The 143,367-nt window shown below is 44.6% G+C and overlaps 3 protein-coding genes, 1 long non-coding RNA gene and 1 other non-coding gene across 13 annotated transcripts; 4 read left to right on the top strand and 1 right to left on the bottom strand.

Annotated features, from left to right (window-relative positions):
• Positions 1-32,800: 32,800 nt before the first annotated feature.
• On the bottom strand, positions 32,801-94,243 carry CDS2 (CDP-diacylglycerol synthase 2). 3 transcript variants are annotated; one of them, XM_055266751.2, is made up of 13 exons: positions 93,823-94,243; positions 51,889-52,025; positions 50,259-50,355; positions 48,665-48,762; positions 46,480-46,619; positions 42,976-43,034; positions 42,278-42,360; positions 40,484-40,571; positions 39,605-39,673; positions 38,593-38,745; positions 36,280-36,399; positions 35,625-35,728; positions 32,801-35,358 (listed from the first exon to the last, which is right to left on the bottom strand). In XM_055266751.2, the coding sequence occupies exons 1-13, from the start codon at positions 93,877-93,879 to the stop codon at positions 35,226-35,228; spliced, it is 1,338 nt and encodes a 445-aa protein (XP_055122726.1). In that variant the 5' UTR covers positions 93,880-94,243; the 3' UTR covers positions 32,801-35,225. The 3 variants fall into 3 exon arrangements, with proteins under 3 accessions (XP_055122726.1, XP_063489583.1, XP_063489584.1); XM_063633513.1 differs by having other exon boundaries at positions 93,695-93,832; XM_063633514.1 differs by lacking the exon at positions 38,593-38,745 and having other exon boundaries at positions 93,823-93,954.
• LOC129474893 (uncharacterized) lies at positions 42,326-44,450 on the top strand. The gene is made up of 2 exons (XR_008654664.2): positions 42,326-42,456; positions 44,145-44,450. It is a non-coding gene; the product is annotated as an uncharacterized lncRNA (long non-coding RNA).
• Positions 94,210-106,504, top strand: PCNA (proliferating cell nuclear antigen). Of its 3 annotated transcripts, none has more exons than XM_055266756.2 (7): positions 94,210-94,467; positions 101,840-102,175; positions 102,886-102,983; positions 103,073-103,140; positions 104,088-104,282; positions 105,894-106,017; positions 106,100-106,504. In XM_055266756.2, the coding sequence occupies exons 2-7, from the start codon at positions 101,955-101,957 to the stop codon at positions 106,177-106,179; spliced, it is 786 nt and encodes a 261-aa protein (XP_055122731.1). In that variant the 5' UTR covers positions 94,210-94,467; positions 101,840-101,954; the 3' UTR covers positions 106,180-106,504. The 3 variants fall into 3 exon arrangements, with proteins under 3 accessions (XP_055122731.1, XP_063489592.1, XP_063489593.1); XM_063633522.1 differs by having other exon boundaries at positions 94,330-94,467; positions 101,496-102,175; XM_063633523.1 differs by having other exon boundaries at positions 94,378-94,467; positions 101,441-102,175.
• LOC129474947 (small nucleolar RNA SNORA26) lies at positions 99,786-99,908 on the top strand. The gene has a single exon (XR_008654691.1). It is a non-coding gene; the product is annotated as a small nucleolar RNA SNORA26 (small nucleolar RNA).
• Positions 106,505-108,378: 1,874 nt separating the features above from the next.
• Positions 108,379-128,659, top strand: TMEM230 (transmembrane protein 230). Of its 5 annotated transcripts, XM_055266757.2 has the most exons (5): positions 108,379-108,498; positions 109,851-109,956; positions 111,985-112,098; positions 121,245-121,367; positions 126,907-128,659. In XM_055266757.2, the coding sequence occupies exons 1-5, from the start codon at positions 108,431-108,433 to the stop codon at positions 127,045-127,047; spliced, it is 552 nt and encodes a 183-aa protein (XP_055122732.1). In that variant the 5' UTR covers positions 108,379-108,430; the 3' UTR covers positions 127,048-128,659. The 5 variants fall into 5 exon arrangements, with proteins under 5 accessions (XP_055122732.1, XP_055122733.1, XP_055122734.1 ...); XM_055266758.2 differs by lacking the exon at positions 109,851-109,956 and having other exon boundaries at positions 108,389-108,498; XM_055266759.2 differs by lacking the exon at positions 109,851-109,956 and having other exon boundaries at positions 108,416-108,728.
• The last annotated feature ends 14,708 nt before the right edge of the window (positions 128,660-143,367 follow it).

The raw sequence follows: 143,367 nt of genomic DNA, 5'->3' as shown, positions 1-143,367 counted from the left end.
CGGATCACAAAGTCAGGAGATCGAGACCATCCTGGCTAACACGGTGAAACCCCGTCTCTACTAAAAATACAAAAGATTAGCCAGGCGTGGTGGCAGGCGCCTGTAGTCCCACCTACGCGGGAGGCTGAGGCGGGAGAATGGCGTGAACCCGGAAGGCGGAGCTTGCAGTGAGCCGAGATCGGGCCACTGCACTCCAGCCTGGGCGACAGAGCAAGATTCTGTCTCAAAAAAAAAAAGAAAAATATATCAATGAAACACTAAGAAAACACACAGATAGTATTTTTCCAAACATTTCACATCACCCCTCCTCTCAATGTACCTGTTTTGAATATGGTCTACTCCCCTGGTATTTATGTATATATGATTTTTATATGTAAGTAGTTAACACATATGTGTAATATAAGCATGTGTATTTATAATTTACATCTCCCTATATAATTTACCAAAATAAAGACCTCCTGTACACTCTGCTTTGCAGTCTGCAATCTATAGCAGTCAATATTATTTTATTTACTCAATATTATTTAGAACCTGACTATAGGACTGTCAAGTAATCCATCATATTGTCACACTTTGATCACCTAGCTGCATCCCAGGTGCCTTAGTCCATTTTCTGTTGTTTGGAACAGAATATCTGAAACTGGGTACGTTATAAAGAAAAAGAATTTATTTCCAACAGTTATGGAAGCCAAGAAGTCCAAGGTCAAGGGGGTGCATATGGTGAGGGCCTTCTTGCTTTGCTAGTGGGGACTCTGCAGAGTCCTGAGGTGGCTCAGGGCATCACATGGTGAGGAGCTGAGTGTGCTAGCCCAGGTCTCTCTTCCTCTTCTTATAAAGCCACCAGTCCCACTCCCATGATAACTCATTGATCCGTTAACCCTTTATTCATGAATGCATTAATCCATTCATGAGTGCTGAGCCCTCATGACCCAACCACCTCTTAAAGACCCCACCTCCCAATACTGCCACATTGGGGGTTAAATGTCAACATGAGTTTTGGAGAAGACAAACATTCAAACCATAGCACCAGGGTTAGATGTTTAGGTGGATAGATTTACAATTAGCTGTTTTGGTTTGTTTCCTTATCTTTGAGGCAAAGAGTTGGACTGCAATGGCCAAAGCAAAGGACTGAGAAGGAAGGCAAAAACCTTTCTGGTTTATCCTCCTCCCCCATATCCCCCGTCCCCCACCGTTTCTTCTACTTTCTCAGCTCCACACAGGGCCCACAGTTCTTGAGTTAATTAGAAATGCTTGAGGAGCGTGGAGTAATGGTAGTAGATTACATCTCTCAAGGCTCCATAGAACATGATGTCACATGGGATTATGAAATGCATTATTTATTTAAAACACAACTTGCCTCCAGGCAGGCAATTCAGCCTTTCCACAGTCTGTCCATGCTACTACTCTAGTCAAGGACATGGAAGCTAATATTTATATGCTGGATATTCAAGAAAAATTATACATTCAAGTGTGTGCTTGACGTTGATCGGCAATTTGAGGCTGTATGGCATTTTTTTTAAATAATAAGACCTAGAGTTCTCATCCTATCCATTTTAGAAAATTTCAAGGAAGAAGGAACATTATTCTTTCGTACAATTTGTCTGTTTCTTTGCTCGTTGTCATTCATGTGGCCAACAGAGAATGCGTCATACCCTGGATACTTTGTGAATAAAACGCAATTTCCAGCTGTGGTATGAAGCCTTCGGGGTAGACTTTGAGGTCACAGAGTCCAACGTGACAAGGAAAACACATTTTTTAACTGCTTACAGTTTGTGCAGTAGCTCAAATCCAGAGAAGGAGGCACATGTGCAGGGGAGACCTATTGTTTTGCTTATCTTAGAGTCTTGAAGGGTGGGGCTGGTCAAGAAGGTGAAGATCCCCATGTGAATAGCTTAGGTGAGAGAGGTAAGGTTAAAGAAGAGTTAAACTGCACTGCATAGTAATGTTGGCATTGCTTCCTGAGGCTTGGGGGAAAAGTGGAGACTGTGGAAGGGGAAGTGGGAGGAAATGGGTCCTAGCCATATAGGGGAAAGAGGAGCCCATAGGAGGACATGTGAAGCAATGGGAAGGGAGGGTGGGGGCCAGTACTCTGCCCATCCAGAGAAAGAGAACCCAACAAGCACATGCATGAGGTGCTTTCAGCTGCCCGGAGGCAGCAGGCTCTGTGCCTGGTGAGAAGAAGAAGTCAGCAGGAGAAGTCAGAGTCCCCCAGAAGTTGAGCCCAAGGCAGGGATTTGAGTACAAGTAGATGATTAGGGAGGTGATCCCATGAAACACTGGGAAGGCGTAGTGGGGTGAGCAATAGAGGGATGATAGGAAGTGTTAATGGGCAGGACAGGACCCTGGGCAACTGGGGCTCAATCGTGTGGGATAACTCTGGGAGACAGGGCAGAACACCCCTGGGAGTTACACCCCAGAGGGGAAAAGGAGCTGGGTTATTTATCCAATTCTCATACATCATTGGCTGAAGGCCACTCCCAGGGACACACACTCCTCACACCTTCCAGCCCGCCCATCCCTGGTGGATAGAGAACTCTCCAGCACAAAGGCCCAGGAGCTCACAGTGGAGTACAGTTGGCATGGCCTGGAACAGTCAGTTTCAAGATCTTAGGCTGGTCACTGATGGCTTCTGCTACAAGCAGTGGAGATAGGGACTCAACAATGGGAATCACTGACTACTCTGCTAATATGTCCTGTTTATAATATAGCCTGTTTGAAGCTTGGCCATGTGAAGGTAGAAATTTAGACAACAAAAAAGTCAAAGACTTGGGAGACTAAAATTCGGATCTGGGAGACTCAAATCATCCAGTTCAAACCCATTATTTTACAGGAAACCATAGCCTAGAGGATTCAATGGTACCCTTTTGTCCATACAGCCAGATGGAGGCAGGAGATGAGAGAGGACCAGAACACCTAGGCTGAGGATTCTTGAGTGAAATGATTGCAGTGGCCAGTTGGCATGGTTGCTGAAAAATTCATAGACTGAGCACCTCCAGGTCCTCACTGTTCACATGTGTTCACTTAATGTGTCTTTGCAGGGCACTCACCATGGCCCAGCCACTGCTCTGGGCAACAGGGATACCTGAGGGTGAAAAGAAACTCACCCTCAAGAATCTCACGTTCTAGAGGGACAGACAGATAAGGAACCAAGAAATATGTAAAATATGTAATATGTTAGGTACCAACAAGCGCTAAGAGAAAAAATAGAGCAGGAAAGGGTGAGGGGGTGACCAGGGGTGTAAGTGTGTGCACTGTCAGATGGGCTGCTTGAGAGAGCCCATTGAAAAGGAGGCGTCTGAGCAAGGACTTGAAGGAGGTGAGGGAGGAAGCCACATAGACTGCCCGGAAGGGCAATGCAAGCAAAGGAACAGTGAGTGCAAAGACTCCGAGGTGGGACGCACCTCGGACAGCATGCTCTTCCAGGGCCAGTGCAGCTGGTACAGAGGGAATAAAGGGGACACGAGGAGGAAGGTAAGCCAGATGAGAGGCACTGTAAAGACTCTGGCTTTTCCTAAGCAAGACAAGAGCCCCTATGGGGTTCTAGGTAGAGAAGGGACAGGATCTGAGTGAGCTGTTTCACTCTGCCAGCTGAAGATAGGAACAGGGACATAAGAAGTGAGACCAGTCAGGAACAGGTACCATAATCCAGGGGTGAGGTTACAGTGGCACATTCCAAGGTGGTAGCAAGGGAGGGAATGGGATCAGATGAGAAGTGCATCGCTTGTAAGAGAAAGTGTAAGTAAAACATGCATTTGTTCCCAAAGCGATGTTACAGAGATCCACGTCATAAAAACCTAAATGGCAAGAAGAGAGCCAGGCATGGACACCGCCAGTATGAGATGTGAACTCAGAGAGGCAAGGAGAGGGGTGCCCAACTTGGCCAATGCCTCACTCCTTCCTCCCATTCCTTTGCTTATGGCAAAGACCCTCTCTGCACTGTCACTGTTTTCCCCATGAAGTGCTGATATGGTTTGGATGTGTGTCCTCTCCAAATCTCATATTGAAGTGTGACTCCCATGTTGAAGGTGGGGCCTGGTGGGAGGTGATTGGATCATGGAAGCGGATCCCTCATGAATGGCTTGGTGCCATTCCCAGGGGTGATGAGTGAGTTCTTTCCAGTTGTTTACAGGAGATCTGGTTGTTTAAAAGATTCTGGGAGCTCTCCCTTCTCTGTCTTGCTCCCTCTCACCATGTGACACCGCCAGCTCTCCCTTACCTTCTACCATGATCGGAAGCTTCCTGAAGCCCTCACCAGAAGTAGATGCTGGTGCTATGCTTCTTGTACAGTCTTCAGAACTATGAGCCAAATAAACCTCTTTTCATCATAAATTACCCAGTCTTAGGTATTCCTTTATAGCAATGCAAACTGCCAAACACAAGTGTCCACACCTGTAAGATGCCCACAGCTAGAGCTTGGATTCCAACTTTCCTGTTAAATTTCTTAAGGCCAATTAAACCTATGTTCACTGGATATTGCCTTACAGGGGGTCCCAAAGTCAGCATTGCCTCATTTATTTCCACACGTCTCCCAAAGCTGGTTAGCGTGATGGTCTTTGAGACCCAGCTGGTGGGCTCCTGAGTTTCCTTCTGCCCCTTTCTGTAGGGTAAGGGTGAGCTGTTATTTGATGCTTGCTTTACTTTTTTTTTTTTTTTTAAGTAAAAGCTGTTCTTAAAGTGACTGACGTGACTTTCCACTTAGTCCTTTGCAGCTTAATAGTGAACGCCCTCAGAAGGACCAGTCTGTATTTGAACTGATTTGGGAATAAATCTGGCAGCTCCTAGAACTAACTATGACTCATCTTCATATCCATGCCAATGCAAATGCAGTGCCTTTACTGTGCCCAATGGTTGATGAAATGACAAACTATAGAGATAAAGCATTCTTTTCTAAACCTTTCCTATTTGGCACTCCATTAATGCATATGGCAACTCTGTCCAAATAATAAAAGGATAGACCCTTCAGATGACTCCTTGAAGGACACAAGACAAGGTGAGCTGGGCTACATTTTGGCCTCCATGGCCCCAGCCCCCAGCTCCCAGCCCCCTTGTGTGACATGGAATCTGCACCACAGCATCCAGCAGGCTGAGCCCACATAAGCCAAGTATCACTAAATTAAAGTTAGCCATATTATGCATTCCTGAAAAAGATCTGCCACTGCCATATATATAATTTCATATATATATATGAAACTCATATATTTTGGCTGGGTGTGGCGGCTCATGCTTATCATCCCAGCACTTTGGGAGGCTGAGGCGGGTGGATCACCTGAGGCCAGGAGTTTGAGACCAGCTTGGCCAACGTGACAAAACCTTGTCTCTATCAAAAAATACAAAAAAAAAAAAAAAATAGCCAGACATGGTGGCCCATGCCTGTAGCCCCAGTTATGAGGTCAAGGCAGGAGGATTGCTTGAAGCCAGAAGTTTGAGCCTGGGCAACATAGGGAGACCCCATCTCTACAAACAAAAAATTAGCTGGGAATGGTGATGTGTGCCTATAGTCTCAGCTACTCAGGAGGCTAAGGCAGGAGGATTGCATGAGCCCAGGAGTTCAAGGCTGCTGATCTATGATCACGCCACTGCACTCCAGCTTAGGCGACAGACCGAGATCCTGTAATGAGCAGGTTGCTGCTAAGGGCAACTGGAGCTTAATTCCCCTGCAGAAACTTGGGAGATTATAAAGAGCACTTCTCAAAGTTGTCACCACTAAGAGATGAGGCAGGGGCATTAGATCCTGCAGCGGCGTATCCTCCCTGCTGCACCTGCAGCCAAGAACATTCCTGCAGCGAGAGATAGCTCTTAGGCAATGAGTTGGAAGCGCTTGCTGTAGGAAGCCATTGCCTGTGTGGGAATGGTGAGGGCCAAGGGCATGGAGGCAGGGCACTGACACTGCTGCTACAACTGCATAATACAAAGGATGCTGTCACTGCCAGTGACAGTTCACTTGGAGGCTGAGTCACGAGAATCACTTGAACCCAGGAGGTAGAGGTTGCAGTGAGCCAAGATTAGGCCTCTGCACTCCAGCCTGGGCAACAGAGTGAGACTCTGTCTCAAAAAAAAAAAAAAAAAGAAAGAAAGAAATTCGTATAATATTTTGGAGATGGAACCATTATGGAAGTTCTTTTTCTGTTGTTTCTAAGTTGTGAGGATCTCAAACTGTGAACTGTCACTGGCAGTGACAGCATCCTTTGTATTATGCAGTTGTAGCAGCAGTGTCAGTGCCCTGCCTCCATGCCCTTGGCCCTCACCATTCCCACACAGGCAATGGCTTCCTACAGCAAGTGCTTCCAACTCATTGCCTAAGAGCTATCTCTCGCTGCAGGAATGTTCTTGGCTGCAGGTGCAGCAGGGAGGATACGCCGCTGCAGGATCTAATGCCCCTGCCTCATCTCTTAGTGGTGACAACTTTGAGAAGTGCTCTTTATAATCTCCCAAGTTTCTGCAGGGGAATTAAGCTCCAGTTGCCCTTAGCAGCAACCTGCTCATTACAGGATCTCGGTCTGTCGCCTAAGCTGGAGTGCAGTGGCGTGATCATAGATCAGCAGCCTTGAACTCCTGGGCTCATGCAATCCTCCTGCCTTAGCCTCCTGAGTAGCTGAGACTATAGGCACACATCACCATTCCCAGCTAATTTTTTGTTTGTAGAGATGGGGTCTCCCTATGTTGCCCAGGCTCAAACTTCTGGCTTCAAGCAATCCTCCTGCCTTGACCTCACAAAGCTCTGGCATTACAGGTGTGAGCCACTGTGCCTGGCCAGCAACCTGCTCATCAATAAAATTTATCTGTGTCGCCTCTCCACTCCACTGCAAGTTCTTCCTGAGCTCCTATAAATACACTACTTGCACTCAGATTCTTGTCTTGATGTCTGAAGCCTAACCCAAACCAGCTGCTTACTGGGTTAGTTAAATTGATTCCTCCTTTACATCTTCCTTTAGGTCTTGTTCTTCAGACTCCAGGATAGACAGGAAGTCATTTTCACAGAGGAACTTAAAATATGCAAATGACATTCAAGTCCCAGCGTAAGAACTACTGTAATTTCTGCCAACCTAATTATGCTCACACCCACAAAACGCCAGAAAAAGAGAAGCTGTCAAAACAAAGATAATAGAAACAAATGCAGCAAAGCAGTCAGCCCTGGCCAGAGTCACCAACTCCCAGATGAATAAGACTCTGCTGTCAGGAGCTCTGATCTCCAAAGTAGGGATACAGAAATGGAGAAGTAAGGGTCCTCTTCCCTCCGAAACATCCTCGCGACCTTCACGCAGTGATGTTCCTACTCCTTCCCCATCTCTATAACAGCCTCTGCCCTACACTAAGCAGTAAGAGTCTTATAGGGAAATAATAGTATCCTGTCCAACTGTTGGGCAAGGCTAAAGACTTGTTTGTTTTGTTTTGTTTTGTTTTGAGACAGAGTTTCACTCTGTTGCTCAGGCTGGAGTACAGCGGTGTGATCTCAGCTCACTGCAACTTCTGTCTCCTGGGTTCCAGTGATTCTCCTGCCTCACCCTCCCAAGTAGCTGAGACTACAGGCTTGCACCACCATACCTGGCTAATTTTTGTATTTTTAGTAGAAACGGGGTTTCACTAAGTTGGCCAGGCTGGTCTCGAACTCCTGACCTCAACTCAAGTGATCCACCCACCTCGGTCTCCCAGAGTGCTAGGATTACAGGCATGAGCCACCACACCCGGCTAAGACTCGTTCTTGATTCCTCTTTTTCTCACCACTCTCATCGAATTCATCAGCAGGCTCCAATGGTGCCTCTAAAATACATCCCAAGGGATTCTGTGCCTCCCTTTCCAGCCTGACCACCTTGGTTGAAACCATACCCTGCACCAGAGTTACTGCACCAGCTTCTTAACTGGTCATGTCTGTTTCGACCCTTGTTTCCCTACAGGAGAGCTAAAGATCAATTTCCCCTGCCTGTGATGCGTGTAGCCCAACTGCACTGTAAGTCCCACTTCCACAATATCTGCTGCTTCTACTGGCCAACACACTTGGCAGGATTTAGTTTTCTGCAGGGGTGCAGAAAAGTCCGTGTACCTTAACCCCCACTTCATGAGGGTCAAGTTGGCCTATTTGTGGCAGCAACACCCTGGTCTCCTCAGCAGGGGGTGTTTGTCCCCAGAGCCAGTCATATGCGCATATCCTCCCTGACAGTGGAGGAGGTGGCAGCTCTCTTGATGGCCAATTCTGCAGTGCCACTCAGTAAATTATTCCCAGAGCTCAGCCAGACTTTGATGCTGGTGAATCCTCATCAGAGTCTGATTCTCTAGTTTGTCCAGTGATTTTGCAAGCACGTAATTCTCTATATAAATCCCTTTCTGCTTGCCCCAACTGGAAGAATTTGTTACCGATAGCCAACTCTGATGGTCACCACTGCCGTATCTAAAGGGGAATTACAAAGATTGCATGGGTGTATGTTTGAGAACATGTTTAATAAGCCCTTCAAAAGAGGAGATTAAAGTTATGTGTAATCACTCTCCCCATAACCACTGGAAAATATATCCAAGAACTTAAGTGCTCTCCAGGGGGTCTCCTTACATATCCCTGGTTCTTGCCCTTAGTTTCCAGCCTGAATGCAGCCGCCGCCTCCTCCTCTTTGCTGGTGAATCCCCATGCACCTTCTGGAAATCCTGCCCCTACCCAGAGTGCCTGGTCTCACCCGGGGGCCATTCTTTTCCCCCAGGATTATGCCCAGTGGCTCCCATGTAGCATTCCACAAAAGAATCTGCCAATCCAAGATTGTCCAAATAGTAGGGAGAAAGGAGCTGGAAGCAGCAAAGTCCCACCAAGTGGTCCTGTGTGTGCTCATGTCCCTCCCAAGCTCTGCCCCCAGGAGGATTTGCAGAGATGCCTGTTCATGTTTAATTTTCCAGTCAACTACTGTATCTCCCATAGACATCCATAAATTCTCAAAGACAATATCTACAAAGAAGAGGTGAAATAGTTCTCCAGCTGCCTGATTTATTTTCAAGCCTGCTTATCCATAAGTTAGAAATTCACAATTCTATGAAAGATTATGACAGTTCCTTTCCTTAATTCCTCATTTCCAAATTGAGCCCCCCCACCCCTTGAACCCATAGGCTAAAGAAAGGGTTTATTGCTAAGCCACACACTTGCTTATAGCTATTCCACGGCTGCACAAACCAGAAACACGTTCCACAGTGACCTCTTGTAAGGAGTGGACTAAACTCCTGGCTACCTTACCTTGGAACCTCTGTCTTGTGGGTAAAAGGGGGATTTTAGCCTTTTAGTGATTACTATATTGAATATACAAGTCCAGGAATCTTATTTTTTAAATAACAATAATGTCTTTAGCAAAAATGTTGTAGCATAAATGGCATTAAGTGCTCACTGGTTCTATTTGTTTCTAAGAGGACTCAAATCCCTATCCCTAAAGCATCAGTGAAAACTTGCTGTGGCTTCCTAGGGACAGACAGGGAGGATGAGAGGATGAGCTGCTCATACCTTCAGGAAGGCAACGGGGAAGTTGGACTCTGTCTCTCCTCCTCACCCCCCTGCCTCATGCAGGCACACACACACACACACACTTTTTAAAAAAATTTATCTTATTTTATTTTAAGTTCCAGGATACAGGTGCAGGACATACAGGTTTGTTATGTAGGTAAACGTGTGCCATGGTGGTTTGTTGCACCTATCAACCCATCACCTAGGTATTAAGCCCCACATGCATTAGCTATTTAAGCTGATGCTCTCCCTCCCCTCCAACCCCTTGGAAAGTCCCCAGTGTGTGTTGTTCCCCTCCCTGTGTCCACGTGTTCTCATTGTTTAGCTCCCACTTATAAGTGAAAACATGTGCACACCACATCATTTTTTGGAAGCAAAGCTATCAAAGGCAAGAATTTGGCCACAAAGGTTTGTTTTGCTGGTGAAAGCAGCCTGAAAGGAGACTGGAAACTCATGCTGCCTGTTAATGATGAAATGTGTCCGTAGCATTTATCAAGACCCCATCATGCTTTCACACCAGTCTCCCCAAAGTGGTGTATGACTCTGAAAGAGAACAATAGTTGCCTCTCAATAACCATTCTTCCCTTTTTCCTTAGTAACAGAGCTCTTTCATTTCAGCACATTGCTGGCCAGAATGAAGGCTGCTTTCCTAGCCCCTCCCCACAACCCTTGTTCTAGAGTTTGCATTTGGCTCAATTCTGGCCAATGGATTATAAGCAGACATGTTGCTGGGACTTCTGGGAAATCTAAAAGGGGATTTAGTAGATATTTCCTCTTCCCTTTCTTTCCCTGCTGCCTGGAATGTAGATGTGATGACAAGCGCTCCTGCAGCAACCTTGGACCACAAAATCAAAGGCCACACCCCAGAAACAAAAGCTGGAAGGAGCTTGGGCTTCAATAATTTTGTAGCACCAAAATCACAGCACTCAACCTTGGGACTTCTTTTACATAAGACAGAAACAGACAGAGTCATCATGGCGGTGGCCAGGGCCCCAGATGGCATGGAGGAACCTGGCATGGACACGGAGGCCGGGATGTGTCCTGGATGTGTTAGAAGATCCCCATAGATGTGTAGAAGATAAACAGAAATTCCAGGACCCTGAAGACTGCACAGGAGGCAATGACAAAAGGGTGTGGAAGTGAGAAGGCACCAGAAATAAACTTGGCCAACCTGGCTTTTTGCCAATGGCTAATCCTACCTGTGGCCAACATGGCCAGGATCATATAAGCTTGCATTGCCAGCTTCACAGGCACCTTTTCTGACATGTACAGAGTAGGCTGCCCCATTGGAGAGAGACACCAATATGTTCAGAGGGTGCGTGCCTCAGCAACCCCATGCACTGCTGCCCACCTCACTAAAATAGCTGGAAGAAGACTCACCAGCTGCCCATCAGGAAGAGCATCTAAGGATGTCATTTCCCATGCCTAAGGTTGCAACAGCTGCTGCATGAGGTTCAAAGTTCTTACAGCCTAGAGGCCACTGGGGGAGGTTTCTTCAGTGAAAACCAGTGGCAGAAGCAATGGGCATGTCCAAAGTGCTGCCATGCTGTCATGCATGTCCAGCAGTTCAGTGCGTGGGCTCTGGACTCAGCTTGAATCTTGATTCCACTTCTTATCAGCTGTCAGATGCTGGGGCTATAACCTAAGTCCTAACTTCCTACTATTAGGTAAGTGTGGAGCACACAATAACCATAGGAAATATAATGCAAGCTACCAATGCAGCTAAATTACAGAGGTAATTTTAAATTTTCTAGTAACCACATTTACAAAGTAAAACAAGGCCAGTTGCAGGGGCTCAAGCTTGTAATCCCATAGCTATGGGAGGCTGAGGTGAGAGGGGGTGGGGAGGGAGGATCACTTGAGGCCACGAGTTCAAAACCAGCCTAAGCAATATGGTGAAAACTTGTCTCTACAAGCCTTAAAAATTAGCCAGGCATGGTGGCACACGCCTGTAGTCCCAGCTATTCAAGAGGCTGAGTGGGAGGATCACCTGAGCCCAGGAGGTCAAGGCTGCAGTGAGCCATGATCGTGCCACTGCACTCCAGCCTAGGCAGAAAGTGAGACCCCATCTCAAAAGAAGAAATGATTATATAAAATAAAAAGTAAAAAGAAACAGGTGAATTTAGCTTAAATAATAATTTTAACACATTATATCTGAAATATCACTGCAACCAATATTACCACTGCAATCAATATTAAAAATTATTAGTGAGATATTTTACATTCTTTATTCTGTCTACTGTCTTCAAAATTATTGATGTATTTTATGCTTATAGCGTATCTCAGCTCCAACTGGCCAAATTTCAAGTACTCAGCAACAACATGCAACTGGTGGCTACCATACTGGACAACAGGGGCAGATGCTGTCAATTCCCTTTACATGTACTGGCCACTAGCAGCTTCTTACTGTAATCACCTGTGGCTCTGCCTTGGCGCTTCCTCTCAGCTGAACACACAGCAGACTGGAAGTGCTGAGGAAGAAATGCCCCAAGGAGCAGCCCTCAATCAATGAAGATTTGCAGTTGGCAGATTAATATCCTACTCCCTGACTCCTTAGATGGAGGACTTCAATTAAATTTTAATTGAAATTAATTTGATGTGATTCAACTTGTCTTTTACTTTTTTTTTTTTTTTTGAGATGGAGTCTCACTTTGTCACCCAGGCTGGAGTGCAGTGGTGCGATCTCGGCTCACTGCAACCTCCATCTCCCAGGTTCAAGTGATTCTCCTGCCTCAGCCTCCCTAGTAGCTGGGACTATAGGTGCGCAACACCATGCCTGGCTAATTTTTGCGTTTTTAGTAGAAACAGGGTTTCACCATGTTGGCCAGGCTGGTCTCGAACTCCTGGCCTCAAGTGATCTGTCCTCCTCGGCCTCCCAAAGTGCTGGGATTACCTACGTGAGCCACCATGCCCGGCCATCTTTCACTTTTGTTGCTTGTGCTTCTGATTCCCCGTCCAAGAAATCATTGTGAAATCTAGTGTCATGAAGCTTTCCCCCTATGTATTCTCAGGGAAGTTGTACAGTTTCGGGTCTTACGCTTAAATCTTTAATCTATTTTGAGTTCATTTTTGTGTATAAGATCCAATTTCAGGCCGGGCGCGGTCGCTCATGCCTGTAATCCCAGCACTTTAGGAAGCCAAGGTAGTTGGATCACTTGAGGCCAGGAGTTTGAGACTCTCCTGGCCAAACTGGCAAAACCCCATCTCTACTAAAAATACGAAAATTAGCCAGACGGGGTGGTGCACGCCTGTAATTCCAGCTGCTCAGGAGGCTGAGGCACAAGAATCACTTGAACCCGGGAGGTTGGAGATTGCAGCAAGGTGAGATCATGCCATTGCACTCCAGCCTGGGCAACAGAACAAGACTCCATCTCAAAAAAAAAAAAAAAATCCAGTTTTATTATTTTGCATGTGGATAGCCAGTTTCCCCAACATCATTTGTTGAAGAGACTATCCTTTCCCCATTGTGTATTCTGGGTACTCTTTTTGAAGATCAGTTGACCATATGTGCATATGTGTGTGGGTTTATTTCTAGGCTATCTATTCTGTTCTATTTGTCTACATGTCTGTTTTTATTCCAGTACCACACTGCTTTAATTACTGTAGCTTCGTAATATATCCATATTTTGAAATCAGGAAGTATGATGCCTCCAGCTTTGTTCTTTCTCAAAATTGGCTTGGCTATTGGGGGTCTCCTGTGGTTCCATATGAATTTTAGGATTGTTTTTTCTATTTCTGTTTTTTAAAAAATGCTATTGTGTTAGCCAGGTGTGGTGTCATGTGCATGTAGTCCCAGCTACTGGGGAGGCTGAGGTGAGAGGATCACTTGAGCCCAGGAGTTCGAGGCTGCAGTGAGCTGGGATGGCACCACTGCACTCCAGCCTGGGCGACAGAGCAAGATCTTGTCTCAGTAAATTTAAGATAAATAAATAAAATCTGTATTTTAAAAAAAAAGTCTTTGTGATTTTGATAGGAATTGCATTGACTCTATAGACTGCTTTGGGTTGTATGGACATCTCAACAGTATTGTGTTCTAATCCATGAACACAAAATGTCTTTTCATTTATGAATGTATTCTTTAATTTGTTTCATTAATGTTTTCCCATTTTCAGTGGACAAGTCTTTTACCCCCTTAGTTTAGTTTATTCCTAAGTATTTTATTCTTCCTGATGCTACTGTAAATGAGATGGTTTTCTGGATTACCTTTCACATAGTTCATTGCTGATGCATAGAAATTCAATTGACTTTGTATATTGGTCTTGTGTCCTGCAACCTTGCTGAACTTGTTTATTAGTTCTAGTAGCTGTTTAGTGGATTTCTTAGGGCTTTCTATATACAAGTTCATGTCATCTGCAGATACAAATGGGTTTACTTCTTCCTTTTATCTGGATGACTTACGATTTTTTTTCTTCCCTGATTCCTCTAGTTAGAACCTTCAGTACAATGTTGAATAGAAGAAGTGAAAGTAGACATCCTTCTCTTGTTCCTAGTCTTAGAGCAAAAGCAGTCAGTCATCATTAAGTATGACATTTGTTGTGGCTTTTATATAAATATCCTTTATGAGGTTGAGGAAGTTCCCTTCTCTTTCCAGCGTGTTGAGTGTTCCTATCATTAAAGAGTACTGGATGTTGTTAAATGGTTTCCTGAATTTATTGAGAAATAAATGTCTTCTCAGGGGAAAACAGAATTTTAATCAGTGCATCCCAGTAGGTGCAATAATTGTGGCACGGACAGGTTTGTATCCTGCGCCTTGGGTTGCTCCAGAAACATAGCCATTGGGTTTTCTCTATTTGGGTCCAGCCAGCTATGGCCCTAAACCTTCTTGGAGTTGCTTGCCATCAAGCGGGTGCTGCTCTGGAGCACAAGAGTAGTAGTCACCATCAAACCTTCTGAAATATATAGCTTTAAAAAAAATCACACTCTGACTTTAAATTTGGCATCAGCACTCAGTCACATTATAATCACACCAGCCAAATTTTTAATTAAGGCCTCAGGCTCCAAATAATTTGGGTGACACATTGATAACAAAATAAGAAAGAGTTATTGCCAAATGACATTTGATTGATGGGCTTGGACCTCTAAAGAGGATTGTCTGGCACAAGACAGGGATGCCCTCTCTCACCGCTCCTATTCAACATAGTGCTGGAAGTTCTGGCCAGAGCAATCAGGCAGGAGAAGGAAATAAAGGGTATTCAATTAGGAAAAGAGGAAGTCAAATTGTCCCTGTTTGCAGATGACATGATTGTATATCTAGAAAACCCCATTGTCTCAGCCCAAAATCTCCTTAAGCTGATTAGCAACTTCAGCAAAGTCTCAGGATACAAAATTAATGTACAAAAATCACAAGCATTCTTGTACACCAATAACAGACAAACAGAGAGCCAAATCATGAGTGAACTCCCATTCACAATTGCTTCAAAGAGAATAAAATACCTAGGAATCCAACTTACCAGGGATGTGAAGGACCTCTTCAAGGAGAACTACAAACCACTGCTCAATGAAATAAAAGAGGATACAAACAAATGGAAGAACATTCCATGCTCATGGGTTGGAAGAATCAATATCGTGAAAATGGCCATACTGCCCAAGGTAATTTATAGATTCAATGCCATCCCCATCAAGCTACCAATGACGTTCTTCACAGAATTGGAAAAAACTACTTTAAAGTTCATATGGAACCAAAAAAGAGCCCGCATCGCCAAGTCAATCCTAAGCCAAAAGAACAAAGCTGGAGGCATCACGCTACCTGACTTTAAACTATACTACAAGGCTACAGTAACCAAAACAGCATGGTACTGGTACCACAACAGAGACATAGATCAATGGAACAGAACAGAGCCCTCAGAAATGATGCCGCATAGCTACAACTATCTGATCTTTGACAAACCTGACAAAAACAAGAAATGGGGAAAGGATTCCCTATTTAATAAATGGTGCTGGGAAAACTGGCTAGCCATATGTAGAAAGCTGCAACTGGATCCCTTCCTTACACCTTATACAAAAATTAATTCAAGATGGATTAAAGACTTATATGTTAGACCTAAAACCATTAAAATCCTACAAGAAAACCTAGGCAATACCATTCAGGACATAGGCGTGGGCAAGGACTTCATGTCTAAAACACCAAAAGCAATGGCAACAAAAGCCAAAATCGACAAATGGGATCTCATTAAACTAAAGAGCTTCTGCACAGCAAAAGAAACTATCATCAGAGTGAACAGGCAACCTACACAATGGGAGAAAATTTTTGCAACCTACTCATCTGACAAAGGGCTAATATCCAGAATCTACAATGAACTCAAACAAATTTACAAGAAAAAAACAAACAACCCCATCAAAAAGTGGGCAGAGGACATGAACAGACACTTCTCAAAAGAAGACATTTATGCAGCCAAAAAACACATGAAGAAATGCTCCTCATCACTGGCCATCAGAGAAATGCAAATCAAAACCACAGTGAGATACCATCTCACACCAGTTAGAATGGCCATCAGTAAAAAATCAGGAAACAACAGGTGCTGGAGAGGATGTGGAGAAATAGGAACACTTTTACACTGTTGGTGGGACTGTAAACTAGTTCAACCATTGTGGAAGTCAGTGTGGCGATTCCTCAGGGATCTCGAACTAGAAATACCATTTGACCCAGCCATCCCATTACTGGGTATATACCCAAAGGACTATAAATCATGCTGCTATAAAGACACATGCACACGTATGTTTACTGCGGCACTATTCACAATAGCAAAGAGTTGGAACCAACCCAAATGTCCAACAACGATAGACTGGATTAAGAAAATGTGGCACATATACACCATGGAATACTATGCAGCCATAAAAAATGATGAGTTCGTGTCCTTTGTAGGGACATGGATGAAACTGGAAAACATCATTCTCAGTAAACTATCGCAAGGACAAAAAACCAAACACCGCATGTTCTCACTCATAGGTGGGAATTGAACAATGAGAACTCATGGACACAGGAAGGGGAACATCACACTCCGGGGACTGTTGTGGGGTGGGGGGAGGGGGGAGGGACAGCATTAGGAGATACACCTAATGCTAAATGACGAATTAATGGGTGCAGGAAATCAACATGGCACATGGATACATATGTAACAAACCTGCACATTGTGCACATGTACCCTAAAACCCTAAAGTATAATAAAAAAAAAAATAAATAAATAAATAAATAAATAAAAAAAAAAAAGAGGATTGTCTTGAGACCCTTAACAATATAGGTGACCAAGTTGCTAAATCTTTAAAGCCTCAATATCATAACCTATTAAATAGGTAGAATAATATTTAGCTCATAAGGATGCTATGACGATGAAATGAAATGGTGCAAATAAAGAGACAGTCACAATACTTGGTCCAGGAAAAGCTTTGATAAGTGTCATTAATAATTAACTATGAATAAGCCTTCCCACATAGTATTCCAATGATCCATTTTAAATGTCTCTCTTAATAACAAGGGCAAGGCATTATTTGTTTTTGTACATTATTTTTATGAATAAATGAAAGAACAATCCCAGCTAGCAAAGAAAGGAAAAGGAAGGGAGAGGAGGGGTGAGGAGGAACACTTCTGAGCTCAGTGAATGACTAGGCTAAAGCTCCGTACAACGACTTCTCCATTTCCCTAAATCCCTTCTGGTTATGTTCTCAGAAGCCACCACCTCTCTCCTCTCCACAGGACCCCAACAGAATCTTAAATCATCACAGATTGGCAACTTCACAACCTTAGCACGCTGACAAACAAAAATCAGCTGTCAACGACGCAGAAGAGGCCTGTTTGTCCCCCTCCCACCCCGCTCTCATTCTTCAACCACCAAACCACCTCTCTAAATAGAGGCTGATCTAGGCCAGGCAAGGGAGAAAGATCGCTATTTGTTGGGGAGCCCTGCTCTTTGGGAACTCAGCGAATTAACAGCAGGGTGCCTGAGGGGTAGGTAGTCTACCACCTAGGGAGAGCAGAACAGGGAGGACAGCCAGCTTTTAAAACCCTGCTCTTAACAAAAAAAGAAAGAAAAAGAAAACAATTGGCTTTATTATGAACTTCATAAGGACAAGAACCAGGTTTTGCAATCACTCAAGGTATCTAATACAGTGGCCCTTTAGTCTAATTTATCAATTTTTTTCTTTTATAGTGAGCCTTTTTGTGTCGTGTTTAAGAAATCTTTGCCTACTCTGAGGTCATGAAGGTGGTCTCCTATGTTTTCTTCAAAAACTTTATTGATTTACCTTTCACATTTAGATGGATTTAAAAATCCATCTGAATTTTTGTTGTTGTTGTTGTTATGGTGTGAGGTAATTTTTCACATGAATATACAACTGATCCAGCACATTTATTGAAATGACTGGTCGGGCGCACTGGCTCGTGCCTGTAATCCCAGCACTTTGGAATGCCAAGGCAGGAGGATTGCTTGAGGCCAGGAATCTGAGACTAGCCTGGCCAACATAGCAAGACCCTATCTCTATATATTAAAATAACATTTTTTAGAAACCAGATATTTAACACCAATGCTAAAGTTTATTTAGAAAAGGCAGGAAACGTGCTTGATTCTTTCATTAACTAGTTTTATAAATAGAGTTGGTTTGCCCACATCCTCCAATACTGATAACACAAATTTAGGTATTATTATGAATTCATGTACTTAAATATAATCAATGTGTTTCCATCAACTGCAGTTATTACCCTTATTGATGTTCAAAATGTCCCATGTTTAGGAGCCTCTTCTTGCTGGCTCTGCCTCATTTTGACATGACCCTACTGTTTGCTTTTTATGGCTTTCTTGCTTTCTGGTATGTTTGCAGCAATAAATAATGGACAGATAGAAAGTCTTTGATCAGAAAACAATCCCTCAAGGTTGACTGATGGCTCTGTAGAGTTCAATGTGAGCAGCCACTTGTGCAACAGCTATGCTCAGGGGCAGGGAGACCCAGACCCAAGAGTAACTCCCCCACTCAGAATGGGTCCACCTCGGGGGTGATATGAAAAAGCCAAGCGACCGGGCACGGTGGCTCATGCCTGTAATCCTAATATGTTGGGAGGCCGAGATGGGCAGATCACTTGAGGTCGGGGGTTCAAGACTGGCCTAGCCAACATGGCAAAACCCTGTCTCTACTAAAAATACGAAAATTAGCTGGGTGTGGTGGCAGTGCCTATAATCCCAACTACTCGTGAGGTTGAGGCACCGCTTGAATCCAGGAGACCGAGGTTGCAGTGAGCCAAGGTAATGCCACTGCACTACAGCCTGGGCGACAGAGTGAAACTCCGTCTCAAAAATAAAAAGGAAAAGGATAAGGCCAAGCACTCAGATCAGGAAGAAAAGGGGGTGCCAGTGGAAGGCGACACTGAAATAATAACAGTAATAATAATATTTATGAAAACTCACTGTGTGCCAGAAGCTAGTCTAAGCTCTTTGAAAGTATTAACGTATTTAATCCTCACAATGATCATGGAGGCGAGTATAATCCCCATATAGCATAAATGGTATTATCTCCTGTTCTACAGACAAGGAGACTGAAGCGCAGAAAGGTTAAATAACTTGCCCAAGGCCATACAGACACTAAGGGATGGAGTCAGTAATCGAACTCAGGCACTTCCCCAGCCCGAATGGAAAAGAAGACAAGCCATTCCTCCTTCATGGATTTGGTAAGGATGGCTGTGGAGGAGGTTCTAGCACCTGATGGGAACCTGGACAATGCCATGAAATAGCCAGCATTCTAGTGTGAATTTCAGTTCGAGCTGGCCTGGGTGTGTTCAATGCAAGGTCAGCCACAGCTACCACTTCATTCCCCTCCCCTTCATTCCCAAGAACTCCCTTCCCTCTCTGTGACCCCAGCCTCAATGTCCCGCCCTGCCTCTGCCTTCGCTGGAACATTTATCTGCTTCTTCCCCAGCATCCCTGAGAAATTCACTTCTCAGCCAAGGTGGTAATATTACAAATAAAAGTTTAAAATAGTGCAAATAAAACTTTCTGTTGGACGATTACTAGATGCTAGGAGTAGACACGTGCTTTGCAAATTTCCTCAATTACCCTTATTTTATAGAGGGGGAAGCTGAGTTGTTAAGGGTTTTGTTCCAGATTACAAAGCTAGTGAATGCTGGGCTAGGATCCCCCGCGGATAAGGATGTCTCACTTCTAAGCCCTGCCTGTGCCTCACTCCTGAACCACTACTGCCCTCTGCTGGGCCCATGACAGCACTGCCTCACTATGCTGCCTCACTATGCTACAGCGGTGGCCCCAGGCGTCTCTATCACAGGAAGGAAGGGGTGGCTAGGAAGAGTATTTCTTGTTCTCAGAGCTCCTGCAGAGCTCCTCAGATTGCACCAGTCAAAAACATATTATTAATATTCTTTGCTATGATAGACACTATTGGGATAATTGATGACATCTGAATAAGGTTATATAACAGTAAAGGGGCATAATGTCTACGACTTACAAATAATTCAGAAAAAAAAGTGTGTGTGTGGAGTGAGATTATAAACAAATGTGGCAAAATGTTAACATTTGGAAAATTTGGGTGAAGAATATAGGAAATTCTTTATACTATTCTTACAACTTTTCTGTAAGTCTAAAACTATTCAAAATACAAAGTTAAATAATTACAACTTCAGGAAGCCACGAACCCCAGCTCCCCAGATTCAGGAGGTTCTCTAGTAACTGACAGATTACCAGAGGGCTCCCTCCTGGCCCCGCTTCCTGATGAACACCATGGTTGACAGGGAATTTAGGGGCTCGTGAGGCTATGGTGGGGAAGAAGCTCACTCTTGGGCAATGGCTACGGGGTCTTCAGTGCCCACAGGATCCCATGCATGCCCCCTCTAACACACGCACTGGTGCACAACTACAGGTAGTGACTGGGGACCCCCAAAAAGGATAAGCTTGTGGGTGTCCAGAACTGGTCAGCATAGTGAAGGGAGTGGGAGGCATTTCTCGTGAGGAAGAGTGAAAAGAACGAGATGGAAAACTTGGGAAGAGAAGGCTGGGCAGCAAGGGGAAGGCCAGGAGGCACTTAAGAATCATTGTAGACATGTGTTATGCAAAAGAGGAATCAGATTCAGTCTACGAGGTGTAAGAAGACAGAAGGAGGCCAGGCACGATGGGTCAGGCCCGTAATCCCAGCACTATGGGATGCCGTGGCAGGCAGATCACCTGAGGTCAGGAGTTCAAGACCAGCCTGGCCAACATGGTGAAACCTCATCTCTACTAAAAAATACAAAAATTAGCTGGGTGTGATGGCGGGCACCTGTAATCCCAGCTACTCAGGAGGCTGAGGCAGGAGAATTGCTTGAACCTGGGAGGCAGAGGTTGCAGTGAGCTGAGATTGAGCCACTGCACTCCAGCCTGGGTAACAGAGCAAGACTCTGTCTCAAAAAAAAAAAAAAAAAAAAAAAAAGCAGAAGACAGGAGTCCTGGGCAGAGGCACTGGGAGGCACACACTATTCTGCACCATAGCTTGTGATGTAGAATAACAGCATTGGATAGAACAGCAACATTACCCCAGAAGGGTCACCTCGGGACATCCTGAGGCTTACCCTGGGGATGCTCCAGCAGAGGGTGCTGACCAGTTGTGGCGGGTTTCTGAGAGGGGCTGGACTCACGGGAGGAAGTTTCAATCAGTTTCTCAACCTCAGCTACACTTTGGAATAACTCCGGGGAACTGTTTTTTTTAACACTCATGCCTGCGTCCCACCCCCAGAGACTCTTATCTAATTGGTTTGAGATACTGCCTGGGCATTGGTAGTTTTTTAGTTTCCTCAGGCGATTCTAATGTGCAGCCAAGTTTGAGAATCAATGGCTTAAAAGGGTCTACCTCTAAGGCTCTTGGAATCTACGAGAAATAGAGACCATGTGGGCAAGATCAGAGAGCCCATCTTAGCTGCAGGAATAACTTCAGTTGCCTTGGTCAAATCCAGATCAGAATTTACCCTGAACCTAGACTCAGTCTGATGGATGTGCCTTTTACCCTAAAAATGTGCTGAAGTTTGTTAAAATTGAGAAGTGATATTAATGGAAATGGCACAATGGTGTTTATTTCATTTGAGAACTCCCTAAGTTTAGGTTGATTTGTGAACTGGCAATGTCCTCTGGTAAATATTGGATGGCGTGTAAGTTAGTATGCCATGGCCAGGCCATGAGTCCATCTCTGGGACTTCCCACCCCGACTGCCTGGCCTCTGAATAATCAAATAGAGAAGTTACTCTTGCTTTGTTGTCCTTCCTCTCCTTTCCCAGGAGACCAAAAGGTAAAGCTGCCCTTTCTTCTCAAGGAAAGAGCACCCAGGCCTCTAGAATTCCAGCCCCAGGGGAAAATTAATAGCTGCTTCTGCTGTCAGGTGAGAGTGGGGCCACCTGAAGGCAACTCTACCCAGGCCTTTCCCCAGGCCTGAAGGCTGGATTGTCTTATTGAAGGGAAGGGAGTAGCCCTAGCTAAAAAGTAGATCCTCAAGTCCAAAACAACGGAGGGGCTCATCTCCAGACCTTAGCTCCACTCCGTCGATGACTTTATCCAGTCTTCTGGCTCCTGGTGTAGAATAACACGCACACCCTGATCACTCTCAAATTTCTATTTCCATCTCGGACTACTCCCCAGGACTGGACATCCCTGTGTGGGTATCTCACAGGCATCTGAAACCGAACGTGTCCAAACCCAAACTCCTGACTGTCCCTCTCTAATCCACCTCCCACCTGCACCTGTCCTCCCACAGCCGTCCACAGTTCAGAAATGGCAGCGCCATCCTTCCGGCGGCCGAAGCCAACTTCACAGCCCTCCTTGACTCCTCTTCTTCCCTCTCCTCCATACCTAATCCTTCTGCAGATTCTGACAATCTGACCATTTCTCACCACCGCCCCACTCCCATATCCCCTGCTGAGCCACGTGTGTGTGTGTGTGTGTGTGTGTGTGTCTGTCTTTCTCGATGGCTGCTGTTGCCTCCTCTCTAATCACCCTGCTTTCGCCCTTGGCCCGCTGTAGTCTGTTCTCAACATAGCAGCCCTTTGCAAACAAACACCACTTTGACACTCCTAGGCTCTGAACTCCCCAACAGCTTCTCATCTTGCTCAGAGTAAAGGCCAGTGGCCTTGGCCCTGTGTAATTCCCCTGGGTTTCCTGCCAGTGCTCCTCCCCACTTCCCTGCTCCATCCACCCTGCAGTTCCTCCACAGCACAGGTGTCTTTGCACTTTCCCAGATACTTGAACAGCTCCCTCCCCCACAGCCTCGAGGTGTGTCCATTTGCCCAAACACCACCTCTGCAGTGAGGCCTTCCCTGTTCACCCTATTTAAAATGGCAACCTCTCCCTACCAGCATTCGCTCTTCCCTTCTTCTGGCTACATTTTTCTCCATCTAACGTGCTTTCTCAGGTTTGTCGTTCTTCCCTAAAATGAGCTCCAAGAAACAAGGACTTTTTGTTGCAGTATCTGGACAGGGCCTACCCCAGAGCAGGCACTCCACAAGTGCTGGCTGAACACACAGCCGGCCGCGGCTCACGCCTGTAATCCCAGCACTTTGGGAGGCCAAGGCAGGTGGATCACCTGAGGTCAGGAGTTCGAGACCAGCCTGGCCAACATGGCAAAATCCTGTCTCTACTAAAAATACAAAAAAAAAATAGCGGGGTGTGGTGGCACATGCCTGTAATCCCAGCTACTTGGGAGGCTGAGGCAGGAGAATTGCTTGAACCTGGCAGGCGAAGGTTGCAGTGAGCTGAGATCCCACCACCGCACTCCAGTCTGGGCAACAGAGGGAGACTCTGTCTCAAAACAAAGAAAACTTGTATTGCCTAGGTTTTCTTCTAGGGTTTTTATGGTTTTAGGTCTAACATTTAAGTCTTTAATCCATCTTCAATTAATTTTTGTGTAAGGTATAATGAAGGGATCCAGTTTCAGCTTTCTACATATGGCTAGCCAGTTTTCCCAGCACCATTTATTAAATAGGGAATCCTTTCCCCATTTCTTGTTTTTGTCAGGTTTGTCAAAGATCAGATAGTTGTGGATGTGCAGCATTATTTCTAAGGGCTCTGTTCTGTTCCATTGGTCTATATCTCTGTTTTGGTACTAGTACCATGCTGTTTTGGTTACTGCAGCCTTGTAGTGTAGTTTGAAGTCAGGTAGCGTGATGCCTCCAGCTTTGTTCTTTTGGCTTAGGATTCACTTGGCAATGCGGGCTCCTTTTTGGTTCCATATGAACTTTAAAGTAGTTTTTTCCAATTCTGTGAAGAAAGTCATTGGTAGCTTGATGGGGATGGCCTTGAATCTATAAATTACCTTGGGCAGTATGGCCATTTTCACAATATTGATTCTTCCTACCCATGAGCATGGAATGTTCTTCCATTTGTTTGTATCCTCTTTTATTTCACTGAGCAGTGGTTTGTAGTTCTCTTTGAAGAGGTCCCTCACGTCCCTTGTAAGTTGGATTCCTAGGTATTTTAGGCTTTTTGAAGCAACTGTGAATGGGAGTTTACTCATGATTTGGCTGTTTGTCTGTTATTGGTGTATAAGAATGCTTGTGATTTTTGCACATTGATTTTGTATCCTGAGACTTTGCTGAAGTTGCCTATCAGCTTAAGGAGATTTTGGGCTGAGACGATGGGGTTTTCTAGATATACAATCATGTCATCTGCAAAGAGGGACAATTTGACTTCCTCTTTTCCTAATTGAATACCCTTTATTTCTTTCTCCTGCCTGATTGCCCTGGCCAGAACTTCCAACACTATGTTGAATAGGAGTGGTGAGAGAGGGCATCCCTGTCTTGTGCCAGTTTTCAAAGGGAATGCTTCCAGTTTTTGCCCATTCAGTATGATATTGGCTGTGGGTTTGTCATAGATAGCTCTTATTATTTTGAGGTACATCCCACCAATACCTAATGTATTGAGCGTTTTTAGCATGAAGCGTTGTTGAGTTTTGTCAAAGGCCTTTTCTGCATCTATTGAGATAATCATGTGGTTTTTGTCTTTGGTTCTGTTTATACGCTGGATTACATTTATTGATTTGCGTATGCTGAATGAGCCTTGCATCCCAGGGATGAAGCCAACTTGATCATGGTGGATAAGCTTTTTGATGTGCTGCTGGATTCGATTTGCCAGTATTTTATTGAGGATTTTTGCATCGACCTTCATCAGGGATATTGGTCTAAAATTATCTTTTTTTGTTGTGTCTAACCTAGGCAATACCATTCAAGACACAGGCATGGGCAAGGACTTCATGTCTAAAACACCAAAAGCAATGGCAACAAAAGCCAAAATTGACAAATGGGATCTAATTAAACTAAAGAGCTTCTGCACAGCAAAAGAAACTACCATCAGAGTGAACAGGCAACCTACAGAATAGGAGAAAATTTTTGCAATCTACTCATCTGACAAAGGGCTAATATCCAGAGTCTACAATGAACTCAAACAAATTTACAAGAAGAAAACAAACTACCCCATCAAAAAGTAGGCAAAGGATATGAACAGACACTTCTCAAAAGAAGACATTTATGCAGCTAAAAGACACATGAAAAAATGCTCATCATCACTGGCCATCAGAGAAATGCAAATCAAAACCACAGTGAGATACCATCTCACACCAGTTAGAATGGCGATCATTAAAAAGTCAGGAAACAACAGATGCTGGAGAGGATGTGGAGAAATAAGAACACTTTTACACTGTTGGTGGGACTGTAAACTAGTTCAACCATTGTGGAAGTCAGTGTGGCGATTCCTCAGGGATCTCGAACTAGAAATACCATTTGACCCAGCCATCCCATTACTGGGTATATACCCAAAGGACTATAAATCATGCTGCTATAAAGACACATGCACACGTATGTTTATTGCGGCACTATTCACAATAGCAAAGAGTTGGAACCAACCCAAATGTCCAACAATGATAGACTGGATTAAGAAAATGTGGCACATATACACCATGGAATACTATGCAGCCATAAAAAATGATGAGTTCGTGTCCTTTGTAGGGACATGGATGAAACTGGAAAACATCATTCTCAGTAAACTATCGCAAGGACAAAAAACCAAACACCGCATGTTCTCACTCATAGGTGGGAATTGAACAATGAGAACACATGGACACAGGAAGGGGAACATCACACACCAGGGCCTGTTGTGGGGTGGGGGGAGGGGGGAGGGACAGCATTAGGAGATATACCTAATGCTAAATGACGAGTTAATGGGTGCGGCACACCAACATGGCACGTGTATACACATGTAACAAACCTGCACGTTGTGCACATGTACCTTAAAGTATAATAATAAAAAAAAAAAGAAAGGAGAAAAAGAAATCATCAAGGCCAGTGTGCGGGGGACTCTGGATATGGAAGGACGCCAGATGCAGGAAACTGCACAGTTGCTCTGATGCCACTGGCCTAGGGCCTCCTATGGACTTCACAGGCCTGGACAACAGAGCCTTCAGCAGATGGAGTTGAGCCCAGGGACCCTCACCACTTCAGCAACATGTGAGCCCTCAGCTCCTGGTGCAACAAAAGGGAGCAAAGCAGCCAGGTTGGTTTTCCCATCAGTCTTGGAAACTGGTGGCTTGCAGTCAGATTTTGTGGGGTTTAGGAAAGTAAGTGAATGCAGTGGGTTTTTTTGCATCTTGAATGTTGGCAAGCAATTCATTGAGGAAATTCCAATGGTAGTAGGTTTCCTGTGGGTGAAAATGGCAGAGGCCCCTGTCCAAAAGGTAATCAATCTAGAGGTCCCACCGGCCTCAAACATTTGCCCTGGTAAGGCTGGCCCGCTGGCTCCCGGGAGTTCAGACCCTTCTGTCCTGGGGCAGGAGACACACAGTAAGGAGACAACAGAAGGCCTCCCCAAGGAAGTGCTGTTGACGGTGAGAACTGCTAGGAAAAGAGGAGTTAGGCAGGCTGACGAAGAGCTGGGAAAGGAAAAAAACCGGGCAGAGGAAACAGCACACGCCAGGGCCCGGGACAGGTGCACACCTGGAACAAGGAAAGACAAGCAGCAGCTGTGGCTGTGAAGGCAGGGCCCGAATGCGTGGGTCAGGCACTGGCCAGCTCACAGATGGCCCCAGAAGCCTCATTACCAAGTCTGAACTTTAACCTCAGGCCCCAAAGGGTTCCAAGCAGGGAGCTCATCCCAGCTATCATGCAAGGAATGGATTAGCAGAGGTGGCCAGGCTGTAGGGAGAGTGCTAGAGGCTGCCTTAGAAATCCTGGCAGGAGATGGCGCCTGGTCCGGAATGCTGGCAGTAAGGATGACTCCGAGGATGTTTGGAAGGCAGAACAGGCAGGCTTGGGTGACTGATGAGATCACTCCAGTTACTGGCTTGTGTGACAGAACACATGGGTAGTTAGAGAACACAGGACTCAGGACACGGGTCATAGGTTTGGGTTTTATCATGCAAAGTCCGTGTGAGAGGCCTCACAGGCAGCTGGAAATGCAGGCCCACTTGGACTACAGACATGGACTTGGGAAGTGTTGAAATGAGTGTGGTGATCAGGATCCTGGGAGGGGGTGAGAACACCCAGAGGGGAGAATTCAGTGGGCGAAAGAGAGCCTCAGGCAGAATGCCACCACCCAAGGGATGGCCCAGAAAAGAGACACCCAGAAAGAAGACCGAGGAGGAGCAACCAAGGGCAGGAGGAAAGCCGAGGGGGCAGGTTGCAAAGGCCAAGGACAGAGGGAGTCTCTAGAAGCAAGGGGTGGGCAGTAGCATCCTGGGAAGTAATGCTGGCTCTGCATAAGCAACCAAACATCCATACCCTTGGCCTTCCGCCACCCCCACCATCAAAAACCACACATGATGTAGAATTTAATATATGTTTATTTGTGTAGTAGGAACACTCAAGTATATAAATAAGGTAAATGCTTTCCAACGTACAGTATATCATGTTCTTACATTGCGTGGAAAAAGAACCTACATGTATTGTTCAACACGGATCACGAGTGCACAGAGAGAGATCAGCTGCATTTAGTGAAACGCCAAGTTGGGAAAACGGCACAGCAGTAGCGCACAGGCACACAGCTATCTGGGGAGGCTGTGGGGACTGTCACGTGGACTCTACACACCGAGAGCTGCTTCAAGGTCGCCTGTGTCTGAGTGCAGGAAAAGTGAATATCAACACCCAGGCTATCAGGGTGAGACAACTGAATTCCATCGTGTCCATCCACTTTACAAAGGGGCAGGAGGGCACCACGGAGAAACCGACCAGAAATGCTCTGCCCTGTCACAGAGGAGACAGGCCCAGAGCAGACACAGGGCTGACCTCTGGGAGGCACAGACACTGGCAGTGATGGGTCCCATGGGATGCCTGGCACGCCCAGCACAGACAGCTCCCCAAAGCAGGTGGGGAGGCCCTTTCTGTGTTTGGGAACTTTTTAGTTAAACAAATCCTCAGGGTGGAATTAAGAAGGATGTCCACAGCTCGATCAAAAAGAAAAAAAAAAAAAAAAAAAAACACCAAGGTTCCCAAGATCCTTCAACAGAGGGGCTTCCCATCTGATCTTACCCTCCTGTTTTAGAAGGTATTAAACATCAATAAAAATTAAAATATGTTATCAGTATCAACTCTAGAAGATAACCCATGGCTTCAAATCTCCCTGGACGGGTTCTCTGAGCCCAGATTTCTGGTCCCCAACTCATATGACATCCAGGGCCAGCGAGTGTTCAGCTCGCATCTGTTAGTCTGCCCTCCACTGTGAGACTCCTGGCCCCTCCCTGGCCCCGGTATTCCTCCTGCTGCTGCCCCTAGTAGTCCTCCAGCTGGATAACAATAAACCAAACTGCTGTCTCCTAATCCCTGACTTGTTCTCCTGACTCCTAGTTCTTTGGTTTCATCGGCCCCTGATGTCTGTTCCACTCTTCCCCTTTGTAATCAGCCCCTAGCACCCAGCCAGCATGACGTAAGACAGAAAAACGGTTTACTAAAGGCCAGAGCCCTGTGCATGGAGGATTTAAAAGAAACAGCACCCAAAGGACACTCATGAAAACATGTATGCACATTCTGCCTGCTAGAAAACATTCTCAACCTCTTTTCTACTCTGGTGTTAAGAAAAGCCAGCATAGGCCGGGCGCGGTGGCTCACGCTTGTAATCCCAGCACTTTGGGAGGCCGAGGCGGGCGGATCACAAGGTCAGGAGATCGAGACCACGGTGAAACCCCGTCTCTACTAAAAAATACAGAAAATTAGCCGGGCGTGGTGGCGGGCGCCTGTAGTCCCAGCTACTCGGAGAGGCTGAGACAGGAGAATGGCGTGAACCCGGGACGCGGAGCTTGCAGTGAGCCGAGATTGCGTCACTGCACTCCAGCCTGGGCGAAAGAGCAAGACTCCGTCTCAAAAAAAAAAAAAAAAAAAAAAAAAAAAAAGAAAAGCCAGCATAAGCAGTACAAGAACCCAGCGCAGGTGGAAAAAAAAGGCATCCAAACTGCAAGGACAGAGGTGGCTATGTGGATGATTATCAGCAAACACAGTTTCACTAGAGACAGAATCACCAGGTGGCTAACCCTTCTGAGTGCTTTATGCAAGCAAGGTCCTCTGGGGGCTGCAAAAGGCTAGGCCCTGCCCAATGCCCGGGAGACCACTGCAAGGGCATTCTCTGCTTGACTTCCAGAGGGCCCTTACCACATCCCCCACCCCCCTCACCCTCCCCCCACCCTGCCAAGTGGAGGCTTTCTATGGATACAAGGCTGCCTAGGTCTATTTAACAACACAATGAGGGAGGAAGCACCAGGCGAGGCAAACACAAACCCAGAAGGACAGGAGGGCTTGGGGGCAAGCCTAGGATTGGCCTGTCACAGCAGCTGCTTCCTAGAAACCCCCACGACCATCTTCTCCTGGTTCATGGCATTATCATTACTTCAGCAATTCAATGAAACAGAGGGACCATTATTTCCATACTATTAATAGCAATGTGCTGTTGGGTCCCACTAATACCCAGGAAATAATCCACAGTCAAACCAGTAGTTCAAAGTTATTATTCAACTGACCTAAGAATTCCATGGATCCTGTTAGCCAACACCATTCCTTCAAAGTGAGGCGGCCTCCCCTTACACACACGTGCCCCAACTCCCCACCCCCATTCAGAAAACTAAGTTCAAGAAACTCTTTTCATTAAGTCCTGTGCCTGTTCTCCCTTCATTCATGAGTCACCCATTTGAGTCTTTGCTAACCTAGAATCTGGCAAAAATACCTCACATCATGTGTCCTCAATGGGTTACCCACTTCTACCCAGTTACTACTTTTAGAAGGAAACATGAAGCTCCAGATTGGCTGCGTCATAAGGATGTGGGCAGACCTTCTAGGCTTTTAGTCTACATAGTCCCCTACAAAGCAGGTTTCTGTTGTCCCCATTCTTCTCTTCTTGGCCCCTGATGACATCCACCCATACAGGGAACTGCTGCAGGTTCCTGAGCTACGTGCACAGAAGACAGCCCTTGGGCCAGAGCGGGAAGTGGGGTCCACAGCAAGTCACAGACAAGCCCTCCCTGCCCAGAGTGGAGGTACCACCAGACAGGAGGAGATGGCCTTCCCACAAGCAGTCCAGACTGTGGGCAGAGGAGGTGAGCTGGATTCTCAGGCCAGCCATTCTCAGGCAGAAGCCAGAAAAGAACTTCTGCACACCCTCATGTCCTCTTGCCTCATTAGGCTGTCCTCCTAAATGGTGTGTGAAGCACCAAGATGCTGTACGGGATGTTAAGGTTGGCCTGCTTCTCTCGGAGGGACCCAGACTGTGTGCAAGGTGGTGGCAGTGTGGTGGCTGACAATCCCATCTCTGGCATTGCACCAACAGAGGTCAAACTACCAGCTGAGCTCAACAAAAGAAACTACCATTTATTGAGTGCTTACTATGTGCCAGGCATGGTACTAAATGCTTACATGCATTACCTCGTTATATCCTCACAACCACCCCGGGAAGAAGGTACTATTATCAGACCCAACTGCCTTCAAGGTGGAAGCTTAGAGCAGCCTAGAAACCTGCCCCTACCTAGGGTGATTTGATCCCAAAGTCTGTCTTAACCACTGCTCTCGGCCTCAGTCATACTGCCTCAGTTTCCTCATCTATAAAATGGAGATAACAATACCTAATCAAAGATTGTTTTCTGGATTAAAAGGGATAACGTATGTAAACCCTTAGCACTGTGCCTGGCACATATTGAGCACTATACTATTGCAATCCTTATTAATAAACACACTGATATCTCATTGGCTCAAGAATAAAAAGAGAAGGCGCCTCAGTAGGTAGGCATTTGATGGGAAAAGGAAGGGGAGGGTTGGGGAGGAGACAGGGTCTTTAAACAGCCAACAAATTTGAAACACACTGGACAAAAAACTCTAGACTTCACAAATTCTGCCCCTCTATTCTCATAAATCATCCGCATGTCCTCAAAATCCCAACACTTCAGCATCCAAAGGATACCTCCTAAACTGCACTCAAAGTGTGATGGGAAACATGGTCCCCATACAAACAGGTGACAGCCTTAATCAAGAGACAGCCCCAGGTGAGAACAGTCTCCATCCACCTGAGAGGCCAGGTAAGGCCACTGCTGGTCAACCTGAAAGGTAAGGGCACATTCAGATGGCAACAGCAGCCAGGACTCTTCTGAGAATAGGGCCCACTTTCTGCAGGGATGTGGATAAGGACAGTCCAGGCCCAAGAGAAGGTGGGCCAGGCAGAGCCCTGAGATAAGAATCCTTTGTGACCACTTCGTTTAAACCCTAGCACCCCATGCAGGTTGTGGCACAGGGCCCCCACCCAACAAGAGAAACTGAGTCAGGAAGTGAGAGCCGTTCATCTCTTTAAAAACTGGAAGCTGGGCAACTGCGTGGAGGGTGATCAAGGGAAAAGGAAGTTTGTTTTGACCAAGTCAGGGAAGAATATGAGGCTCTGCAGAAGTATTAGCCATCATCTTCAGGAGGCCAGAGTTTGTTCCACCTGCTCTTTGGAGCCCAGTGTTCCAAAGCACAAGTGAGAGTCCATCCGTGGCTTACTGTCTTGCAATGTGTCCATAAACGTCACCTGGACATCCTCCCCACCCTGACCTCAGAAGAACAGAAACCTGTTCAAGTGAAATTGTCCTCCCGACTCCACCCTTTTCTTAGCACATAATCACAGTGTGCAAGAAAGGTGGGCCCAGATATGTTACTCTGGAAGACAAAAGACAATAGTGCCTAAGATATTACTAAAACAGGGAAAGGCTTCAGCAGTGACATACCACATTTAGTAGAGTGATGAAAATCTACTCCCTTGGACATGCATCTAGGGCTGGCTTTGTAACGTTATAACAAGGTCTCCCTGCTTCACAGTTTTCTGAGCAAGGACGCTCTGTCCCAAGTCATTTATATTCTCCCACTACCCGACTCTGTCAACAGTGGAGATGAACCTGAGCTTTGGGAAATACGGTCCCCATACAAACAGGTGAAAAGGGCTGAGCCAAGGGCTCACTGACAGTGTGAAGATCTCAACTCAAAGATCCATTCAAATAAGGCTCCAGTCAACTCAGCAACTAGCTCAGACCCAAATCACAAGGTCTGTGTAGTCTCCCTTAAAACATATTTTTGGGATTTTCTTGCATAATATCAAGTTACAGTGGAAAAAAATTCTATAAAAATGGATTCAAAGTCCACCTGTGTAAAGTCAAAAGTTATATCCTCCCCAATGAAAGAGATTAGTTTCAAAGGATGTGAAACTAGTTCTCATATATTATAAGGCTGTACAATACTAAGAGTAATTACATTTTAAATGCAAAATACTGTAGCTACTAAAGTGCCCAGAATATGAAACAAGTTGACTAAGAGGGTTTCACTTTCAGGAGTGAAACATAAATGGAACATTTTTGAATACTAAAAGCAGTTAAGAGGGCAGCATGCACACACACAAAAGGCAAAGACTCGGTACCCTGTGAGCGGTCATGAGCAGAGCTCCCGGGGGCTGGGGGGTGCCCATCAGCCCTGGTTTCTATGACCCCCTTGTTCCACCAGGCAGGAGCCAACAGCAATTTAAGCTCCAACCTGGCTCAGGCCAGGCCTCTTGAGCTAGAGGGAAGGAAAGCTGCAACACCTCGGTGTACTCACACGACGTTCACAAAAGCAAGCAGGGCTGGGGGACCCTCCAGGTGTCCTGTGGGTAAAGTGCAGGATGGAGTGAGTCCTGACTCCACCACGCTATCCTGGGGAAGCTCCCTGCCTGGTAAGGTGCTCATGACTCTCACCCAAGGTAAGAAGGCAGTTGTGAGAATGTAGGGATACAAGTTGGAAAGCAAAGCAAAAGTCTCTGAATCAGGACTATGCAGTATTTATGAATACATAAACAAATGAGAAGCATAAAACCATGCATGGAAGTGATAAACAGGGAATTCACGACAAGGGAGGGCACACAGTTGCAGTCACATTTTATTTCTGACCAATAAAAAAAAAAATTGGTCTAAAGCAAGTGATGCCATTCATTAAGATCTAAATGTATACATGTAAAAATGGTTTCTTGAATCTTGTCTGTAAATAAGAGAAAGAGAAACATTGTGCTATATGGACACAAGGTGGCAGTGCTCTCCTAGCTACCTGACAAAAATTCCTCATCTCCAGAAAGCATGCAGGGGAAATCAGAAAATAAAACACAAGCTGACCCTCTGGCCTGCCTGCTAGCAGCTCTAGTGAGCACTCAGCTTCGGCTTCCTAGGACCCCTCCTTCCCCACCCCACCCCCCACCAAGTGACCACTTCCACAAAGGAACATGAGCCTTGCCCAGTATGCTCGGCTCCCTGATCCCAAAGGCAGCCCTATTCAAGAGCAGGTCTCTGCAGCCGGGCCCCAGCTGAGAATCCCTCCTCTCAAGGAGCCCACCATATGCCCACAATGGGACAAAACAGACAAATGAGGAGCCCTTTCGGTATCTAGTTTGGTGATCCAGGTTCATTCTTCAATCTGAAAACTACAGTTTCATTATTGATCACCTTTACTGTTCGGGTGTGCTGCCGAGATACTCACCTTAAGGATAAGCATGTAAGGGCCTGAAAACACTTCCTGTTTGGGGGGTACCCAGGACCTCACTCAGTGAGCCTCTACTGTCATGAACTTGCTCAGCCAGAATCACAGAAGAGTGGAACTGGGAGTAGCTCCGAAAAAGAGGCCCTTGAGAGTGATGCATCCCGCCAGTGACACAGCCAATACTGAAATGAAACCCCTTGCAATAATACGTTTTGCTTTTAAGGGGCCTTGGACCTAAATAAGAAAAGCCACGAGGCTGAAATGGAAATAAAAGTTCAGCGGAAAGAAGCCGCTTCAGCCCTGCACACATATGGGAAGTCACCCAAGGATGTGTGAGCTGAAACATCCCGAGGGCTCTATCCTCTGCTGGACGCTCTAGAGACCTGGGCTGACTGTGCACTTTCAGGGAGGCAGTGAGGCTAATTTATAAACAAAAACACCACAAACCAGCACTAGACCAAGGTGCTGAAGCAAATCATTACACCCTCGTTGGCAATGAAAACATCCATGGCACAGAATAATTTAATATATTTGGGCACCAAGTTCTCTCTCCCGCACTCCATTGCTTGTTGGCCTGACAAAGAACTAATCTGTCTTCCCAAAGTCAATCTCACCCCTGAAATTAGGGAGGGGAAAAAAATCACAGTTTAAGCAAACAACAACAACAAAAGGTCCCCCAGTACAATACGAACTATATTTAAACTGGTCACATTATATAAAAAGTGTGCATTTAATCTTCAAAATAGTCAAGCCTCTAATCAGGTTAGGTTTTCCATAGTTTTAAGTAGGACTTTGTGGTTTTAGTGAAGAAGTCATGGTGCAATTGAAATTACTGTAAGAAATGTGACTTTTAAAACAAACACAGACACATACACTCCTCTTAAGAGTAATATATACACAACACAGCAGCTACATGGGTGTTCAGGCAAAGGGTGCATGAACGAGAAGCCCTCTGCTCCCTGCCCGATGAGAAAGTCCCCAGAAAGGATTCAGCAGCAGCAAGTCTACAGCACAAACATGGATGGCATCGTCCCTGAAAACACACAGTTAGGTGGACCTACAGGAGACACTGGAGCCTAGACATGTGGGAAAGGGCTCAGTTACAGTACATTCTACTGCATACACTTGAAATATTACAGTGTGTTTTTTCTCCAGACTATTATAAATAATTCTTCGTGCTTTCTGAAAAAAATAAAAACTGAAACTTTCTTTCAGTCTGCGATGAAGGTCAACCCATCTTATAAAGCAGAGCTTACTTACATTCTGCAGGATTTTGGTGTGGATGCATAGAAGGCTTATCTGGTTAGTAAGCCTCCATTCCTCCGACCTACAGAAGGCAACCCTTCTGCAGCTCCAAGCAGGGATTTCTAGAAAAGACCAGGTGTACAAAACATCTAAGCTGTGCCTCCCACCACAGGTGGGGAAGTCCCCTGATTTGGTCAGACACAGATGAATGTCTGTGTCTGACTGAGCCCACAAACAGTTCAATTGATGGGGGCTGGAACCACCAAGAAAACACTCCTGACCTGGGCAACACTGTCTTCCAGATTATTAATACTTTTGTTTTAAAAAAATCCAAATGGTTTTACAACCCGTGACTTCTTTCCAACTCAAAGCTGTAGTTTACTTACAACACAAATTCTAAACACATAGACTGTATATACAGATTTTTTGAACCCACAAATAAAAAATACCCTCCAAAAAAAAAAAAAAAGACAGTGAGTTGAAGCCTCGTCATTGTCTAAGTCACATCAGCTGGGCTTGCCTTGGAGACCTGCCCCTGCTCAGTTCTGTTCCTGTTCTCCCGGCCCTGGGTGGCCCCTACTCATCCTCTGTGGCGGATGTCAGCATCCCCTTGTCGATCAGATGAGACCGCAGTGTGTTGAAGATGTGGAGCTGCTGATCTGGCCGTAAAGTCAGGAACTGCTGAATCAGTTTGCTTGGGTTAGGGCCTCTGGAACAGAATGTGAAGAAACAGCACTGAGCTAGGGCCCGGAAGCTTCCATGGCCTGATTATCTGAGTGGCTGCTCTGATCTCTGGATCAGAGAGTTATCTATTAACAGATGGCAGGAGAAGGCCTCAGAAAATCTGTAAGCAGCAACAACTGAAAACTGCATTATTTGGGATGCTTTTCACTGGAACTTAGATGCTGCTAAAATTCTAGAATTGCACCGTACTTAAAAATCCACCAACTTGGTTCAGATGGAAAGGTACTATACCTGATAAAACTGGCGATGTATACATTGACAAAGGTGGCCATCAGATACTGGCAGTCAAAGCGATCCATGATGCCTCCATGGCCAGGAATGGTATTGGCAAAGTCCTGTTAGAGGCAGGGGAAGGATGGGTGAACTTGGGCTCAGCCAGTGACCAATCCCAGCCTAATGGTCCCACCCCAATGTCAGGCTTCTGTCCTGAGTAGCTGAGGGCAATAGAAAGTGAGAAGTATTAAATCTAATGGTGAGGCTATATCAGGACGCAATTTTATTGCATTACAAAATGTTCTTATTTCATTTACTTAATAAAGACAGGAGTCTTGCTATGTTGCTCAGGCTAGTTTCTAACTCCTAGCCTCAAGTGATCCTCCCGCCTTGGCCTCTTCAAGTGCTGGGGTTACAGACATGAGCCACTGCCTGGCCCAAAATGTTCTTTTGAAGAAAGATATATTAACAAATAAACTGAAAAACAACGATTGCATTTTCCTGAAAATACTGTTATTAATTAACTCACCTAAATTCAGTGCATGGGTCAAGATCACACATTAAATGCCAGGGTGTACAGCCTAGTATTTTGGAGGGGGCAGGGAAGGGGGAGAAAGGCAGAAGATGGGCAAGGAGGGAGTGAGATGAGAGGAACATAAGACGGTTTTCCTACTTTGATTTTAAAGGCTCGTTTGAATCCACTTGCAAAGAATCCTCCAAAGGGGCCAATGAGCGAGGCAAAGGTGGAGAGGGCGATGCTGTGAATCTGGAAGGGGTACATCCGGACCGTTTTCTGAGAAGAGTAAATGAAGTAAAAGTTTAGGTGCATACATGCCCAGTGTTATGGTTTGAGCTGTCAACTCATGTTGAAATTTGATCCTCATTGTGGGCTCACTGGGAGGTGATGCCTAGTGGGAGGTGTTTGGGTCACAGGGGCAAATCCCTCATGAATGGCTTGGTGCCTTTCTCCTGGTAGTGAGTTCTGTCAAGAGACTAGATTAGCACTGGCATTCCAAGGGAATGGGTTGTTATGAAGTGATGAAGCCCCTGGTTTTGCCTCTTTGCATGTGTCTGCAATGTGACCTCTCTCCGCCATGTTACAATGCAGCATAAAAAGCCCTCACCAGAAGCCAGGCAGCAGCCAATGCCACACTTCTCACGCTTCCCAGCCTGCAAAAACACGCTAAGTAAACCTCTTTTCTTTGTAAATTACCCAGCCCCAAGTGTTCTATCAACACTAGACAGACCAAGACATCCAACCTCATAACTCTTTATGAAACTAATTATATATATATGTAGGTTTTTAAACCAATAAAAGGAGTGAATTTTTCCCATTATGTAAATTTCTAATATCTAAGTTAACGGAAAACATTAAAATATTCTGCATTCAATCTGTTGCAACATGCTGTTTTGGTGGAAGTATATAAAGAAAATCCAGCCTTACACAGATACGTAGTTGAAAAGAGTATTTTAGTCATAGCCTCAGATGGTTTTGGGTATTCTCTGACACTACACCAGAGCTTGACAAGTAGTCATTTCTTGAATATTAGGTGTGATATGGAATCTAGAATTCTATGAATGGACTTTGTTCTCTCTTACATTAAAATCCATTGGTCTATCTTATACTTGAATGGATCTTTTACCCATGCATGACTATGGTTCACTGAGTTATGTAAATCTTCCAAATGTAGACACATTTCATTATACAGTGTCAAATATGCTTTTTTTCTCATGTGATCAACACACACACACACACACACACACACACACACACAGGTTAAGAATCATCACAGACCTCATCAGAAAAGGCTTTTAAGTATTAGGAAGCTGTCAAGTTCACACTGGCAGGTTAAGCTTTCCAAAATTCTAATTTTCATTTGAAAGCCAAATTTTATCCTTAGTAACAATTACTGGCAGTCATTTTTCTTTTTTTCTTTTTTTGAGACAGTCTCACTCTGTCGCCGAGGCTGGAGTGCAGTGGTGCGATCTTGGCTCACTGCATCCTCCGCCTCCTGGGTTCAAGCAACTCAACCTCCCGAGTAGCTGGGATTACAGGCACAAGCCACCACCCCCAGCTAATTCTTTTGTATTTTTTGTAGAGACAGGGTTTCACCATGTTACCCAGGCTGGTTTGGAACTCCTGACCTCAAGAGATCTGCCTGCCTCGGCCTTCCAAAGTGCTGGGATCTCAGGTGTGAGCCACTGTGCCTAGCCTCAGTTGTTTTCTTTGAAGTGATAGGCTCACTTCATCCTTTTCAAGAAAAATGTCAAAAATGTCAAAAATGCCAAATACCCAAGTCTGAAAAATTATAATTTGTTGGTTCTTTCCAAGTAAGATTTACTTTCTTTTCTAGAAAAAAGCAGCTAATTCAGCTCACAACTCAAACAACTGCACACATGCTTTCCCTTTAGGCAAGCACTGTACTGCATTACTTAGCAGAAATGTTTTACACATACTTTCCATTTCAGTAGAGTATTAAAAAGGTGTGTGTACAAAGGTCAAGATTTAACAAAATTAGTAACTTTACTATTTCATAGACATTCATTAGAAGAACTGGCCTGTTTGTACTGTGAGTGTGTGGCCGGAGGAACCCACTGCCTTAACGCAGTTTTAACCACTGCTGCTTTTGTGCCGTATCACAGCAAATGTCAACACATTGAAAAAGGAAAATAATGTCATAGTCTAATTATGAAACAGTTGTGACCTCACAGACCCCCCACCCTACCCCCACAACTAAAAGGATCCCAGGGCCCTCCAGGGATCCACAGAACACACTTTGAAAACCACTGGTCTAAACAATCTGACGTTGTGGGAAAGGTCTCCTGCCCATACCCTGACCTGGCGTGAGCAATTCTCCTTCGTCCTGGGCCTTACAGCTTTGGGAAGGAGGAAGCTAGCTTTTTTCAGAGGGCAGGTGGTGGAGGGGGATCTCTCTTTGTAGCCACTGTCCATGGTGGCTGCGCACCCCCTGTGAGTGGCACATACCCAGCCAATGACTGACTGGATCACCCCAGGAATGTTGTACTCCTGCAGGCGAAACAGGTCCGAGGGCTCACAGTCCACAGTGAAGCTGTTGGTGTCGTTGTTGTACTCCACAGGGCAGACGAAGCATCTGTACCCGGACATCACATAGGACAGCTAAGGATGAATAACAGAGACCGGCAAGGAGGTAAGTTCCAACCATCCAGCCTAGACACAGGCACCTGGTTTGGCCGTGTTCCTCAGTGTGCCTAGTACCCTGTTAACTTTGAGCTATGTGCTCAGAGGTTCATGTTTTACCATACATATTTTACCTCAATTAAAAAAAAAAAAAGAGGCTCATGACCCACCAAGGTTACACACAGGAACCCAAACACCCAGGCCCCGAAAGAATCTGGGAAAACCTGAAGGGACTGGGGCAAAGAACTACAAGAAGACTCTCCCCCTTTGGGGAGCTGGACCACTTTCCTCAAGATCTCTGAACTCAGTGATAACTGGAGAGAGGCCATGGGGAAGCGGCACAGTGAGAGGCAGATCTCAGGAGGAACAAGGCTGGAAAGCAACAAAGCTGGGCGGTGAGCACTGAAGGGCAGCCAGACAGTGCTGAAGAAGGAGGACTGGCCCAAGGGTCAGAAGCAGAGAATGGTGCTCTGGAAAGGGCAGGAAAATCACCCACCTCTGGGCAAGGCACATGTAGGAGAAAAGCTGTGTATCTCATCTTCCCTTGGGTGCCCTCACCCTGACCTTGGAACATCAAATGCCTGACAAGAAGGCTACCTGCTGATGTCACCGTGCCTGGGCGCGAGAGGGCATAGAAGGTGCTCTCCAACTGCTAGCACCCTGCCTGAAAGCTAGTGGATGGCTGGCATGGCCAGCGGCCCTCTTCAGGGCAAGGTTACCATTCAGCAGGACAGAGTCCTGGCCTCCAAAGACACTCTCCAGCTCTGGACAGGCCTTGGAAGGTGGTGTGAGGTCTCTGTCCACCCAATCCCTCACACAGCTGAAAGCCACCACCTACCAGAAGGCCAAACACCACAGTAGCAAAGAAGCCCCCAATGAAGCCTTCCCAGGTCTTCTTCGGGGACAGCTGTGGACAGAGAGCAAGTTCTCAGCAAAGGGTGTTTTGATAACTACAGCTTTGGGAACAATGATTACTTGTTAAGAACCTTTCTTTCATAAAACCCCATTCTCTTAACCATGTCACCTTCTAAAGCTCCCCCAAATATGGTTTCCTTGTGCCCTATCTTATACCCTCCCTTTGGTTCCCTTTCTGTTTCAGTCATTCGAATAGTTTTATATTAGAAAACAATATACTAATTAAGTGACTACACTCAAATCCAGATCAAAGTCCCAAAAAATATGTCTCAAAAAAAGATTATATAAATCTGTAAAAATATTTTCCTTTCTTCTTTTTTCAAGACACGATCTTGCCCCATCACCCAGGCTGGAGTGTAGTGGCACTATCACAGCTCCCTGAAGCCTCAACCTCCGGGGCTCAAGAGATCCTCCCATCTCAGCTTCCCAAGGAGCTGGGACTACAGGTGCATGCCACCACCATGCCTGGCTAATTTTTAAATATTTTAGTAAAGGCAAAGCCTCACTATGTTCCCCAGGCTGGTTTTGAACACCTGGCCTCAAGCAATCCTCCTGCCTCAGCATCCCAACGTGCTAGGATTACAGGCATGAGCCACCATGTCCAGCCTATTTTCTTTATTATCTTTTTTTTTTTTTTAAATCAGTTGTCAGTGTTTTCCTTTGGCCTTTCTCCAGGAAGACATGAAGACATGGCCACAATACAACACGGCTAGATTTCTTCTGTCTGCCAGGCTGATCTACTCACATTGAGAGCACCACCCTCCCCTCACAGTGGTATTTCACATTAGGGTAATCCATTTACCTTGATGAGTGGGGTCCGACCAAAGAAAAAGCCAAACATATAGGCCATGATGTCATTACAGATCACACAAGATATGGGGACAATGAACCTAGAAATGAACCAAAGTAAGGATCAACTCAAGCAAGGTGACAGTGCCTCAAAAGTACACAAAACAGTGCCATTCTTAAATTCCAGCACCAAAATCACCCATAAAATTCTGGTAACCCATTAAGGAGTAAGTTAAAAACATAAAAATACCAAAAAAGTCATACCTAGTACCTGGCACAGAGTACACATTCAAGTGTTTACTGAATGACTACTGAATAAGTGGAGGTTGCAAACTAAAAGGTCATCTGTCCTTTTTTCATGATAAAGAAATATACGTAAACAATGATAGAAATTTAATTGTAAAAGGAACAAAAAGTTTTCCTTCTTTCCCCCATCCCTATCTCCATTCCCAAAAATAACCACTTCTAATCGTTTCTAATTTTTATTTTTCTAGTGGTTACCTCCCCAATTCTAAATAGTATGCTTTAATGTCTCTTTCATTATTTACTGACTTTTCTTGCTGTTTATTACTAGCTCTAGTTGGCCCTACCTTTCCCCAGGACTGTATTGAGTGTGAAACCCAAACACACATGGCTAGATTTCCTCTCTGCCCACTCTCCTGCTGATCCAGTCATCCTCACTATGAAAGAGGTGGTTTCCACACTTGTACTCTCTCTCTCCTCACTTTCCACTCTCTGACACTGACACTTTTTAAAAAGTTCTTTGATTACAGGTTTTTCTTTCTTTTTTTTTTTTTTGAGACAGAGTCTCTCTCTGTTGCCCAGGCTGGAGTGCAGTGACACAATCTCGGCTCACTGCAACCTCCACCCCCAGGTTAAGTGATTCTCCTGCCTCAGCCTCCAGAATAGCTGGGATTACAGGCACCTGCCACCACACCCAGCTATTTTTTTGTGTTTTTAGTAGAGACAGGGGTTTCACTATGTTGCCCAGGCTGGTCTTCAACTCCTGATCTCCTGATCTGCCTACCTTGGCCTCCCAAAGTGCTGGATTACAGGCGTGAGCCACCACGCCCACCCTTTAACCTTTTCACTAAGATCACCTAGCTGCTTCAGTTGGCCAGTGATTTCTATCAATGCTGATAGATGAAACCACTGCATTTTTGGAATAAAATCCACTCAGTATTTGCATATTATTCCCTTGACACACTGCCAGATTCTATTTGCTAATATTTTATTTAGAATGATTTATCTATAATTGTAGCAGAAATGGGTTTATCATTCCTGCTTCTCTCTCCCCATTGGCTTTGGTATAAAGGTTAGACAAAACTCAGCTGTTAACCCATTTGGTCCTGTTTCTTTTTTCAGATATGGAATCTTATATAATTTTCAAAGCTCATTTAGAGTTACTGATCTATTCACGTTTTCTTCTTCATGACTTTTAGTATACGTTTTGCCAGGAAATCATGAATATTTCCTCTAGGTTTTCAAATCTGTTGCCATACATGTTGCATTGTCTTTGAGTCTTTAAATATTCCCGTACCTGTTAGTCTAGAAGAGTGGTTCTCAGAGCATGGGTCCTGTCCAGCAATATCAGCACCACTCAGGAATGTACTAGAAATTCAAATTCTCAAGCCTACCCCAGATCTAATGAATCAAAAAGTCAGGGGTGGGGTCCAGCAATCTGTGTTATAACAAACCCTGCAGAGGATTCTGATGTGGCTCAAGGTGAGAGCCACTGGCATAGAGGGTATCTGTACATGAGAAACGCCCACAAAATAAAAGGGAAAATCCAACTCCCAATTCTCACCAGATCATTCCTTCAAATAGGTTGTGGATAACAAGATGTGACTGTGTTACAACAATCAGCAAAGTCACATGGGTCCAGCCAAACTGCAAAAAAAAGAAAAATAAACACTACTTACCAGTCTACCTTGAAAGTAACTTCAAAAAACCATCAGTACCAAATAGAAAATTGCTGAGAAACAGGTAGGAAAAATATCTGCTTTTGTATCTGACTTATTGAAAGTGAACAGGTAAGATCAGGCTTCTGAGAGTAATACTTTGTCCCCCACAGCCCACTAGTGAGTGAGCTCTCCCATGCTCTGAAAGCCTGGGTATTTTTCATTTTCTTAGTAGTTACTGAGCATGTGGGGCACTCAGAGAGGAGCTGTTCTCTAGTGAGTCAGGGAATAAGCGGTAGCAAGTGATGTACCAGACAGGACATCTGTGGGCAGTGTCTGAAGCTTCAGCTTGTGCCTTCTCTGGAGCCCACCTCAGGGTCCTAGTGGAGAGGCTGCTTAAGGTGTAAGTAACAGTGACTGGGTCTAAGTCAATGTAGAGCCGTTAAACCTAAATGGGCATTCTTCCTTCATGCTCTAGATGCATACAGATCAGACCATGTTCCTGAGTTTTGATTTGTCACAGAAAGCATGAAAGGCCTGTTGAGCTCCTGAAAAACTTCATTTAAATCAAGAATTCTGACACACACACATGCATTTCCTTTACCATGTAGAACTGCAGTCGATAATGCTTCTTGACCAGACTCAGTACAAACATGCAGAACCCTAGTTTGAGGTGGGAGGAGAAAAGAAAAATGAATTATGTTCTGCATTTATCTTTGCCCTCCTTTAGCTATGTTAAGTGGTTCTTTGGCTAATTTATTCCCAGCAGCTAACCAGTGCACAATGTCAAAGCCCAGGGGAGAAAAACATTATCCAGATAAACAGTCACAAGGAAAAAATAACTCCTCCCAAACAGTAAAAGGAAGGCAATATTTTATAATCATGCAGACCACACTAAACTTAGAACATGGTTCATCAGATAGGAATGTTTTATTCCTAGAACAGGGGCCAGCAAACAGTGGTCAGGCCAGCTGCTTGTTTTTATAAATAAAGTTTTATTCAAACACAGTTATGTCCATTTGTTTACATATTGTCTGTGGCTGCTTTCAAGCTACAACTCAGCAGAACTGAGTACAGTCATGCTCTGAACAACGAGGTTCTCGTCAACAACACATTACATATACAACAACAGTTCCCTAAGATTATAATACCCATTAGATTATAATACTATAAGATTTACTAATTACCATATAATACCTTTTCTATGTTTAGATATACAAATACTTATCACTGTGTTATAATTGCCTACAGTATTTATTTAGTAAGGTAACATGCTGTACAGGTTTGTACTCTAAGAGAAATAGACTACGCATTATAGCCAAGGTGTGTAGGAGGCTATACCACCTAGGTCTGTGTAAGTACACTCTACGACGTTCGCACAATGACAAAATCACAATGCATTTCCAAGAACGTAGCCCATTGTTAAACGATGCATGACTGTAATTGCAAGAGACCCTATGGTCCCCAAAGCCTAAAATATTTACTGTTTGGAACTTTAATAAAAAGTTTGCTGGCTGTTGTGCCTACAGAATAGCAATTCTTTTATTCCTTTACTTTCCTAATAGACTTGCTTTTTCACTTTACTCCATAGACTAGCCCCAAACTCTTTCTTGTATGAGATCCAATAACACTCTCTTGGGGTCTGGGTCTGGACCCCTTTCTGGTAACATCTTTCTGGTGAATCTCAAAGGGACAATACTGAGGAGGCCCCCAACCCAAAGGAAATAGACTGCAGCACTGATTGGCTGACTTTGGTTTTTTTCTGCAATTTAGACTGCTTGTTCCTGTGAGCCAACCAGCGATCTCTGGCTGCAGCTCAGAAGAAACAAGAGGGATTGGTGATGTAAAAATCTGAATCAGTACTCTAATTCTGGGAACATACTGCAATCAGCTACCGACCCCATATCAGCTTGGTTCCAACAATTACCCAGTTCATGGAAAGCCTTCTTTAGTTTACTTGGGATAGTTTTGCTTATTTTGCTTTACTGATATGGAATATATTGCTATTGTACTATTTGTGTAGGAATGCAGGATAAGCTTACTCAAATGTTCTCTTAAACACTTACAAAATCTTCCAGATATCACTTTGTGTCCGAGTTGTGAATGGCCCTAACCATACTGACACCTTCTGACTGAGCTCCTCTCTACCCTGAATACAAGAGACCTCGATAGGTAGGCAGGAATATCATTGCCCCTAATCAGCCTGAAGAAGTTACAGAGGATGGATCTTTGTCCCTCTGCAACCCTTAGGATTAAGGGTTCTCAAAAGTGATGGGGGAAATGTCAGAGGCATTTGAACTAGCGCAACTCCATCTTGAATAGGAGCTGGGTAAAATGAGGCTGAGATCTACAGGGTCTGCATTCCCAGACGGTTAGGCATTCTAAGTCACAGGATGAGATAGGAGGTCGCACAAGATACAGGTCATAAGGACCTTGCTGAGAAAACAGTATGCCGTAAAGAAGCCAGCCAAACCCCTCCAAAATCAAGATAGCAATAAGAATGGCCTCTGCTTGTCCTCATTGCTACACTCCAATCAGTGCCATGGCAGTTTACAAATGCCATGGCAACATCAGGAAGTTACCCTATATGATCTGAAAAAGGGAAACATGAATAATCCACCCTTTGTTTAGCATATAATCAAGAAATAACCATAAAAATGGGCAATCAGCAGTCCTCGGGGCTGCTCTGCCTATGGTAGCCATTCTTTTATTCCTTTACTTTCTTAATAAACTTGGTTCCCCTTGTAAAAAAAAAAAAAAAAGTTTGCCAACACCTGTCCTAGTATTCATAGGGCTGGGAGAAGAGGGATCCACATGGTATAGGGTCAAGACCACCTTTTTATCTCTCTCACAGTGACCTAGATGGTAGCAAAACATGTCCGCAGACCCCTTCTCCAAGAAGGAAAGGAACCTTTACCCATAAATATGCGGAGATCCTCAAAAGCAGTTCTACGCAGAAATAAGCATGTCGCTTTTCCAGACCCCTGACCTCCCACTGTGGAAGGCTGCTTTCCGGGTCTGCGGCATACTCTCTGAATATCCTCAATGGCAGCAGACCCCTTCGCAGACTTTATATTTTAATAGTCAGGTGTCATTCACAGAAGTATTGCTATCAAGCTGATCAAAAATAGGTCAGATTGACATTGAGGTCAGAACAAATTTTTTGTGCACCTCAAACTAGCTTTGAAGGTAGCTATGAAAAACTATCAGCATTATTAGAATTAGTACGTGGCCTTAGCTGAATATATATTAATATAACGCTTTAATGTTTGTGAAGTTTTAATGTATTTGATTTAATCCTCACAGTAACTCTGCAGTTTTAGCTCTAGATTACAAAAGAGCTGAGACTCAGAAATATCATGTTCCTAGCTCCCCCTGAGGTTGCAGAGTCTTTTTAAGCCCAAATCCAGTAAAATTTCCACCATGCTACAATGTCACCCAAGGGGTCTCCTAAAATGACTCCCCTAAAGAGTCCCAAAGTTCCCAGATGATTTTTGTTTCGGTCCCACTGCAGAATCTTTGCCAACAGCAGAGTCAGGACAGGACCATGCTGTGCTGTTCCTCAATGGTGGCTGAAACACGGGGGCAGGTGGCACAGGCTACAGTCCCACCCCTACACTCCACTTCTCTTAAAAGAGCTCCTACAAGGCCGGGCGTGGTGGCTCACACCTGTAATCCCAGCACTTTGGGAGGCCAAGGCGGGCAGATAAGTTAAGCTCAGGAGTTCAGAACCAGCCTGGCCAACATGGTGAAATTCAGTCTCTACTAAAAATACAAAAATTAGCTGGGCATGGTAGCATGCACCTGTAGTCCCAGCTACTTCAGGACCTGAGGTGGGAGGATCGCTTGAGCTTGGGAGGCGGAGGTTGCAGTGAGCCGAGATCGTGCCACTGCACTCCAGCCTGGGTGACACAGTGAGACCCTGCCTCAAAAAAAAAAAAAAGGAAAGAGCTGCTACAGCTTAACATAGAGCATCAGCTCTGCTCCCCTGCATGGTCAGAGTTAATGTCACAAAACTGTACACTAACCAAGAAATTCCCCAATTCCTACTTGACAGACATACAAAAACAATACAGACACAAGAAATGGTGAACTGCTTAATGCATACCTATTAGATAGAGAGTAAAGGAAATGAACCGGTGGTATTTACTGAGAATCCGCAAAGGCTCTTCTCTCTGGACCAGGGTGAAGAAGTAATCCGTCACTGTCTCACCATAGAAGAAATAGTTTACACACAGGAGAAAGTACCTGTAAATGAAGACAGGTCATTGCTGCAGGGAGTACCCTTGCCTTCACAGCAAGGCAGTCAGACATCCCAGAGCAAGGGACAGAGGGCAGCAGAATACCCCCCACTCTTGAGGCCCCCACAACAGCTCACAGAGGGACAGGCAGACCACGGTTTCCTGCTCTCTGGTGACACCGTAGGTGAGAAATTTATCTAGAAACAGACAACAGCTTTCATTCACTCTCCATTTCTCCCAAACTTGAGACTCCGTTTTTGCCCCTTTTGTAGCATTCCCATACCTGAGGGATCCTTGAACCATACGACCTTCAAAAACACGCCTCATCCTGCTTCCCCCCGTCTCGTTTCCACTCTTCCCAACAGGAACTCCTTCACGCCTATCAAAATGGTTTCTTCCGGCTTTGCCGCCTGTCTGCTGTTCTCCTGCCTTTTTCCTGCTCCTGACATTCTCTTTGCTTCTCCATTCTTTCACTCCTTGCTCAAATGCCATTTTATTCATAAAACTTTGCATGACCTAACATGATTTCTGCCTCCCCTGCATTTATTTCTATAGGAAGTAATATGTGATTATCCGACTAAGCAATTAATGATGCATCTCCCTCTCTGAAGCCTGGCTCTGACACACAGACCTTCCATTAGCGTTACTCTTCACTTGTGTATCCTCTCTCCTCAACTGGCGTTCATGAGAAGAGAAGCCATCCCTTGCAGCCTCCACAGTACTGCTGAGTATGGGACCATGCAGCCATCACTGCAAACCCCCAGCAAGGATCCTGAGATAGAGAAGAAAGTGGAGAGCTTTTCTTTCCCATTCTTTTTTTTAAATTATGAAGTACAAAAACTCCCATATTGGGTTTCTTTTCTGTTACATGGAAAAATCTTTCTTTGTAAAGTGACCACAGCCAGGAGTCAGGCCTTCTGAGTATGTTAACAAAATGCAAAACACTGCTTTCCAGCTAAAGAACAGCCACAAAACGGACCTGCATCTTAAGCTAGGTGGCAATCCCAATTCCATCTGGAGGCTGGGAGGCAGCGTGTGCTGTTGGGTGACAGCAAACACCTCAGGAAGGGGCTGCCCAGCCTACATCTGAGCACATTGGCTTCCTTGACGGTGACCAGGTTGCTGGGGCAAAAACCACTACTCTCCAGCCGGCTAAGTCATGGCTTCAACCCCCGTATCCCTGCACAGTGGGGTGAGACGGTCCGCATTTGCCCCAGGTCCTCTCAGCATTGTGCAGTGCTCTGCTCAAAAGTCACCACCTGAGAATACTACAGCCAATAAAGCAAAGTTTCAGATCAGAAAGGGGTCTCAGACATGTGCTACAGGTTTTTCTTTTTGCTTTAAGAAAGCTGAGTCCTTTCCTAGGAAATGGAGAAAGCCAACTTTCCCAGCGGAGCCCAGATCCCATGCATTCAGTCTCACTCCTGTCCACTCTGGCACTCAAAACACCTGATGAAGTAGGGCTCAAACACCACAGTCTGGAAACCAGTAAGTCTCAACCATCTGTCTTAGAGACAAGGAAACCAAGTTCCAAGGATAAGAAGCAAAGCCAGCAGCAGAACCTAACAACTTCCAGACAACTCTAGTGGGATGCTGAGATATGACAGCATGAAAAATATGCTCATTTAGAAAAATGGGATCATCATGCAGAGTTTAAGGAATCCAAATACCAAGGCAAACACAGTCACAGAATGCAGCCCATCTGGTTTCTTCTCAGGAAGATTCCAGACTTCAAGTAACTATAAGACTCCCGCAAGGCCAACCACAGAGTCTGGCCTATGAAATACTCAGGTCTCAAAGGCACTGTGCAAGTCTGTGGCAATCACCTCTTTTCTCCTGCCTTTTTCCTACTCCTAACATTCTCTTACCCATTTCTTCACTTAATGCTCAAATGCCATTTTCTTCATGAAACTTTGCATGACCTAACATGATAACTGCCTCCCCAGCATTTATTCTATAGCAAATGATAGAAATACCCAACATCACTGTAAGTACCTACCACAAAGCACATCATCCAAATTCTAAAAGCCTCTGTGGGGCCAGAGAGCTTACCAGCTGAGGGTCCTGAACCAGGGCAGATCATAGGAGTGGTAGACGTTGTAGCCAATAGTGATTATCTCATGGAAACACTTAATCTGAACGCACATCACCTGCAGGACACAAAACATTCACTGACACCCCAATTCTTATGATTTTTGGAAATGGAAACCAACAGGTCATGAGCCTTCCAGAAAACCCATTATACTTAAGAAAAATATCGGGCCTCCAGTGGTTCTGCTTCCCTCCTTCTTCCTCTCTCACACCATCCCACAGAGCAATGCACCCCTCTATGTCATAGGGAGTAGATCCAATTTTCCACTCACAATAAAATACACACCCTGATGTTTCAATTAACTTTTTTTTTTTTAAGACAGGGTTTCACCGTGTTGCCCAGGCTGGTCTTGAACTCCTGGGCTCAAGCAATCCACCTGCCTCAGCCTCCCAAAGTGCTAGAATTACAGATGTGAGCCACTGCACCCAGCCAAAAGGACTTTTATTTAATTTTATTATTACTATACTTTAAGTTTTAGGGTACATGTGCACAACGTGTGGGGTGGGGTGAGGGGGAAGGGATAGCATTAGGAGATATACCTAATGCTAAATGACGAGTTAAAGGATTTTTTTTTTTAAGTAGAGACGAGGTTTCACCTTCTTTCCCAGGCTGGTCTCGAACTCTTGGGCTCAAGCGATCCTCCCACCTTGGCCTCTCAAAGTGCTGGGATTATAGGCGTGAGCTGCCATGCCTGGCCCTCAATTAACTTTATTCTAGAACCTCCTTTTTAACTTTTTATTCTAGAACCTCCCAGGATTCAACCAATCCATTCTCCTTTTGACTCTGAATACTTGAAAAGTCTCAAGTATTCAAAGTCAAATGCTTTGCTCACATGCAGCTGATGGTCACTTGACCCTGTCCAGGACAGTGGGAAGACAGAGAGAGCAGCTCTGTGGACTGGGATTTCCTTAATGAAAGCTCTAAGCCCAGGAGGGAGGCCCCAGGGAAACAGGAAACAAAACCAGGAGTCATATAGAGACATGCCCAGGGTAAAAGTTTACAGAGTTGGAATAATAAAGTCAGTTTTGTTTGTTTGTTTGTTTGTTTTGAGATGGAGTCTCACTCTGTTGCCCAGGCTGGAGTGCAGTGGCATGATCTCGGCTCACTGCAACCTCCGCCTCCCAGGTTCAAGCGATTCTCTTGCCTCAGCCCCCTGAGTAGCTGGGATTACAGGCGCGTGCCACCACGCATGGCTAATTTTTGTATTTTTAGTAGAGACAGGGTTTCACCATGTTGGTCAGGCTGGTCTCGAACTCCTGACATCGTGATCTGCCCGCCTCAGCCTCACAAAGTGCTGGGATCGCAGGCAATAAAGTCAGTTTTTTAAAAGAAAAGACACTGAGACATCTTCAACCATAAACAACCAGCCTACACCAATGACCCTCCAGGTGGCTACTGAGAAGTGGGAAGTCACAGATGTTCTATGGCAGAGGTTTTCTGAGGAGCCTGGACCCCCGTCAATTCCCACAACCAACCCAACACCTCACACTTAAGACAACCAGGCCTGCAGCAAAAACTGAAGGGAAAACTAAAATAGCGTGAAATGGCACTTACGATTATCATTAAAACCATTGGTCCCAGGTAAATGATGATGAAGAAAAATGCAATCATGGCCAAAGTCAGGATGCCTCTCACCCACCAGTTCTTCCATCTAAGTCAGAGTAGGAGAAGGAGAAAACATCAGTTAGGAGCCCAGAAAAAAACCAATGCACAAACTCAAGCGATATGGATCTTCCTGAGATGAGGGCCCTGAGCTCAGTCCTTTCCAGATTCACCATGACGGAAGCACCAGCCACACGCTGGCAGGAGCAAGATCACTAGTACCAATGCCTAAGTCACAACCAAACTTGGCAAAAAATACACCTAGCTTGTATCTTAAAGAAGGTATCAGGCAAAACACAAACAAACAGAAAAACCAAGGGAAATGTAGTGCCCTCTGCTTCTGTATCCACTTGGATGGTTTCTACAGCTGACTATCTGAAGAAAAAAATATTTTTTTCTGGCAGCAGGATCCTACACTGCACTGCCCTGAATAATTATGGGAATAATAGTAACATTATGCAATGATAATAACAGCTACCACAAATATGCATAATTTTTTTTTTTTTTGAGACGGAGTTTCCTCTGTCGCCCAGGTTGGAGTGCAGTGGCGCGATCTCAGCTCACTGCAAGCTCTGCCTCCCAGGTTCACACCATTTCTCTTGCTTCAGCCTCCCAAGTAGCTGGGACTACAGGCGCCTGCCACCACGCCCAGCTAATTTTTTGTATTTTTAGTAGAGACAGGGTTTCACCGTGGTCTCGATCTCCTGACCTCCTGATCCACCCACCTCGGCCTCCCAAAGTGCTGGAATTACAGGCGTGAGCCACTGTACCCGGACTGCATAAGGTAATTTTATGAGGACTTTACATGTATTAACTCCTTCAATCCTCAACACACTTCGCTTTTACAGATGAGGAAATGGAGGCACAGGTCAAACAGCTGGCAAACACTAAAGCTGGGATCTGAATCCAGGGGTCTGGCTGCAAAGTCCACGCCCTTAACCACTGCACAATTCAGACTCCCAAGGGGACAGCTGAAGGCACACATAGGAACACTGAGATAATGCTTTGGGGTCTTATAATGTGTTTTTGATCTACTCACACAGCTGTGTTAAAAGAACCAAGTTTTCAAGGGCGAAAAGTTTTAACACTAGATTCACCTAGGTTAAGATGTTTCCCAGTTCTTCCTGGAGAATTTAAGGAACTGTTCACAATGGATGTGACAGAAACTAAACTCTGAACTGGAAACGTGGACTCCTCAGTGAAAAGCAGCCTGCCCATTAATCACAAACCCAAGGCCAGTTTCCTGTGCTGTGCAGTGTCAGCTGACCTCACCCACCTCCATCCCTCCTGTCCCCTCTTCCTCTTTGGACTGCATTTCCTAGTCCAGTCTGAAGCACCAGGGCCAGATCCTTCCAGGGCCAGATCCTTCCAGCCTTGGTTGCCCTCCCCTCCTGGTCACTGTGCTCACTGCCACTGCTAAGCACTAGATTACACTCAATGGAGCCTGGAGCAGCGGCATGGGAGGCTAAGGCAAGTCAGCGGGCCTGCTCTGCAAGACCACGGGCTCTCTGCAGGCTCTTCCAGTGCACTTGGACATGGTGCAAAGCCCCCAACAAGCACCTGCATCATTAAGCCAGGTTACCTTGAAGACAAGTTGGAAAGGGCCCTATTGAGGACCTCCGGGGTATCATCTGCAGAGACTGGCAGGGGTGCGGATTCTGCCCGGCTCTCACTGTCCGATGCAGTCTCTCCATCTACCTTTGCTTCTGACTCTGACTCCTAAGTGGCAGAAATACAGAAGAGAAAAAGGTCAAAAGTGCCGAGTAGACCATTGAGAAGTCTATGCCTTCATGAGAGATCTGTGGGGAAGGACTCCAAACAGGGCCTAAGAACCTGGCACAGTCAGGTGATGGGACTGACGGGACTAGCAGCAATCCTGACACTGTTGTGACATGTGCCGAGGTGGCCAGCCACACTCTGCTGGAAGAGAGGTGTGCATCTGCACCGCGTACCATCTGCTTAACCGCACAGGACAGATCCAGAAGAGAGAGAACATGGCTCCTTTGTATCCAAAGAATGCAAAAGGGAGGCTGGGACCAGTTTTACCAGGAGGTTATCCCTGAGCCTGCTAGGGCAGCCAATGGCACTGACCAGGCTCTCTCAGGGGAAGCCAGGTGGAGTGGGCTGTTGCCCCTGTAGACCCGTTAATGTCAACACGTCCCAAGTCCAGAGTGTTATTTCTGGACTTCACTAGAGCACTCTGTGAGGAGGTCAATCACAGTCAGTGTGGACGACAAACCAGACAGCCTACTCCAGACAGTGCTTGAGCCAGGACTGGTGCACCTCAGTCCTTTCCCTGCCACCAGGCCCTGGGTGACAAAAGACGCACAGGAACTCACCCTGCTCCCAGCCTGGGTGAGAGAACCAGAGCCATGCCAGCAGCAAGCTCTTTACCCAAAGTATCAAGGGACAGGCTATTCTGAATCCTAGGAACCATCCTACTACTCAAGTCTTTTCTTTCATAGGGGAATTCAGAATAGTTGCTATGAGACGAGGTGGAGGAGAAATTAAATCACTTAGAGTAACAACACTACTTAGTATCTGTATAGCCCTGCATGGTCTGAGGAGCCTTTCCCATGCCTGCAAGCTTCAGTACTGGGAGGAAGGGAAGGGAGAGGAGAAGCCCCGTTTACAAATAATAAACAGGAGATCTGGGAAGTTCAATGTGTGGCCCAATGTCTCATATTAACCCAGGTCCTCTGACTTGCCTGATGACTGATAAATACATGGAATTCCAACTGTTTCACATGTTCACTGGCCATTTGGTTATCTTCTTTTGTCAAGTGTCTGTCAAATTATTGGCTAGTTTTTCTACAGTTTTCTGCCTTTTTTTATTGATTCGTAGTGGTTTGTGTGCTCCAGATTTGAGTACATTGTGTTACTAATATGTTCTCTCGGACTGCTCTAACTCCCACCTTCACCTCAGGCAAGGTCAGACACCCAGTTATTTGCTCTCTTAACACTCGAACCTTCTCCCTCTCAGCGCTGGCCACAAAAGGGACTTTTGTAAATGTCTCCTTGGCTGACGACAAACTCCTTAAAGACAAGAACATAACTTCTTGTTCTCATTATCCCCATGCATGGCACACAGCAAAACACTTACTAATGGATAGAAGGAGAAGAGAGGAATTAGGTCCAGGTGTGTAAAGAAAAACCCAGCCCCTGATGATAGTTTCTTTTGCTGTGCAGAAGCTCTTTAGTTTAATGAGATCCCATTTGTCGATTTTGGCTTTTGTTGCCATTGCTTTTGGTGTTTTAGACATGAAGTCCTTGCCCACGCCTATGTCCTGAATGGTATTGCCTAGGTTTTCTTGTAGGATTTTAATGGTTTTAGGTCTAACATATAAGTCTTTAATCCATCTTGAATTAATTTTTGTATAAGGTGTAAGGAAGGGATCCAGTTGCAGCTTTCTACATATGGCTAGCCAGTTTTCCCAGCACCATTTATTAAATAGGGAATCCTTTCCCCATTTCTTGTTTTTGTCAGGTTTGTCAAAGATCAGATAGTTGTAGCTATGCGGCATCATTTCTGAGGGCTCTGTTCAACCTACACAATGGGAGAAAATTTTTGCAACCTACTCATCTGACAAAGGGCTAATATCCAGAATCTACAATGAACTCAAACAAATTTACAAGAAAAAAACAAACAACCCCATCAAAAAGTGGGCAGAGGACATGAACAGACACTTCTCAAAAGAAGACATTTATGCAGCCAAAAAACACATGAAGAAATGCTCCTCATCACTGGCCATCAGAGAAATGCAAATCAAAACCACAGTGAGATACCATCTCACACCAGTTAGAATGGCCATCAGTAAAAAATCAGGAAACAACAGGTGCTGGAGAGGATGTGGAGAAATAGGAACACTTTTACACTGTTGGTGGGACTGTAAACTAGTTCAACCATTGTGGAAGTCAGTGTGGCGATTCCTCAGGGATCTCGAACTAGAAATACCATTTGACCCAGCCATCCCATTACTGGGTATATACCCAAAGGACTATAAATCATGCTGCTATAAAGACACATGCACACGTATGTTTATTGCGGCACTATTCACAATAGCAAAGAGTTGGAACCAACCCAAATGTCCAACAACGATAGACTGGATTAAGAAAATGTGGCACATATACACCATGGAATACTATGCAGCCATAAAAAATGATGAGTTCGTGTCCTTTGTAGGGACATGGATGAAACTGGAAAACATCATTCTCAGTAAACTATCGCAAGGACAAAAAACCAAACACCGCATGTTCTCACTCATAGGTGGGAATTGAACAATGAGAACTCATGGACACAGGAAGGGGAACATCACACTCCGGGGACTGTTGTGGGGTGGGGGGAGGGGGGAGGGACAGCATTAGGAGATACACCTAATGCTAAATGACGAGTTAATGGGTGCAGGAAATCAACATGGCACATGGATACATATGTAACAAAACTGCACATTGTGCACATGTACCCTAAAACCCTAAAGTATAATAAAAAAAAAAAAAAAAAAAAAAAAAAGAAAAACCCAGCCCCTGCCCTCAAGGAGACAGCTCTAAATTAATTTACAACTGTGACAAGACAGAGGGCCTTAACTAGCGCAGATTAGCAAAACAGAAAAACAAAACAGATTAGCAAAACAGAGGGCCTCGCCTAGTGCAGACTGCTGATAAGAAAGAGACAGCTGGCTTTGGTAAAGGCCTGATAAAGACTGCCTCATCATTAGGATCCAAGGGAAAGAGCCACAGCTTCTGAAGACAGAGACTGCTCCCTACTCTGCCACAGTCGAGCCAGGTGGCTCTGGATAAGTCACCCAAGTGCCTCTGTACTTTGGCATCTTCACCTTATAAAAGGGGCCCAGTAAGGTAAGGACCCTCCTTCCCATGGGGATTCCTTGAAGACATATAACCAAACTCTCACCCAGGGCTGTGTCCCAGTACACCACTCCAGAGGTTCTGAAACACAGTAAGGTCTCCAGAGTCGTCCCTCTCCAGGGAGACTAAATGAAGACAAAGCATTCAGAACAGCTGTCCAATCTTTATTGCAACATTGACACCCACACACCATTGGCAACCACCAGTTGCCAGTAATATTACGGCAATCATTACGAGTTACAAGGTAATGATGCTGCCTGATCATCTGGTTTTGACCTCTAAAACCTCAGGGCTTCAAAATGCTAGCACCTGGACCCCACTGAGACTCCCACAGATGCATTCAGGAGCTTCTAGAAGCTGCAGGGACTGTGCTCCACAGCAGCAGGCGAGAGGGCACTCACACACAGAAAGATCGGCACAAGGTTATTTTTAACTTATCCATCCTGTTGTCAAGGAGACTCACAAAGCCTGCTAGTTCCCCAGGCAGGGAAGGACAAGAACAGAACCCAGGCAGCGTCCTGCGAGGGAGGAGCAGGCAGCTCCAGCTCTGTGCTAAGAGCCTCTCCGGACCTTCCGTTAGCCCAGCACTGCGTCCTGCAACACTGTCAGACCTGACTCCTCTCCTTCCTTGAAGGAAGGGGTGAAGTGAAGAGGCGTATCCGGAGGCAGAGAGTAGTAAAAGGAGATAGAGAACTGTTACAAAGATATTGCAACTATTGTTACCAAGACCTCAGGGGGACTGAGCTGAACAACTAAGAAATGAAGTATGTGTCGAGGAATTTATCCATTTCTTCTAGATTTTCTAGTTTATTTGCGTAGAGGTGTTTATAGTATTCTCTGATGGTAGTTTGTATTTCTGTGGGATCGGTGGTGATATCCCCTTTGTCATTTTTTATTGTGTCTATTTGATTCTTCTCTTTTCTTATTAGTCTTGCTAGCGGTCTATCAATTTTGTTGATCTTTTCAAAAAACCACTGAACAAACAAGCCTGAAAGAGATTAACTTTCTAGGTTTTTGCTGCCTTTAAGTGAGTAACTCCAGGTTCCCTGGGCCTCACCGGGGCCTACTGAGGAAGCATCCTCTGAGCAGGAAACCAACATCAACCTACAGACCACGCTCTCCCGTATGCTAAGACAGGGCCTAACAGGTGCCAAGGGCAAATCCCTGTGAGCAGGGAAACTGCACAGCCTGGGGAAGACACAGAGGAGGAGGGGGACAGGTCAGCCAGCCACCTGGCTCCTGATGTCTTGTGGATGCCAAAGGAAACAGAAACCTGAGAGAACCTGGAGGCCTGCAGTCTTCCGGCTCCTCCCCACCCCGTGGACAAAGGCATTCTGCTTGGGGAAACAGCTGCTCATACCCTGGAAAAGGAAGCTGAGTGCCAGCGGCAGCTTCCACAGAGGGTCTGGAAGCAGGCAGGGACCTGGAACCCATGCTCCTTCCCACAAGAAAGGTGGTACATGCTGAACATGTTCATCAGTTTGCTCCTCTGTTGCACAGCGAGTTGGGGAGATGTTGAGAAAGACTTTCTGTAGAATGAGGCAGTGGCCCGTCCAGGAAAGCAAGGCCCAGGGCCGGCTCTGACACTCATGACACACAGCACAGGCCTCCATCCTCTGGTCTTCAGTGGGGAAAGGAATCCCCATCTCGGAAGGTTGTTGGGATGACCAATGTGACCTCAATGAAAGACTATGAGAACTATAAAGTACTGAATAAGCAGCAGGTGCCTGCCACACTCCCCTCAGTAGCCTGACCACAGCACACAAGACAGAAGCATGAGACCCTAAAACACCCACCCGAGACAAGCTGGGCACCCTTCCCAAGGAAAGCATCAGGCCTTGCTGGGGCCAAATGCTAATAAATGATCTGGGCACAGCATTTGCCTAGCTTGCTTCAAGCTCTTTCACGCTGGTAGCCCCGACTCAAAACTGTGTAAGGTGGTGTCTGAAACACAAAAGCTACCCATTAAAGCAACAGTCCATGCTAGTAGACTCTGAAGCTGAACCATCTGCCAAAGTGTGGGAGGAAATCTTAGAATTTATCTCTACTTACCTCATTCTTCTTTTCTTTCCCATGTATGCTTTGTAATGGGCATTATCAGGACATATGCATATGTTCATGAGTGTAAACTGGGACACATGGTAAAAACACCATATACATGTCAGACACGGCGGTCTGTCAGGGGCCAGGAGTTACCTGTTCACCACTGCACTGAGCAGTGCCTGGAACATAGCAGGTGCCCCAAGATTTGTTGAACTGATGAGCTAATTAATTCTACTTGACCTATGATGGACCAAAGTGTCCAGACTACGCTGAGATATGATAGCACCCACTTTCCTGCTCGTGTGCCTGACTGGTGCCCCTGCAGCAGCCCTGGCAGCGGGACCAAACCAGCGTCCACTCCTGCCTCACTCCTGGTGTGTGCTCAGACCAGCACTGCAGGGAGAGGCTGCCCTGCCTCTTCCGACTCATATCCACCCAGCTCCCAGGCACCCCTCCTCCTTCCTTCCCTTTCAATCCCGAGGGCCGGGAACAGAGACCAGGTAGGGCAGACCCTCTCAGGTTCTCTCTCAACCACCGCCTCCCACAGTTCCTCGGCCATTTCCCAAGGGGGTTGTAGTGCTGGTATAAACAGGAAACAAGACTGCTGCTTTAAAGGAAGGGGGAAAGCTCCTCTGAGGGCCCACCCCTTCTGGTTTACATAGACCCTCGAGGGAAAGGCAGAAGCACTTAGGATGAGGGTCACATGGAGTGATCGGTGTACCAGGGGCTCAGTTAAGAGCCATTAGCATTTTTGGAGAAACTCATGCTCAGAAAGCTTCTCCACCAACTGTCCAGAAGCTTCCCCACACCCAGCACTGACCCGAAGATCAGAACATAACAGAAGAAAGAGAAGGCAGTGAGGGAGGGCCAGAGGGAGCAGTGGGCAGGAGGGGATGTTCCTTGTGGTTAAGGTCTGGCTTTTCCTGGGGAGCGACCTAGCTCAGTCCAGAACAGCATTTGTGGAACTCATTTTCACTATCAACTCTCCAGGAAGAAAACCCTGCTGTTTGGGTTTCCTGCCTGCCTGGTGGGAGGCTTCCTGGACAGCATCCTTCTGAGGCTCCCTTTCGGTCTTCACTTGGTGTCAGGGGCCCACCCTCCTACCTGGATATTTCTCAAGACTCTGACACCCAAAGTAGTGATGGTCAGTGTTTGACCCAAAAAAAGTGTGGCTGTGCCCATGGCTAGAGGGAATCCCTTGGGCACTGTGTCAGGCTCCACACCGGTGGAACCTACCCTATCCTATACCCCATTTCTTTTTTCTTTTCTTTTTTTTTTTTTTTTTTTTGAGACAGAGTCTTGCTCTGTCATCCAGGCTGAAGTGCAGTGGCACAATCTTGGCTCACTGCAGCCTCCGCCACCCGGGTTCAAGCGATTCTCCTGCCTCAGCCTCCCAAGTAGCTAGGATTACAGGCTCCCGCCACCATGCCCGGATAATTTTTATATTTTTAGTAGAGATGGGGTTTCGCCACGTTGGCCAGGCTGGTCTTCAACTCCTGACCTCAGGTGATCCACCTGCCTCAGCCTCCAAAGTGCTGGGATTACAGGCGTGAGCTACCGCACCCAGCTCCATACCCCATTTCTTTACCAGATAATGGCTCAGCTCTGAACTCCACTAAAGAAAACATATTAATATTCTGCTCATATTTGCCTAAGAGGAACTAAAAACTAGGGAAAGAAAATAAGCAGTACCATCATTCTGCTTTTCTTCTCTTTTTCTTTCTCCTTCAAGGAAATTTCATTAAAAGGCGGACTTCAAGGCACTGGTGGGTTATGCCTCTAACAACTCTGCCTTTCCCACTGACACTGCATTCAAATTCACAAGTTTCACTGACTAACTCCATAACTTACACAATTTTTTGCACTGCTTTATATGCAAATTATCAACTTTCTCCTGGAGGAAAGTCATTAGTCTAAGCCTAACTTTTCTGCTGAATACCATGGCCTCCATCTTCTAGATCAAGCCCTGTGACCAGCTGCCAGGGAGGGCAACTCCCCACTCACACAGGATCCTAGGAGAGAAATTACCAGAGATGGGTTTATCCTGAATAAGCATCCTTATAAGTGTCAGAGACTTAGGCGGCCCTCTCAATGAAAAAGCCAAGTAGGCTTTCATCTGAGTTCCTACTGAAAAAAATATATACGTATATACATATATATACATATATCTGGCCAGTGTGTGACAGCATGCATTTGTGTGTGTGTATTGTTAGGAATAACAAAGAAATACTTTTAGCCCTAATACTCCATTTGACAAGTTCAATTGTCAAAACAAAACACCAAACAGAAGGAGGACCCCACTCTGAATGAGTTCACAGTCATCCCCAGTATGGCCATACCCTGTCCTTCAAAAGCCTCATAGCAATAATGGGATCCAAAGAAAATGTGTTCAGCTACCCAGATGGACAGCTTCACTTCTGGCATCTCTAACAGGTTAACTGCACTCAGAGAAAGGACAAGAAAATACATGAGTGTGGCAGATTCAGCTTCTTAAAACCTAAGTGGCTATGAGCCATTTTGCCTCCAGATAAAGCTATTTACAAAGGACCACAGGGGACTTGGTAGAGGACACAACACTGATGGCAAAGGACAACTGTCCCCAGGACAGCCACGCTCGGAGTCAGCCATGTGCTCGCCGTGCCTTCTCCTCCCACCTCCTCAGAGACTCACTCCATTGCCCTCTCCATCTTCTCACCTCTCTCCCTCACCACAGCCCTACTTACAACCATCTAGGCAGGCTCAACAAACAACTTCTCACAGTTCATCCAACCAATGCACTTTCTTCCCCACTTCATGGGTAAACCTCTGGGAAGAGCTGTCGACATTTCATGTCCCCTCCCTGGCTGTGCATCATTCCTCAAACCACAACAACCCAACTTCAGCCCCACCTGTTCCACTGAAGCAGCTCTCCCAGGTCAACAAAGACCTTGTCACGAAACCCATCGGGGACTCAGTCCTTACCTCGTTCAATCCCTCAGCAGCTTTTAATGCTATTATTGAAAAACACTCTTCCTCTGGCTTCCAAGCAGCACCTCCCCCTGGGTTTCTGCCTGCCTCTCTGGCCAGGCATCTTTAGCTGGCCTTCTCCTTAGGAACTGCCTCTTCATCGGCCTGTCCCTTCATCTGAGGGTTCCTTGGCATTGGTCTCAAGCTCTCTTATTCTTCTGCTGCCTCCCACTCTCCCTGAGTTTTCCCATTCATTCTCATGCTCCCTGCTGTCTCTTCTTGAGCTACAGACCCTAAATCCAAATACCTACTAGATGTCTCCACGGACACCTAAAACTCACCATGTGTCCAAAACCAAGCTCATCATCTCCTCCCACAAACCTCTTCCTTCTACTATGTGACCTATCTTAGCAAATGGTACCCTTTCCCCAAATTTTCAAGAGAACAGGGCAGCCATCACCCTTAGTGGCTCCTTTCTCAGCTTGTAGATCTGTCACCAAGCTTGTTCATGCTATTTCCAAAACAGCTTTCAGCTGCATCCACTCCTTATGCCCCCTGTCATTCCCTTAATTCAAGCCAACATCATCCCTCCTCTGAGTAACTCCAACAGCCTAACTGGCTACCTCACCTTCAGCCTAGAGTCCACTCCCACCTACACTCTTGCCACTGCAGCACAAGGACCTTCCCAGAAATTCTGATTGTATCACTCTCCATCCTGAACCCCTTTCACAGCTCCCCAGTACCTAGATGACAGGTCTTTAAAATGGCGTACAAGCCCCTTGGGATCAGGGTCTTATCTACTCATCCAGCCTTATCTCTTACAGCCATTCTGAACTAGATCAGTTTCTAGAACAGGCTGTACTTTCTTACCTTTAGGACTTTTGTTCCTGTGTTCCTACCTAAAACAGTCTGCAAACCACCCTCTACTGAAACCCACTTCTCTTCCAGCAAATTTTCATTGATCTTTTAAGAGTTTCCTTTCTCTCCAAATCTTCCCCAACTGCCTGTGTGTCCCAGCGGCCCCTGTCCTTCCTTAGGAGTGCTCCCCACCGTGGTTCATGCCTGTAATCCCAAAACTTTGGGAGGCCAAAGTGGGAGGATCGCCTAAGCCTAGGAGGTTGAGGCTGCAGTGAGACCTGATCATGCCACTGCATTCCAGCCTAGATGACAGAGCAAGACCCTGTCTCAAAAAAACAAAAAACAAAAAAAGACGGCTTCCCACACCGCACAGTCTCCGCCTCGAGACCATCATCTCTGTGGGGAAGCCATGTTGACTTCCTCACCACTGTACCCCCAGCACCTGGCCTGGCACCTAGAACCACATCTGCATAGGCAGCCACAGCCAATTATGCTGAGAGAATCCAGGGTTTGCTAAAGTGGCAGGTATAGCTGGGCTACATATAGCGTAGGCCAACAATTCATTTTTGCACTCAGTAGCACTAGAGGAGGCATTTTAGGGCTGCAGCCAGCTGTCCCACTGTTTATCTCCCCTTCTTCTTAGACATTTGTGGCCAAATGCATCCTAAGTGATACGGGGGTTTCCAAAAAAAGTACAGGATCTGTATGTCTCAGAAAGGATGAGGAAAGCCTGTCTGAAATCCAGTTTCTAGGAATGCAAGGCTTTCTAATTCAAATACGTACAGTTGTACTGAGTCCCAACCTCTGCATGACTGCCAGTCTCATACATTAAACCCATAATTTTTGTGACAAGGAATGATCAGGAATCCTTTCTCCCAACACTCTCTCCCACCTTGCCCATTAAAGCCTCCTTCTGGAGTAGAGGCATCTGTTTACTAACAGCAAGCATATAACTATAAATATGAAGTAGCTGCACGAAGTACCAACCTCCATCACAAGCCATTACTTAATTCAGAACAGAGACTATCAAAGACCGGAAAACCACTCAGGTCCCCAGGAGGTTCTGCCAATGGCTCTGTTCTGATGACATCACTTGTTTTCCTATTGTCTTCCAGGGTTAGGGGAAAGACACCAAAAATCAGAAGCCCCACTGGAGTCCGACAGGTCCTTCTATTATCAGTTCCTTAGTCGGGCATCTCTATTTAGTATTTAAGGGAAAATGAGTTTTCAGCCTTACTGGGGAAGGAAGGAATTTTTTTTTTTCAGTTTATTAAGATAAAGCTCTCCCAAGGAGGGAGTATGTTGAATACTGCCAAAAGATCTAGTAAGATGGAGAAGAAAAATATATTCGCAATCTCAAAACTGGGCTCAAGTGTGCTCCCCAGACCTCTGCCAGGAAGTAGAACCAGGACAGCTGCTGGGTTCCACATGCGACAAGCCCCTAAATCATAAATCGCCATCTGGTACCTGCTTCACTGTCACTCACCTCACAATAGTGCTTTCTACAAAGATTCCTAGACAAAATAAGTAGACATGAGAGCAAACGTCCCCAGTGTCTCATGCCCCTACCTCCCCTACTCCTGTGGGCAGGCAAGCACCCTGGGGCTGTTTACCATATTGGAACATTATATTGTCACTTTTGTAGTATTTCTGGTTTATAACCAACAATCACGGAATCAAGTACCAATCAGATAGACTCTAACTATTCAAGGGAGAAACTGGTATGTTTCTCCCTTGAAGAACATGGAATTAACAGTGTTCTCAATCCCAAATTTGTCATATTAGTTACAGAAGAAATTATGGGCTGGGTGCGGTGGCTTTTGACTGTAATCCCAGCACTTCAGGAGGCCCGAGGTGGGCAATCACCTGAGGTCAGGAGTTCAAGACCAGCCTGGCCAACATGGTGAAACTCCGTCTCTACTAAAAACACAAAAATTATCTGGGCGTGGTGGCGGGCACCTGTAATCCCAGCTACTTGGGTGGCTGAGGCAAGAGAACTGCTTGAACCTGGGAGGTGGAGGCTGCAGTGAGCCACGTTTGCACCACTGCTTTCCAGCCTGGGCGACAGAGCTAGACTCTGCTTCAAAAAAAAAAAAAAGAAATTATGAAACCACAATGCTAAAGTTTCTCTTTTTGATAAATCACTAAGGACGCCTGGGGAAAAAATTAAATTGAAAATGAGAAAGTCTTTGAAGAAAGATTCCTAATGGCCAACGATAGGACAATTTGAGCATTAAAATAATAAACAAAAAGTGATTTAAACACAAGTATATGAAAATTTATGAGTTCATAATAATAATTCTAAGAAACTACTGGCCAGGCGCGGTGGCTCACGCCTATAATCCCTGCACTTTGGGAGGCCGAGGCAGGTGGATCACCTGAGGTTGGAGTTCGAGACCAGCCTGAACAACATGGAGAAACCCCATCTCTACTAAAAATACAAAATTAGCAGGGCATGGTGGCCCATGCCTGTAATCCCAGATACTCAGGAGGCTAAGGCAGGAGAATCGATTGAATCCGGGAGGCAGAAGTTGCGGTGAGCCGAGATTGGGCCATTGCACTTCAGCCTGGGCAACAAGAGCAAAACTCTGTCTCAAAATAAATAAATAAATAAATAAATAATAAAAATAAAAACGAAACAAAAAAACTACTTTGGCCACCTTTGAAGGGTGCTGAAACACCAAATCTTTTTTTGAAAACCAGTAATTAAAAGGAAAGAGCCTCCCTACATTGCCCAGGCTGGTCTTGAACTTCTGGCCTCAAGTGATCCTCATGCTTTGGCCTACCAAAGTGCTGGAAGAATAAACATGAGCCACAGTACCTGGCCATCAAATTACTTTCAAATATCCATTACCCCAGCAAAGAAAAGTCAATGTGGCCTCAGTATGATCTCCCTAGGCTCTGGAGACTAAAGTGCATCTTCAAACATAAGTAAATAAAACAACCTCCATGCTGCCAAATCAGATTCTCCTGCCTTCATCTTATCATATATCTTGGCAATGTCAGATCTAGTTGACCGTTTCCTCCTTGAAGCATTCTCCTCTCAGCTACCTCCATACCATACTTATCAGGTTCTCACTCTACCTGACTGGCTGCTCTTTCTCAGTCTCCTGTGACTTTGAAGTCTACCTGACTTCAAAATGTTGAATGGGCCCTGGGCTCAGTTCTGGACCTACCACACTCTCTCCCTAGGTATCATCATCCAGCCCCTTGGCTTTAATTACCAATTCCATGCCAATGACCCCAACATTTGTATCTCCAACCCCAACTTCTCCCCCAAGGTTCAGACTCATATTTCCAACCACTTACTGACATCTCCACGAGAAAGTTCTTACAGGCATCTCAAAAATAACACATCTAAACACAGCGCTTTTGACATTGTCCGTAAAACTATTGATCCTGAAGTCTTGCCTAGTCAATCAGTTGACAGCATGTGAGTCTATATACCCTGTATAAGCCAGAAACCTGAGAGGTAGCGATTGAATATCCCTTAACCAAAATGCTTGAGACCGTAAGTGTTTTGCATTTCAGAGTTCTTTTCAGAATTTGGAATATTTGCATTATACTTACTGGTTGAGCATCCCTAATCAGAAAATCCTAAATCCAAAATGCTCCAATGAGCATTTCCTTTGAGCGTCACATTGGCACTCAAAAAGTTTCAGATTTTGAAAATTTCAAATTTTTGATTTTGGGATGTTCGACCCTTAATTCTTATCTCCCCATCTTCCCCCAGGTACTGGACACTGCAGTTGGTTCCCTCCTAAAAATCCATAAACTATTTCATGGTATACAGTAGCTTGTACAGTCTACTTATTTTTAATTCTGCCCCACTGCCACAGTGATAGGTTCATGAACAGGCATTTACCCCAGCCTAAGGCAACGTGCACCTTGACTGTTTTGGAGTAGGCACTTGACCCAAGATGGTACAATCAGTTCAAACAGCAAAAATAGCTAATGGCATTTTAGGCTATATTAACACAGGCATGGTCTGGTTCTAGTTAGCGTTAGTCAGACTTTACCTAGAGGCCAAATATGTCCAATAGAGTGGTTAAAACAGTAAGGAGACAAAAAAGAGCAAGACGATAAAATGAATAGATGAAGAAACCAGAAGGGCTAAGCCTGGAGACAACTGGGAAATGAGCATACTCTACTGCAGTACTGAAAAGGAGAAACTGGTTTTATGTCCCTAACAAGGAAAAATTATTAGGTAAATTACGGTAAATCAACTTTCTGTGCAGCTATTAACAAGACAACTATAAACACCGTGCAGCAACATGAAAAAGGCAGAATATAAAACTATGTCTATACTGGGTTATACTACATACACAAAGTATGTGTCAGTTATCAACGGATTGCCTCTCAATGTATGTGTCAGTTATCAATTGACTGAATCCTTGGGACTCTGCTGGGCTTGGATCAATCCCTTTCAGGTCCACTGCTACCTCCAGGTTTTGTCAGTATAGAACTTTCTGCAATAATGGAAATGTTCTCTCTATACTGTCCAATATGAGAGCCACAGCTGCGTGTGGCTTATTGAACAATTAAAATGTGGCTAGCGAGAGTAAGGAAGTGAATTTATGTATTTATTTTTAATTAAATTTAAACTGCCACACACTTCACATCCACTGGAGTGGCTATTTTCAAAAAAGAAAAAAGAAAAACCAAAATAACAAGTACTGGAGAAGATGTGAAAAAACTGAAACCCTTGTGCACTGTTGGTCAGAATGTAAAATAATGCAGCTGCTATAGTAAACAGTCTGGCAGTTCCTAAAAAATCAAACATAGAATTACCACATGACTCAGCAATTCCACTTCTGGGTATATACCCAAAAGAACTGAGGAAAGGAACTCAAAGAGATATTTGTACACCCATGTTCATAACAGCCTTATTCACAATAAACAAAAAAGTAGAGGCGATTCAAGTATCCATCAACAAAGGAATGAACAAAATGTAGTATACATATACAGTGGCATATTATTCAGCCTTAAAAAGGAAGGAAATTCTCACACATGCTACCGCATGGATGAACCTTGAGGACATTGTGCTAAGCGAAATAAGCCAGACACAAAAGGACAAATATATGATTCCACTTACATGAGGTACCTAGAGTAGTCAAATTCGTAGAGACAGAAAATAAAATGGTGGTTGTCAGGGGCTGGGGGAGTGAGAGGGGAGAGTTGTTTAATAGGTACAGAGTTCAGGGGCTGGGGGAGTGAGAGGGGAGAGTTGTTTAATGGGTACAGAGTTTCATTTGGGGAAGATGAAAATATTCTGGAATGTTTGTTCTGGTGACAGTTGCAAAACAATGCGAATGTACTCAATGCCATAGAACCATATGCTTGAAAATGGTTAAAATTATCAATTTTATGATATATATAATATTTAGCCACAATAAAAAAAGGTTTAATTGGCCACATGTGGCTAGTGGCTACTATACTGGACAATGCAGACAGTCTAACAGCTGTATCCACCCCAACCTGCAACCAGGGAGAAAACTGCTAAGGCTCCCCAAAGCTCTGGTTCCCCTACTACTGTGAGGAGGGGGCTAGAACCCCCAACACCACCTCAGCAACCTACAACTTCTAGTCCTCAACAGCCAGGTGAACAGGATCTGAACAAGGTTCAACCAGTCAAGGACAGACCTATCCCTTTAGCAAGCATATGAAGTGTTAAGTAGTTGCAGGGCTAAGAAAAGACCTGAGCAAAGCCATCCTCAGCAGAGATTCCAGCTCTCCCCTGCCTTTCTTTTAAATTTAATTCAGCGGCCAGTTACTACTCTGCCTTTTAACAGCAGCAGCAACAGATAAAACAGTTCTGATTCTCGCAGCATCAAATGGCAGTGGCACAAACAGCTCAGCTTCATCATCATCGGCATATGGGCAGCCAGTCAAAAAGTAAAATGAAGACAGGCATGCCAACCACTCCAATATTCTGAATCTTGCATTATTTTTCCCTCTTTTTTAAAAACATAAGGGCACTGAATCATAAGGATTCTGAGTTTTTACTTTATTTTTAAAAATGTGTCAGTAATTTATACTGCTAAGACGTAAAAATTTTACAGGTGCACAACCCCATTATTTTTTAAGTAAAAACAGGAATTATTTAACAAACTAGGGTTGGTTTGCTTTTTAAACTGCACATAATATATATGGAAATGACCTAAAAATTACTAGAAACATCTTTCAAAAGAACACAGTTTGGTATATATTTTGTAGAAAAGGTTTGTGAATAATGTAACAAATACAATTTTTACAAATCTGTTTTGGGGAAAAGAGCAACAGAACAAAGCTGGTTACCATCTGCACAGGCATTATTATTCCTTTGACATCTTGCTAATAGTCTGTTAATGAAGATCAAAACACCTAAAATTTTCTTCTGATGCTTCACAAAGATTCCTTACACTTGTTTACATGCACATAATCCAAAACAAAAAGAAAAAAACTATAATATATTTTTAAATTACTGAACTATAAAATTTTAACATAATTTCATCTTCAAATGAATTTATCAAGACCATTGAGTCATTCTTTGATGCTTCTCTGTTCTACATTATCTGACATAAAATTTATGTCACACACCAGGGCCTGTTGTGGGGTGGGGGGAGGGGGGAGGGAAAGCATTAGGAGAAATACCTAATGTAAATGACGAGTTAATGGGTGCAGCACACCAACATGGCACATGTATACATATGTAACAAACCTGCACGTTGTGCACATGTACCCTAGAACTTAAAGTACAATTTAAAATATACATATATTAAAAAAAAGAAAATGTAACACATTAGATTTCTGATATTAATTTGAAATGAATAACAAAATTTAGTCAAGTTTGTAAAGGTTTTAAATGTTTGATAAAACTTAACTACTACTACTACAAAAAATACAATCTGATTTTCAAAGCGGCTTGCTTATCCTTCTGTTCCATCGCAAAGACACATGGGTTAAAGCAAGGTTTTACTGACATCAAGTGCCTCACCCTCACCTGTGCTGAGATAACAGCGTGAAGGAGTCTCAGTTCATCTTCACTGTCAGATTTAAATTTTGTTTGGAGAACCCCTAACGTATCAGCAGAGAACACAATTTGCAAATCACTGCAAAACACCACCATATATCTCTGACAAATGAGTTATTACTACTTGAGGATGCACCTTGTAAGATACAACAATCACCCAGTACTAAATTCCTACTGTGTCCCCAAACCGCCAGCTGCTCAGAAACTGGCTGTGTTCTCATTCTGTCACTCCAACCAGAAATTGCGGTACATACTGGTGGCTCTGTTTGTACATATCAAACCAGGATTCATAAGCTTTACTGTTAATAGAAAAGTCTACTTATAGTCTTATATCCTGAAAATATGTCATTTGACAACCTGGAGACCAGAGTCAAACAGATTCCATTATAATCTGGAAACAACTGAAAAATCTTGGTGAGATTTTACAGGATTGTTTAAAAAATGATGACCTAGGCCAGGTCCAGTGGCTTACGCCTACATGTAATCCCAGCACTTTGGGAGGCCGAGGCAGCAGATCACTTGAGGTCAGGCGCTCAAAATCAACCTGGGCAACATGGTGAAACCCCGTCTGTACTAAAAATACAAAAAAATTAGCTGGGCGTGGTGGCAGGTGCCTATAATCCCAGCTACTCGAGAGGCTGAGGCAAGAGAATCACTTCATGTCGAGAGGCAGAGGTTGCAGTGAGCCGAGATTGTGCCATTGCACTCCAGCCTGGGCAACCAAGAGCAAAACTCTGTCTAAAAAAAAAAAAAAAAAAAAAAAAGATGACCTAAAGCAGGAGCCAATCTTTTGGCTTCCCTGGCCCACACTGGAAGAAGAATTGTCTTGGGCCACATATAAAATACACTAACACTAACGATAGCTGATAAGCTAAAACAAGCAAACAAACAAAAAACAAAAAACTCATAATGTTTTAAGAAAGTTTACGAATTTGTGTTGGGTCATGGGTCGGACAAGCTTGAACTAAAGGACCTAAAATGATAATCTGTCAGTAACAAGCTCCTTCAGAAAGAAGTGAAGTAAGTGCCTGCCAACTACCCCAATCTGAAGTCTTGGCCTACTGTGGTCTGAATATGTCTCCCCAAAATTCATACGCTGAAATCCTAATCCCCATCTCAATGGTATTAGAAGATGGATACTGGAAGGTGATTAGGTTATGAGGCTGAACCCCTCATTAATGGGATTAGCACCCTTATTAAAGAGGTCCCAGAGCAATCCTTCTTCCTCACATGAGGACTCAGTGAGAAGCCCTGGATGAACCAGAAAGCAGCTCCTTACCAGACAATCTGCTGGCACCATAATCTTGGACTTCTCAGACCCCAAAACAATGAGAAATAAACTTCTGTTGTTTATAAGCCACCCAGCTCACGGTGTTTCATTATAGTAGCCCAAACAGACTGAGACATGGCCTCTCTTTCCCTGCCCAGGCCCCAGGTCCCACATCTTCCAGTGCTCTCCTATGCCCATCAACTCCTCCTCTCTCTGCCTCTACCATCATGATCCTTTCTCTCAGATTTTTTTCCACTCTTCAGATGTTTGTCCTAAAACCATTTTTCTTTCAACTCCATTTGGCCTAGAGCCACCAATCCACTTCTCCCCCTCTTTACTTCCAACCTATTTTACAAAGTCTACACCTACCATATGTTCCCAAACTTCCTGAGTCTGGCTTCAGCCTACACTGTGTCAGAAAACCATTTCCCGAAAGATTAACTCCTGACTGTCAAGCCCCACACACTGTCCTCCAGCATCCTCACAGCCATCTCAGTAGCAGCCAACCAATCCTTGCTTTGCGTACCATCATTCCCCCTCCCACCCAGATCCCTGGTGCCCTGGACATTTAGTGTCTTACTACCCAGCTTCATTCCACTCTGCGCAGTAACAGTTCCTTTATTTTGCTTTGGAGTACTCCTCCCACCCCCTACTCCAAGTGTAGGCACATAATTTAGAACTGATTCATCAGAGCACTGTGCTCCCTTGACCACAGTGACCAGGTCAAAGATGACAAGAACACATAACATCGATTTCCTGTGCTTCTGGAGCCACCAGGAGGAAGGCATGACCTTTCCCATGGGACTTTCATCTTCTGGCCAACATCTTGCTACATCTAGCTACTACCATTTAAAACCCAAAAATGAAGCCAACATGAGGGGGAGCCAAGAGAGGGAGGGAGACCAAAGCTTGGTGACATTTGAGCCCCTGGATTAAACCAGGCCTAAAGCTAGAATTACCTTAGTCTTCTAAGTTACATGAGCCAATGGATTCCTTTTTTTCTTTCTAGTCAATGTGACTGGCTGCCTGCATTTACAATTAATCACATCTGAATCCTCTCCAATGACGACATCTCAGTTCTTCCTCACCACACTTCCTAAATGCCAGTAACTCCCCCAGGCTGTATTTCCACACTGCCCCTTAGTGAGCTGACCCTGCCGTTCAGCTTCTCTTCTGTGGACCAGCTCCCATAACAGGAGTTATGTCCTCTCCTCCAAGCTCCAGTGCAATCTTTCAACCTGCCAACAAGATACCTCCAACTCAGTGGGTTCAAAAACAACCACCATCTTTCCCACCCACACTAGTTCATCCTTCTGCTTTCCTTCAAGACCCTAATCTCCCTGAAATGTGCCCCATGGAAAACACTGTCCGCATCACTGTTGCCAAATCCCCTGCCCTACACACCTCCTCAGTTCTCACACTATGCACACCCTTTCATTTAGGGTCTTTCCCATTCTCACAGCTAGCACCCTTGCTGAAGCCTGCAGATCAACCCTTCACTACTAAGCTGGCCTCCTAATTGGCATCTTCACAAATTCCTCCCTTCTCTCATTTATTCTCCATACACTACCATATTAATCTTCAAAAAGCACAGCTCTGATTACATCCCTCCTCTATTCATTTTTGCCTAATGAATTACACAAACTGTTCTCATTCGAGGTCCTCCACAATCCATCCCACTCCATCCCCCACACCACCTGCTCCAGCCAAGCAAAACTGCTGCTCCCTGTTCCTGATTACATCTCACCCTTCCCTCATCTCCCCCTTTACTCTCAGTCTTTTCTCCTCCCTGTTCATCCTTAGAAGCCACTAAGAAAAACCTCCTCTGATTGCTGTCTATGGGTAGGCAGAAAACTACCCCCAACAAAATTAATTCACTTTCTAATCCCTGGAACCTGTGAATATTATCTTACATGGCAAGAGGAGTAAGTATTACCTTACATGGCAAAAGATATGACTAAGCTAAGAGAGAAGGGATTTATCCTGGATTATCCATATGGGCCCTAAATATAATCATGTATATCCTTATGAGAGAGGCAGGAGATTAGACACAGAGGAGAGAGCAATGTGAAGACAGAGCAGACAGCGACATGGCTACAGCAAAGGAATGCCAACAGAAGCCGGAAGGGAGACAGCTAGATCCTCCCTAAAGCCCCCATATGATTTTTTATGAGTTATATTTACAGTAAGAGGGCACCTTCCATAATTTTAGACTTTAAGATTATAAAAAGTAGGGACTGCCTTATTCATCTTTGTTTACCTTGAGAGCTCCTTGCCTTGAACCTGTCAAAAGCTCAAGGAGTAATTTAAAATGAATGAAATCCGTCAACCTTTATCTACAAGGCCTGCAATATTGGCTGCCAGCATTTGTGCGGGAAAGACAACCTTAGAGCTACAGTTACATAAATGCAACTAATGACTAAAAGCACAGCATTTCAGCCCTTCCCAAAGGTTAAAATGACTTGGGGTGGGGGAGTGCCTCCACGGAACCACCATAAAATGGAGGGTGGTAATAAATGAGCTGCATTTCCCACAGCAGCAAAGGTGCAGCCAGGCATAATGACTAAGTAGGCAGAGTAAAAACTTTCATTAGAGTCCTAAGCAGTTCAATCTTGCCCTATGGAATGTATAGGTCTATAGATGTTTCCATTCATCTCCCTTGAATAACAGGAAATGCTCTAAGCACAATCGGAACAAATCAGCTGAGCGCAACGGCTCATGCCTGTAATCCCAGCACTTTGGGAGGCCAAGGCAGGCGGATCGCTTGAGCTCAGAAGTTTGAGACCAGCCTGGGCAACATGGTGAAACCACATCTCTACTAAAAATACGAAAATTAAATGAGTGTAGTGGCATGCACCTGTAGTCCCAGCTATTCAGGAGGTTGAGGGGGTAGGATCTCTTGAGCCCAGGAGGTGGAAGCCGCAGTGAGCCAAGATCGCACTACTGCAGTCCAACCTGGGCGACAGACTAAGACCTTGTCTCATTAAAAAAAAAAAAAAAAAAAAGACATCTGTCGTTTGTGCCAACTGGACAGCACATTGGAATGCTCCTTCAGACACTGGCACTTCAAAAGGCTACATCCTATTAAGAAAAACCTGTTAGCCGGGCGCGGTGGCTCACGCTTGTAATCCCAGCACTTTGGGAGGCCGAGGCGGGCGGATCACGAGGTCAGGAGATCGAGACCCCGGTGAAACCCCGTCTCTACTAAAAATACAAAAAATTAGCCGGGCGTGGTGGCGGGCGCCTGTAGTCCCAGCTACTCGGAGAGGCTGAGGCAGGAGAATGGCGTGAACCCGGGAGGTGGAGCTTGCAGTGAGCCGAGATTGCGCCACTGCACTCCAGCCTGGGCGACAGAGCGAGACTCCGTCTCAAAAAAAAAAAAAAAAAAAAGAAAAACCTGTTTTATTCTAACATCGCTACCACCTGAAATGACTGCACATTTGTCTGTCTCCTCCACTGGGACGAATGCTCAGAGTGGAAGAGACTTTGTTTATTCACTGCTATATCCCCATGGCCTACAACACAGCCTGGGACATACATGCCCTGACAGTGTTTCCAAGCTGCCTCTCTCCCAGAGAGGCAGAGAACTACCAAGGGTGGTGAACCCAGAAGGTCAAGGCTCTTAGAATGAAAGCCTCAGCTGTGAACTACCACAGCCAGTGAACACTTCACAACCCAAGAGAGCCTCCAGGCTCGGCAGCTGGAGAAAAAGTTTCCAGGTATGGGCTATGGGACTTCTACTCCCAGAGGTGCTGGCTGGGAATAACAATCTCATAATCAGACAAGCTTGCAGATGACAGGACAGCTTAGCACTCAGGCCCTCCACATAGGTATTCTGGAGCCTGAGGGAGACATGAGGTGGGAATGGGGTGGAAAGAAATCTCTTTATAGGAAAAGCCTACAGGCAAGGAAGGAACTGCAGGTCAGCACAGTGAGGGTGGGAAGCTGTGCACAGTCATCATTTGTCATACCTGCATGCCACCTGAAGAGCTTCATCCTATTAGGGGGAGGCCAAAGACAAATATCGTGAAAGTTTCCAAGCCACAAACCTCCAAAGCAAAAGCAAATGTGTCTGACTCAGTCACAAAAACACAAACCAAAAACATTCTCAGTACTTAAGAATGCTAAGATCAGGAACTCACTAAAGCTACATTAATAATGAATATCAATCTTGTAAACACATTAAGGGAGAGTGATAAACAAGACATAAAACAAAAAGGGCTGCAACTGTCTTTCCAAAGCAAGTCACTCCTCATCTCAGGGAAAAGAGTAGCTCAAATGCATGGGAAAAAGGGGAAACAGTACAAGCTGTACGATCTTGGGAGAAATCTGACCACTGGGCCTTAGCTTTTTCATCCATAAAAAGGAATTCCTAAGAGTTATTGGGAAAATAAAACAAGGCTGTGTTTTTTAAACTATAGGTTGAGACTTACTGGGTCTTGAAATCAATTCAGTGGGTCACAACTAGCAAAATATAAAATAAGATATGGAGCCAGAAGTCAGGCTAGTGGCTCCCCTGAGTAGGGACAGTAATTAGGAGACACCAGGAGAGACGCTTCCCAGGGACTGGTGCCATTTTGTTTTATCTTGATTGCAGGGAAGTGCTTACTTTATGAAAAGTCATTGTAAAAATATGATATGTACACACCCTATACATGTTATACTTTAATAAAAAGTGTACATAAAAAGTATAAGATAGACTCAAACAGAAAAGAAAACTTCTGAATATATCACAAATAGTAAGTACTGCTTCCTGAAACTTTTGTTTCCAAGTGATCTATGCATGCAAGGTGGTATTGGGACACACTGTAAGTTGTATTTACTCCTGTGGATCAAAGTTCAAAACAAGCCCCAAAGGCCCCAAGACAATCCAGACAAAATATTGTAAACTAAACCACACAAAAGCCGGCTATTATTGTGGGACAAAACAGGAGGGACAGGAGACATAGTATTGCTGACCTTTTACAGATGAGAACCTAAAACACAAAGCCACAATGCCCGTGTGGTACAAATGCATTCTAAATGGCATCCTTTTCCAGTTACTCCACTTACATTTTAAGACTTATCCACACCAAGGTCCTCATTTAAAAGGCTTCTTCTTTTCCTCCATAATCCTCAAGAGGAGGAAGAAAACCAATCAATAAAGCAAAGTTTTTGCCTAAAGACTAATTTGTGTGTGTGTGTGTGTGTGTGTGTGACAGAGTCTCACTTTGCCACCCAGGCTGGAGTGCAATGGCACGATCTCAGCTCACTGCAATCTCTACCTCCCAAGTTCATGCAATTCTCCTGCCTCAGCCTCCCAAGTAGCTGGGATTACAGGTGTGTGCCACCACACCTGGCTAATTTTTTCTATTTTTAGTAGAGACGGGGGGGATTTCACCATGTTGGCCAGGCTGGTCTCGAACTCTTGATCTCAAGTGATCCATCCGCCTTTGCCCCACAAAGTGCTGGAATTACAGGCGTGAGCCACCGTACCTGGCCTGCCTGGAGACTAATTCTTATGCCAGTTCAAAGAGTATCCAAACTAAAGATGAAACAGAAGTACACCAAGATAAACAGGAAATACTGTCTTTGAAACAAAAACCATAGGACACTAGCAATTAAAAGCCTGCAATCCTGGCCAAAAAAAGAAATCCTTAAGTTATCAAACAAAAGGTGGGATTCTTTAGAGATGAAAGCTTAAGAGGAAAGAGTTGCAATTCAGTGCTCTCATCATTCCCCTATTCCTAGTTAGTTTATCAGCACCAGGAAAAAAAGAAAAGAAAACTTGAACAAAAATATACTTATATTAATGTCACCAACGATGCATATTTTTTTTTTTTTTTTTTTTTTTTTTGAGACGGAGTCTCGCTCTGTCGCCCAGGCTGGAGTGCAGTGGCGCAATCTCGGCTCACTGCAAGCTCCACCTCCCGGGTTCACGCCATTCTCCTGCCTCAGCCTCTCTGAGTAGCTGGGACTACAGGCGCCCGCCACCACGCCCGGCTAATTTTTTGTATTTTTAGTAGAGACGGGGTTTCACCGGGGTCTCGATCTCCTGACCTCGTGATCCGCCCGCCTCGGCCTCCCAAAGTGCTGGGATTACAAGCGTGAGCCACCGCGCCCGGCCCTAACGATGCATATTTTAAAAGATCATTGCCTGTTTTTGTTGTTTGTTTGTTTGTTTGTTTTTTAAAAAAAGACATGGAGTCAGGTCGGGCGCAGTGGCTCACGCCTGTTATCCCAGCACTTTGGGAGGCCGAGGCACGTGGATCACCTGAGGTCGGGAGTTCAAGACCGGCCTGACCAACATGGAGAAACCCTGTCTCTATTAAAAATACAAAATTAGCTGGGCATGGTGGCGCATACCTATAATCCCAGCTACTCGGGAGGCTGAGGCAGGAGAATTGCTGGAACCTGGGAGGCAGAGGTTGCGGTGAGCCAAGATCATGCCACTGCACTCCAGCCTGAGCAACAAGAGCGAAACTCTGTCTCAAAAAAAAGACATGGAGTCTAGGCCAGGCATGGTAGCTCATGCCTGAAATCCCAGCACTTTGGGAGGTGCAGACAGAAGGATTGCTTGAGGCCAGGAGTTCAAGATCAACCTGGGCAACACAGCAAGACCCCACCTCTATAAAAATTTTATTTTATTTATTTATTTTTTTAAGAGATGGGATCCTGCTATGTTACCAAGCTAGACTCAAACTCTTGGGCTCAAGCAATCCTCCCACTTGAGCCTCCCAAGTAGCTGAGACTACAGGTACATACCACCTTGCCCACTGATCACTGCATTTTAAATCTTAGTTTTAACTTTGAATTAAATGTAGTAAATGAAGTAAATGTAATTTAGTACATCTTAGTAAACATTAAATTTTATCTACTAACCTACACAGGAATGGTAATTTATGTTGTGCATTTAATTTTTAACAAATTTGATTTTTACTTGATATTCTCTAATGTGTCCAAACTTGGTGCACTTGCATCAGTTTTACTTTTTTAGTTTTATAAATTCTAAGTACTTTTTAATGAAATATTGGGACTGATACTAAGTATATCATATGTTAATATAGCATAAACACTGTCAACTTAAGGTGGCACTTCAACACTAAAAATAAACACTAACATGGCAATATTTTATTTTGCTGTACAACAAATTCCTCCTGAAACCAGAGGCCTGGTTCTCACTGCCCAGGCAGTTGCTTATCTTCACAGCTGATTTAGTACCAACTCAACCTCCTGACAACCATATGTGCTAGGAACAGCCAGGTCTGACCAGCAACGAGTTCTTGACCAAGTCAGAAGGTGGCTCAGCATGTGATCTCTGGCCACTTTGTTCCCCTGATAGTTTTGCCCTTCTGCCAGGAACCCTATGATGAATCAACATGCCTTTACTGAATCACATGGGAGCTACAGAAATCTAAGACAAAGAACCTGACTCCAGAGATCATCTGCTGAGGAGACAGCACCTAATGAGGGTTTGGACAATTTCCAAAGAAGCCTAGAGAGGAGACAGAGATGAGGAAATGGGGTAGGAGTGTCAGGAATGCTCCACAGCAGAGGCTGGGGCTGGGGCTGAGTTGTGCCTTGGGATGAGGGCACTGTGCCACACAGGCCTGGCACTGCTCCAGCGTGCCCTTGCTTTTGGCCTGCAGGCCCCATGGAACCCAGTGGCCCCTGTCACCTCCCCTTCTCTCCGAGACTGGGTACAGAGTAAGGCAAGGGCTGCCCCACTCCTCATAGCCCTGCTGGCTGACCCTGAGAAATTTGCAAGTCTTCCCTGTGTTAGGGGCTCTTTGGCCAACCCATGGGAGAAAAATGAGTGGCGGAGACTAGGAAGCTGGGAAGGCAGAATCGTAATGCAAAGAACATGGAACTGAGATGCAGCACGCCTGGGTTCAAACTCCAACATGTTAAGTTACTGAATTGCAGGTCTGTTTGTTCATCCCGGTAAAATAAGGGCCAATGCTTCTGATAATCCAGTGAGCCCGTTTCTAGAAATGGACACAGGCGTACAGCTGGTCATTGCATGGTCAGCCCTGCTGAGCAGCCAGCCAACACAAAGCCACACCCTGCCCAAGCCCTCCTCAGTTATCACAGTGGCAGCACTTTGAAAAATCCTTTAAGAAAATCCTTTCAGAAAATACCACATTTTAGATCTCTACTTCACACCCCATTAAAAGATATTCCAGATGGATGGAAGATTTCAATCTCAAAAGCAAACTATAAAAATACTAGGAGGGCCAGGCGCAGTGGCTCACACCTGTAATCCTAGCACTTTGGGAGGCCGAAGTGGGTGGATCGACTGAAGTCAGGAGTTCGAGAACAGCCTGACCAACACGAGAAACCCCATCTCTACTAAAATATAAAAATTAGCCAGGCGTGGTGGCAGGCACCTGTAATCCCAGCTACTCGGGAGGCTAAGGCAGGAGAATCACTTGAACCCAGGGGGCGGAGGTTGCAGTGAGTCAAGATCGCGCCACTTTACTCCAGCCTCGGCAAAAGAGCGACACTCCGTGTCAAAAAAACAAAAAACAAAAAACACTAGGAGAAGGCTGTGCATGGTGGCTCACACCTGTAATCCCAGCACTTTGTGAGGTCGAGGTAGGAGGATCACTTGAACCCAGGAGTTTGAGACCAGCCTGAGCAACATAGTGAGACCCCATTTCTAAAAATAAACTAAAAAAACATAAATTAAGTACCTATATGGTGGGGGAAGCAAGGAGAAGAGGACTAAGGCCCTTCTAAGCACGTCATCACAGGCAGAAACAAAGGAAGACTGATAGGTTTAGCCAAAATAATTTAACACTTCAAATGGAACAAAACTAAAAATGACAAATCGAAAAAAATCTGCAGCATGTAACAAAGGGTCCAACTTCTTTAACTATTTAAAAAACTTACAAGTCAATAAGAAAAATGTGAACATGCCAATAGGAAAATTAGCAAAAAAGAAAAGCCATTTACCAAATACAAATAGCATGCATATTGGATACAAATATACAGCCAGATGAAGAGATCCATAGGGAGAGGTCTGGAAGAGTCCCCATTGCAAGAGCTTCGGAGTCTCCAGTGGGAGAGCTTCTGTCCCAGTGGAGCTGGGGTGCACTACCCTCCCAGCATGTGTTCACCTTCCTGTAAGCCTCCACGTGTTCAGCTACTCAGGAGTTCCCTGAACCCTGTCCTCTAAAGCCTTTTATAGAGACTTCATTAGATGCACATGTTGCATGGACAACCATGCAGAAATGTGACTAAACAAAAAGGATACTATCTAATACTAACAGACTAAGTGGGGAAATCCAGCAAGGCCTGTCTGTTCAGATTCTTCTTAGCCTCCCTGTGCAGCAGTCTTTCCTCCAGGCTATAGGGTTTTGAAATGAGGGTCTTATAGCAATCAAACAAGGAAAGCCAGATAATTTTTTATGGCCAGCTCCAAGATAGAAAGGCAGGGGAAGATTCCTGCCTTGGGGAGAGAAAGGAGCAGGTGAAAGGGGAGGAGGAGATGGTCAGAGACGGAGATTTTATTTTCGGAGGCCTGCTTCTGAGTTTCCAAGTGCCCCAAAGTTATAACAAGAGACTTTAGGCCGGGCGCGGTGGCTCACGCCTGTAATCCCAGCACTTTGGGAGGCTGAGGCGGGAGGATAATGAGATCAGGAGATCAAGACCATCCTGGCTAACATGGTGAAACCCCGTCTCTACTAAAAATTCAAAAAAAATTAGCTGGGCATGGTGGCAGGCGCCTGTAGCGCCAGCTACTCGGGAGGCTGAGGCAGGAGAATGGCGTGAACCCGGGAGGCGGAGCTTGCAGTGAGCCAAGATGGCGCCACTGCACTCCAGCCTGGGCGACAGAGCAAGACTCTGTCTCAAAAAAAAAAGAGACTTTAATAAGGGCTTTCAGAATTATAAGCCAGGAAATCACAGACATGGAAAAAGAAATTTATACACACACTTATTTACTAAAGCAACCAGGTCCATGTGTTCTTCTGTCTCTTGAATTTCCTATAAACCAGCACTTAGAACTAGAGTCTTGATCAAGCTCAAATATGATTTTATGACAAGATTTCGCCATCAGGAGGTACATAGTATTTGGTTGTTTCTGTGATGGTAGCAGTATTGATGATTACTGCCTCATTCTATCAATTCACTGGGGATTGGAAATTTTAAGTATTTTAATTATATCACTTCATCATTTATTCTATGAAGAGAAACTTTCCCTAATCAACTACTTGAGCTCTAAGGCATAATTTGTAAAGGAAAGAAATGATAATGCCTCGGAACAACCCTGTAAGGTTGATACTATTCTCAGCCCTATTGTTCAGGTGAGAAAACAGACACAAGTTAATGATGGAACTAGGCTATAAACCAAGGAGTCCAACTCCTGAGTTTATGATTGTAATCAGTAGGCTAAAATGCCTCTGCTAAAATCAAGCAACAAGTGAATACTCAGTATTACTCTGCAGGGAGGAGAGATCACAAAGACAGGCATTCATAGAGTGGCTACAAATTTACTGCAGAAGGGAATATATTAATTGTATCAAAACCTAAACAAAGTACATCCCTTTGAGTCAGCAGTTCCGAACAAAGAAACTTATCTAAGAATACCATACTGCAGCATTACTTACAATAGCAAAAACCCTAAAACAACTTAAATGCCTGATTGGTTCAAAAAGTTGAGATAAAGCCACAAAATGAAAATGGCACATCAATAAAAATGATGCTATAACAACAGAATGAAGGACAAAAACCATATGATCATTTCAATTGATGCTGGCTGGGTGCAGCGGTTCACGCCTATAATCCCAGCACGTTGGGAGCCCAAGGTGGGCAGATAACCTGAGGTCAGGAGTTCAAGACCAGCCTCGCCAACATGGCAAAACCCCGTCTCTACTAAAACATACCAAAAATTAGCTGGGCATGGTGGCAGACTCCTGTAATCCCAGCTACTCGGGAGGCTGAGGCAGGGAGAATTGCTTGAACCTGGGAGGTGGAGGTTGCAGCGAGCTGAGATCACGCCACTGTACTCCAGCCTGGACGATAGAGCGAGACTCCATCTCAAAAAAAAAAAAAAAATTGATGCTGAAAAAGCACTTGTAAAATTCAACAACGGTTCACAATAAAAACTCTCAATAAATTAAGTATACAAGGAACCTACCTCAACATAATAAAGGCCATATATGACAAACTCACAGCTAACATCATACTGAATAGGCAAAAGCTGAAAGCCTTCCTCAAAGCACTAGAAGACAAGGATGTCCACTTTCACCAATCTTATTCGACACAGTACTGGAAATCATAGCCAGGGCAATTAGGCAAGAGAAAGAAATAAAGAGCATCCATATTAGAAAGGAGGAAGTCAGACTATCCCTCTTTGCAGACAGCATGGTCTTACATACAGAAAAACTGAAAAACACCAAAAAACTCTTAGAACTGATAAACTAATTCAGTAAAGTTGCAGGACACAAAAACAACATACAAAAATCAGTAGCATTCTTTTTTTGTTTGTTTTTGATACAGAGTCTTGGCTCTGTTGCCTAGGCTGGAGTGCTATGGCATGATCTCGGCTCACTGCAGCCTCTACCTCCCAGGTTCTAGCAATTCTGCCTCAGCCACCCAAGTAGCTAGGACTACAGGTGCAGGCCACCACACCCAGCAAATTTTTGTATTTTTAGCAGAGATGAGGTTTCACCATTTTGGCCAGGCTGGTTTCGAACTCCTGGCCTCAAGTGATCCACCCACCTTGGCCTCCCAAAGTGCTGGGATTACAGGCATGAGCCACCACGCCCAGCCTGTGTGTCTGTTTTTATACCAATACCATGTTGTTTTGGTTGCGATAGCTTCACAGTACCTTTTGAAATCAGGTAGTGTGTGTGATGTCTCCAGTTTTGTTCTTTTTGCTTGGGATCACTTTGGCTATTTGGGATCTTTTGTGATCCCATACAGATTTCAGGATTTAAAAAATATCTGCGAATCTGTACATTGTTTTAGGTAGTATTGTCATTTTAACCATACTGCAGTGCAGTGGTGCGATCTTGGCTCACTGCAACCTCCACCTCCCAGGTTCAAGCAATTCTCCTGCTTCAGCCTCCTGGGTAATCCTAGCATTTTGGGAGGCTAAGGCAGGTGGATCACCTGAGGTCAGGAATTTGACCCCAGCCTGGCTAACGTGGTGAAACCCCGTCTCTACTAAAAATACAAAACTTTGCTGGGCATGGTGGTGCGCCTGTAATCCTAGTTACTCAGGAGGCTGAGGCAGAAGAATGGCTTGAATCTGGAGGGCAGAGGTTGCAGTGAGCCAAAATGGTGCCATTGCACTCCAGCCTGGGTGACAAGAGCAAAACTCCATGTCAAAAATAAATAAAATTAATTAACAAATTAAATTAAATTAAAACAGACACACAGACCAATAGAACAGAATTGAGAACTCAGAAATAAATCTATGCATTTACAGCCAACTGATTTTCCACAAAGGAACCAAGAACACACATTGGGAAAAGGACAGCCTCTTCAATAAATGGTGCTGTGAAAACTGGGTATCTATATGCCAAAGAGTGAAACTAGAACCCTATCCTATCTCTCCCCATATACAAAAATCAGCTCGAGGCTGGGCGTGGTGGCTCACATGTAATCCCAGCACTTTAGGAGGCTGAGGCAAGAGGATCACTTGAGCCCAGGAGTTCGAGATCAGGAGGTACATAGCCTGGGCAACATAGCATGATCCTGTTTCTACAAAAAAAAAAATTTTAAAGAAATGATAAATGTGGCCAGGCACGGTGGCTCACGCCTGTAATCCCAGCACTTTGGGAGGCTGAAACGGGCACATCACGAGGTCAGGAGATCGAGACCATCCTGGCTAACATGGTGAAACCCCATCTCTACTAAAAATACGAAAATTAGCTGGGCGTGGTTGCGAGTGCCTGTAGTCCTAGCTACTCGGGAGGCTGAGGCAGGAGAATGGCATGAACCCGAGAGTCGGAGCTTGCAGTGAGCCAAGATCGTGCCACTGCACTCCAGCTTGAGCGACAGAGCGAAACTCCGTCTCAAAAAAAAAAAAAAAAAAGAAATGATAAATGTTTGAGGTTATGGATATGCTGATTACCCTGATTTAATTATTATACACTGAACACATATATGGAACTATCACTGTGTATCCCATAAATATACGTCAACTAAAAGATTTTTTAATGCTGGGTTGAAATGTTTAAAAATTTGAGCAATATTTAGAGCGCATGTATATTTTTTGAGACATTGTCTTGCTCTGTTGCCCAAGCTATAGTGCAGTGGGCTACACTGCAGCCTCAAACTCCTGGGCTCAAGTGATCCTCCTGCCCCAGCCTCCCACGTAGCTGGGACTACAGGCATGCACCACCATGCCCAGCAAATTTTAAAAAATATTTTTGTAGAGACCTACTTCTGTAATTTTTAATAATACATGCTTACGTCACTTCTAGCCAGAGACGCTCTGAGATAATTTTTTTAAAAATAAGACTTAAATAGGTAGAAAGGTCAGGCATGGTGGCTCACGTCTATAATCCCAGCACTTTGGGAGGCCAACGCAGGCAGATCACTTGAGGTCAGGCCTTCGACACCAGCCTGGCCAACATGGTGAAACCCAACACTACTAAAAATACAAAAATTAGCCGAGCGTGGTAGCAAGCACCTGTGGTCCCAGCTACTAGGGAGGCTGAGGCAAGAGAATTGCTTGAACTTGGGAGGCGGAGGCTGCAGTGAGCCGAGATCATGCCACTGCACTCCAGCCTGGGCGACAGAGCGAGACTCCATCTCAAAAAAAAAAAAAAAAAAAAAGGTAGAAATGAGGGAGGGTGACAGAAAGAACACATTTCACGGGTAGGAAACAGCAAGAATCAAGATATATGACACAGAGGCACCAAGCAGGGAGAAAGGCCAGTTAAGAGAGAAGGCTATATAAAAAAATAAAATCATGTCCTTTGCAGCAACATGGACGCAGCTAGGGGTCATTATCCTAAGCAAATTAATGCAAGAAGAGAAAAGCAAATACTGCATGTTCTCACTTGCAGAGTGAACTGGGAACTACACATGGACACAAAGAGGGGAACAACAGACACCGGGGCTTGAGGGTGGAGAGTGGGAGGCTGGTGAGGATTGAAAAACTACCCATCTAGTACTATGCTCACTACCTAGGTGACAAAATCATTTGTACACCAAACCTCAGCAACGTGCAATTTGCCCATGTACCAAACCTGCACATGTACCCCCTGAACCTAAAATAAGAATTGGAAGGAAATGAGAGACAGAAGACTACAAAGGATCTTAACGTTTAAGCATTATGAAAAAGAGCCAGAATTCTATCATTCCACCCCACCCCTCCAATAATTATTAGGGTAATTTCAGAACTCCTGAAAGATACAAAGGACAAGATGGATTAGAGGGACCTAGAGCAAATCCTAACAGGAGGGAGCTCAATTCACAGGGTTTACAATAAGGCAAGCAATAAATCCTGAAATCCGGGAAATCTGAGAGAGTAAAAGACAGATAAGGATTCCAGGAGAGGTAAGGAATTCGGATTTAGGATATTGCAGGCATTTACAATACTGCAGTCCCGAAATGTTGAACTCTCCAAGAGCAACAGACAGACAACAAACAACAAACAAACAACAAACAGATAAGGATTCCAAGTCACACCTGGTTAGAATCTGCATCCTGCCCTGGGCATGGGAACAAAGGAATAGGAGATTTCAAGCCTGAGTAAGCAAGTCATCTGTGATTTTATCACAGAAGAAAGAAACTGAAGGAGGGTGGTAAGAGTAGAATGAGAGAATTCAGATTTGAGACAAAATCAGTTTGCGTGGACTGAAGGGCATGCACCTAGGAATGTCCTGTAGACCACTGAAACCACAGGACTAGCCCGGCATGGACTGTGGATATACGGCTCTGAGAGTTGCCCACTCAGGGATTCGGTTTCAATGGCAGACATCTTCTCCACATCAGAGACCCAGGGACAGAAAGTGTTGCCCGTAAATCCCAACTCCCAGGAACTCTCAAAACCTCAGCAAAGTCTTTACAGAGAAGCCCCAAGCTGGCCCTATGGTGACCTTAATACAAAGGAGCTTCTGCCAAAGACAACAAATCAAAAAGATGTCTGACTTTGGTAGGACAGGTCAGGTCCTTTCACACAGACAGCAGTGCTCCTGAGAACCACAGTGTGGCATGAGGCTGTCCCTGGGGAGAGGCAGGTGGCAGAAAGGAAACCTTCACAGAGTATCCTTTGCTCCCTACAAATTCTAAACCACACACTGCCTACTCAAAATAACATCATAAAGTTTAACTTTCTCCAAAAGGTCAGTCAACTTAGTGGGCTCAGTGCCATCCCTGTTGGGGCAAACAACATGAGAACAAATATCAGTGACTGGCATACGAAGGAAGCTGCCTGGTGGGGACCATGCATGGGGGTGGGGAGGGGGTGCCTCACTGTTACCCCAGCCAAGTAACCACCACGTGACAAGACTTGGAAGGCAGGAACCCTGCCCAATGCCAGGAACGAATTAGCATTCTTTCAAGGAGACTTTGGCAAAATTAATAGTGAAGAGTCAGTGTCCATCTCTTTTCTGAACCAGAAGCAGTATGATACACAAACAGCTGTACTTTTTCACCCCCAACAGCCTCTAGTGCCAGTTCAGAAGGCCTGGGAGACCTTAACAACATAGAATGTAGGTTAACAAAATGTGGAGAGGAATGTCCTCCACCTACATGGATCCTAGAAAAGATGGAAAAGTGTGAAAACCAGAAATAGTAACACTCAAATCTTTTTAAACAGTTTAAAGGATGATTATCTGCCCTGTGAAATTAGTTACAATGGCCGGGCACGGTGGCTCACGCTGTACCAGCCCTTTGAGAGGCCGAGGCGAGAAGATCGCTTTGAACCCAGGAGTTCAATGGACAACATTTTAAGACCCTGTCTCTGTTATAAAATAAATATATATATTTATATATATAAATTCAAAAAAGAAATTAGTTACAAGATTCATTTTAAAAAGAGTTTCTCAAATATATTTAAGATTATATAATTTCTGGCAGTTGTAAGGTTGAGAGTAAAGTGAGGGAGGGGAAATGCTTTACATTAGTAGGACAGTGCAGGTTTTATACAACCTTCTTGTTTATCAAACATATTCTGAATGATTTTATCAAGTATTATGTTCCCATATCCATCAGCTGTTAGACTCTCATGATCATTTCCTACCTTACCAATTTAAATATGCAGTAAGCTGGGTACCGTGGCTCACGCCTGTAATCCCAGCACTTTAGAAGGCCAAGGCAAGCAGATCACCTGAAGTCAGGAATTTGAGACCAGCCTGGCCAACATGGTGAAACCCCGTCTCTACTAAAAATATAAAAATTAGCTGGGCGTGATGGTGGGTGCCTGTAATCCCAGCTACTTGGGAGGCTGAGGCAGGAGAATCACTTGAACTCGGGAGGCAGAGGTTGCAGTGAGCTGAGAGCACGCCATTGGACTCCAGCCTGGGAAACGAGTGAGAAACTCCATCTCAAAAAATAAATAAATAAATAAAAATAAAACTCTTAAATATTATTGATTTAAAAAAGATTGTATTATTTCTTTAAATCAGTAGGGAAAAAAATTGATTATGTGGAGTCAGAACGGGCATAGAATTCTGAACACTATCCTTATGAACACTGATAATACCAGCCCCTCTCAGAAATACAGACACTGTCCATAGCAGACCCTAGAGTCAGTGAATGTTCTAAAGAGAAGTGTTGAATACTGAATGACTGCTTATTACTAGAACAAATGGTTCTCATGCTAACAGTCATTAACTGGAAAGCATTTCTTCCAAGCAGCCTCATCCGCTGCCTGGGTGAGGCGCCTTGTGGTCTTCAAGCACTGCGCTGGGAGTGCCTTTCAAGGATACCAGAGCGGCCACTCCCAGGAAAGTGCTTAAAAATGTCTAAATCACAGTCATCTGATAACCAGGAAAACTGAAACTAATCAACTTTCTCTACAAAAAAAAAATATATCTTTTTCTGCACAGAGTCTCTACATTTACTCTGAGACCTTTTTAACATTTAATATTTTGAAAGATTTATATAATTTTTTTTGACTTTGTAGCCAAATAAGAAAAAAACAGGTAATATTTGGGTATCATATCTATCAATGTTAATCAATATAGAAGCTTTTGAAGTCTGCAAATTAATTATATGAGAAAAAAATAAAAAACAACAACTGGGAATTAGAAGACCTTCATAGGCCAGGCGCAGTGGCTCACGCCTGTAATCCCAGCACTTTGGGAGGCCGAGGCGGGAGTATCACCTGAGGTCAGGAGTTCGAGACCAGCCTGACCAACATGGAGAAACCCCATCTCTACTAAAAATACAAAATTAGCTGGGCGTGGTGGCATGCCCATAATCCCCGTTACTCAGGAGGCTGAGGCAGGAGAACTGCTTGAACCCAGGAGGCAGAGGTTGTGGTGAGCTGAGATTATACCATTACACTCCAGCCTGGGCCAACAAGAGTGAAACTTCGTCTCAAAAAATAAATAAATAGACCTTCATAACACGAACCATTCTGTATCTAACCAACTATGTCATCTTGATATAATAACTTAAACTCTCTGAGCTGTGGCAACCTCTTCTATAAAATAACTACCTCAAGCCGTGTGCCATGGCTCGGGCCTGTAGTCCTGAGCTACTCAGGAGACAGAGGTAGGAGGATGGCTTGAGCTCAGGAGTTTAAAGCTGTAGTGAGCTATGACTGTGCCACTACACTCCAGCCTGGGCAACAAGGTGAGACCCTGTCCCTAAAAATAAAAAACACCTTTAAAGTCCCTTCTAGTCCTAACATCCAAGGAGAGCAATTTAACATTTTTTAAAACATGATAAAAAAAATTTTTTTTTTTTTTGAGATGAAGTCTCGCTCTGTCCTCCAGGCTGGAGTGCAGTGGTATGCTCTCGGCTCACCGCAAGCTCCGCCTCCCGGGTTCACGCCATTCTCCTGCCTCGGCCTCCTGAGTAGCTGGGACTACGGGCGCCACCACACCCAGCTAATTTTTTTTTTTTTGTATTTTTAGTAGAGAAGGGGTTTTGCCAGGTTAGCCAGGATGGTCTTGATCTCCTGACGTCGTGATCTGTCCGCCTCAGCCTCCCAAAGTGCTGGCATTACAGGCGTGAGCCACAGCGCCCGGCCAATAAAAATTCTTCTAATGAAATACCATGTTAACTTGGGCAAACACAAAACACTTTTTAAAAATAGATTTTGGAAAAACTAATTTTAAATAGTCAAAAATCATGCAGTAATTGAGTTTTTTAAATAAAATCATACTGTTTGTGCAACAAAAATAAGAAACATAAAATAATGGGTTATATGACAAAACAATCTTTCACCTCCTCTCCCTGTTAAGCCTGGGAATCATAGTTAAGGTTTACTGATTTTTCTAATTCCCAAATTATTTCTCAACATAAAAAAATTTTCTTGAAAAAAATTAAGCATTTCTCTTATACCTGAAGTAGTTATAGTTCTTTAATATTTTATTTGAGTAGTTCAATCTCAAAGTCTATTGAAAACCATTTTTAATTATAAAAGAAGATAATTGCATACAACAATGTTCAGTGGTCCTTCTACAGTTAAAGCTTGTGATTCGGAGTACTGAAAAATTCCCTAAGAAAATAAACCGAAAAGAGGCCAGGCGCGGTGGCTCACGCCTGTAATCCCAGCACTTTGGGAGGCAGAGGCGGGTGGATCACCTGAGGTCAGGAGTTCGAGACCAGCCCAATCAACATGGTGAAACCTTGTCTCTACTAAAAATACAAAAATTAGTTGGGCATGGAGGTATGTGCCTGTAATCTCAGGTACTCGGGAGGCTGAGATGGGAGAATTGCTTGAACCCAGGAGGCAGAGGCTGCAGTGAGCCAAGATCACGTCGTTGCACTCTAGCCTGGGCGGCAGAGTGAGACTCCATCTCAAAAAAAAAAAAAAATTAAAATTGAAAATAAACCGAAAAGATAGGTCATAGAAGGCTAAGTCCTTTCTATAAAACTTTCCTTAAAAGGTAATGAATATGAATAGGTTCTACAAATATATATAACTTGAAGATTTAATCACCCTTCAAGAGTGTAAGATGAATATTAAAGTTTTTTCTATAAAAATCTATTTTAATCAGTAGTAACATAGCTAACATATTATGATGTGACAAGCTCTGCTGTCAGCCCATACATACGTTTAATCCACATGAATATCCTGTGAAGCACATACAATTTTATGACTCCCATTTTAATGATGGACAAACTGAGGCTGCCACAACTTCCGTGATCTGCTCAAAGTTACACAGCCTCTATGTGGCGGAGCCCAGGCTCAAGGTAGATGTAACCAACTCAAGCCCCTGCTCTTACACACTACCTTCAGTTAAAATTTAAACTCCCCTTTCTAAATGATGTCACTATTTCCTCTCCATATGGGTTTCATCTATCTAGAAAGGAAGTCTTGAAATAAGTAAAGCTCTAATTTAAATAGCACTTCGGCAATTAAGTAAAGCAGAAAAACCCCAGAACCTATATGCTAACTTCCAAAACAAAATCTCCTGAAATGCCAACTCAATCATAAATTTTAAGATGCCAATCTTTCAGACCACATCTCATCCTTTGCTTTCCTAAGCTCCATCAGAAAAATATGGTTGGGTATGAAGAGGATCATTCCCAAAGCCTAAACTCCAAGTCTCTTAGTTTGGCAACTATATTGTGCTTTGGGACTTTAAAATTATAAGCACAGTTCCCAGAGGAGAACATTTCCTTTATTAGCAATTGGCTTTGAAAATTCCATTCTCAGATGCTAAATATAACAAAATACCTTCTGACTTTTATAAACATTCTCCAGATTATTTTGATACTAATGATTTTCTATTTACAAGACAGTTTTGCCACAGCAGTTAAGCAACGGTAACATTTTGAGGAATCTTTCAAGTTACTCTAGAGCTTCTTTTTTTTTTTTTTTTAAGACAGAGTCTTGCTCTGTCGCCCAGGCTGGATGCCGTGGAGCCATCTCAGCTCACTGCAAGCTCCGCCTCCCAGGTTCACGCCATTCTCCTGCCTCAGCCTTCTGAGTAGCTGGGACTACAGGTGCCCGCCACAATGCCCGGCTAATTTTTTGTATTTTTAGTAGAGATGGGGTTTCACCGTGTTAGACAGGATGGTCTCGATCTCCTGACCTTGTGATGCACCCGCCTCGGCCTCCCAAAGTGCGGGGATTACAGGCGTGAGCCACCACGCCCAGCCTCCAGAGCTTTTCTTTTCTTTTCTTTTAAGACGGAGTTTCGCTGTTGTTGCCCAAGCTGGATGGAGTGCAATGGCGCAATCTCGGCTCATTGAAACCTCTGCCTCCCAGGTTCAAGTGATTCTCCTGCCTCAGCCTCCTGAGTAGCTGGGATTACAGGCATGCACCACCATGCCGGGCTAATTTTGTATTTTTAGTAGAGACGGGGTTTCTACTAAAACCCCGTTGGTCAGGCTGGTCTCGAACTCCTGACCTCAGGTGATCTGCCCACCTCCGCCTCCCAAAGTGCTGGGATTACAGGCGTGAGCCACCGCACCCAGCCTATTCCAGAGCTTTTAAAGCACTGACTTGAAAATTGTTCACTGGATTCTTCTACTACGAAATTAAAAAGTTCTTGCTTCATAATGCATTTCCTTAAAATTTATTATTTCTAATTTCCTTGGGTTCTAACACAAGAATATTGGCAAAGCCAAAGTCATGGAAGTAGGTGTTTCCCAAACTATGAAACAGAATAAATCAGGATTTTTTAAAAGTTTACACGAGCCAGGCTGGGCATGGTGGCTCACGCCTGTAATCCCAGCACTTTGGGAGGCCGAGGCGGGTGGATCACGAGGTCAGGAGATCGAGACCATCCTGGCTAACACGGTGAAACCCCGTCTCTACTAAAAATACAAAAAATTAGCCAGGCGTGGTGGCGGGCGCCTGTAGTCCCAGCTACTCGGGAAGCTGAGGCAGGAGAATGGTGTCAACCTGGGAGGCGGAGCTTGCAGTGAGCTGAGATCGAGCCACTGCACTGCAGCCTGGGTGACAGAGCAAGACTCCGCCTCAAAAAAAAAAAAAAAAGTTTACTACGGGCCGGGCGCGGTGGCTCACACCTATAATCCCAGCATTTTGGGAGGCCAAGGTGGGTAGATCACCCGAGGTGAGGAGTTCGAGACCAACTAAAACACAAAAAAATTAGCCGGGCATGGTGGCAGGCACCTGTAATCCCAGGTACTGGGGAAGCTAAGGCAGGAGAATTGCTTGAACCTGGGAGACGGAGGTTGCAGTGAGCCGAGATTGTGCCACTGCACTCCAGCCTGGGCAACGACAGCAAAACTCTGTCTCAAAAACAACAAAAAAACCAACAAACAAAAGTTTACCATATACATTCAAAGACAAATAACAGATTTCACAGTTTTTAAAACGTTCCCTTATTAAAAATCCCAAACATGGCCGGGTGTGGTGGCTCACGCCTGTAATCCCAGCACTTTGGGAGGCCGAGGCAGGCAGACCACAAAGTCAGGAGTTCAAGACCAGCCTGGCCAATACAGTGAAACACCATCTCTACTGAAAATACAAAAAAAAAAAAAAAAAAAAAAGGCCAGGTACAGTGGCTCACGCCTATAATCCCAGCACTTTGGGAGGCTGAGGCGGGAGGATCACCTGAGGTTGGGAGTTTGAGACCAGCCTAACCAACATTGAAAAACCCTGCCTCTACTAAAAATACAAAATTAGCCGGGCATGGTAGCACACGCCTGTAGTCCCAGCTACTCGGGCAGCTAAGGCAGGAGAATTGCTTGAACCCGGGAGGTAGAGGTTGCGATGAGCCAAGATCGTGCCATTGCACTCCAGCCTGGGCAAAAGAGCGAAACTCCCTCTCAAAAAAAAAAAAGTTAGCCGAGCATGGTGGCGGATGCCTATAGTCCCAGCTACTCAGGAGGCTGAGGCAGGAGACTAGCTTGAACCTGGGAGGCAGAGGTTGCAGTGAGCTGAGATCGTGCCACTGCACTCCAGCCTGGGCGAGAGAGAGAGACTCCGTCTAAAAAAATAATAATAATAAAATCCCATACATGACAATTCAGTGACAATTGAGAAGTTCTGAATGATGAGGTGAGGAACTGATTGTCTTCTTCTCGGTAATGAACATCAGGCTTTCAACAGAGTGCATAGCACCTGTCTTTTAGGGAACAACATGTCACGAGTGGACCTCATGACCCCAGGCATTCTGTCACTGTATAAGTGATATTAAGTGCACCTCTAGCTGGACAGCTCCTCACGTCCTCCCTGCCTAAAGTACAGGATGTGAAAGTAAGACGGTTCAACTGGCACTTTATCTCTGGGGGATGGATCCAACGAGTCCAGGAAGGAGGGTAGAATCTTTATGTTGCATCTCATAACACCAAGGTTGTTTTTTGACATTCTAATTATTGTACATAGTTAGCTTTTCAAAAACATGGCCCACCAGCTATCATGCCTTCTTTCTTCTCTCCCTCCTCACACCTACTAGGTCCACAAAGTCCCACTGACATCAAGCATGATCTCACCCTTGAACAGAGCTACAGAGCCTCCAAACATCTGCATACTCACCAACTAGTAGTACGAGGTGAGTCAGACTTCTTTCAGGCTGAACCAGGACAGCCAAATGAAAAATTAGAGACTTCAAAGTAACTTGTCTCTGCAAGCGACTGCTAAATCCTCAGCCCCAGCCCTAAATTTTCCCCAAAATATGTTTTTGTTTTTGTTTTTTGAGACAAGGTCTCAAACTCCTGGGCTCAAGCGATCCTCCTGCCCCAGCCTCCCTAGAAGCTAGGATTACAGGCGTGCAGCACTGTGCCTGGCCAAAATATATGTTCTAAAAATCAGGAGGAACAGTTCTCTTTGGATGGTCCACTGTCAACTGCAATAACACGAAAGTTGTTTAAAAAAACCCATGATCGCCGGGTGCGGTGGCTCACGCCTGTAATCCCACACTTTGGGAGGCCAAGGCAGGCGGATGGATCACGAGGTCAGGAGATCGAGACCATCCTGTCTAACACGGTGAAACCCCGTCTCTACTAAAAATACAAAAAAAAAAAATTAGCCGGGTGTGGTGGCGGGCGCCTGTGGTCCCAGCTATTTGGGAAGCTGAGAGGCAGGAGAATGGCGTGAACCCGGGAGGCGGAGCTTGCAGTGAGCCGAGATCACGCCACTGCACTCCAGCCTGGGTGACAGAGTGAGACTCTGTCTCAAAAAAAAAAAAAAAAACAAACCCATGATCTCATTATCTTTCACCAAAAACATTCCTCCTAGTGTAACTGCTCTGTTGACATCCTGTCACCAAATCTTGTGCTTTCTTCCTTCTTGGTGTCTCCCTAATGTCCGTTGCGTCCAGTCATCAAAAAGTTACAGGGTGCATTAGGGGAAGCCGTGAGCCTGGTATAAGGCAACAGGGGTTGGTGGGAACAGATGATCCTCAGCTCCAGCCAACCATTGATGAGGTACAAAGTGATGGTGGACCCTCCAATTATCTAAGACAGGCAAAAAATTTAGATTGTTAGGAGAAATTTTCTGATTTTTAAGGCAACATGTGGGCCAAAGAAAACATCTACAGGTCACTCATGAGCAATCCCCGAGTGAACCAGTCTCCCTCATTCTGGTCCAGGCTCCCTCAGTCTGGTCGAGGCTCCCTCAGTCCATTCTACACATCACTGCCAGATCGGTTTTCCAAATACAGGGCTCCTGATCACTGCTATCTCGGAAAGCACAACTACTGCTACAAAGTCCTATACTGCCATTCAACCTCCACAGTAATAAAACCAATCCCTACCTTCCTTAACTCCCCTACACAGACCTTTCACTTCACCCAAAGGAGTCCACTCTCCGACCCGTCAACCCCCCCCGCCCTCCCCCCCACTGTCCCCGCCAAGATGGCCTCCTTCCTACTCTCCTCCCCTACCCACCAGAGCCCACACGGTGCAGGAAACAACCCATCAACCGGGAGGACGCCCTCCAACACCTGCTGATGACGGGCTGGCTCACTGCGTAACACCTCTCTGCTCAAAGCCGATGATTTCATCCCCAAGAAAGGATTTACATCTCCCAGGAGGCAAATGCTATGGCCTTGTCCTGATTCTCCCACCCCCCAAAATAACATTGTAAAAGGGAACGGAGAGCCTAAGTTGAGCTCAGAGGAGCCGCCTCCCTAAGAATGCGCTGCACATCTTCACCTCCAGGAAGGCCTCAGGGAGTTGGGGGAGAGGGGAGTCCCCGCAGCCAGCCCAGCGAGGCAGGAGGCCGTGCGCCACTCCCGGCGAGCTCCTTCCTGCGCCCCGGGGGAGCCACTCCAGTCAGACCCTGAGCCGGGACCCCGACCCGCCGACCCCTGACGCGCGCGACGCGAGGGCCGGGCACCCGAGGGCCCTTCGCGATACCCGGGCCCGGGGCCGCCGTCGGCTGCGACAAAGGGTCAGAGGACAAGACGACCCCTCTGCGTGCATCCCCCGCAGGCCTCCCGGATGCGCCGCTGTCCCGGCCGCGCCCACCCCGACGCTGCCGCTACCTTGTCCTCGGGTGGCGCATCCGGCTCATGGGCCACCCTCTGCCTCAGCTCGGTCATCCTGGAAAAACCGGCCCGACGTCGCCGCGAGCTAATAGCTAAGCCGCCTGAGCAAGCGGCTCGGCGCGGGCACGCACGGACTCCCTCGGCCTGCCCCGCCCCGCCCGGGAGGCGCGCGGCTCCGAGCGGCTCACAATTCCCTTAGCAGCCCAGCAGCCAGCCCTGGAGCTCGGCCCCACCCAGTGCCGTCGCCGCCCTTTCACCCGGGCCGAGCGGGGTCAGCCTTCCCTAGCCCCGACCCGAGAGCTCCCTCTCCCGGCAGCAGGGCTCTGAGCGAATGCGCACGCGCAGCGCCGCGATCGCGGTCCGGAAGATCCACGAAGGGCGCAAATACGCCAGAGAGGCAAGGCGACGGGGGCGGGGCGGAGAAGAGTCGAGAGGCGCGCATTGGACGGCAGCGTCAGGGGCGGGAAAAGGCGTGCGCCTCAGGATGCGATTAGCCAATGGGAGCTCCCGCTTAACCACGGATGGCCGGAGCTGGCGCTCTGGTTCTGTAGGTAACCGGTTACTGAGGGCGAGAAGCGCCACCCGGAGGCTCTAGCCTGACAAACGGTTGCTGACCTGGACCAGAGCTCTTCCCTTACGCAAGTAAGTAGACGTTATTTAGATGGAATGGAGAGGCCAGGTGAGCCGACCTGATTAAGAGCATTTTATCACTTATCACATGATGAGAAATGAAACCCACACTTCACACTTCAGTCTGCGTTGCTTTGCCAAGCGGTCGCTAGTACTTGTTGAGCACTGATTGTATACTAGGCACTGAGCTGAGTAATCGCTTTAGTTGGCTTATCTCATTTAATCCACACATGGCTTGGAAGTGGGTATGATTTGCATTTTACAGTTAAGATCTTCCTCAGCGGTTTTGTTTGTTGTTTGTTGGTTTGTTTGTTTGTTTTTTGGTAACAGAGTCTTGCTCTGTCGCCCAGGCTGGAGTGCAGTGGCATGATCTCGACTCACTGCAACGTCTGCCTCCCGGGCTGAAACAATTCCAAGGCGCGCGCCACCACGCCTGGCTAACTTTTGTGTTTTCAGTAGAGACGGGGGTTTCACCATATTGGTCAGGCTGGTCTCGAACTCCTGACCTCAGGTGCTCCGTCCGCCTCGGCCTCCCAAAGTGCTGGGATTACAAGTGTGAGCCACCGCGCCCAGCCCTTCGTCAGTTTTTCAAATTTGTCTTCTGGACTGTGGAAAGACCTTTTTTGGGACAGAACTGCTGTCTACTTTGTTTACTGTGCATCCTCTATGTCTTTGACACATCCATTTTAAGTACTTGTTGGATGGATTTAAAACTTTTAAAAGGACCTTAGCCAAGGGTCTCCCAGCTAGAAAGTGCCTAGTAAGAATTAGAATACAAATAGTTTTGTTACCAGCCCACACTCTAACCACCATACTATACTGCCTGCCTGAATTTATTAATACTTGCGTTGCTCCAGCATTGCCTTTGGTGTTTCCTGTTCTTTCTATTCACTGCCCTGTAAGCGATGTAAAACACATATAACACTGGGTCCCCAACTTCAGCATATTGTAATCTCACAATGAGACACTTGCACACAAAAGAATTGCAATTTCGTTTTTTAAAAAAAAATATAATTTTACATTTTTCTTCTTTTCAATTTTTAAATTTTAATTAATTTATTTCTCCTTTTTTTAGAGACAGGGTCTCACTATGTTGCCCAGACTGGTCTTGAACTCCTGGGTTCAAGAGATCCTCCCGCCTAGGTCTCCCAAAGTGCTGGGATTACAGGCATGAGCTACCACACCTGGCTAAAATTTCCTATTGATAATTTTGACCTGAGCTGTGAGTTTTGGGGCAGATAGTGAGAATTCTGAAAACAGCATTATATATTCCTGATTTCTATATGAGTATATTCCCAAGTAGCTTGGACTACAGGTGTGCAGCACCACACTCAGCTAAGTTTTAAATTTTTGTGTAGCGGTGAAGTCTCACTTTATTGCTCAGGCTAGTCTTAAACTCCTGGGCTCGAACAATCCTCCCACATAGGCCTCCTAAAGTTCTGGGATTACAGGCATGAGCCACAGCACTCGAGCAAGATGATCTTCTAAGACAGGTGGAGATGTTAGTGTCTAGAACTTCACCTTTAGGGGCACGTAGTTATGAAAGGTCATATCTAAGTGAGTGTCATGTCAGTCCTAAAAACTCAGCTGTTCCTTTTCAAATCCAGCCTAATAAAAGGGGGCTTGGAGCCGGGCGCGGTGGCTCACGCTTGTAATCCCAGCACTTTGGGAGGCCGAGGCGGGCGGATCACGAGGTCAGGAGATCGAGACCACGGTGAAACCCCGTCTCTACTAAAAAAATACAAAAAATTAGCCGGGCGTGGTGGCGGGCGCCTGTAGTCCCAGCTACTCGGAGAGGCTGAGGCAGGAGAATGGCGTGAACCCGGGAGGCGGAGCTTGCAGTGAGCCGAGATCGCGCCACTGCACTCCAGCCTGGGCGAAAGAGCAAGACTCCGTCTCAAAAAAAAAAATAAAAATAAATAAATAAATAAATAAATAAATAAATAAAAGGGGGCTTGGAGAACCAATGCACTTAAGTCAGAATTATAGAATGCACAGTATGATTACTAGGATGGATAACATCCTAAAATGTGGTCTGAACAAACTTCTCATCCATTACACTCAGCCCTCTCAGGTTAATGGAACTCAGATCAAGTATTTTCCTGAAGTCAGTACTGTGTGACGAACAGGGGTCTGTGGACGTCATGCTAATAGAGCTTTAGGCCAGCTTTAGAGCCTTTCTCTCTCTCCTCTCTCTCTCTCTTTTTTTTTTTATTTTTTAGACAGTTTCCCTCTTGTTGCTCAGGCTGGAGTGCAATGGCGTGATCTCGGCTCACTGCAACCTCCACCTCCCAGGTTCAAGCAGTTCTCCTGTCTCAGCCTCCCGAGTAGCTGGGACTACAGGCGCCTGCCACCACAGCCGGCTAATTTTTGTATTTTTAGTAGAGACAGGGGTTTTAGGTCAGGCTGGTTTTGAACTCTTGAGCTCAGGTGATCCACCCACCTGGGCCTCCCAAAGTGCTGGGATTAGAGGCGTCAGCCACCGCACCTGGCTCAAGAAACATTCTTAAGCATGCTTGATCTTGGTAAATTCCCCTGATTTCTTCTGTAGGAAAAAACCCTAGAGATTCAATTTCTGTGTCAAAGTATAAGTAAAATTCTAAGGCTTTTGATACACATTTCTAAGTTTCCACCAGAAAAATTATACCAATGTATACTCCCACTTGCAATGTATTAAAGTGCCTACTTCCTTGAATCCTTCCTAACACACCAGGTGTTAACATGATTTTTATTAATTTGGTAGGTTAAAATTCTGTCTCCATTGAATTTATGTTTCTTTGCTTATTAATGTGGCTAACAAACTTCACATATTTACTAAAACTAGGACTGGACAGTGGAGGCCAGATACCTCTGGCTTTTTGTTTAGATGAATAAATTTTCTATTTCTCTTAATCCATTCAAGTTGAGTTCTCTGTCACTGAAACCTAAACTATACTAACCAATATAATCCTTTGAGGCATACTGAAGTCTTAAAACATATGGTCATTCATTATGGTTTTTTTATTATTTATTATTATTATTATTATACTTTAAGTTTTACGGATTTTTTTCTTATGTTTAGAAGCCCATAGGAAGATCTCATAAATATTTACAAAAATATTTTTCCATTTCTTATTGGGTTAAGATTTGAATTTGAATTATTTATCTAGAATTTAGTGAATAATTATTAGGAAAAGTCTTTTTTTTTTTTTTTTGAGATGGAGGTTTGCTCTGTCACCCAGGCTGGAGTACAGTGGCGCAATCTTGGTTCACTGCAACCTCCGCCTCCCGGGTTCAAGCAATTCTCCTGCGTCAGCCTCCGTAGTATCTGGAATTACAGATGTGCACCACCACGCCCAGCTAATTTTTGTATTTTTAGTAGAGACGGGGTTTCACTATGTTGGCCTGGCTGGTCTCAAACTCCTGACGTCAGATGATCCACCCACCTCAGCCTCCCAAAGTTCTGCGATTACAGGCATGAGCCACTGCGCCCATCCAGAAAAGTCTACAGCTTTTATTCTTTTCTAATAGTTTAACCAATTATCTGATCAAAATTTACTTCATTCTTTCTTCCACTGATCCAATAGTACCTTTACTAGATGTTAGAGTAGCCACTTAAAATGTAAATTGGATCACATCAAAGACCTGCTGTTGACCACATTCCCTTGCACTTTTAGAGAGCCTACAAAGTCCTGCAAGAGCTCACCCCAGCCTCTCTGCAACCTCACCTTGCACCACTCTTGCTTCAGACACATCAGTCTGAGTTCTACATCAAACTTGTCTGAATATAGTCCAAGTATGCTGACCTTTATAATCATGCTATTCTCTCAGCCTAGAATGCTTTTTTCCAACTCTCCAAACAGCTGTCTTCTCTGTTAAGATGCTACCTCCTCAGAGAGGCCTTCTCTGACCACAGTCATAGGCATGTTTATGTCCTCATTTCAGTTTAACATAAAATTTACGTAACTGTACACCTCTTTATCATTTGACACTTTTAGGAGCACATCACTTCTGTAGTAGCAGAAATAAACAGATTCATGTACATGGTGGGTCCCACATGGATAGAGTTTAATTGACATTTAAAATGTCTTCAAATCTATAACATGTAATTTGGCATTAAACCAAAATGTTATTATGTAAGCAGACAGAACTGAAACAGAGTAGTGGAGCATATGCATTTGTTTTTAGTGAAGCAAATGTTCCTCACTGGAGGAATGAACACATTCCACATTTTGCAAAGGAACTGAGATTTTAACGGACCCAAGAAAGGAAAATAACCACAAACAGATGATGCTGCATTATGTTTTGATATTGAGATGTATGCAAATGGGTAGTCCATCACACATAAAGCAAGAAAGTGCCAACATCAAAACTTACAAATGAGTAGCAGAGGCTTGCAAGAAATTCGAGAGACAATAGAATAGCACTATTGAAAAATACTGCATCATCAATACCCTTGACAACACAGAGTAGGATATTATACAGAAAAACAGCAGTGTCAGCAACTGAGTGGAGAAACAGTAAGAATGCCTTAACCAATGTAGCTTAAATTTTTTCATGTTTGCACAAGAGTAATATATAATAAGAATGTTTTTAAAGTCTAAAAGTTCTTTTAAAACAAAATAGACCCAGGCGCGGTGGCTGACGCCTGTAATCCCAGCACTTTGGGAGGCCAAGGCAGGCAGATCACATGAGGTCAGGAGTTCAAGACCAACCTGGCCAACATGGCGAAACCCTGTCTCTACTAAAAATACAAAAATTAGGCAGGTGCGATGGCGCATGCCTGTAATCCTAGCTATTCAGGAGGCTGAGGCATGCGAATTGCTTGAACCCAGGAGGCAGAGATTGTGGTTAGCCAAGATCGCACCACTGCACTCCAGCCTGGGCGATAGAGTGAGACTCTGTCTCAAAAAAAAAAAAAAAAAAAAAAATTGTAAGTGATAAAGCATTATATAACAGTTTGAGGCTGGGCACAGTGGCTCATGCCTGTAATCTCACACTTTGGGAGACCGATTGGGAAGATTGCTTGAGCCCAGGAGTTGGAGACCAGCCAGAGGGACATAGTGGGACCTTCTCTCTACAAAAACATTTAAAAATTAGCCAGGTACAGTGGTGCACCCCTGTAGTCCCAGCTATTTGGGAGACTATGGCAAGAGGATCCCTTGAGCCTAGAAGTTGGAGGTGGCAGTGAGCAGTCATCTTGCCACTGTGGTCCAGCCTGGGTGTCAAGGGAGACCCCCCTCTCTAAAAAATAATAAAAAAAATAGTTTGACAGTTTTCTTGCTTGTGCTACATAAAATAATGGTACATATTACAATTGAAGGCATCTTATAATAGAAATGCCCTTTCCTGTTCCCTTTTAAGGCTGACCCAGTGCTTTAAGAGGCTGATACAGAAGGGTAAAGTTAAGTCCCCACAAAATCCAGGGAAGAGACTGTGAAACTCCTCTTAGAACCTTGTCTGGAGTCACAGCTGAACTAGAAAAAAAAAAAAAGGAAAGAAAGGCATTCCAGAGATAAAGAATAGACTAAGAAGAGGAGATATTTGAAGCCATAATGATTGAGAATATGTCAGACTTGAAATGAATCTTCAGTTCAACCAACAAGATAAATAAAACTAAATCCATACCTAGATACATGGTAGAAAAACTAAAGAATTCTGCTGACCAAGATATTAAAAGTAACTAAAGAGAAGTGGTGTAAAGAAGGCAAGAGAGAAACAACGAATCCTGTCCATCCTGTAACAATTGAAAATTTCTGGCTGGGCGCAGTGGCTGACGCCTGTAATCCCAGCACTTTGGGAGGCCGAGGCAGGTGGATCACCTCAGGTCAGGTGTTCGAGACCAGCCTGGCCAACATGGTGAAACCCCGTCTCTACTAAAAATGTAAAAATTAGCCGGGTGTGGTGGTGGGCACCTGTAATCCCAGCTACTTGGGAGGCTGAGGCCGGAGAATTGCTTGAACCTGGGAGGCGGAGCTTGCAGTGAGCCGAGATAGCGCCACTGCACTCCAGCCTGGGCGACAGAGCAAGACTCCATCTCAAAAAAACAAAAAAATTGAATTTTTGACACAGACGAGCAATGATTTAAAAACAAGATTGCTAATATCTATAGTTAGGAAAATAAAGAGAAATGAGCATGTTCATACACAGTCTTAGCTAGAATGTAAATTGCAAACTTTTAGAGATTAATTTAGTAACATTTATCAAAAATTTAGGCGGGCACGGTGGCTCATGCCTGTAATCCCAGCACTTTGGGAGGCTGAGGCAGGTGGATCACCTGAGGTCGGGAGTTCGAGACCAGCCTGGCCAACATGGTGAAACCCTGCCTCTACTAAAAAAATAATAATACAAAAATTAGCCGGGCGTGGTGATAGGCGCCTGTAATCCCAGCTACTCGGGAGGCTGAGTCAGGATAATCACTTGAACCTGGGAGGCGGAAGTTGCAGTGAGCCGAGATCGCGCCATTGCACTCCAGCCTGGATGACAGAGCAGGACTCCATCTCAAAAAGAAAAAAAAAAGAAAAGAAAAAAAATTAAATGTGTACGCTCTTTGACTCAGTCGTATTACTTCAAGGAGTTGATATCACCAAAATTGCCTAAGTGCTCAAAGATGTTTGTAGTTAACAACAGGAGATTGATAAATTATGTTATATATACGTGATGCTCTTTTAAAGAGGTACTGATACAGAAAAGATGTACGTGGCATAAAATTAAATGGACTTTATTAAGTACTTTTACAAGTGTTTACGGAATGAGTGAATTTTTGAAAAAAAGTGTATTCGAACTTTTAAAAAAGCTTTAAAAGCTTTATACAATGAACGATTGAGTGATTATAAGAGCTGGCGGGAGAATGTTAAGAGGATGATAGGGAGCTAAGTTTAACATAACAATTCACCTCTTTATCGTGTGACACTTAAGAGCGCATCAATTCTGTAATTGAAAAACAAAGTGCATATTTACAGCAGCTGTACTCTTCAGGCTGCAAGGAGGCTTTTCCTCCCGGTAGGCTTGATTTGCATCTCACTTTCACTTTCGTGGCTGGAAACTTTCTACCCACGTAGTGGGAGGCTGAGGAGGCACCATAAAGCTGGAGCTTGACGAACCGGAGCCGGCGCTTGATCTCCACATGTGCCGGGACTTGTTCAGCGGCCAGGTTCAGGAGTCAAAGAGGCGGGGAGACCTGCGTGACGCTGCCCCGCCCTGCGCCCGCTTCCTCCAATGTATGCTCTAGGGGGCGGGCCTCGCGGGGAGCATGGACACGATTGGCCCTAAAGTCTTCTCCGCCCAGGCCGTGGGCCGGACAGCGTGGTGACGTTGCAACGCGGCGCAGGGTGGGAGCGCGCGCTTGCGGACGCGGCGGCATTAAACGGTTGCAGGCGTAGCGGAGCGGTCGTCGTCTTTCTAGGTCTCGGTCTCTCGTCGCGACGTCTCCCGCTCGCTCTGAGGCTCCTGAAGCCGAAACCGGCTAGACTTTCCTCCTTCCTGCCTGCCTGTAGCCGCGTTGTTGCCACTCCACCACCATGTTCGAGGCGCGCCTGGTCCAGGGCTCCATCCTGAAGAAGGTGTTGGAGGCACTCAAAGACCTCATCAACGAGGCCTGCTGGGACATTAGCTCCAGCGGCGTAAACCTGCAGAGCATGGACTCGTCCCACGTCTCCTTGGTGCAGCTCACCCTGCGGTCTGAGGGCTTCGACACCTACCGCTGCGACCGCAACCTGGCCATGGGCGTGAACCTCACCAGGTAAGCCTCGCGGCGCCGGGAAGCCGGCCCCGGCCCACCCGCACCTCCGGTGCTTGGCGGGAGCGCTTTCGAGCCTACCCCTCATTGGCTGGCATGGGCCATCCGCGTCTTCTTATTGGCCTCCCACGCAGGGGGGTGGGGTCCAGCTGAGCGCGCGGTTCGGAAAAGCCCGCGCTGGCTGCTGCGCGAACCTGCTTTTTCGCGCCAAAGTCACAAAGCGGGTGGTGGCGGGAAAATCAAGGGTTTTTCCGCAGTGCCAGGAACACTGCTCCAGGGCTCTTTGCTCACTAAGTCCCGTTGGCCTTGAACGGACGCTTTAGTTGTGGCTCTTTTGTTTCTGAGACGCTCTCGGTGTGTTGTCTGGGCTGGTCTCCACTTCTGGGCTCAAGCGATCCTCCCGGCTCAGTCGCAGTTGATTTTAAATGCTTTATAATGCCCTTGCGAGAAATGTGTCAGTCTATCATCCTACTTAGTGGCAGGAGATTGTTTCTATCCAGAAGGGAGACTGCTGGTGGTATTTTAGTATAAATACTGCCAGATGCATCCCAAAACGTCTGCATTAATATTCGCATCCTCCAGCAGTACGTTTACCCTCCACCACTTCTGAGACGGCCTGATGGGTGAGAGTGGTAACCCCTTCTAACTGCATTAGAAATACAGACCTTCAGCAGATGGTGTTGATTTTAAACCATGTGTCTCCTGTCTTCTAGTATGTCCAAAATACTAAAATGCGCCGGCAATGAAGATATCATTACACTAAGGGCCGAAGATAATGCGGATACTTTGGCGCTAGTATTTGAAGCACCAAGTAAGTCGTACCTTTTTACTGAGTTATAAAGCTACAGAAAATCAAAACTCTGTCAGTATTTCTCAACAGCATTTGCTTTCTTTTGGTAGACCAGGAGAAAGTTTCAGACTATGAAATGAAGTTGATGGATTTAGATGTTGAACAACTTGGAATTCCAGTGAGTATCAGTTTCTCATCGTAGAGAGTGCTGTACACAGGCACGATAGGTTTGTCCTAGAATGTTTGTTTATTTTTACAGACAGGGTCTTGGCTCTGTTGCCCAGGCTGGAGTGCAGTAGTGCCATATAGCTCTCTCTAACCTGGGACTCCTGGGCTCAAGCAATCCTCCTGCCTTAGTCTCCTAAGTGGCTAGGAAGGACTACAGGCCTGTCCCACAACACCTGGCTAATTTTTTCATTTTTGTGTGTGGGTGTGGAGGCAGTCTTGCCCAGGCTGGTCTGGAACTCCTGGCCTCAAGTGACCCTCGTCCGTCAAGATATGTTAATATAATTTAAGCCTACTTCATAACAACTTTCTAGAAATATATCTACTGGTGCTTGTTTCAAAGAGATTTTAGTATTTGGATAGTTATTGTTTACCACAAGTCTAAAACTCACAGGTTAAATTTATTGTTTACTGCCAGTTGTCTATTTGCATTAACTTCCATAAACCTCTTTTAAAATTTGTTTCCTTCCAGAATGCTTGGTTTTTATTAAGTGGATTTTAAAGCTATCTTGGAAGAAATTTATCCAGGTTAGGTTTATAAACACCAAGGGAGAGACGAAATACTTGAATGTTGAAAATGCCTAATATCATATTCTCTTGTTTTCTTTTAGAAAGTAGTTAGGCCTGCTTGCGCCATCATCATTTCTGTGCCATACTCTAATGTTCTCTTACTTTATCCCTGGAGGATGATGAGGAGGAGGCTTTTGTTCCCTGGATAGTGCATTTAATAGCCATTTCTTTTTTTGAGTGGAGTTTGTTAAGAAATCACACAAGTCATATTTTAAAGTAATCAGAAAATATTGATTCTGAGTTGTTTAGATGTTGCCTTTTAAGAAAGTGAGGGTGCCAAATCATTAAGTTTCTAACAATTAACTTTTGGAAAATTTTTGTTCTTAATAGGAACAAGAGTACAGCTGTGTAGTAAAGATGCCTTCTGGTGAATTTGCACGTATATGCCGGGATCTCAGCCATATTGGAGATGCTGTTGTAATTTCCTGTGCAAAAGACGGAGTGAAATTTTCTGCAAGTGGAGAACTTGGAAATGGAAACATTAAATTGTCACAGACAAGTAATGTCGATAAAGAGGAGGAAGCTGTAAGTAGTTTTTAAGTAAAAAGAAAATAGTTTGAAGAGAATTGTAATACTGCTTATTAGGTTAATTGCTAAAATTAAAAGTAGACAGAATTGGATCCCGAGTAATTTCTGAAAATTGACATACTGTTGAAATCTGCAGCTGATTTATAAGTGTCATCCAATTTAGAATTATATTTGCAAGAAGGGAATACAAATTCAGCACATGTACATACTACAGAACAATGGTTTATGGATCAAGCCCACACCGGCTCTTAAGGACAGGATTGGGAAGTTAGGCGTCTAACCTTTAGCTTTCTGGAGATATTTACTCTATTACCAAATAATTGAGCACAGGACAGCAACTCAATAGAAGGATATGGTTAGGAGTAAAAGTCTACCTGTTAGGGGCGCTTTTGTAATCCTAATATTAGCTTACATGTTGTGGGTCCAATTGGTCGCCCATTTTAAAGGTGGAGAAGCAGGCTGAGCAACCTTAAGTGACAATTTAGCCAAAGTCACAGGCTGTAGGAATCAAAGGTTAAACAGGAAGCAGACTTCTCACTAAGGCTAGAAAGCAGACTCCATGCAACTTTGAGAGTACCTAGAGAGCCCTTGTTTAACCAAAATAGAACATGGCAAACCCCATCTCTACTAAAAATATAAAAATTAGCCAGGCGTGGTAGTGCACACCTGTAATCCCAGCCACTTGGAATGCTGAGACGGGAGAATGACTTGAACCGAGGGGGCGGAGGTTGCAGTGAGCCCAGATCATGCCACTCCCCTCCAGCCTGGGTGACAGAGCAAAATTCCATCTTAAACAAACAAAAAAAACTCGCTAACCTGAGCATAAATTAAAACTTTTTAAGTCAAGGACAAAGGTCCTAACCTCTTAAGCTTGTTAGGATTAAATATGGTAGCATTAAAGAGCTTAGCATATGCTGTGTCTGGCATATTATAAGCTTACAATAAATACAATATATTGCTCTCTTGTCCCTTGAATGGGTAGTCAACATTTAGTTTAAATAAAGGTAAAATTCATTTGAAAGGTTTTTTTTAAATTAATAAAGTCTAGGAGCTGATTCTTTGTTAAGTTTTCCAGAGTTTGGATTTTGCTGATTGCATTCCTTTGTATACATAAATTCCTCTACCCTGTGTGTCCTACAGACGGGTAGCTATAGCCCTAGAGCCTTGATCATATTCAGGGTGTTTTGTTTCGGGGGTGAGAGAGCAAGAATACTTTATAGGTGGTGGTGTGTGCCTCTAGTAGGAGGCACAGGGTGTCTGGATGTCTTTGCAATGTTAGCTATAATAGTCATTGTCTAGATCCATTAAGTCATTAATTAGAGTTTGCAGAGATGAAATTAATACGTTTTATTCACTTATTGGCTGCTTATTAGAAAAGCTTCCACAAAAGAAAGCTTTCCCGTATTATATAATTTGGTTATCTGAATTATAGCTATAGGAAAGACAAGCTAGATACTCGAGTCTTGCTTTATGTATCAGTCTTCAAAATTTTCATAGCTCCCTCCAAAGTGACCAATAAAAGTGTTTGTGGATTTTTATAAATATATAATGAGCTAATAGATTGCAACTTTCTTGATGTTTTTCAATGATGAATCTTTTGTTTTGTAGGTTACCATAGAGATGAATGAACCAGTTCAACTAACTTTTGCACTGAGGTACCTGAACTTCTTTACAAAAGCCACTCCACTGTCTTCAACGGTGACACTCAGTATGTCTGCAGATGTACCCCTTGGTAAGATAATAAATTTGAAGCTTGTTTTGTAGGTAGTCATATGTGATACTCCTCAGTAATTAACCATCTTCCTGTCTTTCAGTTGTAGAGTATAAAATTGCTGATATGGGACACTTAAAATACTACTTGGCTCCCAAGATCGAGGATGAAGAAGGATCTTAGGCATTCTTAAAATTCAAGAAAATAAAACTAAGCTCTTTGAGAACTGCTTCTAAGATGCCAGCATATACTGAAGTCTTTTCTGTCACCAAATTTGTACCTCTAAGTACATATGTAGATATTGTCTTCTGTAAATAACCTATTTTTTTCTCTATTCTCTGCAATTTGTTTAAAGAATAAAGTCCAAAGTCAGATCTGGTCTAGTTAACCTAGAAGTATTTTTGTCTCTTAGAAATACTTGTGATTTTTATAACACAAAAGGGTCTGGACTCTAAATGCAGTTTTAAGAATTGTTTTTGAATTTAAATAAAGTTACTTGAATTTCAAACATCAGGGGCAGTGTCTTCATTTTGACCAGGACTGTTGGAAGTATCTTACTGAATTCCCAGCTACAGCTACCCTTTCGTGTAAATGGTTTTTCAGTTTAGAGCGGCCTGATGGAGATCAAAAGGATTTCAAATACAGTAGGTTACTAGATATTTTAGGGGATTCACTTGTCAAACTTGTTATTCCAATTTGATATCAAGGAACAAGCCAGAGAGTAGTACAAATCCTGTGTATTTCATTTTACTTGGCAAAAATTAATACTCTTCAGAAGCTTAATGTACCCAAAGTCGTGTGGGCTTTATAAGATGTTAATGCAGTGTTTCTTTTTAGCCTGGGGAATCTTACAAGAGTCTTGGATGTTTCAGTAGATCTGTAATGGGGCCCAAGGAGTATGGTTGTACAACATTTCTCTAGTATAAGTACACTTTTTGCAACTTCACTCAAAGGATGAAGATGTCTTAAATTCTATGGATGTTGGATCCAATCAAGAAAGTGAAAAAGCCCTGAAGCTGTGGAAGAAAGACGTAAAAACACTCCCACTAATAGCTACAAGTTCACTGTGTGCTGTGTATTAAGAATTTTTTGCCGGGCGCAGTGCCTCACACCTGTAATCCCAGCACTTTGGGAGGCAGGCAGATCAACTAAAGTCAGTTCAAGACCAGCCTGGTCAACATGGTGAAACCCCATTTCTACTAAAAATGCAAAAAAAAAAAATTAGCCAGGCATGGTGGTGCATGCCTGTAGTCCCAGCTGCTTGGGAGGCTGAGGCAGAAGAATTGCTTAAACCCAGGAGGTGGAGGTTGCAGTGAGCCGAGATCATGCCACTGCACTCCAGCCTGGCCAACAGTGAGACTCCATCTCAAAAAAAAAAAAAAATTATTATTGGCTGGTTTAATAGTAGGTTATCAGAACTTACTAACGTATCACTAAAGTAGGTATACAACCCCTGCTGCTCAATTTGGCTTTAGAGAAAACATTTTTAAAAATTGCTTTATCATAATCCTTTTTTCCAGTGCATTTTTGTGTTTGGTAGACTACATGATTTCTTTCTTAAATTACTTGGACTGAGTTCTAGTTACTGGACATGAGCATTAACCATGTCCAGTAGTAAGTTCATTTTCCTACAGTGTGCCTGTGAGTGGAGAAGGAAATAGGCTGCAAAAGAGCCTGATGGAACTTTGGGGTGATGGATATATTTCCATCTAGATTGGTGATGGTTCTAGGACCGTATGTATTTTCAGAGCTCATCTATTTGTACTTGTGTATATACCTTAATAAACCTAACTTTTTAAAAAGCTTCATTTGCCGCAAAATGTCCTTTGTGGGCAGGCCTTTTACCTGGACAAGGCCTAAAGATAAGTACAAGTTTGTGGAGCTATTCAAAGGAAGTATAGTGGGGTGTTGACAGCACAGACAAGTGTGCTATTCAAGGGAAGTGTGGTAGTGGGGTGTTGACGGCGCGCGCCCGTGAAAGGCTGGCGCCTTGCAGCGGATATCTGGCCGCTCTGACTGCTGGTCCTGAAGCTGCGACGGACTCGGCTTCTGCCTCCCTGGGAAGCCACGGCGGTCTCTAGCCTGGCCCCTGGACTGAGAAGGGGAGAAACCACGTAGCCGGCTTGCCCTGGGCCTGACTGTGACCAAGGTAGGCGAGGACCCTAGGTGTTCGCCCACCACAGCGGAGGTAGCCGGCGGCGGGCACAGGTCGCGGCTGCTTAAAGAAAACCCACGAAGCAGCATTCGGGCCGTGCAGCCCCGGAGTCCCGGTGCCTCCTGCAGGTGACACTCGGTATGGGCTAGCAAGGGAAGCTGGGTGAGGAGACAAACGCTTCCGGAGACGCAAGTTCCGACGCGACTGTTTCCGGCACGCCACTTCCGGCGCACTGATCCCGGCTGGGGCGGGCTGAGTGGCAGTTAAGCGGGCCGTGCCATGCAACCTCGGGCGCTGCCAACCGTGGACGAGCTCTGGGTGTGCGGGCGGCCTGGCGCGGCGCTCCGGTAAGGCGTGTGTGCGGCGGGGCGGGGACAGAACCGTCTTCTCGGGCTCTGGGCGTGTCCGAGACCGCGCTCCCCGCCGAAATCAAGCTCCGAGTCATCCGTGTGGGGCGTTCGTCCTCCCTGGCACAGTTGGCCCCTTTCCAGAAGCCCGTTTTGTTTGTTTTACGTCTAAATTCGCGTCGCTTCTTATTCTCTCCCTGACAAGGTCTGAAGACGGGCAGGAGAATAACGTATGTAAAGGCGCGTAATGCCAGGCACTGTGCCAAACGTTTTATGATGCTTTTAGAACTCTCGTAACATTCAGGTGCTGAGGGATTTTGGGGGTAGCGGTGAGCTGGTAAAAAGTCTGTTGGGAACGAAGACTGATACTTTGAAAATGTTCGTTTTTATTTTTCCCCTCTTTTAAAATACTCTTTGCCAAGAGTAAACATTCGTCTCCCCTCTCCCTCACGCCCCTGCGATGTATTGTTTTGACGCGGATGTATGAATAGTTAATGTCGGAGGACGTACTTTAAAAAAAAAGTCTAAGTGCAAGTTAGATGTGGTTAAATTCCCTCAAAAACCACACACACTGGTAGTTCGAACTTTGTTTTATATAATTAAACGCAGCTGGGATCACAGCACTAAAAACCTAGTATTTGGCGCAGTTTGATCCAGTCTTTTTTGAAAAGTATAGAGATTAACATTATGCTAATTTTTAAATACTTGATTTCTAGACCAGGATGTAATCAATAAAAAGGGACATTAATATTTAGCACCAGTTTTTAATTTTGCTAGTTATTTTACATTGACTGCAAGCCACTTAAAACAGTTTGTTAGACCGGGCGCGCTGGCTCACGACTGTAATCCCAGCACTTTGGGAGGCCGAGGCGGACGGATCAAAAGGTCAGGAGTTTGAGACCAGCCTGGCCAATATGGTGAAGTCTGTCTCTACTAAAAATAGAAAAATTAGCCGGGCGTGGTAGCAGGCGCCTGTAGTCCCAGCCACTTGGGAGGCTGAGGCAGGAGAATCGTTTGAACCCTGGAGGTGGAGGTTGCAGTGAGCCAAGATCGGGTCACTGCACTCCAGCCTGGGTGATAGAGCGAGACTCTGAGACTCCATCTCAAAAAAAAAGAAAACACCAAAAAAAAAAAAAAGAAAAACAATTTGTTATTTTTTGGAATTAGATATGTACAAAGTACTTAGAATAGCTGGCATCTAACAAAGACTAGGTAAGTACTAACCACCATTATTGTGATGATGATAATGATGAAGTTTCAAAATGCCATCCCAGAGAAAAACTAGTCCTTTTTTTATGTTGCCCTTTTGCCCTTATTGAAATACTTAATTTTCTTTTTTTTTATTTTTTTAGACAGAGTCTCGTTGTGTTGCCCAGGCTGGAGTCCAGTGGCACGATCTCAGCTCACTGCACCCTCTGCCTCCCGGCTTCAAGCAGTTCTTCTGCCTCAGCCTCCCGAGTAGCTGGGACTACAGGCACCCACCACCATGCCGCGCTAATTTTTGTATTTCTAGTAGAGATGGGGTTTCACCATGTTGGCCAGGCTAGTCTCGAACTCCTGACCTCGTGATCCATCTGCCTTGGCCTCCCAAAGTGCTAGGATTACAGGTTTGAGCCACTGCGCCTGGCCACTTTTCTCTTTTTTAAAGATATGTTTTTGAATTTAGAATTTAAAAACCCTAACTAAAATATATTTACCCATTTTGATCATATAGCTTTGTTACTTTGTGGAGGAAAAGTGGACAACTTAAAAAAAAATTTTTTTTTTTTTTTTTTTTTGACTCAAAGTCTCATTCTGTCACCCAGGCTGGAGTGCAGTGGTGCATTCTCGGCTCACTGCAACCTCCGTCTCCCAGGCTCAAGTGATTCTCATGCCTCAGCCTTCCGAATAGCTGGGATTACAGGTGTGTGCCACTGCGCCCGGCTAATTTTTGTATTTTTAGTAGAAACGGGGTTTCACCATGTTGGCCAAGCTGGTCTCGAATTCCTGACCTCAGGTAACCGGCCCACCTCAGCCTCCCAAAGTTCTGGGATTACAGGCGTGAGCTACCACGCCCGGCCTATTAATACAGATTGTCTTAATTTAAATGTTATGATTTTTCAAACTTATCCACTGTCTCTTAAACTAGTGACATAATAGCCATGATTTCATTACCGCTGTCTGCTTTGAATATTTTGAACAAGAAACCAGGTTGTTACTCCATTTTTTTCTCTTTTTATTTAAAATTTATCGTAAGATATTGTACCATATTCCATTTCCTAAGGTTGGTACAGAAATAATTAGGAAAATGAAATCACTACTTTCAGTGCTTGGGATGGGACAGAGAGGTAGGTGCTTCTGGAGGCACTAGTATAGCCAGGCCCATATCCAAACTTACAAGGGGTCCAGCACAGTGGCCCAGCTCTTTGGAAAGCTGAGTTGGGCAGATCACTTTAGGTCAGAAGTTCGAGACCAGCCTGGCCAACATGGTAAAACCCCACCTATACTAAAAATACAAAAATTAGCCAGGCGTGGTGGCACACGCCTGTAATCCAAGCTACTCAGGAGGCTGAGGCAGGAGGATTGCTTGAACCCAGGAGGTGGAGGCAGCAGTGAATGGAGATCGTGCCACTGCACTCCAGCCTGGACAACAAAGTGAGACTACCACAAAGAAAAAAAAAAACAAAAACGGAGTTCGAGACCAGCCCAGACACCATGGTGAAACCCAGTCGTTACTTAAAAAATACAAAAATTAACTAGGCATGGTGGTGCATGCCTTTAATCCCAACTACTCGGGAGGCTGAGGCAGGAGAATCGCTTGAACCTGGGAGGCGGTGGTTGTAGTGAGCTGAGATCAACCCACTGCACTCCAGCCTGGGTGACAAAGCAAGATACTGTCTCCAAAAAAAGCAAACAACAACAAAAAAACACAAATTTACTACAAGAAACTTTACAGACCTTTTGCATTAAAAGGTTGATCTCTATCGAGGGGAAATAAGGCAAAATGCTGATGTGAGTGTATTCCATTCCCTGTCCTCTTCTCCCTCCCTGTCCAACAAGAGAATCATTTGAGTATATACTCCTCTTGCTTTTTCTTAAAAGCAGGAGCAGGGGACAGGCAATGCTGTGGACCTAGATTTAAGTCCCCATTATTCTACCTAGTCTCTATGTGACTTTGGAAAAATTAAAAGTCGGGGAATCTTGGTGGCAAAATAAACTGGAATGTGATTCTTGGTGAGTGTCTTCACTGTCATTCTACAAGGACAGACGAGACTAGATATTTAATATATAGAATCTTTTCACTGTGTCAGAGGCATATCTGGTTTTCCATATGCATATGCCTGTGACACAATGAAAATTTAGCAGCAAAGTGTAAATTGCCCATTGCTAGTCTGACATGGCAGCCCAGAACTCCAATGCACAGCATCTAATAATCCTGAACTCATTGGCTATAATGCACCATTGTCACCTACAGACAATAACGGGTTTTTTGTTTTTAAACTGTAGCTGTGTCAGCGTGTTATGATGCCGTCCCGTACCAACCTGGCTACTGGAATCCCCAGTAGTAAAGTGAAATATTCAAGGCTCTCCAGCACAGACGATGGCTACATTGACCTTCAGGTAAATGCAGAAGAGAACTGACAAGACTGGCTGGCTGTGTTTCTGTTGAGTTAGCAGGAAGACCTTCCAGATGGAGATTCTGCTAACTGTCCCTGGGGATTAGAGGGAGCAACAAGAAGAAAACTCAGCTCTGAGACCCTTTCAGCCGTAATTGCAGAAGAGGGCCATGGCAGGGTAGTTTCAAACCAATTCCAGTATTGTCCATTTCTAAGAATTTAAAAGTTACAGGTTTTATTTACTTTATTCAGAAACTAATCAGATTGTGTTTTGTTAAGTGGAGTTGTTTTTTTTTTTTTAAGGAACTTTAAAATTTTTGTTAGGTGGAATTTTTTTTTATCACTGTTTATTTACACTTTAGTCAAAGCCAGTTCAGCTTTTAAGAGAGAAACTTATTAATAAAGCCAGCAGATTGTGGGAATCTTCCTTCTTTCCTGATGTCATGAGATCCAATTTATTAAAGGTATTCTTTGTGATAAATAGTAAGTAAAACACAGTATTTATTAAGTTTGTATCCTACCCTAACCATTTATAAACTAGTCAATACTATAGCATCTCCTTTTGCGCACTTCCCCTTACAATAGAATATTCTAGGTGGAACTAGGGCCAACGAGGAAGTAGCAGGAACCCATCCTTTATAAATAAATAAATTACTCTTTGCACCCACATTTGAAAGAGAGATAAAAATAGATCTGGAAAGATCTGGGAAGCTTCCAGCCACTTAGGTCAGATACAACCATGAGCCAAACCTTAGAAAATTTGTCTCTGAATTTTAACCTTGAATTGAATTTGTTCATAAGGCAGGTTTACTTGCTATGTGGAACAAACAACTAATCCTCTGGAATAAGCTGAAATTGCCTTCTTTTTTTTTATTTTTTTTATTTTTTATTATACTTTAGGGTTTTAGGGTACATGTGCACAATGTGCAGGTTTGTTACATATATATCCATGTGCCATGTTGATTTCCTGCACCCATTAACTCATCATTTAGCATTAGGTGTATCTCCTAATGCTGTCCCTCCCCCCTCCCCCCACCCCACAACAGTCCCCGGAGCGTGATGTTCCCCTTCCTGTGTCCATGAGTTCTCATTGTTCAATTCCCACCTATGAGTGAGAACATGCGGTGTTTGGTTTTTTGTCCTTGCGATAGTTTACTGAGAATGATGTTTTCCAGTTTCATCCATGTCCCTACAAAGGACACGAACTCATCATTTTTTATGGCTGCATAGTATTCCATGGTGTATATGTGCCACATTTTCTTAATCCAGTCTATTGTTGTTGGACATTTGGGTTGGTTCCAACTCTTTGCTATTGTGAATAGTGCCGCAATAAACATACGTGTGCATGTGTCTTTATAGCAGCATGATTTATAGTCCTTTGGGTATATACCCAGTAATGGGATGGCTGGGTCAAATGGTATTTCTAGTTCGAGATCCCTGAGGAATCGCCACACTGACTTCCACAATGGTTGAACTAGTTTACAGTCCCACCAACAGTGTAAAAGTGTTCTTATTTCTCCACATCCTCTCCAGCACCTGTTGTTTCCTGATTTTTTACTGATGGCCATTCTAACTGGTGTGAGATGGTATCTCACTGTGGTTTTCATTTGCATTTCTCTGATGGCCAGTGATGATGAGCATTTCTTCATGTGTTTTTTGGCTGCATAAATGTCTTCTTTTGAGAAGTGTCTGTTCATGTCCTCTGCCCACTTTTTGATGGGGTTGTTTGTTTTTTTCTTGTAAATTTGTTTGAGTTCATTGTAGATTCTGGATATTAGCCCTTTGTCAGATGAGTAGGTTGCAAAAATTTTCTCCCATTCTGTAGGATGCCTGTTCACTCTGATGATAGTTTCTTTTGCTGTGCAGAAGCTCTTTAGTTTAATGAGATCCCATTTGTCGATTTTGGCTTTTCTTGCCATTGCTTTTGGTGTTTTAGACATGAAGTCCTTGCCCACGCCTATGTCCTGAATGGTATTGCCTAGGTTTTCTTGTAGGATTTTAATGGTTTTAGGTCTAACATATGTCTTTAATCCATCTTGAATTAATTTTTGTATAAGGTGTAAGGAAGGGATCCAGTTTCAGCTTTCTACATATGGCTAGCCAGTTTTCCCAGCACCATTTATTAAATAGGGAATCCTTTCCCCATTTCTTGTTTTTGTCAGGTTTGTCAAAGATCAGATAGTTTTAGATATGCGGCATCATTTCTGAGGGTTCTGTTCTGTTCCATTGATCTATGTCTCTGTTGTGGTACCAGTACCATGCTGTTTTGGTTACTGTAGCCTTGTAGTATAGTTTAAAGTCAGGTAGCGTGATGCCTCCAGCTTTGTTCTTTTGGCTTAGGATTGACTTGGCGATGCGGGCTCTTTTTTGGTTCCATATGAACTTTAAAGTAGTTTTTTCCAATTCTGTGAAGAAAGTCATTGGTAGCTTGATGGGGATGGCATTGAATCTATAAATTACCTTGGGCAGTATGGCCATTTTCACGATATTGATTCTTCCAACCCATGAGCATGGAATGTTCTTCCATTTGTTTGTATCCTCTTTTATTTCATTGAGCAGTGGTTTGTAGTTCTCCTTGAAGAGGTCTTTCACATCCCTTGTAAGTTGGATTCCTAGGTATTTTATTCTCTTTGAAGCAATTGTGAATGGGAGTTCACTCATGATTTGGCTGTTTGTCTGTTATTGGTGTACAAGAATACTTGTGATTTTTGTACATTAATTTTGTATCCTGAGACTTTGCTGAAGTTGCTAATCAGCTTAAGGAGATTTTGGGCTGAGACAGTGGGGTTTTCTAGATATACAATCATGTCATCTGCAAACAGGGACAATTTGACTTCCTCTTTTCCTAATTGAATACCCTTTATTTCCTTCCCTGCCTGATTGCTCTGGCCAGAACTTCCAGGACTATGTTGAATAGGAGCGGTGAGAGAGGGCATCCCTGTCTTGTGCCAGTTTTCAGAGGGAATGCTTCCAGTTTTTGCCCATTCAGTATGATATTGGCTGTGGGTTTGTCATAGATAGCTGTTATTATTTTGAGATACGTCCCATCAATACCTAATTTATTGAGAGTTTTTAGCATGAAGGGTTGTTGAATTTTGTCAAAGGCCTTTTCTGCATCTATTGAGATAATCATGTGGTTTTTGTCTTTGGTTCTGTTTATATGCTGGATTACATTTATTGATTTGCGTATGTTGAACCAGCCTTGCATCCCAGGGATGAAGCCCACTTGATCACGGTGGATAAGCTTTTTGATGTGCTGCTGGATTCGGTTTGCCAGTATTTTATTGAGGATTTTTGCATCAATGTTCATCAAGGATATTGGTCTGAAATTCTCTTTTTTGGTTAAGTCTCTGCCAGGTTTTGGTATCAGGACGATGCTGGCTTCGTAAAATGTGTTAGGGAGGATTCCCTCTTTTTCTATCGATTGGAATAGTTTCAGAAGGAATGGTACCAGTTCCTCCTTGTACCTCTGGTAGAATTCAGCTGTGAATCCATCAGGTCCTGGACTGTTTTTGGTTGGTAAGCTATTGATTATTGCCACAATTTCAGAACCTGTTATTGGTCTATTCAGAGATTCAACTTCTTCCTGGTTTAGTCTTGGGAGGGTGTATTTGTCGAGGAATTTATCCATTTCTTCTAGATTTTCTAGTTTATTTGCATAGAGGTGTTTGTAGTATTCTCTGATGGTAGATTGTATTTCTGTGGGATTGGTGGTGATATCCCCTTTTTCATTTTTTTATTGCATCTATTTGATTCTTCTCTCTTTTCTTCTTTATTAGTCTTGCTAGTGGTCCATCAATTTTGTTGATCTTTTCAAAAAACCAGCTCCTGGATTCATTAATTTTTTGAAGGGTTTTTTGTGTCTCTATTTCCTTCAGTTCTGCTCTGATTTTAGTTATTTCTAGCCTTCTGCTAGCTTTTGAATGTGTTTGCTCTTGCTTTTCTAGTTCTTTTAATTGTGATGTTAGGGTGTCAATTTTGGATCTTTCCTGCTTTCTCTTGTGGGCATTTAGTGCTATAAATTTCCCTCTACACACTGCTTTGAACGTGTCCCAGAGATTCTGGTATGTTGTGTCTTTGTTCTCGTTGGTTTCAAAGAACATCTTTATTTCTGCCTTCATTTCATTATGTACCCAATAGTCATTCAGGAGCAGGTTGTTCAGTTTCCATGTAGTTGAGCGGTTTTGAGTGAGTTTCTTAATCCTGAGTTCTAGTTTGATTGCACTGTGGTCTGAGAGACAGTTTGTTATAATTTCTGTTCTTTTACATTTGCTGAGGAGAGCTTTACTTCCAACTATGTGGTCAATTTTGGAATAGGTGTGGTGTGGTGCTGAAAAAAATGTATATTCTGTTGACTTGGGGTGGAGAGTTCTGTAGATGTCTAATAGGTCCACTTTATGTAGAGCTGAGTTCAATTCCTGGATATCCTTGTTAACTTTCTGTCTCGTTGATCTGTCTAATGCTGACAGTGGGGTGTTAAAATCTCCCATTATTATTGTGTGGGAGTTTAAGTCCCTTTGTAGGTCACTGAGGACTTGCTTTATGAATCTGGGTGCTCCTGTGTTGGGTGCATATATATTTAGGATAGTTAGCTCTTCTTGTTGAATTGATCCCTTTACCATTATGTAATGGCCTTCTTTGTCTCTTTTGATCTTTGTTGGTTTAAAGTCTATTTTATCAGAGACTAGGATTGCAACCCCTGCCTTTTTTTGATTTCCAGTTGCTTGATAGATCTTCCTCCATCCCTTTATTTTGAGTCTATGTGTGTCTCTGCACGTGAGATGGGTTTCCTGAATACAGCACACTGATGGGTCCTGACTCCTTATCCAGTTTGCCAGTCTGTGTCTTTTGATTGGAGCATTTAGCCCATTTACATTTAACATTAATATTGTTATGTGTGAATCTGATCCTGTCATTATGATGTTAGTTGGTTATTTTGCTCATTAGTTGCTATAGTTTCTTCCTAGCCTCGATGGTCTTTACAATTTGGCATGTTTTTGCAGTGGCTGGTACCGGTTGTTCCTTTCCATGTTTAGTGCTTCCTTCAGGAGCTCTTTTAGGGCAGGCCTGGTGGTAACAAAATCACTCAGCGTTTGCTTGTCTGTAAAGTATTTTATTTCTCCTTCACTTATGAAGCTTAGTTTGGTGGGATAGGAGATTCTGGGTTGAAAATTCTTTTCTTTAAGAATGTTGAATATCGGCCCCCACTCTCTTCTGGCTTGTAGAGTTTCTGCTGAGAGATCAGCTGTTAGTCTGATGGGCTTCCCTTTGTGGGTAACCCGACCTTTCTCTCTGGCTGCCCTTAACATTTTTTCCTTCATTTCAACTTTGCTGAATCTGACAATTATGTGTCTTGGAGTTGCCCTTCTCGAGGAGTATCTTTGTGGCGTTCTCTGTATTTCCTGAATCTGAATGCTGGCCTGCCTTGCTAGATTGGGGAAGTTCTCCTGGATAATATCTTGCAGAGTGTTTTCCAACTTGGTTCCATTCTCCCCATCATTTTCAGGTACACCAATCAGACGTAGGTTTGGTCTTTTCACATAGTCCCAAATTTCTTGGAGGCTTTGTTCATTTCTTTTTATTCTTTTTTTCTCTAAACTTCCCTTCTCTCTTCATTTCATTCATTTCATCTTCCATCAGCGATACCCTTTCTTCCAGTTGATCGCATCTGCTACTGAGGCTTCTGCAATCTTCGCGTAGTTCTCGAAACTTGGCTTTCAGCTCCATCAGCTCCTTGAAGCCCTTCTCTCCATTGGTTATTCTAGTTATCCATTCTTCTAATTTTTTTTCAAAGTTTTTAACTTCTTTGCTATTGTTTTGAATTTCCTCTCGTAGCTCAGAGTAGTTTGATCGTCTGAAGCCTTCTTCTCTCAACTCATCAAAGTCATCCTCCATCCAGCTTTGTTCCGTTGCTGGTGAGGAACTGCGTTCTTTTGGAGGACGAGAGGTGCTCTGTTTTTTAGAGTTTCCAGTTTTTGTGCTCTGTTTTTTCCCCATCTTTGTGGTTTTATCTACTTTTTGTCTTTGATGATGGTGATGTACATATGGGTTTTTGGTGTGGATGTCCTTTCTGTTTGTTAGTTTTCCTTCTACCAGACAGGACCCTCAGCTGCAGGTCTGTTGGAGTTTACTAGAGGTCCACTCCAGACCCTGTTTGGCTGGGTGTCAGCAGCGGTGGCTGCAGAGCAGCGGATTTTTGTGAGACCACAAATTCAGCTGTCTGATAGTTCCTCTGAAAGTTTTGTCTCAGAGGAGTACCTGGTTGAATGAGGTGTCAGTCTGTCCCTACTGGGGGGGTGCCTCACAGTTAGGCTGCTCAGGGGTGAGGGACCCACTTCAGGAGGCAGTCTGTCCGTTCTCAGATTTCCAGCTGCATGCTGGGGGAACCACTACTCTCTTCAAAGCTGTCAGTCAGACAGGGACATTTAAGTCTGTGGAGGTTCTTGCTGAGTTTTTGTTTGTCTGTGCCCTGCCCCCAGAGGTGGAGCCTACAGAGGCAGGCAGGCCTCCTTGAGCTGTGGTGGGCTCCACCCAGTTCGAGCTTCCTGGCTGCTTTGTTTACCTAAGCAAGCCTGGGCAATGGCGGGCGCCCCTCCCCCAGCCTCGTTGCCGCCTTGCAGCTTGATCTCAGACTGCTGTGCTAGCAATCAGCGAGACTCCGTGGGCATAGAACCCTCCGAGCCAGGTGCGGGACACAATCTCCTAGTGTGCCGTTTTCCAGGCCCGTTGTAAAAGCGCAGTATTAGGACGGGACTGACCCGATATTCCAGGTGCCGTCTGTTTCCCCTTTCTTTGACTAGGAAAGGGAACTCCCTGACCCCTTGCGCTTCCCGAGTGAGGCAATGCCTCGCCCTGCTTCGGCTCGCGCACAGTGAGCTTCACCGACTGTCCTGCACCCACTGTTAGGCACTCCCTAGTGAGATGAAACCGGTACCTCAAGCAGAATTGCAGAAATCACCCGTCTTCTGTGTTGCTGGGGCTGGGAGCTGGAGACGGGAGCTGTTCCTATTCGGCCATCTTGGCTCCACCCTCCGAAATTGCCTTCTTTTCCTTTTTTTTTTTTCTTTTTTTTTTGAGACGGAGTTTTACTCTTGTTGCCCAGGCTGAAGTGCAATGGCGCAATCTTGGCTCACTGCAACCTCCCCCTTCCAGGTTCAAGCGATTCTCCTGCCTCAGCCTCCCAAGTAGCTGGGATTACAGGCATATGCCACCATGCCCAGCTGATTTTGTATTTTTAGCAGAGACAGTGTTTCTCCATGGTGGTCAGGTTGGTCTCAAACTCCTGACCTCAGGTGATCTTGCCTCGGCCTCCCAAAGTGCTGGGATTATAGGCGTGAGCCACCGTGCCCAGCCTCTTGTTTTGTTTTGTTTTGCTCTGTTGCCCAGGCTGGAGTGCAGTGGTACGATCCTAGCTCACTGCAACCTCCCCCTCCCGGTTCAAGCAATTCTTGTACCTCAGCCTCCCTAGTACCTGGGGGACTACAGGCGTGCACCACCATGCCTGGCCAGTTTTCGTAGTTTTAGTATAGATGAGGTTTCGCCATTTTGGCCAGGCTGGTCTCGAACTGTTAACCTCCAGTGATTCACCCACTTCGGCCTCCCAAAGCACTGGAATTACAGGCGTGAGCCACTGCGCCCGGCCTTTTTTTTTTTTTTTTTTTTTTTTTGAGACAGGGTCTTGCTCTTTTGCCCAGGCTTGGGTACAGTGGCACAATCAAGGCTCACTGTAACCTTGACCTTCTGGACTCAAGCAGTCTTCTCACCTCAGCCTCCTGAATAGCTGGGACCACAGGCATGTGCCACCACACCCAGCTAATTTTTAAATTTTTTGTAGAGACAGGATCTCTTAAATCGTCATAAGTTAGTACAGCCATGTATGTGCCAGGCAGTTAATAAATATATGTCTAACAAATGAATGACCATAAAGTCATTTCTGTTTTTGTTTAAAAAAAAAGTTTCTTATGATACAATGAATGATTTATGGAATGAGATTCGAACTAGAATGAATGACATTCCTCTGAGATTCCTTTGAGTAACTGTGAGAGCAATATCTAGAGCTTCATCTCTTGCCAGTCCCTTTTATTTCTCAGAGCTGCACTGGGTGGTAGGACATACTTAAGACACATACGTTTGGTTCTTAATTACCCTCCCGTTTTTGTTGTTATTGTATTTGAAACAGGCTCTGGCTCTGTCACCCAGGCTGGAGTGCAGTGGTGCAATCTCAGCTCACTGCAGTCTTCACCTCCTGGGCTCAAGCCATCCTCCCACCTCAGCCTCCCAAGTAGCTGGGACTGCAGGCGCATGCCACCACGCCCAGCTAATTTTTGTATTTTTTGTAGAGACGAGGTTTCACCATGTTGTTCAGGCTGGTCTCAAACTCCTGAGCTCAAGTGATCCGCCTGCCTCAGCCTCCCACGTTGCTGGGATTACAGGTGTGAGCTCTCCTCCCTGTTTTAAAGTGTTTGAGGCTGGGCTTGATGGCTCATACCTGTAATCCCAGCACTTTGGGAGGCAGAGGTGGACGATTCCCTTGAGCCCAGGAGTTGGAGACCACCCTGGGCAACATAATGAGACCTCGTTTCTACAGAAAAATTTAAAAATTAGCTGGGCATGGTGGCGTATACTTGTAGCCCCAGTTACTTGAGAGGATGAGGCAAGAGAATTGCTTGAGCCCAGGAGTTCGAGGCTGCAATGAGCTATAATTGCACCACTGCACTCCAGCTTGGGTGATAGAGCAAGACTGTCTCGAAAATCATAAAAATTAGGCTGGGCATGGTGGCTCACGCCTGTAATCCCAGCACTTTGGGAGGCCAAGGCGGGCAGATCACCTGAGGTCAGGAATTCGAGACCAGCCAGGTCAACAAGGTGAAACCCTGTCTCTACTAAAAATACCAAAAAAATTAGCTGGGTGTAGTGGCGGGCACCTGTAATCCCAGCTACTCAGGAGGCTGAGACAAGAGAATCACTTGAATCCAGGAGGCAGAGGTTGCAGTGAGCCGAGATCGCACCATTGCTCTCCAGCCTGGGCAACAAGAACAAAACTCCGTCTCAAAACAAACAAAAACTTAAAATTAAAAATAATTAAATGTTTGAACCCAGGTATTTGCATAATGTTCTTCATTGTCTTTTTCATCTCTGTTTCTCTTCTAGTTTAAGAAAACCCCTCCTAAGATCCCTTATAAGGCCATCGCACTTGCCACTGTGCTGTTTCTGATTGGCGCCTTTCTCATTATTATAGGCTCCCTCCTGCTGTCAGGCTACATCAGCAAAGGGGTAAGCTGACGGGCATGTGGGAATAAGCTGTGAGATTTTTTAAATGTTAGCCAAGGCCCTAGTGTGTGTGTGTGTGTGTGTGTGTGTGTGTGTGTGTCCCAGTGGTCTGTTTTTTTTTTTTTTTTTGAGACAGGTTCTTGCTCTGTCATCTAAGTTAGAGTGCAGTGGCACAACCTTTACCTCCCTGGACTCAAGCGATCCTCCCACCTCAGGCTCCCGAGTAGCTGGGACTACATGTGTGTGCCACCACACCCAGATAATTTTATTTTTTATTTATTTTTGTTTGTTTTATTTTGTGTAGAGACAGGGTTTCACTATGTTTCCCAGGCTGATCTCTAACTCCTGAACTCAAGCAGTCTGCCTGCCTCAGCCTTCCAAAGTGCTGGGATTGCAGGTGTGAACCATTGTACCTGGCCAATTTTTTTTTCAATTTTTTTTCCAATTTTTACGGGTACATAATAGGTGTATATACTTAGGGGATACATGAGATATTTCGATACAGCCATGCATTCATAATAATCGTATCAGGCAAAATGGAGTATCCATCACCTCAAGCATTCATCATTTGTGTTACGTTCCAATTATACTTTTATTTATTTATTTATTTTGAGACAGTCAGGCTGGAGTGCAGTGGCATAATGTCGGCTAACTGCAACCTCCGCCTCCCAGGTTCATGCTATTCTTGTGCCTCAGCCTCCCAAGTAGCTGGAATTACAGATGTGCGCCACTGCACCTGGCTCATGTTGGTATTTTTAGTAGAGATGGGGTTTCACCATGTTGACCAGGCTGGCCTCCCAAAGTGTTGGGATTACAGGCATGAACCACTGCACCTGGCCTACTTTTAGTTTTATATATATATATATATATATTTTGTTGTTGTTGTTGTTTTGTTGTTGTATATATATATATTTTGGAGACAGAGTCTTGTTCTGTCATCCAGGCTGGAGTGCAGTGGCACGATCTCAGCTCACTGCAACCTCTGGCTCCCGGGTTCAAGTGATTCTCCTGCCTCAGTCTCCTGAGTAGCTGGGACTACGGTGGCAAGCCAGCACGCCTGGCTTATTTTTGTATTTTTAGTAGAGATGGGTTTTTGCCATGTTGGCCAGGCTGGTCACGAACTCCTGACCTCAAGCGGTCTGCCTGCCTGGACCTCCTAAAGTGCTGGGATTACAGGCGTGAGCCACGACATCCAGCCTTAGTTATTATATTTTTAAATGTACAATAAATTATTCTCTAGTCACTTTGTGCTATCAAATACTAGAGTTTATTCATTCTATGTAACTATATTTTTGTACCCGTTAACCATCCCCATTTCCCCCCACCTTTCCCAGCCTTTGGTAACCATCATTCTACAATATCCATGAGTTCAATTGTTTTAATTTTTAGTTCCCACAAATGAGTGAGAACATGGAAAGTGTGTCTTTCTGTACCTGGCTTATTTCACTTAACATCCTCCAGTTTCATCCATGTTGTTGCAAGTGACAGGATCTTGTTTTTTTTTTGTGGCTGAATAGTACTCCATTGTATATATGTACCACATTTTCTTTATTCACTTGTCCGTTGAAGAACACTTTGGTTGCTTCCAGATCTTGACTGTTGTGAATAGTGCTGTCTTAAATATGGAAGTGCAGATATCTCTTTGACAGACTGATTTCCTTTCTTTTGGGTATATACCTAGCTGTGAGATTGCTGGATCATATGGTAGTTCTATTTCATACTGTTCTTCATAGTGGCTATACTAATTTACATTCCCATCAACATCGTATGTGGGTTCCCTTTTCTCCACATCCTGGCTAGCATTTGTTACTGCCTGTTTTTTTGGATAAAAGCCATTTTGGCTGGGTGCAGTGGCTTATGCCTGTAGTCCCAGCATTTTTGGAGGCCGAGACAGGAGGATCACTTGAGCCCAGGGGTTCGAGACCAGCCTGGGCAACATAGTGAGACCTCGTGTCTATATTTTTTAAACTAAGATGAGATGGTATCTCACTGTAGTCTTGATTTGCATTTCTTTGATCAATGATGTTAAGCACCTTTCATACCTATTTGCCATTTGTATGTCTTCTTTTGAGAAATGCCCATTTTTGATTGGATTATTAGATTTTTTTCCTACAGAGTTTGAGCTCCTTATATATTCTGGTTATTAATTCCTTGTCAGATGGATACTTTGCATATATTTTTTCCCATTCTGTGGGTTGTCTCTTCACTTTGTTGATTGTTTCCTTTGCTTTACAGAAGCTTTTTAACCCGATGTGATCTCATTTATCTGTTTTTGCTTTGGTTGCCTGTGCTTTTGGGGGCATTACTCAAGAAATCTGCCCAGTCCAGCATCTTGAGTTTCCCCCATGTTTTCTTATAGTAATTTCATAGTTTTAGGTCTTACATTTAAGTGTTTAATCCATTTTCATTTGATTTTTGTATATGGCAAAAGATTTGAGGGGTCTAATTTCATTCTTTGGCATATGGATATCCAGTTTTCCTAATACCATGTATTGAAAAGACAGGTTCTTTCCCCAGTGTATGTTCTTTTTTTTTTTTTTTTTTTGAGACAGAGTCTCACTCTGTCATCCAGGCTGGACTGCAGTGGCACCATCTCAGCTCACTGCAACCTCAGCCTCCCAATAACAGGCATGTGCCACCACACTTGATTAACTTTTTTTTTTTTCATTTTTTGTGTAGACGAGGTTTTGCCGTGTTGCCGAGGCTGATCTCGAACTCCTAGACTCAAACAGTCCAGGAGTACAATGGCGTGATCACAGCTCTCTGCAACCTCGATCTTCCGGGCTCAATCAGTCCTCCTACCTCAGCTTCCCAAGTAGCTGGAGTTACAGCTGTGAGTCATCATACCCAGCTAATTTTTTTGTTTGTTTGGTAGAGATGAGATCTCTTTATGTTGCCCAGGCTGGTCTTGATCTCCTAGGCTCAAGCAGTCTTCCTGCCTCAGCCTCCCAAAGTGCTGGAATTACAGGCTTGAGCCACTGCACCCCTCTTGACTATGTTCCCCATTGTGTGTTAATTATGGTCAGTGTGAAGCCCATCCTAGCCTCCCAAAGTGCTGGGATTACAGGCGTGAGCCACTGCACCCAGTGGATGTAGAATTTTATCAAATGCTTTTCTAGCATTGATTGAAATAATCATAAGGTTTTTGTCTTTCATTCTGCTGATACGATTTTATCACATTGATTGGTTTGTATAAGTGGAACCATCCTTGCCTCTCTGGGATAAATCCCACTTGGTCCCGATCAATGATCTTTTTAATGTGTTGTTGAATTCGGTTTGCTAGTATTATCCTCCTTATTGAGGATTTTTGCATCAATGTTCATCAGGATATTGCCCTATTTTTCTTTTTTTGATGTGTCTTTGCCTAGTTTTGGTATCAGGGTAAAACTGGCCTAATAGAATGAGTTTGGAAGTATTCTCTCCATGTCTGTTTCAGAATAGTTTCAGTAGGATTAGTATTTATTTATTTATTTATTTATTTATTTTGAGACAGGGTCTCATTCTGTCACCCAGGCGTAGTGCAGTGGTGCGATCTCAGCTCACCTTAAGTGATCTTGCCACCTCAGCCTCGCTAGCAACTGGGACCACAGGCGTATACCACCATGCCCGTCTAATTTTTGTATTTTTTGTCAAGATAGGGTTTTACCATGTTGACCAGGCTGGTCTTGAAATCCTGAGCTCAAGCAATCTGCCTGCCTTGGCCTCCCAAAGTGCTGGGATTACAGGAGTGAGCCGCCATGCCCAGCCAAGTATTAATTCTTTAGCGGGTATAATTCAGCAGCGAAACCATTGAGTCCCAGGCTTCTCCTTGCTAGGAGACTTTTTATTATGGCCTCAATCTCATTACTGTTTGTTTGTCTATTCAGGTTTTAGATTTTTTTCATGGTTCAATCTTTGTTTTTATATTCATGTCTGGTACAGCAGATTCCAGCAGAAAAAACAAAAAGATTTTCTTTTACATTTTGTTCTCTGTTGGCAAAACATGTTTTTTTTCCTTTGAGCAACAGTAAACTTCCATAGTTCCTGTAAGGGAGGTGGTGGCAGGTAGGCAAACTTGGCCTCTGAGATATTAGACAGTTTGCCCTGTCATAGTTTGGAACAACATGGCTGAGGCGTGGCATACAGGAGTCCTGATTGGTAAAGGGCTGTAGCTGGAGGAGCATGCTGTCATTGTAGCTGTGCAGTGCCATGGACATACCATCAGTATTTGGAGAGAAATAGCAATTCTGTTATATGTGTGGGGTCACTGTGCCTCATAAGTCAGTTCCTTCTTACATTAGGTTTGGTTGGAGTTCCTGTTGAGCTTCACTATGAAACCTTAGAAACCTAAAGTAGTGGCCGGGCACAGTGGCTCACGCCTGTAATCCCAGCACTTTGGGAGGCCGAGGCGGGTGGATCACTTGGTCAGGAGATCGAGACCATCCTGGCTAACACGGTGAAACACTGTCTCTACTAAAAATACAAAAAATTAGCCAGGCATCGTGGTGGGTGCCTGTAGTCCCAGCTACTAGGGAGGCTGAGGCAGGAGAATGGCGTGAACCCAGGAGATGGAGCTTGCGGTGAGCCGAGATCGCGCCACTGCACTCCAGCCTGGGCAACAGAGCGAGACTCTATCTCAAAAAAAAAAAAAAATCCTAAAGTAGTTGGTGGTTCTTTCTTATGGGCTGTCCCCACATACACAGTGTCTAAGTTGTCTTGAACCAATTCTGACTATAATTAACACACAACAGGGAACACAGCCAGCCAGGTGCAGTGGCTCAAGCCTATAATTCTAGCATTTTGAGAGGCTGAGGCAGGAGGATTGCTTGAGCCCCAGAGTTCGAGACCAGCCTGGGCAACATAGCAAGACCTCATCTCTACCAAACAAACAAACATACAAAATTAGCCGGGTATGGTGACTCACACCTTTAACCCCAGCTACTTGGAGGCTGAGGTGGGAGGACCACTTGAGCCTGGGAAGTCGAGGTTGCAGTGAGCTGTAATCACGTCACTGTACTCCAGCCTGAGCAACAGAGCAGGACTCTTACCTCAAAAAAAAAAAAAAAGAGAGAGAGAGAGAAAGAAAAGAAAACCTGAAGGCTGAGAAAAACAGAGTTTATTGTAGTGGTATCTGTACAATTACAAAAGGTGAAAAACAACCAAAGTGTCCAGCAGCTGTATGTGGGGCAGTTAAGTAAAACTGTAGTATGTCCATTTCAGTGGAATGTTACACATCCTTACAGTTTAAATATATGAAGAGGTTTTAATACTATTGGCCACAGGACACAGAGTATGGTGTGTTCACAACTAAAGAGCTTTAAAAAAAGGAAAAGCCAAAATATCTGGATGAGAATGGGTCATTTTTTTCTTTATAATTGTTAGTACTTTGTAGTTTTTCTTCAATTTATAATCAGGAGGAAACCTTTTCCCTTGGTAGTATACAACTCAAAGGAAATGTACTGAAGAGTATAAAATACTGATCTAAGAATTAGGTCTGTGACGTTTTATGTTAAAATGTGTAACTCTTAATGGTACTAATGTGTTTGCCTCCTTCTGCCACCAGGGGGCAGACCGGGCCGTTCCAGTCCTGATCATTGGCATTCTGGTGTTCCTACCCGGATTTTACCACCTGCGCATCGCTTACTACGCATCCAAAGGCTACCGTGGTTACTCCTATGATGACATTCCTGACTTTGATGACTAGCACCCACCTCATAGCTGAGGAGAAGAGTCACAGTGCAACTGTCCCAGCTTTAAGATATCTAGCAGAAACTATAGCTAAGGACTAAGGAATTCTGCAGCTTGCAGATGTTTAAGAAAATAATGACCAGATTTTATGGGTCCTTCCCAAAGATGTTAACTGAACCTACAGTTAGATAATTAGGACATGCCCTGTTTTTCATCCCTTGGCCTTGGCAAGAGCTCCTGACAAGTTTTTCCACAGGAATATGTATCATGGAAGAATAGAGGTTGTTCTGTAATGGAAAAGTGTTGCCTGCCACCACCCTCTGTAGAGTTGAGCATTTCTTTTAAATAGTCTTCATTGCCAATTTGTTCTTTTAGGAAATGGAAGAATGTAGTATGGCTAATTTCTTAAGTAATTTATTTTAAAAATATCTGAGTATATGATCCTCTACACTTATCCCTACCTTCATGTTCCAGTGGAAGACCTTAGTAAAATCAAAGATCAGTGAGTTCATCTGTAATATTTTTTTTTACTTGCTTTCTTATTGACAGCAACCAGGAATTTTTTTATCCTGCAGAGCAAGTTTTCAAAATGTAAATACTTTATCTGTTTAACAGCCCTTGGCCCATTCTGATCCAGTTCACCAGTAGGTTGGACAGCATATAATTTGGATCATTTTGTCCCTTGTAAATCAAGATGTTTTGCAGATTATTCCTTTAATGGCTGGACTCTTGGCTGTTTCCTAATGAAACATGTAGATAAGTGGTTATTATTTAGAGTTTATAGCCCTATTGCTAGCACCTTGTAGTATGTCATCATTCTGCTCATGATTCCAAGGATCAGCCTGGATGCCTAGAGGACTAGATCACCTTAGTTTGATTCTATTTTTTAGCTTGCAAAAAGTGACTTATATTCCAAAGAAATTAAAATGTTGAAATCCAAATCCTAGAATTAAAATAAGTTATCTTTAAACATTTCAGAAAACATTTTGATGATTTTATGATATCTTTAATCCCAGTACCTAGATCTACCTTAGTTTCTAGGTAGCTGGCATTGTGGGTCACACTCGACTTTCCCTAACTCTGAGGTTATGGACTTGGGCAACTGGAAGCCTGGACATGCCATCAGCTGAGTTGGAAGGCTGTGGGAAGAGCAAGTTTTAGATGTCTACTTAGTATCCAAGTGGAGCTGTTGTGGAGGCAGTTGCGATGCATGTGTGTGTCTAGAGTTTAAGAGTGGGTCTTGGATGGAAATAGAAATTTGGGAGTCAGTATTTGGACAGTATCTTAAAAGCCAGAGGGCTGTTTGAGATCACCAGTAGAGTGAGTGTCGTAGGAGGGAAAAAAAAAAAGACTCAGGAAATGAGGGACAAAGAGAGGGTGACCTGAAGCAGCCTCCAAGATTAGGCGCTTTTGGTAATAGGAATGTTGACTGGGGAGTCCAGTAGTCTAGAGTTCCTGAGCCTTGACAATGAATATGTGAGGTGATATATAAAGCTTCATCTTGGGGAGTGGTTGCCAAGCAAAGCTCAGATCAGAAGGTTTTGGCCAAACCAAATGATTTTTTTTTTTTTTTTTTTTTTTTTTTTTTTTTTTTTTTTTTTTTTTTAATTTATTTATTTATTTATTTTGAGACAGAGTCTTGCTCTACTGTCAAGGCTGGAGTGCAGTGGCACAGTCATGGCTCACTGCAGCCTTGAATTCCTGGGCTCAAGTGATCTTCCCACCTTTGCCTCCCAAAGTGTTGGGGTTATAGGCGTGAGCTACTGAGCCTGGCCTATTCGGTCCTTTTTTAAAAAGTTGATGCTGCTGGTCAAAAAAAATAAAAGGGTATAAAGTGAAAAGTAAACATTCGGACATGGAGTGGAAACTGTACATTCACTCCAGCTTACCTCTCAAGGTTTTCCAAATAAATTTCTTAATATACCCTTCCTGAAATGCTCTAAGCACATAAATACATATCTGGTTTTTAAAACTTGGGCTCCCATTGTATGGTTCTATAATTTTTTTCCCCCCACTGATTCTATTTTGTATATCTTTCCATATCCATGGAGATCAGTCATATTCTTGTTAATGCACATTACAAGTGTAGTTTTTCATACTATGCATTTAGTAGTCATAGGATCAGAGCAGAAACCAGCCAACTTCTACCTGAGGTAGGAATCTCCTCTCCAGAGTCCCCTGAGGAATGGCCTTTGCTGCTCTGTTTGAACATTCACACTTGTAATCTCATTCCAGCTGGCATTGTTACAGAAGTATCATTTATGAAGCCAAAATCAGACTCCCTGCAACTTCTGTGCTTTGACCATAGTTGTGTTATTTGGTGTTTTATAGAAAAGACCTAAACCTCTACGGCCATACTACCCTGAATGCTCCCGATCTCATCTGATCTTGGAAGCTAAGCCGGGTCAGGCCTAGTTAGTACTCGGATGGGAGAAAAGATCTAAACCTCCATAATAATGTTGAACATTTCTCGACCCTTTGCCAGATATTCTGCCAAATACTTTCATTACATATCTCATTTTAATACTTAGAAAAATCCTGAGTTAGCCGGGCACGGTGGCTCATGCCTGTAATCCCAGCACTTTGGGAGCCCGAGGCGGGTGGATCACCTGAGTTTGGGAGTTTGACCAGCCTGACCAACATGGAGAAACCCCATCTCTACTAAAAATACAAAATTAGTTGGGTGTGGTGACACATGCCTGTAATCCCAGCTGCTTGGGAGGCTAAGGCAGGAGAACTGCTTGAACCCGGCAGGCTAAGGTTGCGGTGAGCCGAGATCATGCCATTGCACTCCAGCCTGGGCAACAAGAGTGAAACTCCATCTCAAAAAAAAAAAAAAAAAATCCTGAGTTAGATAAGATTCTTAGGAAGTAGGTGAGATATTTGGGATTAAAGTTAGGTAAAGCCTGGGCCTGGCACGGTAGCTCACGCCTGTAATCCCAGCACTTTGGGAGGCCGAGGTGGGTGGATCACTTGAGGTCAGGAGTTCAAGATCAGCCTGACCTAAAAATAACAAAAATCAGCTGGGTGTGGTGGCAGGCATCTATATCCCAGCTACTCAGGAGGCTGAGGCAGGAGAATCACTTGAACCCAGGAGGTGGAGGTTGTAATGAGCCTAGATCACACCACTGCACTCCAGATGGTGACAGAGTGAGATTCCATCTCAAAAAAATAATAATAAAACTAAAAATAATAAGGCAAAGCCTGAATTCCCTTTACCAGATATGACAGCCAAATGCTTTTAGGTACTGGGCCAGTGAAGAAATGGGGGAGGTGGGTATGGACAGTAGAAGTAGTTGGGGAACCGTGGTCAGTTGTCAGATGTGTATTTTACCTGAAAGTAGCCTCCTCCCCAAAGTGTTGGCCAGACTATGTATCGTAACTTTTTTAAAGGATGTTCTTATTTGCAACAACTATTATGCCTCCTGTTAGTCATTTCCAAGGCTAAAAACCCTCTCCAGTTGCTTCAGCTATTCTGCTTATGATGGAAATTTCAGATCCGTTGCCACTCTGGTGGGTCTCTTGGTTGAGCTTCACGTGGTCATATACCAGAGGCACTTCTGTTCTGCCAGGAATTGTGAGGTGCTGGAGGTACAACAGGAAAATATAGGACTTGGGTAGTGAGGAGCACAGGTTGCAAACTAGCAGCCACATGTTGGCCTGCATTTGAGGATTTATTTTTTGAATTGTTCCATTTTATTTTCTGACCACCTATCCCCAAGTTCTTTTCATTTCTAAAAAGGGAAATGTTCACATGATCTTGATTTTGGACTTGAAAAATCAGGTAGTCCTTCATTGCAGAGAGGCTCCAGCCAACTAAAGTAAGGTAGTATAAGTTTTAACTGAGCAGCATTCTCAGTTCACCAAAGTTTGCACCATTCTTACTTTTATATCCAGCATGCTAATTTTCCTCACTAAGGGCAAAGACTGTGTCTTAAACCCTCCTACAAAGCCTAGCACAGTGCTTGTAGGCACTTAGGTTTATCAAATGAAGAGCTGGAATCGTGTACATTTCCATCCCAGGACACTGTTCCTTTGAGGTATGAATAGGTAGGCGAGTACCTACCTACATTTACTTCAGACTTTCCTAAATGGCCTTCCACCAGCTGCCTAGTAGGCCAGCTACTCTTCACACAGTTGGTGCTGCCTGGTCAGTCATGCCTCTGCCTGGCACCCTCTGCCCAGGCCAAGGAGCCCAGTTCATGACCTATCTGTACCAGCTGTCACAGGAGAACCTCCTGCCACTGGTGTATGGTAAGGGAACCTGGTAGAAGGACAGTAACAGCACTGGCTTTCTGCTTACCTTTGAAGGGTCCTATACCAATCAATGTACCTTAGTTGCCTTGATTTTTCGTTAAATTCCTATCCTGAGGCTTCTCTCCTATATTCGGTCCCATAGGCTCCTGGCCTCACAGGTATGTAGTTCAGTGATGGGGCCTCAGTTTCCTTCTAAAGTGGGAATAGAACAATTCTTGCCTCACAAGGTGATTGTGAGGATTAAATAAAAACAGTTCCAGATGGTGGTTCACACAGCCTGGCACAAAGTAAGCCGCTGTTGGAGAAAGTAAAGAGGATCACTGCTTTGGCTTCAGGGAGCAGATCCTGGGATGAGGCAGAGATGGAGGGAAGAGAGACCATCTGTTACCCTGTTGCCATCTTGAACCTGCTGTTCATGGCAGAACCACTCCAGAGCCAGTGGCAGGGGCGAGGGTTGATTGCCCAGCACAAGCAGGACTCCTCTCCCTGACAGCTGCTGACGGAGGGTGTGAGGAGGTCTCAGGCCCCTGGCCCTTTACCGGCATGCAGCTGGGCCTGGAAGGCTGTGTGCTCCAATCCTCTGGAAAAGGTGAAAGGCCCTGCAGGGAAGTCCTTGAAGACAAGAGGTTTTAGAGCTGGAGTGTCATCAGATCGCCTCTCATGGAGCTTGTTTTTCCTCTACTTTTTCACCTTCCCTCAGTCTTGCCCCTTGCTATGCAAATGCAGTCTGGTCTGTGGACTGGCAGCATCAACATCACTTGGGAAATTTGAAATGCAGAGTCTTGGGCTCCTCTCCTAAATTGGTATCTGCATCGTAGCAAGAGCCCTGTGTGTCAAGAACCCCACCTGTTAGTTGCATGTCAGTGTCTGAGAAGCGCTGGCTGATGGGGGCCCGCTTTCCATCCTAGTCCATCTCGCCTTGAGACTGGACCTCCTCAGGCAGTACCAATGGGTGGCCCTGGGTGTGGGGGCACTTAGAACGTATAGACTCTCCTCTTTGATCCACTATTATTCTCTAGCTAAGACAGTAACTCCCAAAGTCTGCAGAAGCTTTATAGAAATGGCAGAGAAACAATGCAGGAAGACTTTGTGAAGATCATTTTTTGTGATCAATGAGAAATCAAGACAGGAGTCCCAAAAATGAAGAAGGTCGGTGGCAGGAGTGGAACATGCTTCGGTTCCCTGAAGGCTCAGGGAAGGGGACGATGTGTAATTTATGACCCAGTGAGAGGCAGGATAGGTTTTCTTTCCATTTCTGTGGGAGGCAGGCCTGGTGGCTCAGGAGTTTACTCTGAACACTGGAGGTGCTGGCTTGCCTCTATCCGTGGGTCTCTAATGCCTGCGTTCTTTAATTCCTCTCACTAACACAAGAAGAGCCAACTAGAAAATGCTCCAATCTGAGGGTTAAAGTTTCTTGGCTAAGATGCTAATCCTTCAAGAGGGTTTTCTCTAGGATTAATGTCTACAGAGTTTGCCCTGAGACCACCATCCACAGGGCTGCTTTTGCCCCACAGCTGAAATAACGGCAGCAGCAAAATCACCAGCACATCCTGGGAGGGTCTGTGGCCTGGTAGAGTTGAAGAAAAGCAGTGCCCCTTTGCCCGTAGTTGTGAGGAGATGACTTGCATTGGGAAATAGGAGGTGACCGTGAGGAACCTGGGCAGTAAGACCAGCTGTCCCTGTAGCTGTGATCAGAAAAGTATAAGACTTAGCTTACTGATGGCATTGGGCATGGTGGCGAGCAACTGTAGTCCTAGCTACTTAGGAGGCCAAGGTGAGAGGATCCCTTGAGGCCAAGAGTTCGAGACCAGCCTGGGCAGCAGATCTACAAAATTTTTTTTTTTTTTTTGAGATGGGAGTCTAGCTCTGTCCCAGGCTGCAGTGCCGTGGCGGGATCTCGGCTCACTGCAACCTCTGCCTCCCATGTTCAAGCTATTCTCCTACCTCAGCCTTCCGAGTAGTTGGGATTACAGGCACGTGCCACCACGCCTGACTAATTTTTGTATTTTTTAGTAGAGATGGGGTTTCACCATGTTGTCCAGGCCAGTCTCAAACTGCTGACCTCGTGATCCTCCCGCCTCAGCCTCCCAAAGTGCTGGGATTATAGGCGTGAGCCACCACGCCTGGCCAAAATTTTTTTTAAAAAAATTAGCCAGGTGTGGTGGTGTGTGTCTGTAATCCTAGCTACTCTGGAAGCTTAGGTGGGATCAGTTGAGCCCAGGGTTTGAAGCTACAGTGACCTATGATGGTCCACTGGACTCCGGCCTGGGCAACAGAGTGAGACTTTGTCACTTAAAAAGGCCGGGTGTGGTGGCTCACACCTGTAATCCCAGCACTTTGGGAGGCCGAGGCAGGCGGATCATGAGGTCAAAAGTTCGAGACCATCCTGACCACCATGGTGAAACCCCATCTCAACTAAAAATACAAAAATTAGCCAGGTATGGTGGCACGTGCCTGTAATCCTAGCTACTCAGGAGGCTGAGGCAGGAGAATTGCTTGAACCCGGGAGGCAGAGGTTGCAGTGAGCCAAGCCAAGATTGTGCCACTGCACTCCAGCCTGGGTGACAGACTGAGATGCCATCTCACAAAGGAAAAAGGGAAAAAAAAAAAGCTCACTGATCAGATTTGTTGATAGCTCCAAGTTTCCCCTGTTTTGGGATATCAGAGTTATTTCTAAGTATTTTACGTTTTATATAGCTTTGCTAAATGGGACCTTTTAGGCTGGGTGCAGTGTCTCATGCCTGTAATCCCAGCACTTTGCGAGGCCAAGGCAGGCGCGTCCTTGAAGCCAGGAGTTCAAGACCAGCCTGGCCAACATGGCAAACCCTGTGTCTCTACTAAAAATACAAAAATCAGCCAAACATGGTGGTATACTCCTGTAATCCCACCTAGTCAGGTGGCTGAGGCATGAGAATCGCTTGAACCCGGGAGGTGGAGGTTGCAGTGAGCCGAGATGGTGCCACTGCACTCCAGCCTGGGTGACAGAGCAAGACTCCATCTCTCAATAAATAAATAAATCAGGCGCAGTGGCTCATGCCTGTAACCCCAGCACGTTGGGAGGCTGAGGCAGGCAGATCGCTAGAGCCCAGGAGTTCAAGACCAGCCTGGGCAACATGGCAAAACCCCATCTCTACAAAAAAATTAGCCAGGTGTGGTGGCATGTGCCTGTAGTCCCAGCTACTCAGGAGGCTGAGATGGGAGGATAGCTTGAGCCCAGGAGGTGGAGGTTGCAGTGAGCCAAAATTGCACCACTGCACTCCAGCCTGGGTGACATAGACCCTCTCTCTACTAAATAACAAAATTAAAAATAAAATATGAAATAAAATGGATTTTTTTATTCTTTTTCTTTCTTTGAATAGTTCTTTGTTAATGTATAGAAACACTACTGATTTTTGTATGTTGCTTTTGTATCCTACAACTTTATTTAGTTCTAACAGGTTTTTGGTGGTGTCTTTAGGGTTTTCTATATATAAGATCATGCCATCTGTAAATAGAGACAGTTTTACTTCTTCATTTCCAATTTGGAGGCCTGTCATTTCTTTTTCTCGCCTAATGCTCTGGCTAGGATTTCCATTACTATGTCGAATATAAGTGGTGAGAGTGGGGATCCTTGTCTTGTTCCTGATGTTAGTGGCAGAGCTTTCAGTATGTTCACTGCGAATTTGTCATACAAGGTAAATTCCAAGGTACATCAAAGTACATTCCTTCTTTTTTTTTTTGAGACGGAGTCTCGCTCTGTCGCCCGGGGTGGAGTGCAGTGGCGCAATCTCGGCTCACTGCAAGCTCCGCCTACCGGGTTCACGCCATTCTCCTGCCTCAGCCTCTCCGAGTAGCTGGGACTACAGGCGCCCGCCACCACGCCTGGCTAATTTTTTGTATTTTTTAGTAGAGACAGGGTTTCACCGTGGTCTCGATCTCCTGACCTCGTGATCCGCCCGCCTCGGCCTCCCAAAGTGCTGGGATTACAAGCGTGAGCCACCACGCCCGGCCAGTACATTCCTTCTATACCTAACTTGTTGAGAGTTTTTACCATGAAAGGATGTCAAATTTTCTCAAATGCTTTTCTGCATCTATTGAGATGATCATGTGATGTTTGCCTTTCATTCGCTTTTTTTTTTTTTGAGACAGAGTTTTGCTCTTGTTGCCCAGGCTGGAGTACAATGGTGCGATCTCGGCTCACTGCAGCCTCTGCCTCCGGGTTCAAGCAATTCTCCTGCATCAGCCTCCGAAGTAGCTGGGATTACAGGCATGTGCCACCACGCGGGCTAACTTTGTATATTTAGTAGAGATGGGGTTTCTCCATGTTGGTCAGGCTGGTCATGAACTCCCGACCGCAGGTGATCTGCCCCTGTCGGCCTCCCAAAGTGCTGGGATTACAGGCGTGAGCCACCGTGCCTGGGCCTGCCTTTCATTCTGTTAACATGTGTATTACATTTACTGATATGCATATGTTGATCCCGGGATGTGAGAAAATGTCAAGTATTTTCCCCATTTAATGGGGAGTGAAACCACAGTGAGACCAAAAGCGCCATGGACTGATGCTGGCCCAGGATCGAGGACTCCTCATTCTGAACATCAACTCAAGATGATGTTCCACTATATTTTTCTCCCTGGTGTTTTCATCTCCCCACCTCCAGCAAGGGGCAAGAAACTAATCTCTCTCTGCCAATCGTATCAGACCAGCAATAAAAGAAGTTCAGTATCTCAGTGTGTGGAGATTATGACTTTGCAATCTAAGAAAACAAAGGAGGCAGGCACAAAGTCTAGAAAGTCACATAGGGTGTTGGCAGAGTAAACTCACGTTTATATACCAAGTCCCAGGTCACTAAAACTTGAAACTTGAGAGTACTTTGGGAACAAAAGTATCTCTTCATTAAAACAAATAAACATTAACCAAAAAAGTAGACCACAGAACTTTGAATGCAGCTCTATCTTGATGTACTAAGGTTCTCGAAATGTCTTAATTATTTACAGTGTCAGCTTTAATCTAACCTTGGTTTTTATCTCCAGACTTTGACTTAACTTTGCATATCAAGTCACCTTGAATTCGACCTTTATGTTTATCCATGAATTATTTTTGGGGCATCTACTATGGACATAGCTTTGGTAGGTATCAAAAAGGAATCATCCACCATGCCCATCCTCCAGAAGTTTGCAATATACTTATGTAGAAATAGATCCATATTTGAAAGAACTGAACAAATATAATAAGTAATATTAGTAAATGAGTACAGTCAGCCCTTCATATCCTTGGGTTCCACATCTGTAGATTCAACCAACTGCAGATCAAAGATATTTGGGAGAAAAAAACAAAAATAGCAATACCAGCTGGGTGTGGTGGCTCACACCTGTAATCCCAGCACTTGGGAGGCCGAGGTGGGTGGATCACCTGAGGTCAGGAGTTCAAGACCAGTCTGACCAACGTGGTGAAACCCCATCTCTACTAAAAATACAAAAATTAGCCAGGTGTAGTGATGCATACCTGTAATCCCAGCTACTTCAGAGGCCGAGGCAGGAGAATCACTTGAACCTGGGAGGCGGAGGTTGCCATGAGCCCATTGCACTCCAGCCTGGGCAAGAAGAGTGAAGCTCCATCTCAAAAAAAAAAAAAAAAAACAGAGTAACAAAATAACAACAACAACAACAATCCTTACAAAGAATAAAAAATTAGCTGGGCTCTGTGACCCATACCAAGTAGTCCCAGCTACTTGGGAGGCTGAGGTGGGAGGTTCGCTTGAGTCCACGAGTTCAAGGTGGCAGTGAGCCATGATCTCGCCACTACACTTCAGCCTGGGTGATAGTGAGACCCTGCCTAAAAAAAAAAATTCAACAAGGCTTCTCATGAAAATCAGTAGTTCTTGGCAACCCCTCTTTCCTTTCCAAGAGACAACCACCTTCAGTTCTTCCAGATGAATATTTTAGTATTAACTGTCATCTCCATGTGAAATATTTTTATTACCATTTCACAATTGTTCAGTATTAGGCCTTATCAATTGACTATATCTAGTGGTGCAGATTGAGCTGCTCTTTGGTCATCCTTCATCACAGACACTTGCTTTCAGTGTCTCCATTTGTCCATATAATTGTGTCATTTGGCTGGATCAATATTAATGTTGATATTGCTAAGGATACACAAACGCTATTCATAGCTGAGCCAGAACACTTAGTATGACTTACTTCTTTTCCTTCTGACACAACTTTTAGTTTTTCATTGGAGTTAATAATCATGTTTATTTGCATGATTTTCTATGTATCTGTCCCTAGTTAAGCCCAAACTGACCCCATTTGTATATATCCCCTAGTCTCCCATGCGTTTCATCTGAAAGAACTCTCTCCATAAAGGAGGCTGCTGCCCTGTCCTCTTCCTGCCCATTGTCCCTCTGAGGGGAGGAAGTGACTGTAGTGCCTTCTGGCTTCCCGCGTGACTTCTGATTCTTGGTTCCTTCTTTGTCATCATTTTTCTCGATGCTTGTAGAATTGTCTTCAGTGTTCTGAAATTTCACAATGCATGTCCTGCTGTTGGCCTATTTCTATTCAGCACCCATTACCCATTGTGCCAGGTGCTCTTGACCCTTTCAGTCTGGAAACTCATGTCCTTTAGTGCTAGGGAATTTTCTGAAATTAATTTATCTGATAATTTATTTCACTCATACCTTGGTTTCCTATTTCTGGAATTTTTTCATAGATGTCGGTCCTTTTCCATTTTTCATATTTTTGTCTCTTTTCCATATTTTGTCTTTTTGATCTCCTTTGTGGAAGATTTCCTCAGTTTTTTTCTTTCAATTCCTCTGTCATCTTTTCTTTTCTTTTTTTTTTTTTTTTTTTTTTTTGAGATGGAGTCTTCTGCCACCCAGGGTGGAGTGCAGTGGCACGATAGCCCACTGCAACCTCCACCCGCCAGGTTCACGTGATTCTCCTGCCTCAGCCTCCCAAGTAGCTGGGATTACAGGCACGTGCCACCATGCCTGGCTAATTTTTGTATTTTTTACTAGAGATGGGGTTTGGCCCTGTTGGCCAGGCTGGTCTCGAACTCCTGACCTCAGGTCTCAGCCTCCCAAAGTGCTGGGATTACAGGCATGAGCCACCATGCCCAGCCCTCTGTTATACTTTCTACTACTGTTTTTTGTTTTTGTTTTTGTTTTTCCTTTTTTAAGACAGAGTCTCACTCTGTTGCCCAGGCTGGAGTGCAGTGGGGCGATCTCAGCTCATTGCAGCCTTTGCCTCACAGGCTCAAGCAATTCTCCTGCCTAAGCCTCCCAAGTAGCTGGGATTACAAGCCTGTGCCACCACACCCAGATAATTTTTATATTTTTAGTGGAGATGGGGTTTCGCCATGTTGACCAGGCTGGTCTCAAACTACTGGCCTCAAAGTGATCTGTCCACCACGGCCTCCTAAAGTGCTGGGATTACAGGCATGAGCCACTATACCCAGCCTTCTACTCTTCTGTTACTATTTTTTTCTTTTCTTTTTCTTTTTTTTTTTTTTTGAGACAGAGTGTCGCGCTGTTGCCCAGGCTGGAATGCAATGGGGTGATCTCGGCTCACTGCAACCCCCACCTCCCAGGTTCAAGCGATTCTCCTGCCTCAGCCTCCCGAATAGCTGGGACTATAGGCGTGTGCCACCACACTCGGCTAATTTTTTGTATGTTTAGTAGAGATGGAGTTTCACTGTGTTAGCCAGGATGGTCTTGATCTTCTGACCTTGTGATCTGCCTGCCTCGGCCCTGCAAAGTGCTGGGATTACAGGTGTGAGCCACCACACCCAGCTCTGTTACTTGCTATCATGGTTTTAATGTCCAAGGACTCTTTTTCACATTTTATAGCAATCAATTTTTATTTCGTGACCATAACATTTTTATCTCAGTATATTATCAACATAAAATAGTCACTTATCAGCACAGCAGTCAGAGTGATCCCTTTAAAATCTATTATACTAAGTTCCCGCCCACACTCAGATGAACTTGATGTCATTTAACAGTATCATTCCACCTGCTGCTTAGACCACCTATCACCGTTGCTTCCTCTACAGTTTTTAAAAACCTGGTTCTGGGTTGGGCATGCTGGCACACGCCTGTAATATCAGCACTTTGGGAGGCTGAGGTGGGAGGATCTCTTGAGCCCAGGAGTTTGAAACCAGCCTGGGCAACATAGTGAGACCCCATCTCTACAAAAAAATTTTTTTTAATTAAGCCAGGCATGGTGGCATGCGTCAGTGGTCCCAGATACTCAGGGAGCTAAGGTGGGAGGATCCTTGAGCCCAGGAGGTGGAGACTGCAGTCAGCTGTGATCATGCTACCGCACTCTAGCCAGGTGAATGCAGTAGGCTCATGCCTATAATCCCAGCACTTTGTGAGGCTGAGGCAGGAGGATTAAAAAAAACACCTGATTGCTTCCCTATTGCCCACCCTTCTGCTGACCTAGCTGAGTTAGGAGACATGAACACAGCTTCGTTTTTCAAATCTCTGTCTCCCATGGAAAATACTGGCTTTTTTTCTTTCTTTTTAAGGGAGGTTGGTTTGAATTAATTGTGTTTGAAACTTTTTTTCTTTTTTGAGATGGAGTCTTCCTCTGTTGCCCAGGCTGGAGTGCAGTGGCATGACCTCGGCTCACTGCAAGCTCCGCCTCCCGGGTTCAAGCAATTCTCCTGTGTCAGCCTCCAGAGTAGCTGGGATTATAGGCATGTGCCACCACGCCAGGCTAATTTTTGTATTTTTAGTAGAGATGGGGTTTCACCATGTTGGCCAGGCTGGTTTCGAACTCCTGACCTCAGGCAATCCGCCCGCCTTGGCCTCCCAAAGTGCTGGGATTACAGGCGTGAGCCACCGTGCCTGGCCTTGAAACTTTTTTTTTTTTTTTTAAGTATATCCTAGCTGGATGTGGTGGCTCATGCCCGTAATCCCAGCACTTTGGGAGGCCACCGCAGGCAGATCACTTGAGGACAGGAGTTTGAGACTCACCTGGCCAACATGGTGAAACCCCATCTCTACTACAAATATAAAAATTAGCCGGGCGTGGTGGTACATGCCTGTAATCTCAGCTACTCCACCGAATGCCTCTTCTTATCTTTACCCAAAGGACTTGTTTTTCTCTGGTGTCAGGAGTTGTGATATGGATTTCCTATTCTAATCTTCTAGTCCCAGACAAAAAAAAAAAAAAAAAAAAAGCCATTCTTTCTTTGGGCCTATTTACCAGATTTAGGTGATAAGCTGAGAGTGAAGAGAAGGGCTGGACCCCCAGCTAGGGTAGGGGACAGGAAGCCAGGCTCTACCCAGGCCAGGGGAGAGGAGGTAGAGGTTGTAGATTGTACCACTGCATTCCAGCCTGTGAGACAGAATGAGACTCTGTCTCAAAAAAAAAAATGTCCTCTTACTCCTTCTTTACTCCCGTCCCCTACCTTAGCTGGGGGACCAGCCCTTCTCTTCACTCTCAGCTCATCGTCTAAATCGGGAAAGCACCTGGAGTGTACAAAGCCTGGCAAAGACCTAGCAATGATCAGGTCTCAAAGTTTAAAACTCTGTGAGTAATTGATACTCTGGAGTGAAGGCTGGAAGGCAAGGTTGTCTATTGTCTAGGAGGGAGACAGCTACATGTTGAAATCTGGACACAGCTGAGGCTGTGATGGTGTCTCTGTCTTCTAGGGTCAGTCTTAGGTTTTCCTATGTCATCTTCCAGACCTTGAAAAATAATTGTTGGCCGGCCATGGCGGCTCATGCCTATAATATCAGCACTTTGTGAGGCTGAGGTAGGAGGATTGCTTCCATCTGGGAGTTTGAGACCAGCCTGGGCAAAATAGCAAGACCTCATCTCTACAAAAAATTCAAAAATTAGCTGAGCATGGTGGTGCATTCCTGAAGTCCCAGCTACTTGGAAGGCTGAGGCGGGATGATTGCTTGAGCCTGGGAGGTCGAGGCTCCAATGAGCCATGGTCACACCACTGCACTCAGCCTGGGGGACAGAGTGAGACTCTGTGTCAAAAAAATAACTAAACAAATAAATAAGAAATTAGCCAGGCGTGGCGGTGTGCATCTGTAATCCCAGCTACTTGGGAGGCTGAGGTGGGAGAATTGCTTGAGGCTAGAAGGTTGAGGCTACAGTGAGCTGTGATTGTGCCACTGCACTCCACTCTGAGCAGCAGAGCAAGACCCTACCTCAAAAAAAAAAAGATAAAAAGATAAAGAATTGTTTATTTAAATATGGAATTATAGTAAGCAAAATATTAAAGATGCCATATTAACAATCTGTCATTGTATTCTTCCAGAAAAAAAGCATATATAAAAATATATACAGATACTTTTTTCTTTTTTTTTGAGACAGAATCTCGCTCTGTCGCCCAGGCTGGAGTGCAGTGGCACGACCTCGGCTCAGTGCAAGCTCCGCCTCCTGGGTTCACGCCATTCTCCAGCCTCAGCCTCCCGAGCAGCTGGGACTACAGGTGCACGCCACCACGCCTGGCTAATTTTTTGTATTTTTAATAGAGATGAGGTTTCACCATGTTAGCCAGGATGGTCTCGATTTCCTCCCCTTGTGATCCACCCGCCTCAGCCTCCCAAAGTGCTGGGATTACAGGCGTGAGCCACTGCGCCCATCCACTTTTTTTTTCTTTTTTTGAGACAGTCTCTGTCCGTCCCCCAGGCTGGAGTGCAGTGGTACAATCTCTGATCACTGCAACCTCCACCTCCTGAGTTCAAGCAATTCTTCTGCCTCAGCCTCCCAAGTAGCTGGGACTACAGGCGCCTGCCACCACGCCTGGCTAATTTTTGTATTTTTAGTAGAGATGGGGCTTCACCATGTTGGCCAGGCTGCTTTTGAACTCCTGACCTCAAGTGATCCACCCGCCTCAGCCTCCCAAAGTGCTGGGATGACAGGCGTGAGCCACCATGGCTGGCCAATACTTTTTTTTTTTTTTTTAAATAGAAATGAGGTCTCACTATGTTGCCCAGGCTGGTCTCAAACTCCTAAGCTCAAGTGATCCTCCCACCTTGGCCTCCCAAAGTGTTGGGATTACAGGTGTGAGCCACTGCACCCAGCTGCATATTAAAACCCTTTTCATTGTGAAATATAATACATACATGGAAAAGTACACGAACCTAAATGTATAGCTTAAATTATAAAAGTGGAAGTTCAAGGATGTACTACCCAACTCAAGAAGCGTGATGTGGGCATCTTGACTGATGGAGTGGCCTATGAGAGGAGCACCTGTGAGAGGCGACACGGCAGGTATGGCCTGACAACCACCTGCTTTCTTATGACTAAGAGGCTGTAATATGAGGGGCCTTGGGAGACGATGCAGGCAGGTGAGATGTTGGAGAGTCCTTTATGTCATGGAAAAGAGCCTGGCCTCCCGTCCCCTACCCTAGCTGGGGGTCCAGCCCTTCTCTTCACTCTCAGCTCATCATCTAAATCTGGTAAATAAGCCCAAAGAAAGTATGGCTTTTTTTGTCTGGGACTATAAGATTAGAACAGGAAACCCGTATCACAACTGACACCAGAGAAAAACAGGCTCCTTTGGGTAAAGACGTAAAGGGGAACTTGGCTCATGAAAAGATTCAGGAAGCCAGGCGCAGTGGCTCACTGTAATCTCAACACTTTGGGAGGCCGAGGTGAGCAGGTAACTTGAGGTGAGAAGTTTGAGACCAGCCTGACCACCATGGTGAAACCCCGTCTCTACTAAACATACAAAAATTAGCAGGGCATGGTGGCGCACACCTGTAATTCCAGCTACTTGGAAGGCTAAGGCATGATAATTATTTGAATCCAGGAGGCAGAGGTTGCAGTGAGCTGAGATTGTGCCACTGCACTCCAGCCTCGGTGACAGAGTGAGACTCTGTCTCAAAAAAAAAAAGAAAAAAAGATTCAGGAGCATGAAAAAAAATGGAACAGAAGACTTGGAGGAGAGTTGCTACCAGCAACAGGAGAAACTTGTACAAAAAGAAGGTTCGTACCTATGGTGAGATCAGAGAGGATGTTGTAGGTAGCAATCTGGAGTCCAAGAATACAGCTTTCAGATGAAATTCTGGATTCAGGGATAAACATTCAGGTAACAGGATATTAGGTATAACCTTGTGTGTGAGTTAAAAAA

This window comes from Symphalangus syndactylus, chromosome 24 (assembly GCF_028878055.3).
Source record: "Symphalangus syndactylus isolate Jambi chromosome 24, NHGRI_mSymSyn1-v2.1_pri, whole genome shotgun sequence".
In the NCBI taxonomy this organism is placed as follows: Eukaryota; Metazoa; Chordata; class Mammalia; order Primates; family Hylobatidae; genus Symphalangus; species Symphalangus syndactylus.
This window is presented reverse-complemented; position numbering and strand designations above follow the sequence as displayed.

Bases quoted from the DNA above. Each gene is read 5' to 3' on its own strand.
- PCNA (XM_055266756.2), top strand. From the start codon at position 101,955: ATGTTCGAGGCGCGCCTGGTCCAGGGCTCCATCCTGAAGAAGGTGTTG. The intron at 104,283-105,893 runs GTAAGTAGTTTT...TTTGTTTTGTAG, and splicing joins TCGATAAAGAGGAGGAAGCT to GTTACCATAGAGATGAATGA. The intron at 106,018-106,099 runs GTAAGATAATAA...CCTGTCTTTCAG, and splicing joins GTCTGCAGATGTACCCCTTG to TTGTAGAGTATAAAATTGCT.
- TMEM230 (XM_055266757.2), top strand. From the start codon at position 108,431: ATGCAACCTCGGGCGCTGCCAACCGTGGACGAGCTCTGGGTGTGCGGG. The intron at 109,957-111,984 runs GTAGCTGGGACT...TTTAAACTGTAG, and splicing joins CTTCTGCCTCAGCCTCCCGA to CTGTGTCAGCGTGTTATGAT. The intron at 112,099-121,244 runs GTAAATGCAGAA...TTTCTCTTCTAG, and splicing joins ATGGCTACATTGACCTTCAG to TTTAAGAAAACCCCTCCTAA.
- CDS2 (XM_063633513.1), bottom strand. From the start codon at position 93,760: ATGCACGCAGAGGGGTCGTCTTGTCCTCTGACCCTTTGTCGCAGCCGA. The intron at 36,400-38,592 runs GTATGTGCCACT...TACTCTTCTCAG, and splicing joins TCCAGTCAGTCATTGGCTGG to AAAACGGTCCGGATGTACCC. The intron at 35,359-35,624 runs GTATAGTACCTT...ATTCTGTTCCAG, and splicing joins TACATCGCCAGTTTTATCAG to AGGCCCTAACCCAAGCAAAC.